The following is a 144,179-nucleotide window of genomic DNA, read 5'->3' on the forward strand; positions in this document are numbered from 1 at the left end:
TCTTAACTATTATAGGGGCTGTTTAGTGTGGTTGTACAGCTTATTAATTACACAAAGTCACTTTATAAGCAAGAATGAGTGTTCTGTGGGGCTCAGTGTGTGATTTAAAATGGCAGGCTCAGTGTATCTTGAGGTTGCTATAATGATGGTGCTTGCCCAAGCTTTCCAAATCGTCCAAAACCTTTTAAACTTAATCCTTGCTCTCCTTGTTGATGTCCTATTTTTGAATGCTATGATTCCCAGTCTTAGAAACAAAAGCACAGTAAGAAAGTGCCCAAAGCATAAGAGAGAACACTCATAGCCTATAACAGTGGAAACTCGTGGTTTCTAAGGAAATGAAATCACTAAGCTTTCAAGAATGCAACACTTAATCCAAATAATCCAAAAGCAATCTACTTGGCAGTCTAATTATATTTCCTTAGGAGGAAAGTACGATAGTGTTTGTTTGCATTTAATTGCCTCACTTTAATATGTTTGTGTTGTACTCATTTCTGACTCCTTTCCCAATCTAAAGGTCCCTTGTAATATTTGACTTAGCTTTCCAAACTAACCCAGAGGATTATTCTTGGATTCATACATAATAGGATAAGGAAGATCTTATTTTGTGTATGTCAGATCTGATGTCAGTTTCTAGAAACAATCTTTTTTCCTAGACAGGTAGAAAGGAAAACTATAGATTTAAATCAACTCATCTGTTTTGTCCTACTGATGTAGTGAAGCATTGGCAACACAGAGAAGGAAAATTCTATGCCTCTCTTTCTCTCATTATATATTAAATGGTGTGGACAAAGGATACTAAGAAAATGATTCATCTTCAGCCATATGTAACAGAGCAATACCTGTTTAATAATTAGACTCTGGTGTGGGCCCCATTCCTTGATAGCAGTGACAATGCTGTTTATACTTAATTGGAAACACCACACTGACATGTCCTTCCTGAGTATTTTCAGGAATCTCAGAGGAGCTGGGTGAAGGTTGAGACCAAATTACTTCTGACCAGCAGGAATGTCACACCACATTCTTAAGTTGAAATAGTCTTGCTTATATGTAGAAAGACAGGCATTGCTTTGAATCCTAGCAAGTGTTTTTCCTTTGTCTTGTGCTCTGGCATCACGATGGAGTTTCAATCCTCACTCTAGCTGTTACATCTTTTCACATGCTCTTCTTTGGCCTGGAACGTCCTCCCCAGGACTACTCTTTATTCCCGTCTTTTCTCCAGCACAGTGATGAAGGCAGACCGAAAGCAAACTTCTCTTATTAAAAAATCCTGCTAGACAAAATCTTGCTCAAATAATATTTCCTCTCTGAAATTGGTCCTAATATCACTCCTGACTCCAGAACCATAACATTTTGACATCAACCAGTTTTGATATAATATAATAAATGCTGCAGTGCAATAGCCTCCAACATAGTGTCCAAGGTCATATTTCTCTTGGTATCTCCAACATCTAATCATAGTGTCATATGTGCTGCAAATGCTCATATTTGTTGAACAAATGGATGGATATCAATATTGTGATATGCAGTAAAAACCACCTTCTGCCACATTCAGGAAAGGATAATGTTGCACAAAGTCTTTTCATGCCCTTTTTAGATTCCACCCTTGGGGGAAAGAAAAAGATACATAATGAAAGTTTCTCTTGACTCAAGTAGGCATATTGATAAAATCTAGAGCTCCTGATAGTGAATAGGGTGCCTTGAGTCCACCAGGCCAGAACAATCTTTTATGTCAGAGGGCCCATTTGGGTTAAAAATTTCTATTTGTTAGCTTTTAAATTTTTCCCTTTAAGTGAACCATCCTTATGCTCCAGTAAAAATATTAAGAAAGTGAATAAACAAGTAAATGAATGAATGAATGAATGCATGAATAAAACAAAGAGAGAGTGCTAATTAAAATGCATAAAACTAAAAGTGGTAGCAGCTAAAGAGTATAGGGCAGTAATAAAAAGTGCCAGCCGTTGCAAGGACAATTTGAACTTGGCTCTGCACTATGCCCTCGAGGTCAGCCAAATGAGCCTCTGCAAGAAAGAATAAAGCAATTCCCGGAAAGGGGCCACTGTTTTTCTCTCCCTATCTTCTATGCCTAGTAAAATTCTTGGCCCCCAGATTCTGCTCATGTGAAAGCCATGACTTGGGAAGGGATCTTGGAAATCTTAAAGAAACTATTGTGAACATAGGGCAGAATTTTTCTACTTAACAAAATAGGAATCAATATATCAAACCAAAAGACATTTTTAACAGTGATTATCTCTCAATGTCCATCTGAGATAGATGTACTCATAACACCACCATTTGAAAGATATTCCAGCAAGCAGATGATGGTTGAGGCTGCAAAGATTTTGAATTAGAATATGTTTTCCAAGATACACTTTTATAATTATCAGACATATTCATTCATTCATTCATTCATTCATGTAACAAATATTTATTGAATATCTATTAAATATTCCAAGAGTATGAGGATAGAACAGTGAACAGAAATAGTCTCTGCTCTCATACAACTTACATTTTAATGCACAAGGATAAATAGGCAAACAAAATTAGCCAAACAAAATTAGCTGACAGCATGTCACATGGTAAGAAGTGGTATGAAAGAATATAAATAGAATAAGGGGACTGTTGGGTGGATCAATTTTAAGTAGGCTTATTTGGAAATATCTTACCAACAAAGTGACTAACATCTCTCACTTAGTGATGTGGAGAGAAGAGAAAGATCTCAAGGCTGCACCATATAATTCCAACATTAGAAGGTCATGGAGGGGAGAAGGATAAGATGAAGAAAATGAGAATAAGTGGCCAGTCAGGGAGGGGTGCCCTGCATGCACAGGAAGGCCCAGGTAACTTGACTACAGACCTGAACAAGACTGATTTGTAGTGCCACAGTGATTGGGTCTACCATGTGACTACCCCAACAGAATGTCTGTTCTAGCAGGGCTCTGAGGGTAATAGTGATCTGGCCTATATTTTTGGGACATTGGAATCTTGACTGCTATGTCAATTTGGACTCAAGATTTTCCAGGGTCTTCTTAGCCATACCTGAATGAGGTCTTGCTATTTGGCACTTGAAAACAGTAATTAAAGGATTCATAATGTCAGAATTTTCTTTTTTTTTTTTTTTAAGATTGTATTTATTTATTTGAGAGAGAGATAGTGAAAGAGAGCACAAGCAGTGGGTAGAGAGAGAAGCTGGTTCCCCACTGAGCAGGGAGCCTGGGATTATGACCTGAGCTGACGCAGATGCTCCACCAACTGAGCCACTTAGGCACCCATAATGTCAGAATTTAAAGCACAGAATAAACTGTGTAATTAAGAAAAAAACAGTAATTTAAATACAAAGTGTCTTCTGGTGTTAACTCCATCCTTCTTCCATCATCCAACAAGGTGAGAGTAGAGAAATTGTTCTATCAGGACTCTCATTTTGCTTGGTCATCATCCCCTGGCCTAGATTGCTGCGCTTTTTGTATATCCTCCTTCTTCCCACAATGGCCTCTTCAAAATTTACCAGGATCCAACAGGCCACTCATGGAGAGGTAACTGGGTGGTACAAGCCAAATCCCTCCTGCAAGGCCAGTTCTAGAGGAAGCACTATGAGTCACTGGTCAAGAACTACAATTCCTTGATGAGACGCGGTCAGCAAATCACAGCTGCTCACCATTACTTCTCCTTGAACTTCCTTCAGATCACACACATGCTGCTTCTCTCGGAGTGGACCTTGTGCTGGCTGGATAGGGTGTGTTGGTGCAGTGACCACTAGACCTAGAAGCAAGAGAGTGAGCAAGTGGGGTAGGTCACCTAGAACTATGGCAGGCCCTTCTGGAAAGGAAACCACTCACCAACAAGGTGCAAACTTCTTTCTAAGCATCCCTGTCCCTTTAAGACTCCCTTAAGAAAGGAGATTAATAAGAAGTATTTGAGGTCTTCTGAAAAGTTTAGGAATAAACTCTATCTAGGCTGATATAGACACTTTCAACAATCATCTACTTTTCAACATTTAGTCATTTGTGTTATGGAATCTTCACTGTGTTTCTAAAGCTGTAGCTAAGTGTGTTTTAATTAACTTTGTTAGATCCATGAAAATGTGGGGACTTGACAAGTCTTACTCTCCTACTCTGTGTTCTGTAAAGATGCCAGTCACAATTATTTGATGAGCCCCAAGAATGGCATCATCTCCCCCACAGGAATTTCATACATTTCCCTGAATTATGTCCAAAAAAAACACCTTTCAAGTTGAGTGTTAGAATCTTCCTTAGATAAAAATAAATATCTAACTGAAACAATTTAAAAAATCCATCTACTCTTTCTGTAGCAGACTGGGAGTTCTCAGTTTAAGACTCTCCTGCTCTCCCCACTCTAGTTTTGGGTAGGTTTTATTTTATTTTATTTTATTTTTGGTTTTAAATTTTTTTAAAGTACATATATGCTTTTGGCTTGTTTAAATGATTCTCTGTTAGGGCTGTCCACCATGTGCATTAGCTTATTAAATACTTCTTTTAAAATTTATACAGAAAATGCCTACAGAATAACCACAGAATCATAAAGCCTAAGAAATTAATGCTCAAAGTAATTCAGAAATGTTTCCTATCTCACAGCATGGCAGGGGGAGGGCCTGGACAAGATCTTGGGCTTCACATACCTGTCTCACCACCTATAGCAGACACTATATGGATATCCTCTAACTATATGTTTATCCTATATCCCATATCTCTGCCTGTGTGAGGTCACTGACATCCAATGGAGACAGTTCCCAGCACACAATGGTCTTCCAACTAGAGCACCTAGTTACTCTTCTTGTGCTTTCACTGGAATTATGGGAGCATGATTAACTGTACACAGATTAATGCCCTTAGGGAAACCCTCCACAATTAAGGAATGAATAAATATGGTGGATTAAAGATTCCTACTTCCATGTCTTCTGAAACATGCCCCATGTGGTTTCTCAGAGGATCCTTGTAGGATTGGTTCCCAGTTTCTCACAGCACTCTTGATTGACTTTATCTCATTATCCTGCATTACCTTCCCCTTTTTTTCACTGAGCTTTTTGGAATTGCCTCTACAATAATCTACCAGCACCAACATCCTTGTTTCAATTTCTGTGCTAAACCAAACTAAAATACTATTATTGCCTAATATAGTTTATCATCTGTGAGTCTGAGTCAAATTTTCAATTGGAGTCCCAACTAATGCAAGTTACTGGATGGAAACTCAGCTACTTTGTGTTTCACATCCTATGGCCTTTCAAATATAGTAGCTGGTCTGTGTCTCAGAGATTTCTCTCTCATTAGGACATTTATCTGCATTGACTGGGTGGAAACTAAACAGTACATCCTACTATGGGTGACCCAGTTCTAGGATCATCTGAATGACTTACAGCATCACCAGAGGAAAATCCAGTTGTTGAGGACCTGCAAAGCCATATTCAGTAGTGATGGATAAAAGTCTTATGGAGATAGATTTTTTTTTTTGACTCAAGAAGAGTCTCTTTTTTTGGTAATAGAAACATAAGAAATTTTAGGCCAAAGGTACATAATGTTATTTTATTTCATTGTTGATTTACTTCTATTTTGGCTTGGTTCTAGTGATTAGAACAGTACCTGGCACTCAGAACGGTGTACTGATACTGTATACCTTGGGCAGAATATTGGTACCATTCATGTGAAGACTGCCTGATGGATGAATAAGGCCTTGGTCAATATGACTGGTCAAGTTCTGAAACCAGTGGTCCTTGTGAAGTTAACTCTCTGCTGGTACTTACACCCCTTGAGCGCACAAATGGTACCTTGGCGGTGTTTATTCTCCTAAGTCATCTACCCATGTAATTTCTTTGACAGAGCATACATGTGTTCTCAATTTAAGAAAGGGCCCCTTGCATGTAAAAACTTGAGGCACGTGGGCCCCTCCCTTTCATTATCAGGAGTCCCATCTACATCTTCATGCCTTCACAAAATAAGCATCAATTCTCATACTCCTCCCCTACGGGAAGCATAATGACTTCACCAGTAGCTACTAGTTCAATATAATAGAGTATAAACCTTTAGCTGTACAACTGGAGGTCAGGTCAATGGACTAACCACTCTTCTAAAGTGGAAGAAAAAAATCTATTCATTTTCTATTGCTGTATAACAAATCACCACAAACTTTGTCACTTAAAGCAACATTTGTTATATCACAGTTTCTGTAAGTCCGAAGTCCAGGCGTGGCTTAGCTGGATTTTCTGCTGAGCATCTCACATAGCTAAAATCAAGGTGTCAGCTGGGGCTGGGATCTCATCTTATAGTTAGGGCTCTCTTCCAAACTTATTTAGGTTGTTCATAGACTCAGTTTATTGTGGTTATAGGACTGAGGTCCCAGGTTTTTGCTGATTGTGAAATGCAGGTTGCCATCAGCTCCCAGAGTCTGCCCACTGTTCTCTGCCATGTGACCCTATCCACAACATCACTTTTTACTCCTTTGAAGTCAGCAGCAAGTGTCTCTGATGCTTCAAACCTCTAACTACCTCATTCTGACTTTTAGACACAGATTTAAAAGGCTCATAGATAATCTCCATTTCATTAACTCAAAGTCAATTAATTCATATATTTAATTGCATATTCAAAATCCCTTCAGTCATGCAAGGTGACATAATCACTGGAGTGAAATCCCATCACATCCACATATCCTGCCCACACTCAAGGTAAGGGAAACGTATAAGGCATGCATACCAGGAGTAGGTATCTTAAGGGACATCTTAGAATTTGCCTATTACAGGAAAGTAGAGGCTTCTATTATTTTTTTTTTAAATCTTGTTTTTTTAAGCAGTTTTAGTTTTAAAAAATTAAAAAGGAGGTAGAGATTCCTCATTATGCCCTACCCCACACATGCACAGCCTCCTCTGGTATCAATCAATAGCATTCATCAGAATGGTACATTTTTTATGAAGAATGAACCTATATCAACACATTATAATCATCCCAAGTCCACAATTTGTATGAGGGTTCATTCTTAGTATTGTATGTTCTATGAGTTTGGACAGGTATAATGATATATACCTATCATTATAATGTCATACAGAATATTTAAAAATCCTCTGTGCTCTGTCTATTCATCTCCTCTCTACTCCTATCCTGCCTTGTTTTTTTTTATTGTTTCCATAGTTTTATTGAAAAGGAATGGGAGGGAAGGGACATCCTTGCTTGTATCTGATCTTCAAGTTCCTCATCATTAAGTATCCCATTAGATAAAGGTTTTTTTGTAAATGTTTTTTATCAAGTTGAGGTGGTTCCCCTTTGTTCCTAGTTTACTGAAGGTTTTTTTTTTTTTATCATGAATGGGTGTTGGATTTTGCCGTATGCTTTTTCTGCATCTGTTGATATAATGACGTGATTTTTCTGTTGATGTGATGGATTACATTAATTTATCATAGAATGTTGAACCAGCCTTGCATACCTAGAATAAATCCCACTTGATTATGGTATAAAATACTTTCAATGCTTTTGGACTTTGCTAATGTTTTGCTGAGGAGGTTTGAATCTGTGTTCATGAGAGATATTTGTATGTAGTTTTCGTTCCTTAAAATGTCTTTGCCTGGTTTTGGTATTAGGGTAATGCTGGCTTGCCTTATATAATGAGTTGAGTAGTATTCCTTTTCCTTCTATCCTTTGAAAAAGATTGTAGAGGATGATTTAATTTCTTCCTTAAATGTTTGATTGAAATTCACCAGTGAACCCAGCAAGGTCTGGTGCTTTCTATTTCAGAAGAAATTATTGAATCAATATCTTTAATAGCTATAGGTATATTGTTCAGTTTTACCTTGTGTGAGTTTTAGCAGATTACATCTTTCAAGGAATTGGTACATTTAAATTTTGTTACAGGTTTGTGGGCATACGGTTGTTAATTATATTTCTTTTTTTTATCTCTTAATGTCCAAAAGATCTATAGTGATGTAGCCTCCTTCACTTCTTATATTAATAATTTGTGTCCTTTCTTTTTTTCTTATAGTTATCCTGGCTATTAGTTTAACAATTTTATTGATCATTTCAAAGACCAGCTTATGGCTACATCAATTTTCTCTGTTGATTTCCTGCTTTCAATTTCATTGATTTCTGCTCTAATTATGCTTATTTTTTTTCTTCTGCTTACTTAGAATTTAATTGTTTATACCTCCTATGATGGGAACTATTAATTTTAAATCTTGTTTCTCTTCTAACATATGCCTTTAGTGCTATAAATTTCCCCCCAGGCCCTGCTTTTGCAGCATACCACAAGTTTTGATGATTTCTTTATTTTTAAGAGATTTTTATTTATCTATTTGAGACAGAGAGAGAAAAAGAGAGGGAGCAGGAGTGAGGAGGTGGAGGGGCAGAGGTAGAGGGAGAAGTAGGCTTCCCACTGAGCAAAAAGCCTGATCTGGGACTCAATCCCAGGACCCTGAGATCATGACCTGAGCCAAAGACAGACACTTAACTGAGCCACCAAGGCATCCCAAGATAATTTCTGTTTTCCTTTTCATTTGGTTCAAAATATTTTAAAATTTCTCTTGAGATTTCTTCCTTGATCCATGTTTTATTTAGAAGTGTGTTGTTTAATATCCATGTATTTTGAGATTTTCCACCTGTCTTTCTGTTACTGATTTTTAGTTTAAATTGATTATAGATTGAGACCAGATTTTGTGTGATTTGTACACTTTTAAATTTATTAAGGTGTCTTTTATGGCCTAGAATGGATGTGTCTTGGTGAATGTTTCATATGAGCTTGAGACAAATATGAATTCTGCTGTTAGATAGACTATAGATGTCAGTTATATTCCATTTATTGATAATGTTGAATTCAACTACATCCTTACTGATTTTCTGTCTGCTGGATCTGTTTCTGACAAAGGAGTGTTAAAGTCTCCAACTCTGATAGTAGGTCCTTACAATTCTTCAGTTCTTGCTTTCTGTAGTTGTTAAGGGCATATATGCTAAGAATTGTTAGGTCTTTTTTTGTTTTTTAAAGACTTTATTTATTTATTCATGAGAGAGAGAGAGAGAGGCAGAGACACAGGCAGAGGGAGAAGCAGGCTCCATGCCAGGAGCCTGATGTGGGACTCGATTCTGGGACTCCAGGACTGTGCCCTGGGCCAAAGGCAGGCACTAAACCACTGAGCCACCCAGGGATCCCCCGAATTGTTAGGTCTTTTAAAGAATTGACCCTCTTTATCATTATGTAATACTCTTTTTTATACCTGATAACTTTTCTTACCTTGACATCTACCCTCTACCCTGTCTGAATTTCATATAGCTATTCCTGCTTTCTTTTGATTAGTGTTAGCATGGTATATATTTCTCTATCCATTTACTTTTAATCTATATAGGTCTTTGTATTTAAAGTGGATTTCCTATAAACAACAAATAGTTGAGTCAAATTTTTTGATTCACTATGAAAATCTATCCTTTAATATGTGCATTTAGACCACTGACATTCCAGGTGATTATTGATATAGTTGGATTAAGAGCTATCATATTTGTTACTCTCTTCTATTTGTTGCCTTTGCTCCTTGTTCCTATTTTTGTCTTCCACTTTTGTTTTGTTTTTTTTTTTTGCCTTTTAACTGAGCATTTTATATGATTCTATTTTTTCCTCTTTCTCTAGCATATTGGTTATACTTAAAAAAAACTGGTTTTAGTGGTTTAAAGTATGCAATATATAATTACACAGCTAACCCACATTCACTTTCAAATAATGCTATATCACTTCATAGATACTGTGTCTTAGAATAACAAAAGAAGCCTTACTCCTTCCTTCTATCTTTGTGTTATTGCTGACATTCATTTAACTTTTATATGAGCATATATATGTTATATATATATATATATATATATATATATATATATATAACAGACTGTATCTGTTAGATCAATTAAAACAAGAAATAAAGTTTTTATTTTATTTTTGCTTTTTCCTTCTTCAATAGTTTTCCTTTCCTTAAGTAAATCTGGGTTTTTGACCTATATTATTTTACCTGTTTTTAAAAAATCTCTTTTAACATTGTTTGTAAGGCAGGTCTACTGCCAATAAATTTTCTCTAATTTTGTTTATTTGAGAAAGTCTTTATCCCTTATTTTAAAAGCATAATTTCACAGGGTACAGAATTATAGTGTTTGGTGTTTTTTTTTCCTGTCAATATTTTAAATATTTCATTTCACTTTCTTCTGGCTTGAATGGTTTCAGAGGAGAACTTGACTGTAATTCTTATTTTGTTCTTTGATAGTTAAGAGATTTTTCCCCTTCTGAAAGAAGTCTAGATGTAGCTTTTTTTTTTTTTTTTTTTTGACATCTATTTTACTTGGTGTTCTCTGAGCTTCTAGGTCTGTAGTTTGTTATCTGACATTAATTTGGAGTAATTATCAGTAAATATTCTTTCAAATCTTTCTTTTTCCTTTCTTTCTTATAAACTTCTTCATTAAGTCCTTCATTCCTTCTTCCGGACTTTTCTCTTTATTTCTTCGTAGTCATTCAAGCCTTCTTCACTTCTTCTTCCTTCCTTCCTTCCTTTCTTTCTTTCTCTTTCTTTCTTTCTTTCTTTCTTTCTTTCTTTCTTTCTTTCTTTCTTTCATTCTTTCTTTCTTTTCTTTCTCTTTCCTCTCCTTCTGGCAATCCCATAGTGTGTATGCTAGTCCCTTGTAACTTGTCCCATAGTCCTTGACTATTCTGATTTATTTATTTATTTATTTATTTATTTATTTATTTATTTATTTATGTGAAAAAGGCAGCATGAATGGGAGGGGCAGAGGGAGAGAGAATCTCAAGCAGACTATACACTGAGCATGGAGCTTGATATGGGGCTCAATCCAGATCCCTGCATCATGACTTGAGCTGAAACCAAGAGTTGAAGTCTCAACCAACTGTGCCACCCAGGTGCCCCTCTGTTCTGTTTTATTAATCTTTGTTCTCTTTGCTTTTTGGTTTTTCAGGATCTGGTTGATATATCCTTTATCTCAGAGATTCTTTCCTCAATGCTGTCCAACTTAATAATAAGTCCATCAAAGGCATTCTCCATTTCTATTATGGTACTATTTTACCCCTAGTATTTCTTTTTTAGGATTTTTTCTTAGGATTTCCATCTCTATTACAATATACATCTGTCCTTGTATGCTGTCTCCTTTATCTATTAAATATGTTAGCATAAAATCATAGCTGTTTTATATTCCCAGTCTGATAATTTCAACATCCTTACCATGTCTTGTTTTCATGCTTGTTCTGTCTGTCTCATCAAGTTGTCCTTTTTGCCTCTTGACACATGCCTTATAATTTTTCTCAATTGCTGGACACAATGCACTGGATGAAAGGAATTGCTATTAAGTAGGCCTTTAGTAATGTGGTGCCAGGGAGAGGAAGCATTCTGTACTGACATGATAAGGTCTTCATCTTTTAGTGAGTCTATGCCTCTGGACTGCAAACTTCACTAATGTTTTTTAGGTTTGTTGTTGTTCTTGTTGTTGTCTCTCTTCCCTTTGCTACCAAACATACTAAACAGTATGGTTAGAGTTTGTTGAATTTGAGTATTTTCTCTCTCCTATATGGAAAGCTAGAACAAGCTAATATTGGTTATTTCCCTTCCCCAGGTCGGTTAAGTTGTAAGAACTCAGTTAGTTTGGCTCTGGCTGCTTGTTTCCCTGAGGTTGGATCTTGTTAAGAAGAACAGAATGCTTTGCCGTATTCCAAAACAGTTTCTTTCCCTCTTCTCCATGTAGAAAGCCTGAAAGGATTTTTCTCTGATATGCTATAGGAATATGGTTGAGCTCCTGGAAATGAATCTTCCAATATTGTGATCTTCACCCCACCTGCCCCCATGACTGGGGTAGTGGGGGAAGTTTTAGCTCTCAGAATTGTTCACAATGAGCTTCCAGCAATTTCTCAATTACAGTTCAGATTGGCACTGGTTCCCATGTTCCACTGGTGAACTTCTGCTCTGGTAAGCCATGATTCCCTATATTCATTGGTCTATCTCTCCAGTCTTGGAGGCAGTAATTTGTCCTGTGTCCTCCCTTTTCTTATGGGTCAAGAAGAGTTGTTAGTTTTTTGGTCTATTCAGTTTCTTATTTGTTACTATGGAGTGGTGATTTCCAAGCTCCTTACATTTGGAACCAAAAACCAGAAGTCCTTTTATCCCTTCTTGAAGTATCATTTTCTTATTAATGTGAAGAAACTTTTTTTTTAATGTGAGTTGAACTTCTCCACTCTGTTCTATGTGGAGTGTGTAACCACTCAGCAGGGAGACATAGGTGTCAGAAGCTTAGAACAATGAGGTCAGTGCAGTTCACTTGCTCCCAGACTGAGATCTGTGCTGCTGTGACCCTCTGAAGGCTTAGGAGCCTTTTCTCCTACTGTACTGCTCAGATGTTCAGCATGAGTTAATGAGAAGAAAGGCACCGAGAACATGAAGTAGCTTTTGATTTCATCCATTTATACAGGAATTTTCCAACTTGGATCCTTTTCCAAGGTTATAAAGTAAATTCTAGGTGATTATTTTCCATGTGTTAAAGTTTCAAGTCTATTTGTTCCAGGACTCTATCTCATTCATGGCATCTCTCTCTTATTTTGCCTGAATATTTGCAGAGAAGTTATAGCATTAGGAAGTCCTGAACACTTGAGGAGACATCAAGCTGTCAGAGTCACAAGAAGCCCTAGAAAGCTTATCTGTAGTCACTTGATGAAGGTAGTATTGAGAGAATTACATGAGGGTAGTTGGACTGGGAAATTGCTTAACCCTCTGACATTATCTTTATGCCTTTCAAAAGAGCTGGTGAACTCACCTAGCATTTGTTCGGCTGATCTGTCCTGTCCAAAAACCACCATCTTCTCTACTTAGAGACAAAAGGCATCTCCCTTTATAGCTTTTCCTGACAATTTCCTGTCAGACATTTGCAAAGTTAGTCAGACACGCAGACAGGAGCCTTTGACAGAACAAGGGTGACATTTCAAAGAAAGAACGATGATAGGTTGCCTAACAGCACACTCCAGAAATAAGTGCCTTTGAAAGGTACAGTGGAAATTTCTGAACATCAGCCTGGTATTTCACCATGTAGTGCTATCCATTGAGTCCTTTCATGTAGCTCAACATGAGTTAAATTATGTAGAAGTTGCAAATGCCAAATCACAGAAAGGTGAATTTAAAATTCCTATTTTACAGCTCTGAATTAGTGTGGACACTTCCCATCAAGAAGGACATTTGTTTCACTTGAGTCCTTGGCACAAATATTGCTCTTTTATGAACAAATTGCAGGTGGAAAAATGATATTCCCCACAGGAAGAAGGATGGTATTGCTTTTACATTCTCAATAACTAAATGAATATGTATTTTTGATAGCTACTTTAGAAATGCCTTCCTTATGGAGTGTTAGAAACTATAGTTACCACTATTTGAAAGTAGGCCTTAAGTACTGAGAAATAGCTTGCCCTTTCCATAATACAGAATTGAGCAGGAAAGTAAGATGCTGTTAGTGGCTAGATTGCCAGCTTCAGAGGCATACAATAGATGATTGAATTCAGTGAGGGCAGAGACAACTCTTTGGGCTGTTTTCTTCACTCTAGAATAGAGTATAATCCTCATAGATGGGATCCCACATGATGTTAGCATATCCATTCTGAAGGGTTGCGGGAGCATTGTAATACCTACTTCTTGCCTGTCTCAAATGTACACACACAGTGAACAGATCTTACCTTGTTCATTTCCTCTCAATGAAGGGATAAAAGTTTGGGGTTTAATCCCAAGTTGAATCAAATATATAATCTTTAGAAAATTTTCAACTTCCCTGGGACTCAATTCTTTAACCAGCAAAATGGAGAAATCTGCCTTTCCCAGAGATAAGGCTAAAGGTCTGATAATGGCCCTTAGGCCCTCCAAAGTCAGGCCCCATGTTGTTCCTACTACACATAAATACACCTATACTCTCCCTTACTTCCTCTATTCTAAATACATACTCCTTCTTGCTGTTTTAAATAGGCCTCACACATTCTCCCTACTAGGATTTTGTTCTGACTGTTCCTGGCAGGATCATGTCCCAACCATTGATTCTCCAAGGGCCCCTGCCCTTCACCCTATTTAAAATCACAGCTCTCTCTTTCCCTAGCACTCTCCCTCTGCATTCCTTGCTTTATTTTTCTCCATAGTACTTATACATCTGACATACTATATACTTCACGTTTTGCTTACTTACCTTTACACACACACACACACACACACACACGCACACACTTGAAAAAAATCACAAACACAGAGATTTTTGTTTCATTATTCACTACTGTACTTTAGGGCTAAGAATACTACTTGGCACACAGCAGATGTTCCATAAATATTTTTTAATGAATATATAGTAAACATTTTTATGGGTCTTAAAGATTTTTTACATAATTCTTATTCTAACAGGAAAAGGTCATTTTATTTATTTTATTTTTTAATTTATTTATGCATGAGAGGCACAGGTAGAGAGAGAAGCAGGCTCCTGGTGGGGAGCCCGATATGGGACTGTATCCCAGGACTCCAGGATCACACCCTGAGCGGAAGGCAGATGCTCAACGCTGAGCCACCCAGGTGTCCAGAAAAGGTCATTTTAATTCCCTTTTTATAGATTATGAAAATGAGGCTTAAAAGCATTCAGACATATATAGGGCCTAAGGCCCTACAATTGGCATGTGATCAATTGGGATATACCGGGAGCCCCTTTTGAATTCAGATCCTTTTTTTCTTTATTACTCTATCCTGCCTTTTTCTACCTCAGAGGCTGCTGTGAGAACTTAGTTTAAAATTATTCAAAGACTTTAAAAACTGTAATGTCCCATTTTCAAGAAAAGCATACTAAATATTTGTATCTGTTTTTTTGGTGAGAACACAAGCCAGTGCTCTTTTTTAGAAGCCATTTTTTCCTCCACACTGGATTTTGACAAGCATAAGCTCAAATGCATCCTTCATATGATAATAAAAGTGCTATCTTCCTTTTTTTTTTCCTACAAAAAGATCAGTTACCATCTTTAGTAGCTGCCATCATCTCAGTTCATCAGCCTCTAGGTTTGTTGCTCATCTCTGTCTGCATCTCAGTGAAAGTATATACCATGGTCCCTAACATTGCCTATGGGAGGAGTCAGGGCACCCCCACCTGCCTGCCACCCCACCTTAGCCTCACTGCCTGAATTGACCACTTATGTTACCTTGTGCCCTGTTCACATTCCATCACATGTCAGCCTCAGCTGTAACTGGGTATATGCCCACTGCTTCTTGAGTGGAATATACAGAAATATTCGACAATCAATCATTCTGCCTATGGAGTATTCACTAATTACCTATGGGATAAGGGTGAGGGCCAGACACCATGCCAGTCACCTGGAGCTATAAGTAAAATAGCATACCTTACCATTCAGCAGTAAAATATATTTGGACAATGATTTACCTCCTCATGTGAGAAGTGTTTTAATAGAGGCCAACCAAAGTGTGGGTTGTCTCTGCCCTTCTAGCTTCTGTGTGTGTGCAGTCTGCCTCTGTTTCTAGTCTTTGCTAACCTTGGACAAAGAATTTGTCAGCTCTTTCTTTGGTTTTCTCCAAAGAAAAACATCTGAGTAAGAAATGTTGACTGGGATTTCATAGAGGAATTGGGTGAAGGGTCTACTACATTAGATAGCATTCAGCAGACCACATGAAGACCCACCATTGACAATGTCTCCAGAGTTTCTTTGGCCCTACCACTACTGATGAGGTTGGAGGTTCTCTCTCCCAAGTCCCATGCCTGGCTGACTCAAGTCTAGATGCTCAATAATAGTTATGGAAATTATTATTTTTATTGTGGTTAATTGACGGGTAAATTATTATTTTCTTATTGTGGTAAATATACATAACATGTAACTTACTGTCTCAATCACTTTGAGGCATACAGTCAGTGATATTAAGTACATTCATACTGTTGTGTAGCCATCGCCACCATCCATCTCCAGAACTCTTTTCATTTTGTAAGATTGAACTCTGCACAATAACTCCCAATAATGCCTTTCCCCCGCAACTCCTAGCAACCACTATTCTATTTTCTTTTTTCTTTTTTAGTTTTCCCTTTTCCTTCACACCCCAGCCACAGGTAACCATTATCCTACTTTGTGTTGCTATGAGTTCAGCTTTGTTTAATTCCACATGTGTAAGTGATATGCAATAATTGTCTTTCTGTGTCTGGCTTATTTCACTTTGCATAATGTCCTCCAGATTCATCCATGTTGTTGCAAATGTCAGTGTTTTATTTATCTATCAATGGATGCTTAGGTTGTTTCCATATATTGGAAACATATTGTAACATTATTCATGGAAATATGAATAATGTTACAATAAACATGGGAGTGAAGATATCTTGAGGTAGTGATTTTCTTTCCTTTGGGTTATTTATTCAGAAGTAGTGTTGTTGAATCATACAGTAGCTCTGTTTTTAATTTTTTGAGAACCTACATACTGTTTTCTATAATGGTTGATACAATTTACAGATTGAGTAAATGAACAAATGAAAAAGTGATTGAAATATGAAAGTAATGGTTTAAGCAAATCAATTTTTCTAGATTTCTTAAACTATGACTCATCAAAAAGACTTTTCTATAATCAAAATTTGAGTCCTTAAAAAAGCTACAAGTAAAGCATTTTTAAATGATTGAAAGAATTCTATACTGAATTATTGAAAATTGAAAAACTAAGAATATTTTTGTAAAAAATCAATAAATAATTAACAGAGTTAGGGCACCTTAATCAGCTTTTGTAAAGTTGGATTTTCTTGTATCAGGTTTATTCAAAGTTAAATGAATATGCACAGGAATCATGATCTCACTTCTCTTTTTTTAATTTTTTTTTTTATTTTGGAAGTTCAGGTTTATAAAGCAAGACCATATTTCCCTGTAAACATCCAGGAAGTGAAAGCTGCCAATATCTAACTGAAATATTCAGGGGGAAAAAAGCCAAAATGTCACATGGGTGAGAAATAACTTTCAATCTCCTATCAAAGGAGCTCTTCAAGTTATGTATTGATCCCAACACAAGGAAAATATGCCTAGAAATTTAATTTGACATTTACAATCAATAGCACTCAGATGTCACTGGAGCAGAGGGTAGAAAAAAAAGATGACTTTAAAATTGCAGTCATGAATTTATAATTACAATAATGAATAAAAGTAAATTTATTGAATTAGCATTTCCAGAGTATAGAAAAAAGTCAGCATGCCACAGCATATTGCTGAAGAAATGGAGAGGCAGGATCTTAGTTTTTTGCCTCAATAACTCAACTGTTCCTTTCTCCTTATCTCATCATTTGGGTCTCCATGCTTCACTTTTTGAGCTGTGCCTACAAACTACTGCATACTAAGCTACTGCAAAGATTAGGTCATTAAAGGCTTTGCTAAATAAGCATGAAACTTTGCCTCTATTCACTATCTTATAGCTGTCCAAAAGTCCTAGAGAAAATGCACCTTGTGTTCTGGTGGAGGAATGCTTTGTTGGAAAAATAAAAAGCATTGCACATAGGAGGTGTTTAAGGATCCATACTGAATCAGCCAGGAGTCATTGGCTTTAGCAGTGTCTAAAAAAAAAAAAAAATCCATATAGTCACAGGACACACAAACTAGAGATAATAAATATAATTAGGTTCTTAAAACAGAAAGACTGTGATTTCACAGTTAGAACTATAATTATAAATATTCTGGGGCTTCTTTCTCAACTTGGTGAGTTCTTTCTTTCCTCCCTGGCACATTTCTCTTCTTTTTCTACACCATTCCCTTGATAACTTATCTGGTCTCAGAGGACTAAATGCCATCCTTTTGCTAACGTGCCAAGTTACTTCTCTGGCCATGAACTCTGTCTTTAACTATTTCTTTCCTCCTGGCTACCCAATACACATATTTTGATGTTTAGTAGGCACCTCACACTTGACATGCCCCAAATCAAAGTTTGTGATTTCCCCTTCTCCAAAGATGCTCCTCTTCCAGGCTTCATCTCTGTTGATGGCCATCTCATCCTTAAGACAGAACCACCTTTTGACTCCTCTATTTTATCACAACTCATATGCAATCTACAATGGATCCTTGTCATCAAAATACATACATTTTAATCTGGCCAATTCTTAACCATTTTCTCCCTGGTCACCTGCCTCAAACCATCATCTTTCACTTGGATTATTGCAATCCAAGTGCGATCCAAGGATATCTGACTGGTCTCCCAGCTTCTGCCCTTCTTAAGAGATGACCTTCATCTATAGTCTATTCTTAACACAGTAAGCAGAGTTGTCCTTTCAGACCACACTCTCCTTTACTATGACCTCTGTGGTGCCCTCCATCTCACTCAGAGTAAAAGCCAGCTTTGTACAGTGGCTCCCCTGTGACTTCATTCATCTTACCTCCTTCTTCTCTCCCATCTTTAATTGTATTTTGGCCATTCTAATCTTCTTGATGTTTCTTGAACATGCCAATCATATTCCCATCTTGAGATGTTTGATTGTGCTATTTCCTCTGCCAGTAGTGCTCTCCCTATAGATAATGATTTGGCTTCATTGCTTATTTCCTTCAGCTTTTTGCTTGCATATCACTTAATCAGTAATGCTAGGAACACCTGGATGGCTCAGCAATTAAGCCTCTGCCTTTGGCTCAGGGTGTGATCCCGCAGTCCTGGGATCGAGTCCTGCATCGGGCTCCCTGCATGGAGCCTGCTTCTCCCTCTGCTTACATCTCTGCCTTTCTCCCTGTGTCTCTCATGAATAAATAAATAAAATCTTTAAAAAAATGAGTAATGCTGAACCTGACAACCCCACATGAAATGGCAATTGCTTTCTCCCCACCCAACCGTGCTGCTTCTGCCTTCCCATCCTCCTTCTTTGCTGTTTCTCTGTAGTTTTGATCACCATCTGGTCTACACTTCATTGGCCTACTTTATTTACTCCTAATATCTTCCTACTTGAAATAAGTTTCATGAGGAAGGAAATATTTCTGTTGCTTGTTTTTGTAGCTATATTGTCAGTGTGTAAGACAATGCTTCAATAAACATTAGAGTGAACTAAATGGATTATAGTTATCATTCATTCCAAAGCAAAACTGTATTTGCCATTTGGAGGAGTCCAAATCTCTGTATTACTCAGCAACGTCTTACACATGATTTCAATACTACAGGACATTATGCTCTGGGTTTCACCTTTGGGTTTGCATTTACTAATAGTTTATGAAAGAATTAAACATTTTTTGGAGCTATTCTAGGATATGCTATTAAAGGTTTATTGAGTTGAGATAACATGTTTTTGTATATGGATAATTTGGCTCTTTAAATTCTCAGAGGTCTCTTTTATTTTTTTATTTTTTTCAGAGGTCTCTTTTAGCTAAAGTGGTTCAGGTTTGGTAAAACAACACTAGATCTTAGATGCTCTAGGAAATATATCCTCATTTAAAAATGTTTTTCAGGGGCACCTGGGTGGCTCAGTCAGTTAAGCATCCAATTCTTGATCTCAGCTTAGGTCTTGATTTCAGGGTTGTGAATTCAAGCCTCACTTTGAGCTCCATTCTAGGAATGGAACCTACTTAAAAAAATGTTTTTCAGGCAGGTTTACTGACATTTTTGGGAACGTACCAGTAATAACTAGTAGCTGTGGTTGATACCTGCTTCTAGGAAAGCAGTAAGAGTAAAAATTTGTCATGTCTTCTTGAGCTCAGCACTGTACCAGCACCATGCCAACAATGTTACTGACAGATAATTTTAGATGAGGCAACATCTGTCCCTTCTGGTCATATGCCACTTTGGTTCTCCTTCATCCAAGCCTCTAAAGGGATTATAGACAATATTATATCAGGTCTTCTTCAATGATGAATGAAAACACATGAAGACACATATATGAGGGACACACCTGTTTACATGTATGGAATGAATTTGGGGACATATTTCAACTCTTCAATCCCACAAAAAAATAAGTATTTGCAACATAGAAATATTTTTAGTTCCAAAATAAATATTTTTTAGTTCCAGACCAAAGGAGTATTCTTTGGCAGGGAAAGTATAGAATGGGAGTCAGATTGTTTTGAAAGAACACTGCATTAGAATCAGAGAATCTTGTCCCTTACTTGGATGGCTTTATAGCTGGATTTATTTTCCTATGTTTCTATCAGTCAAAAACCCTTATTAGTCTCTGTTCCAGCTATAATGGACCTGGAAGACCTAAACATGTTCTGTACTTTGAGTACTTCTAAATACAATTCACATACTACCTTTTTCATAAAGCTTTCTCTATGACTCCTAAATTAATATTAACCTTTTGCTCCTTTGGACTTTTCATAACCACACACACACACACACACACACACACACTTTCATATATATACACTCACACCTGAATTTGCAAGACTGTGGACATTAAGGGCTACCCATTCTTTCAACTTCCCACTTTGTAAGTAAGTCAATTCCCTGATGTCTTTAAACAATGACTACCAGTCTCTGCTTTAATCACTTCTATCATAGTGGTGCTAGTGCCTGTTCTTTTGGTGTGGATTTGGCTCTCCACTGACAATAGCTTGGACTAGGAAAAATTTCCCTATCCAGTTTTTGAGCTGTATGTAACAGGGCTTTTGTATGGGATGATTTGTTAAAAGAAAAAAAAAAAAAATCCTGGCCTAACAGTAAGACAGTGATGGCCCACAAAAGGATTTTTTCATTGAAAATTGAAGGACAATATGTACTATAATTACCAGGAATTCTAGAGAAGAACTTGATGGTAGAGACGGTGTTTTAAGTGATTAAGGGATTTTTTTAAAATCATCTTTTCTTTTTCAGGATTTGAAACAGCTTAACTGCCAAAAACAGGTTTTCTGGAGAAGTTTCTTGGGGAATGGCTATTGGGGCTTCAATCCCAAATGCCATCTTTTAGGTGAATGCCCTTGCTCTGTGTTCCCATTGACCTGAGACATGCTTTCTTCTAACATATACTGTACTTTGTTGTAATTATTGTTCAACATGTATCTTCAATGAGAGGCTGTGAATCTGGAAAGGCCTGGTAATCAAGGTTGTCTTGTCAGTCATTCAGTTCCCAAGGCCAGCAATTACTTGCAGAATGGATAAATGGCTGTGTGTGGTGATAGTGTGAAGTGGGTGAGCCAATACTTTGGGAACTGGACTGCGTGTTTGTGTGTGTGTGCGTGTGTGTGTGTGTGTGTGTGTGCTGTTTACCAAGATACATGCCCCAGACTAAAATTTTATCAGAATTAGTCTCCTTTCTTCTCCATAATGTGGACATTTAAAATAGTACAACTTAAAAATTTGCTTTATGACATCCATGGATGTATTACAGTGGACAAAATAGCTTATCTCAAATGCTATCCAGAACTAAAATTATAGAGAATGGAAGTTGGAAATAGGATACAATGAGCATTGTACAAGGAAAAATTACATACATAAACAATTAGACATTAATTACTTTCTTAATAACATCCTCCCAAAAACTAATAGGAGATACAAAAAATATATATATAATGCTGATGTAAGTCATTTGCTTGGAAAGCTCAACGGTGCAACACAATAATGTAGTAGATTCTTGACTGATAGATTGAATTGCTTGGAATAACAGCAAATAGGTAAGTGCTGATGAAGTAAACACCTGGTATTATTGCTTGCTGTGATGTAAATTGATCGAACAAATATTGATTAAATGCTCATTAGGATAGCCATAATAACAAATGATTTACATCCATTAATTGATATGATCTTCTTAGACATCTGATTAAGAATTTTTATTTTTCATGTTACAAATGAAAAAATTAAAGGTCAATTATGTTGAGTAGTTTTTGAGAGATTTTATAGCCAATAATTGGCAGAGCTGGGCAGAGCTGGAGTTTCAATTCAGTTATAATTTTTCCAAAAATCTAAGTGGTTTTAATCACATCATGATGGAAATAGAAGAGAGAAGAGCTAAAACTTCTACAAAGACCAAGAGGTAGGGGATGTCTGAGGAACAGGAAGACAATTCGGTGTAGCAAATAATGATGGGAGAAGGTAGCAATGGTTATTGAGATACACAAAGAAAATTTGGAAACATATCTGAAAGTCTCTATGTGAGACGCATATAAGCAGGCAAGGGATGCTCTTTGAATGGCTCTGTAGATGATTCTGGCTGCAATGTGGCCATCCAGGGAGGAAGTGAGAGATACCGAAAGGCTGGGCAGTGCTGGATATGTCCATCAAAATCACCTTATCTAGATGAAGGCAGAGAGAATACACCTTTGGCTTAGAGGATTCTTCCAGAAGAATCATGGATCCTGATAAACTGTGTGTGATTTCAAGGTCTTTCTCAAGTTAAAGATTATGACTTTGAGGAGGACATGATATTAAGGATAATTAAATAATTTTGGATACAAATCAGCTTGAAAGTGTTTTTCAAACCATAATTAATATATTAATGAACATGTTCTTGGCAAGGAAAAGAATGCTTTAAGAATCACCCAATCATAGGGGCGCCTGGGTGGCTCAGTTGGCTAAGGAGTTGGCTCTTCCTTTCAGCTCAGGTCATGATCTCCGGGTCCTGGGATCCAACCCCACAACTAGTTCCACGTTCATTGAGGAGCCTGCTTCCAGATTCTCTCTCCTCCTGTCCCCTTGCCCTCACTCAAGGGTTCTCTCTCTAAAATAAATAAATACATCATAAAAAAAAAAAAAAAAGAATCACCTGATCTGAGGTGCCTGGGTGGCTCAGTTAGTTAAGCTCCAGCTCTCTATTTCAGATCAGGTCATGACCTCATGTGCATGAAGTCTGCTTGGGATTTTCGCTCTCCCTCTGCCCCTCCCTTCTGCTCCCTTCCTCTAGTTCTCCTTCTCTCTCTCTAAAAAGAAAAAAAAAAGAAAAGAAAAAAAGAATCACCTGATCAATATAGGAACAAATTTTTGTTATACAGAGTATACAGGACAAATTAAAATTTCCTTCTTCCCTTTCTCCTCCCACCACAGAGGTAAACAATTTGATGACTTATGTTTTTCATCTTCTAGTTACTTTTCTATGCAATTCTATGCACAAATATGAAATATATTTTTAAGAATTGCAAACCATCCTATAGGAAATATATGTTATAACTCAGTTAACCTTTTCTTTCTTGATGGATAATTAGGTTATTTGCTGCTTTGAATAATGCTGCAATAAATATCATTGTGCCCTCATCTTTGTATTCATGTACTGATAAATACGTAAACATAGATTTTCTGATGAATACCCACATGTGTGTTTCTTGGATAAAAAGGTATGTGTACTTTAAATTTTGACAGATATAGACAAGTTACCTTCCAAACTGGCTTCAACTATTCACGTACTTAACAATAGTATATTTAAGTGCCTCTATCTTCCTTCTTTTCAGCCTACTTCTTTGTTGTCTTTTAAATTGTAAACATTCCAGAATACAGCAAATAAGTTAGGAAGTAAAACATTGTGGATAGCAAACATAGCATTGACTGTATGGTTTATCCCTAGTTCAGCCTCTTGCCTTCTCTAATAGAGGTGATCAGATTTAAATTTTGTGTTGATTATTTTCTTGCCTTTCAATTACTTGGACTTTTTAACCTAATAGAGGGTACTTCCTGTTTTTGAATATATGAAAACAGTGTCATTCTACCTAGATTTCTAAGGAATTTTTTTTAATTCAATTTTGTTTTTAAGGTTTATCCATGTAGATGGTTAAAGCATTGTCACTGCTGTATAACATTCCATTGTGTGAATATAGCAGAATTTATCTATCTTTCATGGACTACTGAGTTGTATCTGCTTTTTTGCTGTTTGGATAATATTTTTATTGGTATTCTCAACATGTCCAATGGTCCATGACTTCTTGGTTATAGATATCAGAAAGGAATTACTATATTTAATGCATGCAAATGTACATTGTTATAAGATAATGATATTTTCCCTGAAAATTATTGGCCAATATACTGTCCTGTTAGGCAAGCTTTAAGAGGATTTTTTGACCCTTTTGTCCTCTCTGTAGAAATCATTGTTACCCCAGGTATATGGATGATTCAGTCCTTCATCTCCATGTACATCTTGACTCAAATATCTCCTCAGTAAGGCTTCTCTGACTGTCCAATATATAATTGTAATCTTATTCCTACCCTTGCACCTTGCACATAGAAGGCACTCAATAAATATTAGTTGAAAGAATGGTTGAATGATTGAATAAAAAATTCAGACATAATCCATGGAAAAATACCTCATATGTCAAAATATAAATGTTTTTATGTTAATGTATAATGTACTGGATTCCATGAACCTTGAGATAAAAAAATTAGGAAACATTGGGTGCATGAAAAAAAACATGTATATGTATATATGTGTGCGTGTATATATAAAATTGTATGATTCTTTACATTTACATAAGTTTATGTAAGTTTACATTTACATAAAATCAAGATAGAAGAAATACACAATTTTTAAACATCTATCAGAAAAATCTGTCAGGTTGTAGTTATACTTGATAAATATAACTTTCTAGACATCCACTTGATATATTCTTTGTGTTATTCATTAAACAAAGATTTACTGAACTCTATTATGGGAAAGACTCACAGAGAGATATTGTCCTGAAGGAGAATTATGAAGCACATGATTTCTTTTTATTTCTTTTTTTTTTTTTTGGCCAAAACTTACACCTCTTAGGATAAAAGAGAAAGCCATGGGGATAATTATGGAATACATTTTGATTTAGAACTTCATTTGATAAATACTGAAATTAAAAAAACATGGAAAAAATTAGCCATGTGATCTTAGATTCTATAATATTAATGATAGGGTAAGACATACAAAATTATTCATGTTAGTGTTTATAAAAGACACATTTTGAGAGCAAACACGGGAGGATGATGAAATACTTACTCTGTAAGAGGCAAGACACAAATATGGATAAGTTTTTCTCAGTTAGGGTAAATTAACAAAAGAATATGTTTTAAGGAAAAGTCTGACACCATAAAATACAATCTCCAAAAGAAAATGATATATTCAGTTGAAAGCTGGTAACAATAGTAAACTCTACCTGTGACGTGTGCCACAGGGAGATAGGGGTGGTTTAGAAATCATCTCACTGTTTTGTGTTTCAGAAAAAGCTCATTGCAAAGAATGACCCTTTCCCATATGACTTACATAAGACTAACGCGTTCTCCCCTTTTATATTCATTATAAAGCCAGAAAGACTCACCTCGTTCCCTTTTTTTCCCCTCAGAGATGTTTAGCTGAACTATTTGTCACCCCTGACCAATATTTGTAAAATACTTGATAACTTGACCAAGTTTTAGTCTCACTCTCTCCCCTCAGATCCTGAACTTTGGCTTACCCTTAGCCTGATCCAGCATTGCCCTGTGGCTCCTCCTTACAGCCCCTTCCAAGAATCTGCCGACCAGAAGAAAAGGCATTTCCTGCTCAACTATTTAGCCCAATCCCCTACACCTGATTCTCTGTAACCTTGTTTATCCCTCCCTACAAAAGGCATTCCTTTCTGCCCACCCCTTAAATTGCTTGCAGATCTTATGACCTGAGAGTTCTCTTTACTTCAGTGTCCCCCTTTATTGCAGTAATCTTTTCAAATAAAGATTTCATTTCTTTACTTAAGGTGGGATTTGTTTTTTATTTGACCCAAGAAAAAATAAAAGATGAAAAAAAGGACAAGTTAATGGAAAATAAGAAACAATATGATGGTACAAAGTTCTACATAGAGTAATTGTTGGGGCACCTGGGTGGCACAGGTGGTTAAGTGACAGACTCTTGATTTCAGCTCAGGTAATGATGTTGGGATCTTGGGATTGAGCCCTGTGTCATGCTTCATGCTCAGCAAGGAGTCTGCTGGAGATTCTCTCTCTCTCTCTCTCTCTCGCTCTTCCCTGCCCCTCTCCCTGCTTATGCATGTGCTAGCTCTCTTTCTCTCTCTCTAAAATAAATAAGTACATCTTTTTTAAAAACAGAGTAATTGTAAATGGATTAGATCAATTAAAAAGTAGAGAGTCTGAGATTTAATTAAACACAATGCAATAAAACCTGCTGACAAGACACATATTGAAGAAGAGAATGGCTAAAAATGAAAGAATATGAAATGATATCTCAAATAAAATTGAACCAAAAGAAAGCTGGACTCATAGGGACAGGATCTAATTAAATCTCACTTAAGGGAAAAGCAGCATAATGCTCAAAAAACATTATTTATTTGTACAAAGTATAATAAAACAGCTGTATATCCATATATGCATTTAACAATATAGTCTCTAAGTTTATCAAGCATCAACTATCAGGAAAGTTGAGAGAAAGACAGCAGTTGCTGGGAATTTTAGCACCTCTTTTAGAAATTTGGACATTAAAGAGGCAGAAAAAGCATATTCATATTAATGATAATCTACACTCAAAGAATAAAAAGTATTTTTAAGCACATATAAACACTGACCAAAAAAATGGTCTTGAATTAGGAAACAAAGTCTCAATACATTTCAAAGAATCAACATAATATAAAAGTATTGTTCTTGTAAAATCCAATGTATTTTGAAACTAAATAATTACTAAATAACTTTTGAGTTAAAAAGGAAATACTAAAGAAAATTAACAAGTATTGAAAATGAATGATAACAAATATGTTAAAAGGCAAATTTGTGAGACAGAGCTAAAGCAGTACTTAATGAGAAATGTGGAGCCATAAATACATTTATCAAGAAAGAAGAAAGGTGAAGGTAAATGAACTGAGTACTCAATTCAGGAAGTTAGGGAAAAACAATCAAAGAATCAAGAAGAAACAAGAAAATAATAGAGGGGGCATCTAGGTAGCTCAGTTGGTTAAGCACTGGACTCCTGATTTTGGCTCAGGTCATGATCTCTGGGTCATGAGATTGAGCCTCACGTTGGGCTCCATGTGTAGTGCAAGTTTGCTTAAGACTCTCTTCCCCTCTCCCTCTGCCCTTCACCCCACCACTCATGCTCTTTTTCTAAAAAATAAAAAATAAGAAAGAAAGAAAGAAAGAAAGAAAGAAAGAAAGAAAGAAAGAAAGAAAGAAAGATAATTGAGTTAAGAGAAGCTTCAGTGGAATTTAGACAAATGAATAATAAAAAAAAAAATGAACAAATGGAAAGGTGATTACTCCCAAGGGATTATAAAAACACTTATATGAGGACTGACCCTCCCCCAGAAAAAAAAAATCCAGAGTGAGAGAAAGAGAAAGAAAGAGAATATGCAAATAAACACATAAACACAGTGGAGCACGGAAAGGTAAAAGTAGCTACAGAATAAAAATTTAAAAAAATAAAAATAAATTTTAAAAGAATAATTTATTTTATTGTTATTTTTTAATTTATTATTTTTAAAAGATTTTTATTTATTGGAGAGACAATGAGAAAGAGCATGAGTGGATGGAGGCAGGGACAGGGAAGGGAGAGGGAGAAGCAGGCTCCCCACTGAGCAGTAAACCTGACAGGGGGCTTGATTCCAGGACCATGAGATCATGACCTGAGTCAAAGACAGGTGCGTAACCCACTGAGCTACCCAAGTGCCCCCAGAATAAAAATTTTAAAGGAGGTTGTAACCATACAGATTTGTAAATGTGTTATGAGCTATCATAAATAATGAATTTGAAATCCTGATGAAATGGACAAATCCCTTTAAAAATTAAGAAAACAAAAGAACCAGAAAAATTATGTCAGATTCCTTCCTTAGAAAAACATGAGTGAATGAATGAGCATTTGTATTTTCCTAAAATCTGGTTTACAATAGAGATTCTAATTCATTTATTGAGTAAGATAATAAATGGGTGGGTGAATGAATGGCACTCAGATGCCTCCTGACTGAATGACAGTTCAGTTCAATGGCCACAGCAAAGTCCTGTTTTATTGGTAAAACGATTGGGATGGGAATTGAGATGGCTGAGATAGGAAACTTGTATGCAGAAGGAAGAATGGTGGGGGGAGCAGGAAGGCAATAGATCCAAGGTTTAAGATCTTTTTAAAAATAGTCTTTGAGAAGAGGAAAATGTTCACGCAAACAAAAACATTTTCTCTTTTCACCAACTGCTTTAATTTGGGGATAACCAAAGTAAAGTTTCCTTTTTGCCTTTTCATGTTCTGCATCCTAAAGCCAATTTCCATGATATTAGAAGAACAGAATTACTAAGAGCAAGGCGGCTTCTTTGGGGTAACATTGAAGAGCCTGAGGGAAATCTGAATAAATAAACTGCAGATAAGGAAGCCTGTATTTTTCTTCCTGTTGCTGAATGGCAATTGGCTCTGGGTGTGCAAGTGACCCTGGAGAAAGAGAGACACTGCTATGGCAACATGTTTCAGAAAATTAATAGGTTAAATATAATAAATTTCAGATCCAATTAAGGGAAAACAGCTTAGTGGCATGGTAATGGTGTTAATGGCATTCTCAATTGGTGCCATTTCAAGGCATTTAACTCAAGTTGGGAAATGTGGTGTGCCCACCAGGCACGAGTCCCGGGGCTTGTGCCAGTCCCCGGGGTGCACAGCTGGCCCAGATCGCTGAAAAGCTGCACGTGTGCCAAGAAAGCACGCTTTTGTAAGGGGAATATAGATTCTCCTCATCCCAGGTGTTTGCGTCCTAAAGACTTTGCTCTCCCCTTAATATATTTAGTCAATGCACCAGGGAAGGTGAGATCTGATCACATCTGTGTTGGATGGACTCCTTGTTCCCACTGTTTCGGTGCTAACTTTGTCTATCCATCTGCCCCTCCTTTCTCTCCTTCAACCAAAATGCTCTTCAAAGGGATATTTTCTTAATGCCCCTGCTTCACAGAAGTCTTGGAATTCAATCCTGTTTCCTTTGGCATCTACCTTTTTCTCCTGACTTCTCTCTATACATTAGAAAAAAAAAAAAACTTTTTGGATTTCCTTTATATTTATGGCTTCAGAGGAGAGACGTGTGAGGTTAAAGGCTCCAGGTTGGAAAAGAAAGTGCCTAAAATCTCAAAGATGGTCTAATCGTTAATTCATAAAAGATAAACTGCTACTTTCCACTCTGTGCCTGGTCTCTCAGCCATGACTGACCCTGGCTTTTTGTTTTGTATTTTTTAGGAAAATTAGAACACTCAGGCTGCACTGCTTGCTTTCCTGAATGTTACTTCCTCTTGATCCTATAAAATCCTGAATCCTTTATGCCCCACTGGAACTCTATTGAGGCAAATCCTTAATTCCCCCTGCTTCAGTTTTCCTATTTGGGCCCACTGTTAGTACATTCCACTTTAAGAAGGAAGGTGTTTTTCTATTTTTTCCTTAGATTTCACCCTATACCTTTAAAGCCTCTAAAGTTGCTGACATTAGGGAAAACATTTTAAAATTTGTAGATCTGATAAATATTTGAAACAAACATAACAGATAAATGGTTATGTATTTATAACCATTATATAAATCTTAATACATAAAAACTTCATGCAAATTGATGAGGACATCACTAAGACCAAAAAGAGAAAATCTAATATACAAATGTACAAAATGCAAAAGAAATAATGTAGATATCTGAAATATTTATGACTTTCTAGTAATCACAGAAATGCAAATGAAAATATTGGGATTAACCTTTTTGCCTATAAACGAACAAAGAATAAAATAAACATTATTAATGTCGGAGGGTGCAATGAAATGGTTGCTTTTATAGACTATTTGAATATGAATTACACAAACATCTTAGGAAGCTATTTAGTAATGTTGGTAACATTAAAAATATTTATTCCTTTTAAGTAGTTTTTCCCTTCCTAGGAGTTCATACTAAAGAAACAATCAGAAATGTTCAAAACGACTAATGCATAATCATGTTTATTTATAAAAGAAGAAATACTTTAAAAAAAAAAAAAGCAAATGTCAACAAACAATAGAATGGTTAAATTAATTATGGTCCCTCCATAGAAAGTAGAATATTATCCAACGATTGAATATTATGTTTACAAATATCTTTAATTATGTGAGAAAGTTCTTCTAGTACTAAGTGAAAAAAACTGGGTAGAATGACATTTAAAGTAAAATCTCGAATATATCCATTCTATGTCTCTGTGACTTCTATCTATCTCCTCTTTCCTTTCTGGAGTTTGTTCACTCTCTCTCTCTGTACTTAAATATGGAGAAAAAGAACAATTTTACATTAATCCTGCTTCCTAATTTCTCAAGCATGACCCCGAGGTCTGAGTGGTATAGGTTTTTAATATGATGGCTTCAATATCAATCAGTGATAATTCAGTCAGTCAACGAATGTTTATTGAGCACAAGCAGTGTCCATCAAATTCAAATATTTAGGTACTAGTGATTCAGCAGTGAGTAAGGGAGAGAAAGAATCTGCTTCAAGGAATTTAGGCAGGTATCTGCTATGTGTATGATAAGTAAGGAGGCAACACAAATTAAAGGATATTGAAAACCAAAGAGTCATTGGAAGGAGATAGACTAGAATAATAGTAATGAGATAGAGCACAGATGCAGGTGAGCAGTTTTAGTTAGATTGGCTGGGAGAGGACTCTGAGCAGATGACATTAGATTTGAAATCTGAATAATGACCTAATGAAAGAATAAATGCAAAGGCCTTGGAATGGCATATTAGAGGAACACAAAGAAGGTTAGTGCACTTAACTAACTAGTGTAGGAGTAGTGGAGATAGATGAGATTGGAGAACTGGACAAGGATAAATTCATGGACTGTACTAAAAAGATTTGCTTATTTTTTTATAATTGGAAGCTATTGGAGGGTTAGTAGGAGTGAGACAATATGATCAAAGTTATTCTTACTTTTACACAAAGTAAGTTATTAACATTATCCTGAGCGTATTGTGGCAAATGGACTGTGTGAAGCAAAAAGGAGACAAGAAGACCTCATAGGACAATGTAGCAGTGATTCATGCTAGAGATAAAAGTGTTTGAATTGAGACCATGTCATTGAAGATGGTAAAATAGGGTCATATTCAAACTATTTTGAGATCTAACCTATAAGACTTGGGACTCACTGAAAAATTAGATGTGAAAGATGATGAAAAGAAGGAAATCCAGACTTTTGGCCTAAGCAACTAGGTTGTGAATGCACTGTGTAGAGACGCAGCAAGGCAGATTTGGAAATTTGGTAGAGTCTAATAAAGAGGGAGAAATTGATGCAGGAGAGAAGAAGAGGATTCCAGAAATGAAGTCCTTTCTGGGACATTATGAGATAGAAACCAGAGCTCCATTGAAGTCAGTTATCTAAAATATTAGTATGTGTGCTTCTTTCATTGAAATAGTTTCTGGTGGAAATGGTGAAAAGATGAAGTAACTCTCATCTACTTTAATATAATTTCTCTATCAAGTCCATGTTGGAGTGATCAGCGGAGAGTATGGGGAATATGGAAAGAAAGGGGGAAATTTGGGAGAATAGTGTGAAATAATCATCTGAGAGGGTGGGAAATGAATTTAACCAGGAAAGTGAGGAAATGTTAGTGATGTTTCAGAACTGTAGCCAAAACTTAAAGTAAGTCCTGTCACCATGGTTCTGTCATTTTATTTTTCCCCTTGGGCAAAATTCAGTGGGCCATATGCAAATATGAAATAAGCACAAGTTTGTATTTAAATGAGGTTCTATGAGGTAAGTAGAATGGAGAGAAATAGAATTAGAGAGGAAGGATTAGAGAGTTATGGAGCTTACTATGACTTCTACACTGGGCTAGGAAGAAAAGAAGGAAGATAAAGCATTGGAAAGATAAAATGGGGAAGGATCAAAAGACAGAAGACCTCACCGAGAGGATAAAATGGCAAAATCTGATGATACGTACCATAATGGGTTTTGAAGGAGAAAGTAGGAAAGGTAGTTTGGAAGCATCTATGGAAAACATGGGGGAACTCCTACCCCAATGTAGTCCATTTTTCTCAAGGTATGCAGTTCTTGGGAAAAATAAAAAAGCAATCTATGCCTGATATGCTGTAGGTGAAATAATGTTGTTGGAACAAGTCAGTTTCAGCTAGAGCAAAAAGTGAAAGGGGCATTTAGAGAATGTATTCTGAGAAAGTGTGTGCATTTGAGGGGCTTGAGGATAAACTCTGAATTCCAGAGGTGCAGTGGAATGGAAAAGCCTGGGAAGGCAAAGAAGGATAACAGGTTAGGGATAGTACAGAGAAGAATGGCAGTGTGCAAATGTGGGATCACAATGAAGCTTTAACTTCCACTGGTTCCTAAGATAAACAAGAATGTGATGCCAATGCCATTGGTCCTAGATGCCAGAGCCCTCAGACTTGACTGTCAGACTGTTCCATTTGAGGATACAGTCATTTCGGTATACCCAAATTTAAATCAAAATTACTTTCATCAGGAAGTTATTTTCCTACAATATCACTTGCCCTTCCACTGGCATGATGTGAGGGAGTTAATGATGCTGGCTTGGGCATCAGGAATACCAAGGCAAGTCATCATGAAAGAAGCAAGTGACAAAATGGGTTATTGCATTGGAATCCGAAAGCACCAAAATCGACAAGGTTTTAAAAGCAAACAAGAAGCAGGAATAGGAAAACCAGAGTAAGGCCCCTAATAATAATGACTAGTATTTACTGGGAAGTTACTAGGGACAGGTATTTTACCTGTATAAATTCATTTACCTTTGCACAAGCTTTGAAGATTGATACTTTACCACACCTTACAGACAAGAAAACGGAACTACAGAATGGTGAAAATTGACAGAAAGCACCACAGCTAAGAAGCACCTGTCAGGAAGGGAACACAGAGTCTGGCTCTAAAGCCCAGTGCCTGAACCTCCCTGCTGGCTATAACTGAAGGTTATAGGTTCCCAAGCACTCGTTGCTTGAGCCAGGGTCTGAGAAATCATCCCCAATTTCAAGTTTTCCCTTAACAAATTGGCCACCAAGTGCAATTGGTCCCAACCTTTAAATGATCTTCTGCCCACTTTTGTTCCATGCCCACTGCTACCACCTGCTCCAAGCCCCCTTCCATTGGGATTAGAACAATTCCATCCTAAACGTTCTCCCAGTATCTTACTTTTGCCTCTCCAACCTAAGCTCCTTAGTGGAGCTGGAGAGATCTTTCAAAAGCACAACCTTATCATATCACTTTCCAGCTTAAAACCTTACTAACTATTACTTTCCCTTGCCCTTGGGATAAAATCAACTCCACTGTGAAGTCAGCAGAATCCATGATCTCACCTCTACTTACTTCTTCAGCTTGATTTATTTTTCTCTCTACCCTGTGCACTGCGTACTCCATCCATCCTGGACTTGCTTCAGTTCTTCAGAAGATATGTGTTCTTTCGAAATCTTGGCTGTTTCCCAGGTTGCTTCCTCTGCCTTCAGTGTGCTATCTGCCTTTCTCTCCCTCCCCCATTTGTTAAAATGTTTTCAGTTTTCAGTAACTGAAAATCCAGCTAACTATGGGCATTACGATGAGATGTAGATAATATCCTCATAAGAATTCCTAATGTTCCCAGGATTTTTCTACCTTGCCATTCTGCTATTTGTAGTGTTGGCTTTTGCCATGAAGTTTCTCACTTTAGGGTCTGAAATGGTGGATGTAGAGTGTGTTAAACACAATGATAAACCACCCAAATCCATCCTGAGGAAAGCCCCTGTAGACTCAGCACTTTGGAAGTACTGTTAGCAGAACAGCCTTTAGCTGTCAGCCTCTTTGGGGATTGCCTTGGTTGCAGAGACCCATATTACACAAATTACAGACCTTCCTGGGATGATCTAAATACAATATAGTGTATTGCATATAGTTCATAAAGACCCAGCCATCTTGTCGTAATGGGGAACAATTCTGAAGAGCCTTTTTAGTTTCAAAGTTTCTGGTTGCTAAGGCATCATATTCAACTTCTCACTCTATCAAATCTAGCTTCTGCTCCTTTTCTTGTATAGGTGTGAACTCAAGGGCATTCACAAACATCCTTCACGCTACACTCTTGAAATGGAAATGGTTGTTACAGATGGTCAAGGACAGCAGCCAATGAGATGGAATTTTTGAGCTGCGTTACTTGCTACCAGGTAGCAAGGAGGATCCCCTGGATGGTAGTCAGTTATCAAGGATAGTCCGTGCAAAAACCGGTGAAGCAGATGCTTGGATTTCACCGGTGGTGAATTGGGTTGGTATATCAGTGGAAGAAAATTCACTAGCTGGTATAATTTATCAAGCCTTTGAGAAATATGAAATAATAACTGTAAGAACAATAGAACTGGGTGGATAAGTTGAGCCCTGGAAAAGAGTAAAAGCTAAGGGCAAATTAATAGCCAATAGAAAACTAAGGATGAAACTAAGATGCCTTGTTGGTAACATACAAAAAACATCTTATGTCCTCCAAATATAGGGCAAAGAAGGCTATGACCAGGCTCAGGACTTAGAACTTCAGAGTAACAGGGGTTCTGAAAGTTTAGCTTTCAACCAAAGCAAGTCTCTAAGACTTTTCAAATGTATAGAACTCAATTTCCAAACTTTATATCTCCTATATGGGTAAAGCAGCTGAAATCTCTTGCTCAGATTTTTTAGCTGCAAATCTGTCGCTTTCTTCTAGGCATCTTGTAATTTTCCCTGAACATGTGCAGTTCAAGGGTCACCCTAGTTTTTTGAGATCTTATAAACAGAATTGGGCATCCTCTCTGTAGCTTATGGGAGTATGTGAGAGATTTTGTTTCCCTTTGATTTCTAGCCACTTCTAGCCAAAAAGACCAAGGTGTTTTGTTTTATGTTTAACTCTCCAGCACCATGTGCTCTCAGGGAAAAGTCTGTTAACATCATGGGCCTCACCCAGTGAGATTTCCTTCCTTCAGGAGTGAATCTTCTCAAGTTTTTTCCTGCCTTTGACTTCTCCTCGGTAACTTTAAATAGCTGCTTTTTATATTTTATCCAGAGCTTACAACTGCTTGCTGTGGGAGGATTTGTTTCATACAAGCTTACTCCAGAATTACTAAGATGAGAACTTTCAACATTAGATTTTTTGAATAAGAAAAAAGTAGAAGACAGCTCCCACACCATCCACCCACCATCAAATAACACTACTTTGCCTTGCTAACTCCTTCTAAATTTTTATATTTTAGCTTAAACATCTCCATCTACAAATGATCTGTCTTCCTTGACTTTCTAGAGAAAATTAAGCTTACCCATCTCTGATATATGTTACGGTAGCGCCCAATGTACCCACTCTTATAACACTCATTACAGTTTATTGAAATGACACATTTTATATCTGTTTCTCTAAATAAGCTAGAAATTCTCCAAGGACAACAATTATGCATCTCATTTTAATTGCTGTATTACAAGGACTATCACATAGTAGACAAATGAAAAATATAAATGAATAAAAAAGTAAATAAATTCAGATAGGAGAAGTCACATGGTTTAGGATTCCAACATAAACATAAACACAAGAAAAGGTTCTGAAAACTGTAACTATAAATGATATTGTCTCCACCGACTGTCTCTCAGCCACCAATTCTTGAGCATCTGTCATATTTTCTTACCCATGAAATCCTCACAGGGCCCAATGGCGAAGTCCATTTGGGTTGAAAGTATTTTTCAAAAAAATGCAGGGGCAGGGACCACTCGTGATGGTTCCTATATTTGCTCTGAGAAATTTGGACCCTCCCTTTTGCAAGAAAAAAAGACATGACTTGGGAAGAGAGAGTCCAAAGGCTTCCTGATCAACTATCCTCCTGTCCTGGCTGACAAGGCAACTGAATCAGCCTGCCATAACCTTAAAATTCTAAATAGACAGTAGACTTTTCACACTTCAAGCACTTCTGACACATGCATTTTGTGCTTTGGTTTTTGTTCATAGAGTTGGCAGTTGGTAAATACATATGTTTTGCATTACCTCTTAGAAGATTGAAAGATGAGTATTAAGAAATCAGAAACACTCTGTCAGCACCTCTAATCTATGAAGGCAATTAATCAAACATATACTTTGTCAAACTTCTTCTTATTCTCTTTTATGACTCTATTATTATTTCATCAACACAATAAAAAGGATGGATCTTCATTACATGGAAAATATTTGGGAGACAGAAAAAAACATGCCTTAGCCACCTGTCTCTACCTTGTGGTTCAAATCAATCACTGGGACAGATTGAATTATTTTTAACTGTAATATATTTATTAGGCCTTGTTGGAAACATTTTAATGCATTATAGGATTTTCTACAGTATCAGAACAGAGATCATCACTTGGAACGAAACTGTTCCACAATCCAGTTGCTCTTGCACTGGCTGCCTTCTCTAATAGGATATGAACATTTGCAGGAATCGATTAAAATAGAAGTTATAGCTTTACACACACACTTGCAAGAGCTTTGAGATTGCAAAGCATAAATGTAAACCTGGAACAGTTTTTTAATCGGGAAATAAGTAATTAATCCTGGAGGCATTGTGAGGTTTCTCAGGAGGATCTTTAAGGGGTTCATTTGCTTCCAGAACTGAAAACTCCTCAGACACATGGGTTATTTTTCTAAATCCAGTGTCATTCAGGTTGAGAAGCAGAGTAGTCATAAAGACTCATGAAAATGACCACTGCTCCATAGACGAACATGTATTATTGAGCATCTAGTATGGTATGGACAGTGAATTACATAATTTAATTATGTAATTACAGTACCAGGGTGGCTAGAAAGATTTAAAACTTCTGTGGGATGCCTGGGTGGCTCAGTGTTTAAGCATCTGCCTTTGGCTCAGGACATGATCCAGGAGTGTCAGGATCGAGTCCCACATCAGGCTCCCTGCATGGAGTCTGCTTCTTCCTCTGTCTGTCTCTGCCTCTGTGTGTGTGTGTGTGTCTCTCATGAATAAATAAATAAAGTCTTAAAAAAAAAGTTTAAAACTTCTGGTCCTATGAACAAGGTACTTTAATCTAGTTGGGTGGGTCCTTCTGAGAATAAACTATAAGTTAATTGTTTAAGTCAGTATATGAAAATGTCCAGCAGAGTGGTATGGACATATGTCACTAATCAAGTGCAGGAGCAGACAAGCTGGAATACAGCGTGGGCTCGAGGGATCCTGCAAATCGAGGAGGCAGGTTCAATGTGTCATAGGTACCTGAGAGTTCAGAGGAAAAACGTCACAGTGTTAATGAGAATCTTACAGAAATGTTTATAAGTGGCTTCACACATTTTCTTTTCTCTGGTATGATTTAAGTGTCAAACTGGAAAATTCTACCAGGATAAACTTATGTGAAAATCGTAGCTTCAGGACGTCGGATGCCTCCTTTAAATCGCCTCTCTGAAAATGACACTCTTTTGTACTATAAAAGACCCCGAACTACCATGTAGCTGTGTGACCTTGGACCAATTACTTTATCTTTCGGAGTGTCAGTTTTCTCATCTGAATAAGAAAGGACAGAGCTAGATAACCTTAATGATTCCTTGTAATTCATGTATAGTTTTATGAAGAATTCTGTCATTTTGGTAGAAAACCTAGCTGACCACCCTGATTTGTGGATCCATCTCTGCCTTTCCAGTTAGCGCCTTTGCCCCATTTTGCTTGGCACAGACAATTTCCCTGTGCTGCCAAGAGAGGGTAAGCAGGTGAAGGAAAGTGGCCTGTTCTGTTCTGGTTAGTTATTTAATTCTAATTATTAATGCCATTCCTGTTCTTCTATCACCTTGAAGTTGTTGGATGCCAAGGGGTATTAATAAAGGACAAGTTTCATGAGGTCAACAGGAAAGATGCCAAAATATGGTTAGCCAAGCAGAAGGCTGTGGGAACAGGGTTAGGAGAAACGAAGGAGTGACAGGAAACACATGTTTAATCTAATGTCAGAATTCTGAAGTATATAAGGAAGGAGAGATATTATAATTGGGAAGTCTCCATGCAGAATTAAGCCTGTGATAAATTAATATCTTTGAGGGGCAATCAATACCAACAAGGTTTGAATTGAGCTGAAAAGCTCATAATAAATAGAAACGTTTGGGCTTGTTTGTTTTTGTTTCCCTTAAAATTAACCCTCTGCAGAAAAGAGCAAAGGGAAAGTGGTAGAAAACAGGAATCCTCTCTAATGAAGAACTTCTATAAATTTGCCTCTAGAAAGGCCAGGGCCTGACTCTGTGATCCGAAATGTGAAATGGGCACTGACCCAATGTAGAAAGATCATTGAAATTAAAGGCATGTGACACATCCCCCAAGAATGTTGTCCATGGAAGGCTTGCTACCATAATTGAGTCTAGCTATTTGACGTGTGTTCTAGATCCAGAGGTAAAGCCACTAAACACATGTGGTCAGGGCAACAGAGACTGGTACTGTGTCTACAAGGGGCCAAGCAAAGAATTATTTATTTACATGTTTTTAAATGAAATGGATTACCAACTAGTCTGGATTTCACTAATTTGGATGCTTTATAGGTGAGATGTATACACAGAATAGCCTCTGCAAACACCTTTCAGTCTCTGGCAATGGAATATTCTTTCACTCCAAAAGTTGTTAGCGATATTATATAGATTAATAAAGGAAAAATCTAACATTAATCAAACATGAACAGTGTGTCAGACAGTCTTTTAAGTGCTCTACATACAGTGTTATAATAAATCCTTATAACCTGATCATAGAGTTATAATTATCATCTGCATTTCAAAATGAGAAATCTAAGACTCAGAAAGACTAAGTTACCTTGCTCAAGGTCATACCCCTAATAGGAGAGTGGACTCCATCACTGCCTTACTGTAAGACCTGGCCTCTTAAATACCATCATATATGCTGCACTGCGTGTATTAATAACAATAATAGTTACCAATGAAGTCTCACATACATTGCTTTAGTTAACCCTCATAAGCATCTGAAATGCATGTTGTCATCCTCTCTAATTTACAATTGTTAGAACTGTGCCTTTGAAAGCGGAGAAGACAAAGTCACATGTTGGCAGAAGTGTGATAGCACCCTGTCCTTCTCAGCAAGCTACCATATATCAAAAGGCAGCTCACAGGCTTACATTCTCTAGCAAGGAAGTGATACACAGAGTATTGGTGAATGAATATTTGACAATGTGATACTGGAGTATGAATGGACAACCAGACCAATGGAATAGAATGTCCAAAAACAGACATTGGTACATGTAGATATTTGGTATATGACAAATGTGGTGTCTCAAATCACTGGGGAAACAATAGATTTCTTTTTTAAATAAATAGCATAGGGGCCTCTAAGCAACCCCTGGGAAAAATATTAAACTGGGACCATTCCTCACACCATACACAAGAATAAACTTTAAATAGATCAGCAATCTCAAAATGAAAAATAAGACCAGCAAGAACTGAAGGAAAACATGGGTGAATCTCTCTTTAACCTCAATATCGGGAAAGGCTTTCTAAATAGAATTTAAAATTCAAGGATTAAAAAAAATTGTACATTTGATGACATAATATGTTTAAAAAGCATGGTTTAAAAAAAAAAAGCCAACACCAAAAAGTTAAAAGACTATTAGGGAATTCAGAGAAATCATTTGCAACACACAAAGTACATTGATATCCCAACAATATGTAAAATCCTTAAAATTGAAACAGAAGGGACCAAACACTTCATATAAAAATGAGAAAATACATAAACAGACTATTCACGATAGCATTAAATAATGGCTCTTAAGTGTACAAATATATATTTCACCTCGCTTATAATTGTAGAAACACAAATCAAAATGACACTGAAATGCAGTTTGTCATCCATCATATTGGCAAAACCTTTCCAAGTCTGACAATACATTCTGTTAGTGAGGCTATCGGGAATAAGCCCTCTCATACACTGCTGTGGAAATGCAAAATACAAGTTAATGTTATCCTTCATAACATTTAACATAGTTATATATTCACCTACCTTTTGACCCATTAAGCCCACTTCTAAGGAATTTATGTTGAAGATATACCTTGAGCAACATAAAAATATATTTGTACAAGTTTATTCCAGGGATTGTATACCCATATGCTATCAATTAAAGTGTGAGCATTGAAATTAAAAACATAGTGCCATTTGTAAACTCAAAAGGCAAACAAAATAAGTGTGAATTTCACAAAATAAGTACAGAACTTGCATGCTGAAAAGTACCAAATTGCTGGTGAGAGAAATAAAAGATCTAAATATGGAGAGACATTCTGTGTTCATGGATTGGAAGACTCAACATAGAAAAGATGTCAATTCTCCCCAGAGTGATAAACAAGTTTACCACAATTCCTCTCAAAACACCAGCAAGATATTTAGTAGAGATAAACAAGATTATTCACAAGTTTATATGGAGACTCAAAGGAACTAGAATAGAACTAATTTGAAAAAGAATAAAGAGGGAGGATTTAGTCTAAGTTTATATAGCCACAGTAATCAGGACTACGGGTTTGGTAAAAGGAGAGACACATACTTTTAATAATGGAATGAAGAACTCAGAAATAACCCTGAACAAAAATGCCTAATTTAATGTTAACAAAGATGCAAAAGCAATTCAATGAAGAAAAAAATAGCTTTTTCCAACTGGTACTGAAGCAAATGGGCATTCCTGCACCCCCGCCTGCCAAAAAAAGAATGAACTTCTTCTAAGTCTCACACCTGAGACAAAAATCAAACCAAAACAGATTATGGCCTTGAGTGAAAAAACACAAAACTCTAAAACTTTTGGAAAAAAATAGAGAATCTTTAAGATCTCTAGGCAAGGTTAGGCAAAGAAGTCTTAGATTTGATACAAAAAGCATGATCCATAAAGGAAAAATTTGACAAATTGGGCTTCATCGAAATTAAAAACTTCTCTGTAAAAGAGTGCATTAAGAAGATGAAAATACAGATTACAGTCTAGGATAACATATTTACAAACCGCATAACCAGCAACAGACTAGTATCTAAAATATGTAAAGAACTTTCAAAACATAACAGAAAAACAAATAATCTTATTAGAACATGGGCAAAGATGTGAACAGACATTTCATCAAAGAGGATATACTCATGGCAAATAAGCATAAGAAAAGATACTAAACATTATCAGCCATGTGCAAAAAGGAAATTAAAATGAGTGTTATCCCTACACACCTATCAGAATGGCTGAATTAGAAATAGTGACAATACCAAATGTTAGTAAATATGAGGAAAATTAGATCACTTATACATGGAAAGTCAGAATATAAAATAGTACAGCCAATTCGGGAAACATTTTGGCAGTTTCTTAAAACAAAACTAAACATGCAACTACCACATCAACCAGAAATTGTGCTGCGGGCATTCATCCCAGAAAACTTATGATCACATGAAAACCTGTACAGAAATGTTTATGGCAGCTTTTTCCTTAATAGCCCCAAACTGAAGCAACCCAAATGTCCTTCAAGGATTACACGGTGTGATACATCCATACTATGAAGTAGTACTCAGCAATAAAAAGAAACAAACTATTGACACACACACACACACACACACACACACACACACCCCGTGAGTCTCCAGGGAACTACACAGAATGGAAAATAGCCAGTCCCAAAAGGTTACATAATATATGATTCCATTTATAAAAAATTCTCAAAATGTCAACGTTATAAAAATGGAGAACATAATAGTGACTGCCATAGATTAAAAAGAGGGTGAAGGAGGAAAGAAGTGTGTGTGGCTATAGAAGGGCAAAAAGAGGGATCTTTGTGTTGATGGAAATGTTCTGTTTCTTGCCCATCAATGTCAACGTCCTGGTGTGATATTGAACTATGATTTTGGAAGTTGCTAACTTGGGAGGGAACTGATAAAGGCTATATAGAGATTATCTGTATTATTTTTTTAACTTCTTGTGATTCTATGTTTATCTCAAAATAAAAGCTTAATTAAAAAAAAACAAAAATTAAAAAAAAATCACCTGTAAATTTCATGTGTCTTGTGGTAGATAGGATAACACTACTGAGGACACTACTTAATTTCTGTGCTATTTCAGCCCCCAGAAAGCATAACATGAGCAATCTCAAGGAAACATTTTGCAAATAATCAGACACTACTTTGCAAAGCATCAGAGTATCAAAGACAAAAAAAGAATGAGGATTGTTCCAGATAAAAGTAGACTAAGGACGACTGTGTACAATGGGAGGTCCTGGATCTGATCCCGGATTGAAAAAAAAAGGACATTAATGGGAAAATTGGTGAAATTTGCAGGTCTGTGGATTAGATTTTGGGGTTTCAGTGTTACACTTCCTGATTTGGGTAATCATACTATGATTTGGGAGAATCTGGGTGAAGATTGTACAGATATTTTAATACAATTTTTTTCCATTTTTGTGTAAGTCTGCAATTATTTTAAAAATAAGAGTTATAAACAACTTTAAATATATTTTAATTATAAATTGATGCTGGATAAATAAATGAGGAAAATAAAGCCTTGTCGTTTGTTTATTGCTGGGTGAAAACTAATACCTAAAATCTTAAATATTCCCCTCCAGTAGAGAGACCAGATATCTCTTAGTCACACAGATGTGAGGAGTCACCCCAAGAGTCCAATCAGTACATTGCAAGCTGCTCATTTCAAAATAGGGAGAGGCTGACTTTTTTTTTTTTCTATGACAAAGAACCATACTCTTTAGAAGAACTGAGATATGCAGGCTCAGAAAATAGATTTTAAGGCTGAGAATTATTCTAATTTGTGTCCTCTCAAACCTATTTGAGTTCCTTTCTTTTCTTTCAAAGCAGAACTTGCAGCTCTGAGTGGGTTGCTGTTGTGACTTGAGCAGGCAAGAGCTGTTTAATACATCTTGGCCTGACAGTGGGAGAATCGGATCCCCTCAACCTGTCATCTCCATCCTTTGGTTTCATTTATTTTACTGCTCTGCCTCTCTGTTCTGGAGTAATAGCAATAGAGGCAGCGCGGTCTCCAGCAGCAGTCAAAGCGGCATAAATATTAGTGATAATTGTATGGTACAGTAATTGCAAATAGCGGTGATTAATTCTTACAATAATAGCTGTCCTAAGAACAATTGATTTCCCTTCTAGCCGAGCCCAACTTTCCCATGAGAAAGCTTTAAAATGGTTATTATTATTAGTTTAAGCTTTGGGGAAAGAAGGGAAGATGAAAAGGGTGGTGATTACTTTGAATTTGTCAGCACTGAGTCTTCATTAGCGTGCAGAGCAAGGGCATCCATGGTACCACAGGTAGAAGAATACTGCCCTTTCCCACCAGAAAATCAACCGGATCTGCAACTCACTGAGTGTGACTCTCACAGTCAGCCAAGAATTTCCTTGCCACTCTGATGACAAGGCACAGGAAATGAAAAGGCAAATCCTTACCCTCTCTTACTTCAAGAGAGGTGATAACTCTCTTCTGTAAGTCTTATCCCACACTACGATTTATTTTTGAAATCTTCCTGATATGTCTAGCTCAGTACTATCATTGCCACTGAATGTATGATGAGGCACTAAATTGCTTCTTTCAGACCATTAAAGAAGTCAGTGATAATCCACTGCTCCCATTTTTAATGATCAAATTAAGAAGCTATATCCAAATTTCAGGGCTAGTTTCCCTCACTGCCTGGTCTTCACCTCGTCTTCTTTAGCGAAGCCCGCAGGTAAATTAACCCCAGATAAATTTATCGGCATGTATTCACAATTTCACTAAATCCAATCATTCTATTAGTGTGTTAATATAGAAATTTCTCTTAGTGATAAACATCACAGTTTTATTTTGGTGACTCTCTAAACTGGGGGAAAACAATTTGTCTTATCTGTTGTCATTTGTCTTATCAGGGAATTATTTGATGTTTGAGTGATATATACTCATATGCATAAATTAAATAGTAGCAATAAGAGTTTTAAGTTCACAATATATTTAGCACTTATTGGCCCTATATCCACTTTCACCTACTTGTCCTTCCAAAGTCATGTATGCAGAGACTGATTAGCAATTTCCTATTTTTCTCATCTTTATATCCTTTGCACATCATTCTTATGTCCTTAGTACCTAGTGCAGTGTATAATACAGCACCTGGCACATTGTAGTGATCAAGAAATATTTCTTAAGTTGATAGATGGATTATGCCCACATTTTATCCTTTTATTTCATAAATATGGTATTGACTTTTTTGTTTGGGCACCATATTAATCCTTTCTGACAATATCCCCCCAGGACACAGGGGTTTTGACTGGATCAGTTAGCTATTGCTGCATAACAAATTATCCTGAAATTTAGCACTTTAGAACAACAGATATTTGTTATCTCACAGTTTCTGAGGGTTAGGAATCTAGGAGGTCCAGGCTCATGGTTTCTTACTAAGTTTCAATTAGGCCATTGATGAAAACTATAGTCACTTCAAGGATCAACTGGACCTGGAGAGTCTACTTCCAAGCTCACTCATATGGCAGTTGGAAATTCTTGGCTCCTTGCTTGTGATTGACCAGGGACTTCAGCTTCTTGCTATGGTTGTTTACAACATAGCTAACAACATGTCTCCCCCAAAGCAAGTAATCTGAAAGAGAGAGAGAGACAAGGTGAGTAATTACATACAAAATAGAAAATGCAAAATTTTATTAGCTAATCTTAGAATAACAAACTACCATTTATTGGTCACAAAAACCAATTCTGGTACAATCCTACACAAGAATGTAAATATCAGGAAGCAGGCATCAGGGGGAGTCAACTTGGAGATTAGCTAGTAGAATGACAATCCACCATTTTACATATAGCCTTCCCAAGCATACATAATATACTGTTAACTAATAAGTTAGTTTAGATGAGAAACATGATTCTTTAAGTTAAAAAGACCAGAACCACCTAGGAGTTGAGAATCTCTGTAGTGGAAATTATGTTAAACTCATCTCAAAAGATTTCAACACTAATCCTAAATGGAAAAAAACATTGAGGGTAAATTTGGAGGTGGAAGGCCAGGATGGAAAAAGAAGACAACCAATTGAGGAGCAAGTGTTTTTGCATGCCTCTTACATAGACAACAATGGGCACTTCTTAATTTCCCAAATTTTAACCTCTTTGAGCAGGGAAATCCTGTATTTCCACCAAAAGTTGGAAGGCCCACCCTGGAAGTATGAAATAGATAGTGGGGGTGGTTGATGGGTTAGTAGGATGACTGTATAATTTATTGTCCTAACCAAGACACTATTGAGAGCAAAACAGAGTGATATTAATAACTATGCCAAGGCAACAGGCATAAATTGAGATGGTCCAGGACGATCTGGGACACATGTTTACTCTGTAAATTAGGGAGATATATATATATATAAAGATTTTATTTATTCATGGGAGACACACACAGAGAGAGAGAGAGGGGGGCAGGGCAGAGACACAGGCAGAGAGAGAAGCAGGCTCCATGCAGGGAGCCCAATGTGGGACTTGATCCTGGGTCTCCAAGATCACGTCCTGGGCCAAAGTTGGCGCTAAACTGCTGAGCCACCCGGGCTGCTCTAGAGCCATATATTTTGGGTCATTTTTTCTGTGAAGAGGCTGGAGTAGTGATTCTGGTCAAGTCCCTTGAAACTTACCTTTTGTGCTTCCCACATGAATATCTCACCCAGCGGGGGAGAAAAAAAGAATAGAGAAAGAAGCAGGCAGCACAGTGTATTATTTCTTGACAAAGGACAGCCTCTTGGGGAAGGATTGATTTGTAAGGATGTTGTCTAAGAATTCACGTCCCTCTCAAGGAAATTACCAGTCATTAGGGATTTGAGCAAATCTTCTACTGCAGTTTTCCTCATATCAGTTGCAAATAGAGAGTCTGTTTAATTTTGCAAAATTTCTTTTCATATGCATCTAATTAAAGTATCTGTTGAGTCCATCGTGTTGTGTTCAAGTTAATTGAATAGAAAAAAAAATTTAATGGTCCTCTATTAGATTTTCCTGGTTAATGTCACAGGCATCTATTGATTTTTTTTTAATTAGAGATTTTTGTTAATGGATTTGCACAAATTAAAATCTGTCTAATAACTAGTGCTCCTCTGGCAGTTCTCAGGACACTTGCTGGGATTTTGGCAAGCCCCCTTGATGGAATTTTGGGGAGTCTGCCTTTTCAATGACACATTCTAAAGAATGCTAAAATAAGATTAGAATTCCTGCTGATACACTCCGTTACTCCATGGATTTTTTTCCTCCTCTTAAAAACAAGATTTTTAGAGAGATTCTAAGGGAGACAGGATATAGATAGTAACACTAATTTCCACCCAAACACACACTATCAAGCCTAATGCACTAGAATAGAATTGCTGGAACTCTGGTAGAAAGTTGTGCACCTGATTTTTGGGCTTTCCCTAATGAAAGAATCACTGAGGGGCCAGCTTGGATTTTTGGCATGGCTATAAATATAAGAAAGAATTGTATTCAGGGTGATTATATTATAATCCACTCCTTAATTACCTCTTCTTTTGCTTCCTCAAAACACAAATAAAAGAAGCCACAGCAATTGTCAGGAAGTTAATCTTAGAAAAGATACTTACTCATGTTTCGTTTGTTTGTTTGTTTTCTAGGAGAACATTTAGCCCTAGACTCGACACACCACAGTCATTTTCTCGGTGGTTTAAGAGGATTTAAGGTCAGAAAGAGGTTGCACAATATTCTTACTATAACTTGTTTCTTCCTAGCAAATCACTTAAAATTCATTTTAGACTTGAATCTGCTATAAGACAAAGAGAAGCCTGAGGGAAGCTCAAGGGTAAAATAAAACGTCTTCAAGGTCAGCATCTGGGCTGGGAGAAAAATAAAGATGAGGTTACAGAGCAAAGGAAAAGGAAAGCCTTTACCTTCACAGCCAGGTGAGCTTTGGAGTTGCTCAGAGCACACTTGTCTCCTTTTAAAAATGGAAGAAGAAAGATTCTCTAATAAGAACCTCATCTTCACAGAATCAGATTACAAGAGAATTACTTCTGGTCACTCTTAACCAACAGTCCAGTTGGCCTACCAGTTGCCACATACTCAAGTCTATGCAGACTCAACCCAATCTCACTGCCACATGAGGAGATACTGTTAATTCATTTCCTATTATTCCTGGGAAACCATTCCCAAGGAAAAAATCAGGAAGTCACCAAAGACAATAACAAAGCCCTGCTTGGTTTCACGTGTTGCTTGAAGATCCTTCCATTGATACTTTTCAGGGTCTGCAACCCTACCTGTTCACCCAAATCATGCCCATGCTAGACTCCATGACTACTCCCCGCATACTACCACCAAATTTCATCTCATCTCTCTTGTATCTGAATATGGCAATGCATAAAATATACAGAATAAACTTGAGTACTTCATTACATGCTGTTTTTCATTATATTTTAACAATTTCATATAAATCACAAGGGGGTAATATTTTGAAAATATATTCATGCAATTTTCTCATATACTTCCTGATACTGATTTCCCCACCAACTCCCTGTCTTTCCCACTCACCCCACTTTCCTTCTTTCTTTCCGGAAGATACATTAGGAGAAAAAAGACAGCGCTGGGCTAAAACTTTAAGACAGAGGCACCTGCTCACTCTGAGAGCCAGATAAATCACCCCTCACTGGGACTAGACAAGAAAGCAGAACCACTGGGCCACTCTACATGGCCATCCAGGGATGGATGATCTAGGGTAGATTGAAGGACTCCTCTACTTTTCCTAAACTTCCATTAAAATGCACTAAGCTGCCTCTGTCATCCAAATACCATTTTGCAGTAGTGAGGTGGGAGTAAAATCTAAAAGAATGGGCAATGGCTGAAAGAAACTGAGTCTTCCAAAACCACTCTTTGGCCAGCTATGTTTGGGAGGAAGAACTTTGCATAGAACAAAGAGTCTGGGCGGGAAATTTTTAGATAAAAAAACAATTGCAGTATTATTATCATCCAGTAAAGTTCAGTTGCCCCCAGGGTAGGGTTTATCACAAAACTCAGATGAATTAGAAAAAATATTAAGATCATTTTCACTATACATCTAAATTATTCTTTGAGCAAATTCGAAACCTCACTGTTTGGTGACATGATTTGATATTTTCTCCTCTCCAAGGTAAGCCCCTTAAGATTAGGGAGTGGTGTATCCTTCTTTTGTATTTCCTGCTGGCTCAGCTAGGAAGTGGGTGAAGCAGGTGCCCAGAAATATTTGTTGACATACTGTTCCAGGTCCTAGTGAAGGGAATAGATCTCTCTAGTACCTTTTCCTAGCCAATTAAAAGAAAGAAAATAACACACTTATGTGGTTCTGTTTGGAACAATTTTCTTTCCTCTCATCTAACTGTCTTGGTAAGTGTTGGTTTGGGAATCAAATCTAGCCTTGCTACAGCCTCCTCTGACTGTGTTATATAACCCAGGGAGCAGCTCCAAAACCAGACAGGCCAATTAGTAGTGCATCTAATTTTTGTAATTTCCCAAACTCTCTATCACAATGAGGCTATTACAGGAAAATTAACCTCTAGCAGTTGAAATCACTCAGTGTGGAGTTTAGCCAGGGGCATGAAACAAAGCTGACTTACATAGAAAGAAAGCATGGAACTTTTCCTTTCAAATGACTATGTGAAAAGTCAGCCAAAACATGGAAATCTTGTTCTTCCACTGACTTTTACATTCCTTTGGCAACCAGAGAGCTGAGGGCAGACTTAAGTTAGGGAGGTGATAGACTGGAATCAGTTTGGAAGGATTGGCCTTGGGTGAATAAGCATGAAGAACACAGAATAGTCAGAGAAAGGAAGGAAGAAAACCATTTTGAAGACAATGTCCAGCACACAGAGGACAATATATGAATGATTTAATGAATGAATGAAGATTTGAAGTGGATATGTGTCAGGTAATCTAATAGGTATATTCTTAAAGAGTTGAACATGAACAGATATTTTTTCAAAAAATCAAATCTGATTTAAATTCTGTTAGTGAAAGATGCCAGGACCTGTTATTGTTATGCTTTAATAAGGGAAAAAATAAAGTTTGTTTGATAAAGTTTGTGTAGCAAATTTGCAACTTCCTTTTTTTTTTTTTTTTTTTTTTTTCTCTTTGGAAACACAGATCATTTTTGGTGACCTGCCTGATGTCTTCTCAGGAAATAAAACCCAAAGAAGAACTTCACACACTTCACACATCAGACCAATGCAATAAAACCCCCTGACAATTCCTTCCTTGAAACACATATACAGGAAGCATTCACTTCCCTTGCTATATCCTGAAATGAATCTGAGTGAGAGTTTTGAGAAGCTGCCTTTTCTAAAATGTAGTCTGAAGTTCTTGATTGTATTTCTTCAACAAACAAACCTGGTTAGAGATCCCCTTTACTTTAAGAGAATCTAGCAGGGGCCTCTACTCATTTGGTCAGTCGATGAAACAAAACTTCCATCTACTTGATATTAAAGGCAGTAATAGGATATTAAGTTTCTTATTGGACCCATCTGATCCTCTTTTTAGGATGTAAGCTTATTGCTGCTTACCTACCCTGACCAATGAGGCCTAGAAGCTAATCACTATTTCTCTGGCAATATCCAATGATTAGAATTTTTATAAAAACAAGGACAAGAAGATGTCTGGAAGGATGAACATTTACCTACCCAGCCCACTGTCATGTGTGGACAGCACAACTGAAGCAAAGCAGAGTATTCAAAGTTCCTCTCTGGGACTTGTCAGGCAGGAATGGGAAGGAACAATGTTTCTTATGCTTCACTGCCCATAAATCACCTGAGGATCGTGTTAAAAATGTAGATTCTGACTCAAAAGTTCCAGATGGGGCCGGGATTAAGCATTTCTCACAAGCTTGAGGGTAATGCTGATGCTGCTGGCTTAGGGACCACATTTTGAAACGTAAGGCATGAGGTAACATGACACTGACTTAGAATCAAAAGTAAAACTTGTCGATTTAGGTCTCTGGTTTTTTTTTTTTGGTCCTTATTACCTTCTGTGTAAGTGCATAAATACCAGCTTAAGAACTCTCAAGCTGCAAACAGGTGTGGTTATGGGGGGCTGGAAATAAAAATGGAACAATTTTTAGGGGAGAGGATCAAGTAAACATTATCTTTCACATGGGACCTAATGAGGCAGAATTTTGTGTTCCTATTTAGGGCTACACCGACTGAAGATTTGAAGTTCAGCGAAGTAGCTTAACCTTTACAAAAGCACAGGGAAAATGCTGCTGAGATGGGCACTAATTGGAAGAAGGCAGGAGAGTAATCCTAAATGGCTTCCCTTATAGCAATAATAAATAAGCAGCAATTTTCACTTTGCCCCTATTTAAAGACTCTCAAGCCACTTTGCATATTTAATACCAGGAACTCTCATGTTACTAAATAATACAATGAAATACAGATACTTCAGTGTTATGGAGGCACAAGTACACCATACATCTATGTTGTGAAATATGAACATAAATGTGCAAAAGGATCAGATCACCCAACAGAGTCAACAGCCAAGCTATGAATGAATGAGAAAGGTCAGCATTTCACAGAGTCAAGTTTAAAGATCCTTTCGTGAGGCACCTGCATAGCTCCAGTTGGTTTAAGCATCTGCCTTTAGCTCAGGTCATGATCTCAAGGTCCTGGGATAGACCCCAGCATCAGGCTCCCCGCTCAGCAGAGAAGTTTGCTTCTCCCTTTGCCCACCCCTACCCACTCATGCTCTCTCTCATGTGCTCTCTCTCTCTCTATTTCAAATAAATAAAATCTTTAAAAAAGAAAAAAAAATCCTTTTGTAAAGCCTTCCTAACACAAAAAAATTCTCACAAAAACAACAGTCCCGAGCAACACATAAACTGGGGGGGTGGGTGGGGTAGATTGTCCTTTCCACAGAAAGGACAGAACCAAGAAAAGCCCCAGAAGTGTGTATGCTGTGAGTTATAGTTTATTATTTACACTTTCTGCCAATAATATTTTTAAAAGGCAAAAAACAGTCCAAAGAAAAAACAGATTGAACTCAGGATTACAAAGAAATATTATATATTGAGATTAGATGATCTAGCCATATGTCTGCAAATTTACTTTAAATAAGAGACAATAAAACACCTGAAGCATGGTTAGGGCATGCATGAATCTTCAAAATCTACAGCTTGCGATTGGAGAAGAGAATTCTAAAGCAACCAGAGAGACAATGAGTAAACCACTCCAGGGCTGGATGTATGTTTTCTTGTTTGGTGATTAGGAAATTAGAAAAAAAAAATGGAATCAGTAAAAAACCTGCAACATAAAAAATGGAGAATAAAGCTCTCAAACTGTACATAAAGGATATATACATATTTTTTAAAGACATGGCAGAAAATAAATTTTAAAATATATCACTCTGTACTCAAATTTTCAAAGAAAGATGGGCTGTATATAATAAGAAATTACAGATGAAATACAAAAACCAAAAGATTAATATTTGATATGAAAAAGAGGCTTGCATAGAAGCACACAATTGTTTAAAAAGTGAAGCAAAAAAAGGATTTAAAAAAATCTAAAACTATAATCATAGATTTAATGTCAGCATTGAAGCATTAAAGAACATGTTTGAATCTAGTGGAAATTAAATCAGTGTGTGTGATGGAAGGCAAACTAACACACATTTCAGAATTTATTGGAAAAGAAAAGAGAGAAAAATGGAGTCCTGATGATATATATAGAAGAGAATGAGTAATGATGTAACATACACATAATTGGTGTCTCTGAGAAAGAAGACAAACAGAAGCAATAATTTAAAACATGATAGAATCGTTCCTTTGTATTCAACAAAGTCATGATTCCACAGATTAAAACATTCCTGAGGGGGCACCTGAGTGGTTCAGTCAATTAGGTGTTGGCCTTTGGCTCAGGTCATGATCCTGGGGTCCTGGGATCGAGTCCCACGGTGGCTCCCTGCTCAGTGGGAGGTCTGCTTCTCCTTCTGCCCCTCCCTCTGCTCATGCTCTCTCTCTACCTTGCTCTTTCTCAAATAAATAAAATATTAAAAAAAAATTCCTGAGTACATGTGAGGATATAAGTAAAGACTAATTAAATTAACCTGGTGAAATTTTTAACTTTGAAGCATAGAGATAACTATAAGTTCTGGTTATTTTTCTTGTGGAAAAAAAAAAAAACTGAATCCCATTGAAAACTGAAACTAACATCATTATGCTCACAGATTTTTGTGGGTCAAGTGTTGAGGAAAGCACTCAGAATGGTTGAAGACAAAAACGCACCTGAACTAAAGATGTGATTTTGTTCATGCTTTCGAAATAAGGAAGAATGTTCATTAATGAGGAACATTCCAGAGGGAAAAAAAAGGGGTCTAGGATTTTACAGAGGCAGGTACACAGGGCACTCATCCATAAGTCCTACGGGAGTCATGAGGAAGAATTGATTGGGTGTTAGCTCGAATAATGTGAGGTCAGGGTGGTCCCTTATGGTTAGGTGTTTCCTGGCATATGAGGGTAGGAGGATTTCTCCAACATCACTGCTTTTTGGGAACACAGGGCTCCAATAATGTTCAACAGTGTTAATTGCTTATCTCTGTCCCCTAGCATGTAGGAACTCAACTGGGAATCTTTGATAGCTAGAGATGACTCTGTGGCTGGAATCACCTGAAGGCTTCTTTATTCACACATCTGTTGCTTTGGCGGGGAGGTCCTGAGGGCTAAGCTGGCAAACTGAAGTGTGACCTCTCTATGGAGCTTGGCTTTCTCAGAGCACAGCCACCTCACGGTGGTTGGACTTGCTCTTCAGCAGCTCAGGGCAACAGGTGTGCATTCTCCAAGCACACCAGACAGAATGGCATTTTCTTCTATGGCCCAGTCTCGGCAATCACACAGCCACAGTCCCACCTTATTCTAGTGGTCCAAGAAGCCACAAGCCTGACAAGACCGCAGCTGAGAGGAAATAGATGCTAATTCCTACAACAAGAGTGTTAAGAAATCTGTGGGCTTTTAAAAACATAGCCACAACCAACACTCTGACTAGAAATGATGCATATATTCTAGCACACAAAACACATACTTATTCCCTCTACCAAGATACCCCAGTAATAGTATGTGTGTGTGTGTGTAGAGAATAACATGCATGTATACACATATCTGATGACATAAAAATGTATATTTTTAGAAAAAGATACATATGTACATATATACATAGACATATGTATCTCCACCTCCCTCTGTCTAGAGAGATTTATCTTAAGGAATTGGTTCATACAATTGTAGGGGCTGCTACCAAGTCTGAAAAATGCGGGTAGCCTGCAGACCCAGGGAAGAGCTGATACTGCACCTAGAGCCCAAAGGCCGTCTGGAGGAACTCCTTTTTTGGAGGACTTCAGTCTTTTCTTCTAGGACCTTCAACTGATTGGATGAGGCCCACCCACATGATGGAGGGTAATCTACTCAAAGTCTGCTGATGTATATGTTAATCACATCTAAAAAAATACCTTCACAGCAATATCTTTTAAAATTTCATTTTTTTTTTTAGAGAGAGAGAGAGAGAGAGAGTGATCGAGAGAGAACACAAGCAAAGGGAGCAGCAGAGGCAGAGAGAGAAGCAGGTTCCCCACTGAGTAGGGAGCCCAATGGAAGACTTGATCCCAGGACTCTAGGACCATGACCTGAGCTGAAAGCAGATGCTTAGTGAACTGAGTCATCCAGGCACCGCCCCAGCAACATTTAAATGGGAGTTTGACCCAAAACTGGGCTACCGTGTAGCCAAGTTGACACATAAAATTAATGATCACATTGTTCTTCCTGGTTCTTGCTCCACCTTCTAAGTCACGGTTCCCTTCCCAAGGAAGATTGTGTTTGCAAATGAATAATGAGCTCAGACCTGAAACCCAAAGGCCTCTGTATGTGGTAATGTTTGTACTGTCTCTCAGTCTTTGGGGTAAAGCTTATGCCTCCCCTTCTACCTCCTCCTCATTGTATAAAAGCTAACCCTCAAAAATATGCCCTGTGCCATCCTAGCTCTGCTGCATGAATACACTCACTTAATCCTCACAGTAGCCCTGAGAAAGAGGTATAGCTTTTTTTCTCTTCTGTTCAGGGCAGAAAATGAAGCAATGGAGAGGGATTTGCACAAGATCACATAGCCTTACTCAGCAGAGCTGAGATTCTAACCAAGTACTGTATCCACACGCTTACAGCTACAGCACAGCGTATGTCACATGTAAGTAGAAGCCTCTTGTACTGAACTGACTCACCTTCTCTCAATTCAATTGTATCTTCAAGTAATTTGTTAAAATGTAGAGGACATGGTAGAGGCAGCCGTCTTGGTTATGAAAAACAGACATCTGTCAACTTTAGAGCTTCCAGAGGTGTCCAGAAAGAGCAAGACTGATGAACTAATAGATTGTCTTCACAGCGTAAAGCCAGGCGGAGGGGTGGTGCAGGGAATTCAGCTGCAAATAGCCTAATGACTAATTGTGTTGAGTCCACTTGAGGAGCAGAGCAGGATCTTCTCATTTTATTATTTCTCTCTGTTCTTTGAGAAAAGAAGGAAAGATATTGGTGGGCTGTAGCAGTGGTCATGTGTTCTTTAATTACTGTGCTCCTCACATCCAAATAATTGGCTGTTCTCCGGAATTTTCAATAAGTTACAGAAGAAAAAAAGTCCTATCGCAGAGCAGAGAGAAGAAAGTAGCAGGACATGGTTTAAATAGGGCTTCTATTTTTGGATCTTGCTTTTTTTTTTTTTTTTCTCTTCCCCTCCTCTCTTTGATGCCTCTGTTGTGTTTTTCCTATTCTCTTTACCTTTCTGGAAAAAAAGAAAAGAAAGGAAAAGAAAAACTACGTATACACATTTTCTTCCCTTTCTTTTCGAGTAAGTCAAGAAGTCAAGAAGAAGAGAAAAGTATGTGAGAAGTTTGAAGAAAGTAACCCCTTTGCAGTGAAAGGCACAGAGGTCTCCAGGAGCCGTCCCAGATTCTAGAGGGCATTCTCTTTGCCCCCCACCCCACTGCCCTGACTGAAATTGGAGCAGATGCCTCTGCCGGCAAGCCATCTGTTTGGACATGTGCAAGGGCGTCCTATGGTTCTTGCGTGAGATCTATTTGCCTGCTTCAACAGTGTGGCAGTTTGGGGATATGAAAATCTAGTGTTCAACAGGGATCTGCCATCACTTATTGATCGCCTTTTTTTCCCGGAGTCTGTTTTTAAATAGATGGAGCACACTATATGTTATTGCCTGGCACCTAAAATCCAGCCTCTGGAAGAGGAGATGCTAGAAGCTAGGAAGCAAGAAAGATGTGTTTGATCAGAGATGTCAGAAACAGAGCATAATTTTTAACCAGTCACGTCAGGGCCAGCGACCAACAAAATTATATTCTCTCCCAGGAGTCAGCTGGGAATATCCCTAACATCTTCCTCTTTCCTCGGCATTGCCCATTTCTGGTCCCCTTACCTGAACTTGATGTTGAACCAGAATGTATCTACTGACATTTGCCGTGGGCCTCTCCTGAGGCCCCTCATTTCAAAGCATTTGGAATGACTTGTCCAGGAACACTTGACAAAGAGCAAGTAAAGGCCACCCTGCAAGTCATACTTAATTACCTTGTTACAGACACACTGTAGGCCATTGCATCTAAATGCAGATTTAGATTTGTATTTGAGAGTTGATTTGGATATGAGAAGTCAAACGACTGCTACTTTATATGGAAAGGGATTGGGGCTAATTAACTGCGAGAGCCCAGGTGAGCAACAATGAGACAAATATTTCCTTGCTTCCTTTAGAATCGACACCCCCCATTATGTGTCTTTTCCTGAAATTTTATTTCTGTTCTTGTGCTGCTGGGCTCATTTTGCTGATGAAGAAGATGAAGATAAACAGCACTTAGAAGAGCAGATTACAATAAAGCAATGACATGGTGAGACTGGGCAGCCTGCCCCAAGCCTGGTGCTTGCTGAGTCTGGGGCCTGACCATTCTAGCAGTGATTTTCCAACTTTGAAGCACATTTTACAGCATCCCACCCACACCCACTACATATCTATAACATTTCACAGACCTACACTTGCCCTTATTATTGTACTTTATTTTCTATTTTCTTCTACTTCATCCTACCTAAAAAAAAAAAAAAAATGTTTAAATACTGATTGCAATCCAGCTAAAAGATTTTACGACCCAATAATGAATCTTGATCCTCAGCTTAAAAAAAAAAAAAGAAGAGAAGAAAAAAGAAAGAAAAAAAATGTATTAGATGTTGCTCCTACTCACAGGATTTCTAAGCTTTATTAAATCCCCAAATAATGATGGAAAAGTGTTCCTAAATAACACCACCAGCCCAAAGTGCTAATTATAAAGGGTCAGCCTAAAATCAGATAAAGCAGCAGGACCGAGAGCAGCAGTAAAAGTGTGCAGTGGAATTTGCTACAGACAGTGTACTTGGCAGCGGAAAGTCTCCCCCGGTGTGCTGGCATTATGTTTAAAATGATGCCAGCTTCCAAGGGCATTTTCTGATCACAAATGCAAGTGCTGGCTGTGCTTGAATGGTTCTTGGGCCCTACCCTCTCTATCCATCACCCCTGCTCAGACTGTTAGACCCCTGCGGGTCTTGTGAGGTAAGGTGTCCTCGTGTCCAATGCCCGCCATGGCTATCACTTCTCTCACTACCTTCCCCACTGAGTTTGATGTCACTACCTTTCATGACATTCTTTTATGTTAGACAGCTCTATTTTACAGATTCTGGCTTGTCAATCAATAGGCACCCTTCGTCAGGAGTGACCCTCAATTCATCTAGAGCCCAAAACATTAATGCCACACATTTTAACTTAATTAAGATAGAGTACAGGGAAATTATGAACTCCTGGAGAGAAGGGAGGGATGGGAGGTGGCAGAGGAAGAAAGAGTATAGAAAATATTGATTGGGGATGCCTGGGTGGCTCAGTGGTTGAGCGTTTGACTTTGGCTCAGGGCATGATCCCAGTTGGGGGATTGAGACCCACATCAGGCTCCTGTGAGGAGCCTGCTTCTCCCTCTACCTATGTCTCTGCATCTCTCTGTGTCTCTCATGAATAAACAAATAAAATCTTAAAAAAAAGAAAATATTGATTGAATGCTAAGTGAAATAAGCCAGATAGAGAAAGACATGTACTGTATGATATCACTTATGTGTGGGATCTAAAAAGAACAAACTCAGAGAAACAGAGTAGAATGGTGTCTACCAGGGGTTAGGAGTGTGAAGAAAACAGATGTTGATTAAAGGGTATAGACTCTCAGCTACAAGATTACCAAGTTTGGGGATCTAATGCACAGCATGGTGATTATAACTAATAATACTGCATCATACACTTAAACGTTGCTAGGAGAGAAGTTCTTAAATGTTCTCAGCATGAAAGAAATGGCAACTCTGTGGTGAGATGGAGATGATAGCTAATACTATGCTGGTGATCATGTTGCAATTTATAAATATATCAAATCGGGATCCCTGGGTGGCGCAGCGGTTTGGCGCCTGCCTTTGGCCCAGGGCGTGATCCTGGAGACCCGGGATCGAATCCCACGTCGGGCTCCCGGTGCTTGGAGCCTGCTTCTCCCTCTGCCTATGTCTCTGCCTCTCTCTCTCTCTGTGACTATCATAAATAATAAATAAAAGAAAACAAATTAAAAAAAATAAATATATCAAATCAACATGGTATGCACCTTAATCTTACACAGTGTTAGTGTCAATGATACTCAATAAAGCCTAAAGAAGAAATAAGAAATAAAAATCTATCTCCACATTCCCCAAAATACAGGTCTGCCTGGGTCCCCAGAGCATGTTCTCGCTAACATGCACAGGGACTTCATATTCTCACTTTGAACCACAAAGGATATCAGTTGGAACTTCAACAAAGCTAATCCACTCCCAGCGTTGTATCTCCACACTCAAAATTTCCCTACACATCCATAAACTCCAAGGAAACATTTGAGATAAAATAAAAGCTGAGCTTGAGATCATGAGATTGACTTTCTAGATCACTTGATGGGTCAGGCAAGATATTTCCTTTGGGACCTGAGTGAAGAAGATAAAAGGAATAGAGAGAAAGGAAGGAAAGTCAGGCGGTGGGGGAGAGAGATTTAATTAGATATACCACTCCAGAGGAAAAAAAAATTGGGGATAGGTAGTTTCAGATAACAGAAGTTATAATGGAAAAGGTTTGATTCAGAACCAGTTGTCAACGTCCCCTTTCTTCCCTGTAACCAAGATCCACTGTGGAGATTCGGACTTTGCTCCTAATTGCGATAGACATGACTTCTTTTTAGAGCCCTAACCTTCAAAAGCTTTCCATCAAGTCAAGTTGATGTTTTTATGATTGTTACTTAATGTCTTTGTGTAAGGAAGTTACCTATTTATAATTGAAAACAAGGAGAAAGAGTTTTATTGTGGTTTGGGAGCTACTCCCTAGAAGAGGGGCCCTCTGCCAGGTGCTAATTAGATTCCTGTTGTTATTTTGGCTTCATGCTTCCCACACCAGGGAGAGGAAGAGTTGGGGGAGGGTGTGGAGGGATGGAAGATAATTGAACAATGTAAAAAGTGAATGCTCGTTAAGTTCCAGAATACAGGAGGACTCATTTCATATGATAGGGCTGTAAATATGACTTTTAATGAAGTTATGACACAATTGCCAATAAAAGTCATTTACTCTGCAGTATTACAGTTAATTATACACAGCTGGAGCCATTTATGGCCTGTCCCATGTTAGCTTTGCCTCCGCTGCATATTAACCCTTGCGGCACAGATTGACCAGGAACCAGGCAGTTTTCAACTTAAAGGAAACATGAAATAAATATCCCGTATGAGTCATGGTAGTTATTACCAGTTGTAAGAGAACATACCCATCTCCCCCACCCCTCAGCATAGCCTCTGGTCAGAGAGCACATCGGAGGAGGAGTGCAGATAGAAAAGGGAGAAGGAGAAAGGAAGAAGTATGATTTTCCCCCCCTGTTCCTTTTTGAAAAGGAAACAGTTTCTTTGATTTGTGTGAAAATGTACAGACATAACTTTTTTATCACTAGTTTTAGGAGCATTTAAATGCAGTCCAAGTGATAGCAGTGTAACAAAAATACTAGAATAAAACCATCATGAAAAAGTGAAGTGCCATACTGTCTTTAACAGCCTAACTAATCCTCTTGACAAAGAGCCTGGAGGGAAGAGATTTCCCTTTCTGAAAATCTTGCATTCTGAGATTGGTCAATCATCACAGGAACCCACAGGATAATAGCAATCACAAATAACCAAGGCGTCCCACTTGGGTATATTGGAGCCAGAATGGTACATTCCTAACAGTCCTGTTTCCCGGATGTGCCATGAACAACAGAAAGATCCCTTTTAAAAATGTTATTAAAATGATCTCAACGATAGATGCAGCTTTCTATCTTTATTCTGGGAACCTGGTTGTTGTGAAAGCAAGGGAGTGCCTTGTGTCTATTATGCGGTGACAGTGGGAGTATCTTACTCAGTGACCAAGACAGTCACAGGATTTTTTTGGTTTCAGTTGGCATTAGCAGTTTTCTGTCTATGAGGACTTAGCTACTGCAGTCCCAAACATGCAGTGCTCGGTGAATGTATTTCACAGGTGTCTTTATTTGTTCCACTCTTCTTGGCTCCTAGAATGAGTTGCCATGTATAGTAAATGGCAGACGCCGGCTGAGACGTTTCTGGATTATTTCTAGTTCATAACTATGTGGTTGTCTGGTTTATTTCTGGATCATGACTGATGTGAATGATTTCTGTCACTAATTAATGACCATCTGGTTTCTCTGCACCAGTGTAAAGTGCTAATAGAAGGATCCTGTGTTGTATATCTGTAGGATTTCATGAAATTTCCGTTGACTCAAGCCTTCCCGTGTTTCTGACAGAAGGTTCAAGGAGGATCTCTTTTATGAGCCCAACTTCAACTCTGTGGTTGAGAAACTTGCCCCATGTCAAATTGTATACTATTGATCTTTTTTCCTGGGGAGGGGGTGGAGTAGGGCAGAGTAGAAAGAATCCACAAGTTGCTTGCCTACTTGCCTATGTCTATCTTTCCTAGAGGGGTTGCTTGCATACAATCCCCATTATTTGCCTTTGCACACTGCTGTCAATTTTCTGTGTGTCTAAAGGAGAAAAGCTAGGGAGGGAAGAGAATGATAATGAATGGTCTGTTTATAACTTTAGCACCTTTTCATCTGTAGTCAGATTATTTTAGGGGACATGCTTAGACATTTGTTGATCAGGAGAATCTGTCTTATTTTCACACTATATGATTACCCAAGATGAACATGCACATGTACCATTAAGGGGAAGAAAGCATATAATAAGCATAACAATACTGTTTTTTTTTTTTTTTTTTTTTTTAAACCTGGAAGAGTATGGCATGGCTTGGACAGCAGAATAGCTGTATGTATTAATTGTGTGGATGAACTTGAAGGAGGTGTGGAATGCAGAGCACATGGAATTGACACAGCCTCTCTGGTGCCTGCAGAGCTCTCATTAATGCATATCTGTCTTCTGGAGATGTTGAAGGTTATCTATATAATCTGGCCTTTTCCTGCTTTTTCCTCCAAAAGTATCATGAGTCATACCTTCTGAGGATATACTCCAAAATCCCTACCTCAGTAACTTGGTCTCAGGACAGCCCAGGTGGCTCAGCAGTTTAGCGCCACATTTGGCCCAGGGCGTGATCCTGGAGACCCGGGATTGAGTCCCACGTCGGGCTCCCTGCATGGAGCCTGCTTCTCCCTTTGCCTGTGTCTCTGCCTCTCTCTCTCTCTCTCTTTCTCTGTGTCTCTCATGAATAAATAAATAAAATCTTTAAAAAGTAAAAGAAAAATTAATAAATATTCCTAGGTGGGGCTCTAACCCAGGCAAAAGGGCTTTTTTCTTTTTTTTTTTTTTTATTTATTTATGATAGTCACAGAGAGAGAGAGAGAGGCAGAGACATAGGCAGAGGGAGAAGCAGGCTCCATGCACCTGGAGCCCGACGTGGGATTCGATCCAGGGTCTCCAGGATCGCGACCTGGGCCAAAGGCAGGCGCCAAACCGCTGCGCCACCCAGGGATCCCCAAAAGGGCTTTTTTCCATTAGAGATAGAGCACACCAAAAATGTCCCAACTTATCCAAGACTTTAATAGGATTCTTTGGATAGGTACTTTGAAATATTTTTAAGCATGGCCCTGATATGGCTTTCTCTAACTCTGGAGGAGATGAACAAATTAGAATATCTTAAATTTAAAGGAGAGAAAGAAGAAACCGAACTTTTAATGCTTTAAGTGCACTGGCCTTTTGAGAAAAACTTCTCTAGCAGCTCAGAAAAAGTCAAGCTGTGCTGACAATGGGAGATTACTAGATAAGAAACAAAGAAGTGCAAATGAATATCAAACTAGTAACAAATAGTCATAAAAATGCATTAATAAGAGCTTCTGATACTCTTTTGACACATAGTAAATAAATGACAAATTGTGATAAGGTACTATTTTATCTAATATGCATATTAATCAAGGTCAATCCCTTGATAAATTAGACAGGTTTGATAACTTTGGTTTAAACTTTGGTAATATAGCTTCTCAAATTTACCACACTGAGGTATAAAATAATTTAATATTTATATAAAGATTGGATTATAAACATTAAATTTATATTTTATGAATAAGATATTTTACTTCGTACTTCCTAAATTCCCAAGGATGTTTCATGGTCAGAAAGATCATCATTATTTCCACACACTATTTAAGGTTATGAGAATGGACACATATATATTTATCTAAGTGAATTATAATAATGATTGTCTTTTTAAAGATTGTTTTGTGTGAACTTTAGACAATGCTACAAATCATTTGGGATTGTTTCCTCTACTTGCACTGTACAAAAATTTAAATGTCATCTCTCTGATGAAATATCCTTGTCTATTTGCAGTTGACCCTTGAATGACACAAGTTTGTACTGCATAGGTCCGCTCATACACAGATTTCTTTTTCAATAAATACATTACTATACGGTAAACGCATTTTCTCTTCCTTATGATATTCCCAATAGCATTTTCTCTTCTCTAGCTTATTTAGGAATACAGTATATAATACATAAACATACAAAACATGTGTTAACCAACTGTTTAGGTTATTGGTAAGGCTTCTCATCACCAGTGGGCTATTAGTAGTTAGACTCGAGGGAGTCAAAAGTTATATGCAGATTTTCAGCTGTGCAGGCGATGGGCAACCTTTGTTCAAGGGCTAACCGTATGGGAGATGTGCTCTTTGTAAGGCTCCAATTAAGATGGCAAGTTCAATGTGGAAAAGCCATCCTCTGACTAGGTTAACATATATATTGAAGTTAAAGATCTTAAATTTGCTATCCAAATAGATATTTGCACAAAGGTATGTTGAAAGTATAAAGTAAAGTTTATAAATGATAAGCCAATTAAAAATTGGTTGTGAAGTATTCAGTCTGATGTTACGACTAAGTGGTAAAAGTTCTTATTTATATTCTGTGCAATCTGCCCAGAGGGACCTCCTCCCAGCATTCTCTCATTTAAGAGTTCTATAATATGGATGTGTTGTTTTGATTACTTGTGTCAGGCGTAGGATTTTTTAAATCAATTTTATTGAAGTATAATTTACATATTTAAAAATGGATCAATTTTAAGGAGTTCAGTGGCACAATGGATAATGTGTCTGACTACAAATCAGGAAAAAAAATGGAACAATTTTAAATATATGGCTTGGTGAATTTTGAAAACTGTGTACATGTACACATGTCCATCATCCCCAAAGTTGCTTTGCTCCCCTTGCAATAATTCTCCCTACCACTCCAGTTCTAGGTAACTCCTGCTAGACTTCTGTCTCTATAGATTTATTAGCCTTCTTTAGAATTTCAGCTATTTGGATTAATAAAGTATGCAGTCTTTTGTGTCTGGCATCTGTTGCACAGCAGACCTGTTTTGAGCTTCATTTGTGCTCTTGAACATACCAGTTTATATTTTTTATATTACTGAGTAGTATTCTATTTTGTAGGTATTCAACAATGTGTCCATTCACCTTTTGATGGGCATTTAGATTGTTTAGATTGGGGCTATTTTGAATAAAGCTGCTATGGATATTTATATATGAGTCTTTCGTTTTGGACATATATATTTTTTTCTCTAGGATTGGTATTCTTAAAGTGAGATTTTAAAAATAAAATTTCCTCATTTCTAAATAAGCTGAAGTTCCTTATAATTGATAGGGTAATGTCTTTGAGATTTATATTAAAACATTGCCTTTCTGTTTAATAAATAATCAATATACAATCATTTTAGATACTTATAACTTCTAACCATTCCTCAAGGTAAGGATAATTGTCCTCTTTCAACTCTTTTTTATATTGCTTTTCCCAAATTTAGCTCCAAAATGAAGAACAAAACCATAAGGTTTGTTTTTTTTTTTTTTTTTTTTGCATCTAAATTACCACTTCTTTAAAGGCCTCATGTTTTACTCTCTTACTTTATAAGGAAAGAGATACTAGAAATAATTGGGTATATTATTTATATTTGCTATATTTTTAATATGCTCAAAACTATATTGGGGGCTATTCTAGTTCATCAAGATCAAAATAGGGGAAGAGCTATCTAATCAAAAAGAGAAGCTCAATCTCTTTGAGATTGAGTAAATTATGTACACTAAAATGTTATTTATGTAAATATAACTCGCCACTAAATCACCTTACCTACTTGTGTTTGCCTGTGCAAAGATAGGCACAAGAACTTCAACAAGTTAATTTTAGGAAGTTTTATTTCTAGGTTTGGAATGCCCTTATCAATTGGTGATAATTTTACACTGTATGGTTGGATTGGAAAGGCCTAGAGATCTGTCAACTCCATTGCTATGCATGATATGCTCTTCCCATCAGGATAACCACTGAGTAAGCCTCCATGAAACAGTCATGTGTGATCCTCCAATAGAGGATTGTGCTCTCTTCTTCGTTTTGAGATGTTGGTTCCTGAAATATAATAACTGAAACTGTGTAGTCTGGATATCAATACAACAGTCAATGGCTTTTCTGTCGTAGTTGTCTAAGGGACTCTACTACCAATTTCATGTAAGAAATGGAACCTTGTGGATATGAAACATCAAAAGACTCATAGCTTCTGCAAATCTATATACTTGGTCCTCTTGCTACTGATGTCAGAGCATTCAGAGATACTCCTGATGCTGCGGGGCTTAGATTTGTGGGTCCATGATCCCAGCCTGGCAAAGCTGACTGCCATTTCCTGCTCTTCTTAGGGGCTGCCTAGCCACTGAGCTTTCAATTCTCAGGTACAGGTGACACAGGATGAGAAGCTGTTTTAAGGAACAAAAAAGACATTTACTGAATCCTTTCGATAAGATTCCCCAATTTTAGTATCATTCTTACCTATTTTTCCTTTAGCCCTTCAAACCTGATTAAGAACTGCTGCTTGGGACAGTGCCACCACAGCTTGGGGTGGGTGGGGTTGTTAAACAGAATATACAACCAAGAAAATGAACGGTCTAGAAGGAGGAAAAACAAAACAGGATGCCCGGATGGCTCAGTGGTTGAGCATCTACCTTTGGCTCAGTTCGTGATCCCAGGGTCTTGGGATCGAGTCCCACATCAGGCTCCCTGCAGGGAGCCAGCTTCTCCCTCTGCCTATGTCTCTGCCTCTCTCTCTGTCTTTCATAAACAAATAAATACAATCTTTAAAAAAAAAAACCTGCCTGGAAGAAATATAAATCTGGTCTCAGCAATGCACTTCTTTACAAACAGATGTATGGATTTGTGTGTCCTGTGAGAGCGTGTCCCTCACTAACGGGTCGGGCAGGCATAGGAGTGAGCCTTACTGACTGGAGCCAGCGTTGCCTCTCGATAGCTGCCCCTCTGCAGTGACAGAGAATAGTGGTGACTTCACTAGTAATCCAAGGACTCTCCAAGTCCTTCTATGATAGAGTCCTGACCCTCCCCCGTGTCCACCAAGATTTGCAGAGAAATGAAAATATACCTAGTTTCTCAACTTAGGAAATGGATCATTTTCCCCAGAGCTGCACAGGGTAGAAAGCACAGATCTGAATGAGTCACTCAATACATAGAAAGGAAAGGAGGCTTTTGTGTCTCAGACCCTGAAGAAAGGGAATCCCATGTGGGCATGTGCAATAGAAGCAGTCAAGGCTCTGACCAGAACCCCTGAGAGCCCCTTGCCATTTTTGTGCACAGAAATTTTCACTGTTTTCCCTTTGGTCCTAAAAGGTAGCAGGCATCTCCGTCTTTCTGCTGGAGAGCTGCCCTAGGCTGTCCAAACCCACATGCACATCTATGGAGCCCAAGGGCCCAGGGAATGCATGCTCCCCAGGAGGCGGCCCTTTGTCAATGACCCAATAGCTCCTCCAGCTCCCACGTGCCTCATCAAGACAATTCTGAAGTGTGACCTAAGTCCCCAGAATTCCCCTACAAAAGTGAGCCATGCTCCCTGTGAGACTGTGGTTGATAGTTCTTGCTTATTCTTGTTCATTCTGCCTCCTTCTCCTCTTAGTCCCCCATCTGCATTCCCCTATCCCTTTTTTCCTAGGAACACTTCTTAATCAATCCCTCTCATGCTACTTCTTTCCTCTGGTCTACTTGCGGATAACCTGTCCTAGGACAACGTGGCTCTTTTCCAGCTTTCTTCTGTCTCCTTGGTGCATAAAACCCCTCATCTCAAAGCCTTGTCTTTTAGTTCCACAGTTCCAGTGTCCTCTTGTCTCTCCCCCAGGAACAGGTTCCCTGTTATGGCCAGCACCTTCAATGTCAGGCATCAGAGTGGCTTCTATGGCTGTTCATAGAAGGTCTCCTCTGCCCACATTATGCCAGTTTCTGATGGTGAAGCATGGGTTCTGGCACCGGATATGGGAAAGTAGTCAGTTTCCAAGTCCTAGTCAGTTTTGCCACCTGTTAGAGCTGTAGCAGGTAACTAAATCACCACAGCAGTTCCAGAAAAGCAAACACACCTCAGGAAAGCAAGCCTTTCTTCCTCCTTATTTTCTTCATCTTTTCCTGCCCCACTGCCTCCCTGCTCTTCCTCCTTCTTCTTCCTCTTTTTTGTTATGCAACTGAGCATGGTCTAGTTTTATATGGGCAAAAGATTCTTTTCTTAAACCTATGTTTCACCTTGCTCCTGGGGAGGAATCACCAAAAAATTATATTTTAGACTTAATCCTAGAACTATTACCATGGCTTGGCTTATATTACATGAATCACCACTCTAACTGTGAATGGCTCTGTCTTGGTGCCAGGGCCTGTTACATTCTCTCTGATGCACACATCTGCCTGTAATAGAAGATGGATATATGTGGAATCAGCGCCACTTAACCTACCTCTAAGAAGGAAATATGGACCACACAATCCATTTATGCAATGACTTGTAGGGATGTGAAGAAACCTTTATGTTTTTTTTTAAAGTCTATGATACCATATCAAAAACACGAAAAATCTTACTATATGAACTACTCAATAGTATACTGAAAGTATTATGAAGACACATATTAGATAGTACAGCATCCTAAGAGTTTAAAATTTTATTTTCAATTCTGAAATATTTAGTATTCTTTTTTAAAAAAAGATTTTATTTATCTATTCATGAGAGACACACAGAGAGAGGCAGAGACACAGGCAGAGGGAAAGCAGGCTCCCCACGGGGAGCCTGATGCGGGACTCAATCCCAGGACCCCGGGATCATGCCCTGAGCCAAAGGCAGGTGCGCAACCACTGAGCCATTCAGGTGCCCCTGAGATATCCAGTATTCTAAAGTAAGAGAGTAAAGTGGCCATCAATCTGAATACTGATTCTCATGGCATAAAAACATAGATGTGGGTTAGCCAGTGTGAAAGATTGGGTTGAAGCTGCATTGACCCTAAGACTTAATTTAAAATTTATAGTTTTATTGTTTAATCCAGTCTTTGAGGACAAGTTATTTTATTATCAAAAGCCCCCTACCTATTCTCAATGTCATCCACAAATACTTCTTACTCAGATAATCAGATTAAAATGTTACTGTGTCTTCAGAATTAGAATGTGCCATCTGCCCTGAAAACCAGTAAGACAGGAATTGGTAGTTCTAGCATTTATTTCTCTTTAATCTTTTTACCACACCTACAGTTCTGGGAAGGGACTTTTAATGGGCATAACTTGTAAAAATTAGTTTCTCAGCCTCCATAGAAGCTAGACATGGACAAGGACACAGTTCTGGTTCAAAGAATGTAAGTAGGGCAGCCCGGGTGGCTCAGCGGTTTAGCACCATCTACAGCCCAGGGTGTGATCCTGGAGACCCAGGATCGAGTCCCACGTCGGGCTCCCTGCATGGAGCCTGTTTCTCCCTCTGCCTGTGTCTCTGCCTCTGTGTGTGTGTGTGTGTGTGTGTGTGTGTGTCTCGTGAATAAATAAATAAAATTAAAAAAAAAAAAAAGAATGTAAGTAGAAATCACTAGATGTGACTTCTAAGAAAGCTTGGAAGGGGCAGACCCCAACTGGTAAGGTGTCCTTTTGACCTTCGCCCTTCCTTTATTCTTGTCTGGAATGCGGACACAGGTTTGAAGGAACCATTGTGCAGCCATAAGGGGACCATGAGTTCAAGAGAATTTCAGGGACGTTCAAGAGAATTTCAGGGACGTCAGACCCAATCATTATAATTTGCTGATCTAATACTTGCTAGCATATCCCTACCTGATTTTACAGTAAAAATAAAATTTCCAGTTTGTTTAAGCCCCTTTTTGTTATTGTTCTGTTTTTGACTTTTGTTATTCACAGCTGAACATAAATCTCTTATTGATACAGCCCACAGATATTTATCCAAGTTTTGATCTAAGAATCAGAGTCTAAAATTTGTAGAACTGTGATCTATCTCTGTCCAGTTTTAGATACACCATTGACTTCCCTGTCTTATTTTATGTTACAAGAAAGAGTGGACATGGACATCATCTCTGCTAAATCGAAAAAAAATAGGATGCTACCTCCATAGTGGAGCAGCAGAGCCTTTAAACTTCTTTGGCAATCCCCTCCCCACACCCATTAATAAGCTGATTTCTTTTTTCTTTTTTTGGTAAAGATTTAAATTAATTAATTAATTTATTTATTTTTATTGAATTTTGATTTGCCAACATATAGTATAACACCCAGTTCTCATCCCATCAAGTGCCATCCTCCGTGCCTATCACCCAGCTGATTTCTATAATTCACCAAAATCTTCTGTAATAATATCATCATGTAAAGGGAAAGAATAGACGTATATTTATTCGCCATTATTTTTTTGTGTTATAACAGCTTTGTTCGAATTGAGTTATGATAGGAAGTTTTTTTTTTTTTTTAAAAAAGAGCCCAATTAGGAACATATAGGTGAAGCAGTAGTCAGCAGAGGCAAGAATGCTTTTTTCTTTTTTTTAAAGATTTTATTTATTTATTCATGAGAGACACAGAGATAGAGGCAGAGACATAGGCAAAGGGAGAAGCAGGCTCCCTGAAGGGAGCCTGATGTGGGACTCAAGCCCAGGACCCTGGGATCACAACATGAGCCAAAGGCAGATGCTCAAGCACTGAGCTACCCGGGTGCCCCAAGAATGCTTTAATATAAGAAGTTTTATCCCACTACACATTGTTCTTGCATTTAAGATTTTCCTTCATTTCTAGTCTTTCCCCAAACACCTGATGCAAAGGCACCCATTTATCAAGCCTAACCATTTTATCTTTCCTGTTTACTTCTGTATATGTCTGTGGACTTTGCTGTTCACAACGATATCTGGTGTCTGGCAGTTGGGTGATGCCTGCACCCCCAAGAATCAAACAAGGACACATCCTCCCAACAGTTGTTAATAATGGGGCCAATGGAAAGGCTAATTGGTTAAAGTTCTGTGAGTGTTCATTAGGAAGCAGAGTTTGAGTAAATTATTCTGTGGATGCAGTGCTCTGCAGGAGAGCCCCATTCCTCAATGAGGGGAGTTTGATACGCCGTCTGCTCTGAGGGGCTTGGATTAGGCCATCTGTTTCTAGTTTTCAAAAACCTGAGGTGAAGAAAATAAATAACAGGAAAAACAAAAATGAAAAATGCCTCTGGTTCCTGAATTGCAGTAAGTCTGCATGTGCTCCTAAATCACCTATCGGTCCAGACACACCAGACTCTGCCAGATACGCTGCACAGCAAGGGAAAGGAAGCGTCCAGATTTTGCTTTTGAGGACTTTTACATATTGAGAAATACAGCCCATGATTACACTAAAAAGTGACATTTCCGATTATTTTGGCAAGGAAACAAAGGTAGCACTTAATTAAAGAAACCATATTCTCCTTTTTAAAGGCCATTCACACATTTCCAACTGAGGCCTATTTGAGCCTCTGTTTTCCCGAAGCAGAAAGATACAGCCAAAGAATCAGAGATATTTGCTTAGAACGGCATAATTACAACCTCCAAATGTTTAGAGTTCACTGTGGAAGAGGGCTTATGCTCAGTGGCCTTAGTTCCAGCAGGCAAAATTAAGACCAATAGGTAGAAATCACCGGGAAGATTGCAAAGTGTAGAGAACATTCTAATCAATGATCTGTTAAATTTTACAACAACTACCTTGGATGACAATGGAGATCCATATGTGTCAGAGATTAAACCAGAGACAGAGGATCGGGAATCGGGGTTGCTGCCCAGAGGGAAGAAGTGAACCTCCATGGTTTCTGCTTTGTTCTCTCCCTCTACATCCAACTCATTGCAATTTGTTTTCTGTGCTCAGACTTCTCTGAAACCAAATATTGGCCTATGGTTATGGATTATCAGGGGGAGATGCTATCTGTTCTGATAGCTAATTGCCACCAAAAGCCAAGGCTAAGGTAGATTTTTTTCCCTTTGGCAGATTTTTTTTTTTCTTTTCCCTTTCCTTGCTTTTAAACTCACCCTTTCACTGAAGTCCTTAACCTTAACCACATCTGTAAAGCCCCTTTTTCCATGTAAGGTAGCACATTCACACATTCCTCAGATTAGAAAATGAATGTTTGAGGGGTGGGTGGGACAATAGTGTCTATCACAGATTCCTGGTAATACTGCCATGGGTGGGTATGTTTTTCTAGAAGGATATAGGATTTCAATACATTTTGCAGTCCATAAGCCAATCAACCACAAAATAACTATAATTCTTAGGTCATTATTACAGAAAGGGATTTTGGATCACAGTGAGTTAATTTTCACTTCATATATATATATATATATATATATATATATATATATATCCTGAGAACTTCAAAAGAAGTAAAAAATTAACTCACTGTGATCCAAAATCCCTTTCTGTAATTATTATATACAGATTTATATATATGTGTGTGTGTATATGTATCTATATATGTATATATACACATATGTGTATATATGTATGTGTATATGTGTGTGTATATGTGTGTGTATATGTGTGTGTGCACATGTGTATGTTTCTGGATCAATTTTCCCTTTACTGAAGCCACAAAGCTACTACCTGTGTCAGTTTAAATCTCCATAATGAATATCCTACTTATAACTGCCTTGTCCAGGCAAATTTATGTGTCTGAATTTATTTCTCTTGCTATATAGTTTACGTGCCTTCTAGTTCTTAACTTTAAAAGAACCTGTTTATTTTCTCTGTTATTTTAAAATTCTGATCTGCTCCACAAGGAAGCAATGTTTTGACTAAAATTTATCTCCCGGTGATTTCTAAAGTTGAGAAGATGTAGAATGTCATAGAAAGGACAATACTGGGAATTACAGAGATAAAGGTGCAATTCCTCTCCTGTCACCAACTAGTCAGGGGACCCTGGGTTGAACATTTCACCTTACTGATTTCACTGATTTCTTTTCATCCATTAGGGTAAAAAGAAAGGGTTGGACTAGACCACCACAAAGTCACTTATACTCTATTCTAGATGGGGGCTCTGAGAATTCCAGATCCACTACTTTTTGCTTTGGAGAAGCAATCCTTTATTTGGAGTGCTTCAATATAAGAGGATCGATCTACCCTCAGGCAGAGCTGAAATCCTTTCTCTCTCTGCTACAACACACTCTTCTGTTGTGGCAAATGTGGCTTCGTCATCCTTCCAAGATATAATTGGAAAAAGCTAAGGTATTAAGTCTTTCCTGATCAGTGTCTACCTACTTCCCCAAGTCATCTCCTCTGTCCCCCCAAACACACTTACTCTCTAACCTCATTGAGATACTCAGAGGATTACCAGGTGCAGGGGCTCTAGCATTCTGGAGGACAGTGCTATCTCTGAGCAGCCAATCTTGCATGGTTTCTTGAGGGGCCAAAGTCAACCAAGAGGGGCAGGGAAGAAAAATGGGGTTCTCCGGAATTCTGGATGTGAGGGACTTTGTGGAAGTCACATTACATGAGAACCAGACCAAGTTGAAATCTGAGTTTTTAATCACAGTAATATTCCTTAAGAATCCTGGGAGGTCTCAGATTACTTTAACAATAGAATGTGTACAAATGCAGGATGTAGCTCAAACTTGTATAAATTATGCTGTATTAGACTTTAGACTATGTTGAATTTATCTTTGTCCTATTTCACCCTCTCCCAACTCTCTACCATGGACAGTTCAGATTCTTAGACATAGCAAGAGTTTGGAAATATACATTGGATAAGCCTTATTCATAGGATAGAATCACAAAGTAAATTTAATTAGTCCTCTGTATGCATTTGAATTTCATCAGGAGGGCAGCCCCCATGAGAATATGTGCAGTAACATAACTTGGTTTTTGCACAGAAAATACAAAGTCTATATGTGGAATTTAAGGAACAAAACAGATGAACATAAGGGAAGGGAAGGAAAGATAAAATAAGATAAAAACAGAGAGTGAGGCAAACCATAAGAGACTCTTAACTCTAGGAAACAAACTGAGGGTCGCTGGAGGGGAGGGGAGCGGGGTATAGGGTAACTGGGTGATGGGCATTAAGGAAGGCACTTGCTGGAATAAGCACTGAGTAATATAAAGACTGATGAATCCCTAAATTCTACCCCTGAAGCTAATAATACACTATATGTTAACTAAGTTGAATTTAAATTAAAAATTTAAAAATATGAAGTCTGACATCCACATTCTCAAATCACGGTCACTTAGTCTAAAAGCTAAGGTTTTGGTTGTTTTGGAAATTAGGCTGTTTAGTCCCATAGAATAATCAACCCATCCAAAGATAGTTCTCCCCTCCTCCTCCACCTAAGGCTTATTTCAGGCAGAAAGTATGTAGCCAGGAAAGAGAGGTAAGAGTAGCATCTCCTCTCTCTCCTTCCCTGCTGTTTTCCACTAGTGTGGGACATGGAGGATAGGTAGAGAACCAGGACTGGTGTTCTGGATGTTTTTGACATGTTTGTTCACCACTCGCTGCACAGACTCCTATCAAGCTCTCTGAAGATGTCTGGGCTTAATGAAGGCCTTTTCTGCTGATGGAAGTGAAGGGGAAGGACCTTTCTAACCCTAGAGATAGTAGAGAGGGATAAGTGGGCAATAATAAACCATCAGCCATCTCTCATACCATCTTTCCCACACCTCTCTTCTGCTGACCCTTTCTATATCCACATCTGGTAAGGAATTTCAAACACTGAGCTCTTCTCTGACAACTACAATCTTCCATTTCAATGGAGGAGGGGGAGTCTGTCTCCCAGTTTGCTTTGATAATCTCATATGCCCACCCAAGAACCTCAAATGGAACGTCTGTTTTAGTAGTCTGTGGCTGAAAATGAGAAAGTTCTCAGGGAAGGAAGCAATGGTACTTGGCGGGTGTCAGTCTAGAGAACCACCAGGTCATCCAAGTATAGAAGTCCTGGCATCCTTCAAAGACTATTTCTTGACTGAAAGGAATGCTCACCTCTGCTGTCTTCCGTCCTCAGTCCTCTCTTTGCTCCCTGTTATCTGCTTATGCATCTAAATTGAATTTTAACTGAAGTGTGTTTGCTGCTCCTGCCAACCATATCTTTTTAACCCAAGAAAAAGTTTGGTTTCAGAACAACGGAATAAAAAGTCCCAAAGCACCCGTTACTGGGTAGGGCAATGGACCCCTGAGTGTTGGAGGCACAGGGCTTGACTATTCTGAACAACCTCAGGGATTTGCTGTTTCCTGGGAGCTTGCTAACTTGGAGACTTTTATAGTGGCAATAAAGAGCCTGAAACTACCTCATAAGCCTCTCCATAAGACAGCAAGTCCCCTAGCACTCCTCCTAATTAACTTCTAACCTGCTGGCCATGGGGATTTTTTTTTTTCTCCTTTAACTGCTAATGAAGTCTAGAATCTCAAAGTCTCTCTTGATTTTTTACTAGAGCCTTCTAGTCGTTAATTATGAGCCCTGTGTTTTTCTTGCTCACTTGGACTTTATAAGGTGCACTACAGTGGGAACTTACCAATTTTTTTTCCTTATTTAGAGTTAGCTCAATTTCCTTCCAAATTTTTGGCTCACCTCTGCAGGATCAATAGAAACTTAGAAAAACCAACAACAAAAAAACAAGAAGGGAAAGTGGGTAAAGAGATTTGGGATGTGGGGACAAACCAAGGGAGAAGTGCAAGGATGTAATAGTATCTAATTTCCCAGAGAAACACTATCCTTTCTCTTCCTCACTGAGTGAGAAATGTTGGTCTGAGACTGGAGAAAAGAAAATTCAACGAAGTGAAATAATCAGAATAACAATGCATTCAAATTAGCAGAGTATATAGAACCCATTTGAACCAAACACCTACTTATTCACATGTTCATTTATTCGGCCAGCATTAATAAGCCACCTTTTATATGCCAGGCACTTTTCTAAACACTGGGGATGAAGATATGATCACGCCCTCCTGGAAGACCATGCTGTCAAAGGGGATCTCAAGCTCTCTCCCTGAATGACCACTTAGTGCTTCAGAGGTGACTTGCCCAGTGCTTAGTCCAGCTGCACAGGCAAGGAACCCATTATCTTCAGAAAATATGAAGGAAAATGCCTCACCACTGTATGTGTCCCATGCTTTAAAAGCACATTGTTTTACTTTACACGTTGCCATACTTCCCCCCTGAAAAAGAAGGTATTCCAATTAGGGATATAGTGATAAACAGTAAGATAAATTTGTTTCTCATCTATAAGTTTTATCTTAATTGAAAAAAAAAATACCTCAAATGACCATTTCATAGTTTAGCATGTAACTCGGAGATTTTTTCACCCTAGTTGTGAGTCAGAATTACCCAAAAAACTTTTAAAAAACAGAGAAGTTGAGGCAGGCCCTCTATAAGAAGGTTCTGGCATTGTAAGTATGAGGTAAGGCTTACATAATGGGGGGTTGCATTTTTAAATTCCACACGTAATCCTGATGGGCTACTAAAGGCAAGAACCACTGGAAAATACTTATTTATGATCCCCCCCTCCAAAAAGAGAGAGAGAGAGAGATACTCCCTTACAAGGTATTATTTTACTATCAGTAGAAAGTAGAAAAATGGTTATTTAGATTTTTGGTCCTAAATGAAGATCTTCCAGTGAATCCTGCACAGAATAAATATTCATTGTTAGTTATGATATTTAGCTTTCTTCTCTGTCACTGTGTTGCAGACAGAAGTGCATCCTAGCATTTCCTGATTCTGACAACCATAAGAAGTCACAAGCCAACCATGCTTGAATGCCCTTCCTTTCAAATGACTCATCCATTTATCTTAATACTCGGATGTTAAAACAGAGCTGCCCTCAGAAAAGAGACTTGAAGAAAGCTACATCACCTTTCCATTCCCTTTGACATCTTCTCGGTGGGCATACTTCTAATGTCCTTTAACGTATCCAGAAGAAACTTGGTTAAAGCACACATATCGCCCAGAATTTTCAGTTAGAACGATTGACCGACTTCCTTTTTTTTTCCCCTCAATTTACTTTTGATTGCTGTGGTTATTTTATATTTTTAGAATTTGCCTTTGTTATGGGAATCAGAGAGCTTTACATTCTTAGATTGCTTATCTGAGATCAACTCTCCATCTCGTCTTTAATGAAGCCAGATGTTTTTTCACTGTAATTCTGTCGGTATCTTTGGGTGAGATAAGCGAGCAGTCCAGGGACATGACATTTCCCTTTATGTATAAGACAGGAAAATGATTCAATTAAAGTGTAATTTTTTTTTTTTTACAAGGAGAAAAGAAATATCTACCTAACTAGATCATCACAAGGTATCTTTAGCCTCAATATATTCATTTAAAAATTCAGCTGATTTGTTCTCACCTTCCTTTGAACAGTGTGGGATGGGCTGGTGGCTTTTTAAATTCAAAGCATAATTTCCAAAAACTTAAAAGTGTGACTTTCATATAAATATAATATGGACCCATTTCAAGGAGTTCAACTCATTAATAAACAAGGAAACCAGTGATAAGGTAAAGGCCGATTCAAAAAGCATTTTGAGGCTTTGAATTTTTACAGGCATCTTGAAACAATGATAGGACAAGAATGGTAGGTTGAACGCAAACCTGCCTGGTGTCCGGCAACTGTTTCTAAGGGTTATCTTTTCTACTTGACAGAAAGTATTTGAATTTCTACTGGAGCAAAATCTGTAGTTTATATATATTTTACTAAATCTTTATTCAGTAATAAACAATGAGTCCAACCAAGTACATTCCCCTAGAATAAATAATCCTTGGGTGTATCTGTTAAACAGTGCCTCCGTTTAACGTTGAAAGAACATGCTTAATACCTTTTTACCCAATTCTCAGGCTTTAAACAATTTTCCTTATAATCAAATGGGAGTAACAATTTCAAAGCAGCTTGCCCTGAGATAGTTGTGAGGACAATATCTAGGTGATGGTGACAAGTCCATTGTTTCCTCCTTCCCAATGCCATTCCTATATATGTGTACACATGTGCACATATATGCATGCATGAAACATGGCAAGTCTGGCACAGCATATGCAAGGTGACAAATTTTTAATCTGTGAAAAAATAAATTTGCTTCTTGGAAAGTTTAAGCAGGCTAGTCCTTAGAGCTAGCCGAATTAATTTCCTTTCTCTACTATCTTCTCTAACTCAGCCATCTGTGTATGCTTCCTGAAGAAGTAGCCACGTGATGATCAGATCAGCATAGCTCTTTGGGACTATTCATGGAACCCACTCCATTGTCCTTCCCAAGGGGCTTTTCCACAGATGTTAGAAATCGAGAAAATAAGGAATGAATTTTCCCAGATGTATATCAAGGAGTGGGTTTACTTCAAGACCTTGGCAGCTTGTTTGTTTTCCGTATAAATTTAGTTTAAATTCCTTTCTATTGAAGTCAGTTACATTCCCTGATAAGCTTTCTAGACCACAAAATAGTAATCTCTTTCATATCTTCTATCATCTCGAGGAAAAGAATATTAAAATCAACTCTTCCAGGGGTGCCTGGGTGGCTCAGTCAGTTAAGCATCTGCCTCTTGATTTTGGCTCAGGTCATGATCTCAGGGTCGTGGGTTGGAGCCCACCGTCAGTGTGCTCCCGGGTAAGTCTGCTTGTCTTCCCCTCTCCCTGCCTGTGCTCACGCTCTCTCTTTCTCTTGCAAATAAACAAATCTTTTTTTTTAAAATTAACTCTTCCATTTGCATCTTATATCCTTGCTTTCATCTTGAAAGTTTCCTGATAGGCAGAGAGGTCCTTAGAGGCTCTCCTCTGATGCTGAGGACCATGGTGATACCAGGATCATGCAGACTAAGTGCAGGTGTTACTGAGTTTTGAAAACACTTTGAAGAGAGCCCGCAGGTTTAGAGTCTTATTTTTACTACACAGTATTCAGGATAAAGGGCCAAATCTTTTGGAACTGGGTCAGATCTGATCCTTGCTACTGCCAGTCTGTGGTGGCATTGTAATTTTCTCCAATTTACTAACGAAGGCTAATTATCCAAATAATTCAGCCTGACTATCTGCTCTTGACCACTGCAAATGCCCCTGCTGTTCCTCAAAGCTCTGTTTGTTCCCGATTTCTTCTCTTGTTTTAAACCTCTCACTGTTCTGAGTGCCTTTTATTTAAAGAGAAATTGGATACCTACTGTGTAAATTTCTGCAGGGAGTCTTTTAATGTAGACTGTTGCAATTTCCTCCAGGAATATGCTAATAATTACAATGGGGAGGGACCTGGACTTTGTTATCTACGGAGGAGGAATTGTGTGAGAAAAAGAGGGGGAAAAAGCTCAACTCTTTACACCACTGAAAAGAAAACAAAAAAGAACAAAATAATAAAGGAGAAAGGAAAACAAAGTTATTTGTCAAAGTGCAGGCTGGAAATAGATGGATGCTTAGAAGCAGCGATGGTGGCCACTGGTCTTTGTGCAGGCTCTCAAGAAAAGCCACACATGGAGAGAGATTGGTGAACTTTGGTCCCTCGGGGAAGCAGGCTGAGTTCTGGCCTCCGTAGTCATGGCAACAGAACATCTCCTCTCGCTCCTGGGGAGTAGCAATGGGACCTACTTAGTCCTCTGTCGCCTCTGCTAGAGGTATAGGTGTCTGACTGGAAACCTCACACTCCTGAATTGCTGGTTACAATTGATTTAAGGAGGCGTTAGCTTTTTGTTTCTTGTTTTTGTTTAAGAGACGAGTTTTTGAACTGAATTGGATAGTTGTGCTTCAGCAGAAAGTTTCTGGAAAATAAATATCGTTACCCCAGAACCCGACTTGTATGGGAGTGAGGTTGCATTCACACAGAATTTGATCAACAGCATAACCCTACCCTACGTTGTTTGTGAAGTAGATTATTTAAGATGACCTGGAGTCTTCTCCTTTTACTACCAAGTTGCTCTCAGTGGCCACAGACCGACTGGATCTGACCCTAAACACTCAGAACTCTGTTAGCTTGTCTCAACTAAGAGAAAAGAAAAACGAAAGTCCCTTTTTAGAATTCCTATAGGAGGAATGAGGCAAAATAATTATTTCTGCATCTTGATGTAAGAATTGAAGCATTGGTAATGAGAAGAAATTTGCCTATGGTCCAACCAAAATCAAGTCCTGGCAGGACCCAACAAGGATCCTTAAGTTCTTTGCTTGTCTTTATAGGTGAGGCTTTCGAAATTCTGGTTTGGTGATTGCTTTAAGGGCTTCTTTGGGGACAAAGCAGTCAGCAAACTAGGGGTGTTGGGTGGCTCAGTCGTTGAGTGTTTGCCTTTGAGTGATCCCGGGGTCCTGGGATGGAGTCTTGTATCAGGCTCCCCACAGGGAACCTGCTTCTCCCTCTGCCTATGTCTCTACCTCTCTCTCATGAATAAATAAATAAAATCTTAAAAAAAAAAAAAAGGAAGTCAGCAAACTAGAAAGGATCATGAATTCATGAATTCACTTTAATTAAAATGATAAAAAAACCAATACCTAGTAGTGTTTTTTTTTTGGAGTTTCACAGAAGGGGAAGTTCTCAAGGGCAATCAAATAACGATAATATTATTAATAATAATATAACTAAATTTATTGAACTATGCAAATAAGTACTACACAGTTTATATGAATTATGTCTTTTATTTATTTCTAGTTGACTGATGAGGAAGCACAGAATTTAAGGATCTTCCTTCAAAGTTATATGGTTTGTAATTGGTAGAGTCAGAATCTAAACTTAGGCCCTCTAACCACTCCACTGCCTTCTACCGTGCTTCTACACAATCATTTAAAATCTACATACATGACAGACTATACAAGATACTCTATGGAAGATAGAATATGAAATGTTTATAAGTTATTTAAAAATCTACTAACTGGGAGCACCTTCATGGCTCAGTCAGTTAAGCATCTGACTCTTGGTTTCAGTTTAGGTCATGAACTCAGGGTTGTGGGATGGAGCTACAAGTTGGACTCTGTGCTCAGTGTGGAGTCTGCTTAAGATTCTCCCTCCTTTTCTTCTTCTTCTTCTTTTTTTTTTTTTTTTAGGGTTTTATTTATTTATTCACGAGAGACACAGAGAGGCAGGAACATAGGCAGAGAGAGAAGCAGGCTCCCTGCAGGAGCCCAATGTGGGACTTGATCCCAGGACTCCAGGATCCCTGGGCTGAAGCGTGCTCAACCACTGAGCCACACAGGTATCCCTCTCTCTTCTTTTCTATCTGCACTTCCCCCACCTCTCTCTTGCGCTCTCTCTCAAATAAATAAATAAATCTTTTTTAAAAATCTACTAACTATAAGAAGAACCACTAGCCACTTCCCTCAGCTGCACTCCTACTATGTGTTAGGTACTCTACTAGGCACTGTGCACATACTATCTCCATCCCTCAGCACAAACCTGTCAATGAGAGAAACACTATCCCCATCCTATATCTGAAGAAATGAAGCCAAGAGATTTTTAAATTATTTGCCCTGTATTATATTTCAGCACAGAATGAGGTGGAGAGAGGGCCCAAGTGTGCATGATTATAGACCATCAGTGTTTTCAATTTTGTTTGAGGTGTAGCTTTAGTTTTACCAAAAATGACAAGGGGTCAAATCTCTCTTCCTAGTCCTTGACCTTACATTCCTACTAAAGTTTGTTAATGAGACAGAAGTATTAGAAGGATTGTCCTCAGAGGTGCCTGAGAGCTCAGTCGGTTAAGAGTGTGTCTTCAGGGATCCCTGGGTGGCGCAGCGGTTTGGCACCTGCCTTTGGCCCAGGGCGCGATCCTGGAGACCCGAGATCGAATCCCACGTCGGGCTCCCAGTGTATGGAGCCTGCTTCTCCCTCTGCCTATGTCTCTGCCTCTCTCTCTCTCTCTCTCTCTGTGTGTGACTATCATAAATAAATAAAGAATTAAAAAAAAAAAAAAAAAGAGTGTGTCTTCAGCTCATCTCACATCATGATCTCAGAGTCCCAGGATCAAGCGCTGCATCAGTCTCTCTGCTCTGGGGGGAGCCTGCTTCTCCCTCTGTCTCTGCCTACTGTTCCCCCTGCTGTGCGCTCTCTCTCTCTCTCTCTCTCTCTCTCTCCCTGTGTGTGTGTTAATTAATTAATTATTATTATTATTTTTTTAAAAAGAAGTATCGTTTCCAGACAACATGAAGTAAAATACACAAATTACCTGAGGGGAAGATGGCAGTCTATCTTTCTAATCTAGATTACCATGGCTCACTGATTAACTGGATTTTCATTCTTTACTACTTGAATGAGTGAAAAATGAATGAATGAAAGAATGAACAAATGTGACAACCTAAGATCTACTAAATTTCTAGCAGGTAGGAACTACAAAAGGTGATTTTATATCCTGATTTTATGCTTTTTCCACCAAAATTCTGCATTTAAGAGGTTATGTTTATTACTGCTGTAGTTAAGGATGAGTGATTGGGGCTTACTTAGTAAGGCTAAGTGAATTGCTCTGAGTTTCAGCTGGTGAATGAAACAGTGGGAACTAGAGTCCAAGGACATTTGAACCACATTGTTCGAGCTGCTCCATCCACGTTCAAATTTCTCTTTAAAAATTTTTTAGAAGTATTCAGATACAAAAGAACAGTTTAGAAGTATCTGTGAGGAATACAGAACAACCATATAAGTAGCACCCAAATACCCATGTCCCCAGTTCATAAATAAAATATTACCTTTTAGATTAGATTAGATTTTTAAATTTCCTTGAATGCTTCCACATCTCATCCCCTTTCTATTTCTGAGGGTGTTTTGAAGATTTTCAGATTTGTTCATATTCCTAGAGAACACATTATTTAGGAGTGTGTGCTTTTGAACTTTAAGTCAATTTAATCAACCTATATGTGTTTTTGTCTTACTTGACATTTTTCCTGAGATTCATCCATGGCATTGAATAAAGCCGTATCTAATTTCTTTCTGCTGTTGCAGAATATTCCGTTATAAAACCTTGTCATGATTTGTTTTTCTATTCTACTTTTGATGACTATTTGTGCCTATGTGTGTGTCTTCTGTTATTTCAGAGTGCTGACAAGAACCTGTGATACACATCTCACAGAGTGTATCTGAGTGTCAGTCATAAGATTTCCACATTTTTTGGTTTGTTAGCTAATACCATATTGTTTTCCAAAGAAGATGGAGCAAGTTCTAATGTTGTACAATTGTGCAGCTTCCCCTCACCAATATTTGATATTGTTACACTTTAGATTTTTACTACTGATTGGTTTAAAATGCTCTCGTTTTGTAGTTTTAATTTTAATTTCCCTTATTACTAATAAGGGTGAGCACCTTTTTATGTAGTTTTGTTGGCAATTCCTCTTTTGTGAAGTACCTACTCTTTTTTTTTTTTTAATTTTTGCCCACTTTTTCTATTGGGTAATTTGCCTTTTTCTTATCTATTTCTAGGCCCTTTTATACATTCTGGAGATTAGGTACTGTCATTTAATCTATTGCAAATAACTTCTTCCAACTTACATAGTGATCTCACTTATTTATGTGGACTTTTGATGAACATAAGTTCTGAATTTTAACATTTGCGTACTTGTCAGTCTCTGCCTTTATGCTTTACCTGCAAAGGCAATCCTCCTTAATCCAAAGTAATGAAAAGATTTTGCCCAAGGTTTTACAGTTTTTCCTTTTACATTTTTGTATTTAATCCAGCTAGAGTTAGTTTTTGCTTACGGTGTTATGTAGAAGTCCAATTAATTCATATTTTTCTGTGTAGATAACCAGCTGTTTCAGACCTATTTTCAATCCTTTTTTTTTTTTTTCTCATAGTTCTGCAATGCAAATTCTGTGGTCTCCATATACATGTAGATATGTTTAGGGGCTCTCTAGCCTGCTTTTCCAGGCCATTCATTCCTGTGATAGTATGATACTGCCTTAATTTTTTTATAGTTTATAGTAATATTTGATATCTGGTAAGGCAAATTCAATTACTTTGGTCTTCTTGAGCAATGTCTTACTATTCTTACACCTTTGATCTTCTCCATAACTTTTAAAATCAGCTTGTCAAATTCCCCTCAACCCCCAGTCTGATGATGTTTTTGGCTAGAATTGAATCTCATCACTTTTAAAGCAGTTTGGTGAGAATTTACATCCTTAGGATATTGCCTTTTTCTTATTAATTTGTAGACTATGCCTGCAGTATGGTTTTCTATTCATTTAAGTCCTTGAAAACATTTTCTTCAATATAATTTTCTCCGTAAAAATTTTATACATGCATTGCTTGATTAATTTCTTGGTACTTCACTTTCTTTTTATTTGAAGCCAATATAAAAGTTATGTTTTAATATTTACCTTTTATAAATTTTTTGAGCATCAATTGCAACTAATCTCTTTATACTTTTTTAATAAACTTTATATTTTAGAGCAGTTTTAGATTTACCAAAAAAAAAGGGAAAATGATAGAGTTCCTGTAAGTCTTGTACGCGGTTTCCTCTATTATTAATTTCTTATTTATATAATGCATTTGTAGTAATGAACCAATATTGATCCATTGTTATGTACATTTTTACTCAAACTTCCTTAGTTTTAGCCTCATATCCTTTATCTGTTCCAGGGTTTCACTAAGACACCACCTTACATTTAGTAACGATGTCTCAGGCTCCCACTGGCTCTGACAGTCTCTAAGTTGCCTTAATTTGATGACCTTAACAATTTTGAAGAGTACTGGTCACATGTTTTATAGAACCCTCTATTGGGATTTGTCTGATGTTTTTCTCAGATTATGGGTTTTGGGGAGGAAAACCATAGAAGTGCCATTTTTATTCCATTTTATTAAGAGTGCATAGCATGGAAGTTGCCCTTGATAATCTGGCTGAGGTAGTGTTTATCAGATTTCACTACTGTAAAATTATTCTTTTGTACCCCCTTCCATACTGTATGCTTCAGAAGGAACTCACTATGCCCAGGCCAAGCTTAAGGAGTGGAGACTCACGTTCCACCTTCATGAGGATCTAATATCTGCATGAATTATTTGGAGACTGTCACTTCTCTCTCATTTATTTATTTATTAAATAATTTATTTATATCAGCATGAAGTCATGAATATTTAATTTCTACTCTGTTATAACCTGATATTACTTTATTTATACTGTTGCTAAAATTGTTCCATCTTTGGCCATTGGGAGCTCTTTCAGTTGACTGTGTCCCTTTGACATAGCCTGTAAGGCCATCATTGTGGCCTTGTTTTTCTCTCCCGAGTTCTGCATTTATAATGGATTTTTAAAAATGTATATTGATTTTACATCCAGGTGCCTTGCTGAATTCTTTTAGCAAATCATAATTTGCTTTTTTCCACAACCATAAATAACCATGGCAAATAATGACAGCTTTTCATCCTTTCAAATTATTACAATTCTTACACCTTTTACTATTTCTTTTGCCTTATTACACTTAAGAAGGACCTCTAATATGATGCTAAGCTGAAATCATAATAGTGGATGCACTTGACTTGTTTTGGATAGTACAGTGAATAAGTTCAACATGACGCCATTGAATAGTGTGTGTACTGTAATTTTTTTCAAAATGTCCTATATCAAGTTAAAGAAGTCTTCTACCAGCCCCATCTTACTATCTTAATTTGTTTTCCCCAGAAACAGATTCTGAAACAATGATTTGAATGCAATAGCTTATTAGATGATCTTTGGACACCCTATAAGGTGAGTGCTTACTGAATTAGAAGAAGAAGGAAATCAATAAAAGGTGCTTTAGAAAGCCCCACTACTAGGAGTCAGAACAAAACCCATTCCTTAGAGTTGCTCACACTGGGAGAGGAGAAAGCTGGGAGTTCTTTGAAGGCTGCCAGGGAAGGAGTAGGAGGTGAATTCTCTGGCAGTCTGGCCTGCTTTATGGGCCACAAGACAAGAACAAATTCTTAGGCAGATACTGCCAGTAGAAGCCTGCCCTGTGTGTACTGAAGTGAGGCCAAAGCACATAGACACCAACAGCACCTGGTACACTTGCAAGGATGCTTGTATTTCATTGCCCTGCAACAGAGGTTGGCTTTATCCAATACATTGTGTCTATTGATGGTCCTTTGATTTTTCTGTTCTAATCTGATATTTTACTACTACTATTATAGATCTTACATTATATTGTATTCATAACAATTGTCTTTTGAATGTTAAATGATCTTGTGTTCTTGGGATAAATGCAACCTGACCCCATTTTCTTTAGGATTTTTACATTCTTGTTCATGGAATGAGATTTGGCTAGAAATGTTCCTTTTTCATATTGCCTTGATCATGTTTTGGTTTCAAGACTATGGCACATCTCCTACTGTAATTTGGGACTTAATTTATTATTCTTAGCTCATTCTCTTTCCACCACATTGGTATTTTTCTTATACCCTAAGTAGAAGACAGTGGCATGTGTAATTATGAGTTAATACAGTGTGGTGATATTGGCAACAGAAAACTGGGTAAAACTGGTATCAACATAAGTGTGTCACCCCCAATAGCATGGGTAATTAGGAATAAGAGGACAGATATACATGTTAACTTCATAAAAAAAGATCAGTGTTGGATCTACGTTTTCTCTTCTTTAATAATTTGGTTTAACCTTACTTAGCATGTCCTTCTCAAATATATCTATACAATATACTAAGCATCATTTTTTAATTGTTGGGAGACAGCTGTATGTCTCTACTTCTTCTACTCCCACACCAAAATCCTCACTCATCCTCTCTAATTACTAAAGTATTTGTGAAGTTGACTGGTGTTGAGCTGTGTTCGGCCACTATACCAGAAACCCTTAGAAGATAGTCAGGTCATCCAGAGAATTCGCATCACATTCTCTACTCAGGGGCTCTCCCACCAGCAATACATGAAGAATACTAGATATGGTTTAATTCTATAAAAATGGTACATAGGCTATAAGGACAATGCTGTGAAACAGGATGGGGAGTACACATACCACATATGTACTCTATTGTATGACTTTGGAGTCCTAATGATCTCACTCAATTTAAATTTTTATAAAAACTAAAAAGGGGGGCAGCCTGGGTGGCTCAGCAGTTTAGCGCTGCCTTCAGGCCAGGGTGTGATGTTGGAGACCCAGGATCAAGTCCCATGTCAGGCTCCCGCATGGAGCCTGCTTCTCCCTCTGCCTGTGTCTCTGCCTCTCTCTCTCTCCTCTCTGTGTCTCTCATGAATAAATAAATAAAATCTTAAAAAAAGAAAAAAAAAACTACAAATGACCTCTGTTTTAGATCCCATCTCTATCTACACATTAAACTGAAAGAAGACCTTGACAAAATGAGTGCTTTTATGAAATCAAATATAGAGACCCTTTTTGGCCACTTATTTCTCTCCTTAAGCATGTTGTGGAGTTGAGTCTCTGAGATGCACCCCTAGCCCCTGACCCAGACAGTCAGCTCAACTGCTGACCCTTCTCTCTTTCCTGAGCAGCTTGCAGGGCCAACTGCCCATAAGATTTTGCTTCAGTAGTGCTTTTCCTCATTTTCTCTCTTAGATCTGTTTCCTTTCATCCATCTTCGCCATGTCATGGAGTTAACTCCTTCTATGCCTCACATACAAGCTAGCCCAGACACGTTTGTGAAATTGCCAAAACCTGAATTATGTTCCTTTTCATTTGTTCTGTTCCTCCAGCCTCTTACTTCCTATCTCTTCCCTTTTCTGATGACCCTCTCCCAGTATCTTTGGATTAAGAGCCCATTAACTCTCTGCAAATCAATTTTGCAGCCTTAAGATATTTTTTATAAATAAATACAGTTGACCCCTGAACAACATAGGTTTGAACTGCACACATCTGGGGCGCCTGGGTGGCTCAGTGGGTGAGCATCTGCCTTTAGCTCAAGTCGTGATCCCAGGTTCTTCTCCCTCTGCCTATGTTTCTGCTTCTCTCTATGGGTCTCTCATGAATAAATTTTTAAAAAGGAAAAAAAAAAAAGGACCTGCACACTTTAACTTACCTAGGAATTTTTTTCGGTAGATACAGGACAGGCATGTAAATATATTTTTTTATTCCTTATGATGTTGTTGATAATATATTCTTTCCTCTGGCTTACTTTATTGTAGGAATATAGTATATAATACATAAGATATGTGAAATACATGTTAATCAACTGTTTATGTTATCAGAAAGACTTCCCGGTCAACAGTAGGCTATTAGTAGTTTGTTTTTAGGGGGTCAAAGCTATATGTGGATTTGCAGCTGTCAGTGACTCTAGACCCCACATTGTTCAGAAGTCAACCATAATTACTTCATTCCTACATCACCCTGTCCCTGCATTTGAAATTCACAGAAGAACTAAGTTATATGCCAAAGCCATGCAAATATGCATGTACTCTCTCATGACTTACTTTTCTTTCTTTCTTTCTTTCTTTCTTTCTTTCTTTCTTTCTTTCTTTCTTTCTTTCTTCTTTCTCTTTTTCTTTCTTTCTTTCTTTCTTTCTTTCTTTCTTTCTTTCTTTCTTTCTTTCTTTTTTTTTTTTAAAGATTTATTTATTTGAGACAGAAAGAGAGAGAGGTAGAGACACAGGCGGAGGGAGAAGCAGGCTCCACGCAGGGAGCCCCACGTGGCACTCGATCCTGGATCTCCAGGATCACATCCTGCGTGGAAGGCGGCACTAAACCGCTGAGCCACCCGGGCTGCCCCCAACTTACCTTTCTTGAAGTACATTTCTTGTGTTTCCTTGAGCTTGCATCCTAAATTATTATCCTCCAGGCCCCTCACCCCAAGCCTGCACATGCAAAGGTCCTTACAACTGGATACACCTATGCCAGACTCCACTGGAACCACAAACTTCACTGAATATAGGTTACCCTTTAATGGTACACAATCCTCTAATCGCATCAACATGTCGTTATTTTGGACAACTGAAGTTACGTTTCCTTGGGACGTCTGGGTGACTGAGCAGTTGAGCATCTGCCTTTAGCTCAGGTCATGATACCGGGGTCCAGGGATTCCCAGGGGGATCCTGCTTCTCCCTCTGCCTATATCTCTGCTTCTCTGTGTCTCTCATGAAAAAACAAATAAAATCTTTCTTAAAAAACATTTCCTTCATGCTAATATTTCTAATTTAAAAACCAAGATCCAGACCAAAGGGAGAGGAGCTGGGGAAAAAGGGTACTATGTGGTTTAGGGCTCGGTATCTAACAGAAGCAACAAGGGGACCATTTTTACCCTGCAGCCTTATTGAAATGATCCAGCACACAGAGAGGATTCCAAACTTTGGTGTATATAAGAGTATGAAAGAGCTTTTTTAAAAAGTTAACTTCTTTTCATCTCCTTCACCCCCATTAAGATTTAGCAATTCTCCACTGGGTCCCCAGGACATGTTTTCCCTGAGTGCTCTGGGGAATTGTGGCAGGTAGTCCACCCAGCGGACTCAGAGAACCCCCTGCTGGTTGGTGAGAAAATCGGCAAGAGAGAGGCTCTCAAAGAATTGATGATTTGTGAGCAGTGGCGACCTATAGGGAGCAGGACTCTTACCCTGATTTTTTTCAGCTTCCAATTGTTCTACCCCGTGCAGCACAGAACAAATGGGCATCCCTCCCCATGGCAATAGCCGCATCCCTGCTACAGAGATGTGAGGGAGCTTGAAGAAGAAATGAGCTGAGTTTCATTGTGTCATTGTTCTGTGTCAACCCAGACTGGACTTCACTGCAATACGCATCTGATGCCAGCTACTTGGGGTTACTGCAGATGCCACAAGTTAAGGGCTTAGTCTTCCACGAGACCGACCTCACTTTATTACTTTTTAAAAATATTATTTATTATTTATTTATTTATTTATTTATTTATTTATTTATTTATTTATCAGAAAGAGAGGGAGCACAATGTGCAAGGGGAGCAGCAAGCAGAGAGAGAAGCAGACTCTGAGGAGCAGGGAGCCCAGCAACGTGGGGCTGGATCCCAGGACCCCAGAATCATGGGGACCTGAGCCCCAGGACCTGAGCCAAAGGCAGATGCCACTCAGGTGCCCCTGAGACCATTCTCACTTTAGATGGAGCCTCCAGGCCCTCCTATATTTGACTGACTGGACATAAATTCAGAACTAACTACCACCACCTCAGGTCTGATCATTTTCCAGAATGACTCACAAAACTCCCGGGAAGTGCTCTACTTACTAATACAGTTTCGTTTATAAAGGATACACACAGGGTGAAGTCTGGGATGGTCTGGGAAACAGATCCTCTGTGATATTGTGATTTCTAATAATATATATTTGGACTTTTTCCCTGTGTGTGGCACAGAGCTCCTAAAACCTTTCGAATCACCTGTGACAAGAGTGATAAATGTATCTTATGTTAATAAGGTGAATTTAGAAAGGATCTAGGTGACCTAAGCGCGGGGCTTGGTTGCCAGGGGAACCAGTGGTGTGAGCAGAGGGTTGGAACTTTCAGCCCCACCCCCTGACCTCCAGGGAGGAAAGAGGCGCTGGAGGTTACAATTGATTGCCAATACTCTGTGATTTAATTAACCAGGGCTATGTAATGAAGCCTCCATAAAAACTCCAAAGGAAGGGGTTTGGAGCGCTTTCAGTTGGTGAACCTGTGGAGATCTGGGGAGAGCAGTGCTCCCAAGGTATAGAGGAGCTCTACATTCCCTCCCACATGCCCTGTGCATCTTCTATCTGGCTCTTCCTGAATTTTATTCTTTTACAATAACCCAGTAATCTAGTTAAGCAAATTATTTTTTGTGTGTTTTGTGAGCCACTTCAGCAAATTAACCAAACTCAACTTAGGCATCCTGGGAACCTCCCGTTTGGAGCCAGTCCATCAGAAGCACAAATAACATTCTAGACTTACTTGTGATTGATCTCTGAAGGGGAGTGCAGACTTTTGGGACTGAGCCCTTAACCTCTGGAGTCTGGTGCTACTTCCAGGTAAATAGTGTCAGGATTGAATTGAGCTGTAGGACACCCAGCTGGTGTCAAAGAATTGTTTGGTGCGGGAACCCCACCACATACACATTGGAATTGGAATTGTTACCTTCCATATCTTCTTCCCTTGGAATCAGGGATTATTACACTCCCAACCAATCAGTGTGCTCACCAATCAAGAAGCATCTCTGAGTTCTGGTGTCCAGAGATTTTACTGGGGTTTCATTATGTAGGAACAATTGCTTAAATTATTCATCATGTGATTGAAGTCAATTTCTAACCCCTTTTACTACCTAGAGGAATGGCTGGCCAGAAGTTCCAATCCCCTAAGCACAAGATTCGTCTTTCTGGTAACCAGCACCCCTCCTAGATAAGGGGCCCATCAGGAGTCATCATTGGCATTGGCAAAAAAAAGACACTCCAATCATCCTGTAAATTGCAAGGGTTTTTGCCAGGACCTGAGGCCAGAGGCCAGATATATTACTGTATCACAGTTGTAAAAGGCATAGATGTGTATGTGTGTATGTGTGTACCTCAGTGCACACTATACATACTGCTAGAGTCTGAAAACAGAAAAACAAGAGTGATGGGAAGGAAGTCGAAGAGTCCTCTAGGGTACAGTGTACCCAAGGTATAAAGTTTGAGACCTCCCTGGCAAGCATTTAAACAAGTAGAACCTTTCACCCTGAAAATGGCTTATAACATTCCTGCAAGCACCCTTTTCCTGCTTCCCATTCTTCTCTTCTTTTCTTTTTTCTGTTTTTTTTTTTTTTTTCTTTTTCTTTTTTGGCTTTTTCTTTAGTACTGTAATTGGTTGGAACAGACTGAAAAACTGTATGAGCCCATTAGGACCTTAATTACCTGTTAAAGATGAGAGCATCCAGTGAGGGACAACAGAATTTAATCCTTTGAGGGGAACTAATTGAAATTTCTCTTTTGAATCCATGCCCGAGTAGGTTGGGTGAGGACGTCAAACACAGAAACCTGGACTCAGACATCAGCGATACTAATGCCTTGGGGATGAGTTAGGACACAAAGAGGTTGCCCAGTGAAGGGAATGAGAAGTTCAAGTCCAGTTCAGTGCTTTTCTTTCCTCCTGAGCGGAGGCCTGTGTACTATGAATTGTGAGAATAAAAAGAACTATATAAATGCAGAGAAACATTATCATAATTACTTTTGGCATAGAAATATTTTTAGCTAATGTTATTTTAATAAGAGCTGCTGTCAAGGGGAGAAGGCAAATCATTTAAAGCAAAAGTTTGTTCTGATGTTCTCTGAATTAATGTCCCCCAGCCTGTTCTGCTGATTATTTCAAAGCCTGTGAAGCAGCAGCCTAATAGGGTAGCAAGCCTCTTACTCATTCCCAGGGATAATATTGGGCAACTCTCTACACCAGATATAGTGCTTAATATTGCAGGGAAAGGGGGAAGGTGATGGAGCAGTATCTGTCCTCAGGGAGCTTACAGTTTAGGGGTGTGAAGAGCCAGGCATCTGGACAACAAAAATACGAGGCGGAATGACAACTGGGTACAAGCAAGTTATGTGGGTACAAAAAGCAGGGCTCAGAAAATTGCAAGGACAGATGCAGAAACACTTCTTCCCAGGAAGGTCCCACTTGAACAGCTGCTTGAAGAGGCTGTGTGGAATCATATCAGGTTACAGAAGAAAGGGCAATCCAGGCCAAGGAGAGGTCCCAGACAAAGGCAGGGAGTTCTGAGAATGCATATGATTCAACATGTAAATATCAGGGAGTTTTGCCGTATAAACCTGATAAAATTGTATATCTTCAAAAACTCTGCAGAGACATATTGCAGGTTAGAAACACTTTTTTTTTTTTTTTTTTTTAACCAACTGAGACCCTATTCCAGGGCGACTATGCTACAATATTTGTGGCAGATTCCAGCAAACAGTTTTGCCAAGTTCTCCAGGTGATTGTGAAGCATGCTAAGGTCTGAAAACAGATGACACAACTCAGTGATTGTTTTCCTTCCTTCTGGTCAATTTCCCTTTCCCTGATCACATGGCTATTCACATTTTTCCCTTGTCTTCTTAAGCTTCCTGTCTACTGCCACCATTCTTTCTTTTGGCAGATAACTTCCTACACAGAGGAATAAATGTGGCCAAGGAGGAACCTTTCCAGCTTTTCTCACAATCCACGATGAAATCACCTCAAGGGTCCTTCTTCACCTCCTCTCCCTCCTATTTCCCAGCAAGAAGTGCCCTGCTTCTCTATAGTCCAATGGCTCCTTCCATTGTGTCTTCCACAATGTCTTCCAGGCTTTGCTCTGCCATTTATCTTATCTCCCAGGCATATCCCAGGCATTTTATCTCCTTCCTTACTGGCCCAATTCTCTCTGCTTATGAATGTGGGCAATTTCTAAAGAAAATAAAAATAACAACAACAACAAACTACTTAAGAACTACAAAAATCTTCTCTTTACTCTTACTTAAAAATTATCACTATCTCTCTTCACTTTTGATTGTCAAAATCCTTGAAGTCAGGAAAATAAAGTTGATATCAAAATTCAATGACAAATATTTGGTTCTAATTCTATTTGTGATTTCTATAGTTTTTTATTGTTTTGAATGTTTCCTGCATTTAAGTTTGGTCCGCCACTGATATCTGGACTCTTACCAATTCCTGATTCTCCTCTGTTCCTGACTTTTCTACTGTTTATTATCCTACACTTCTGGTCCTTGCTTCTCTGTTCTTTAATCTCTGTTTTACCTGCTTTAAATGGTTCGCTGGCTGATATTGGTAACTTATGTTCAACTATTGACTGTATCTTGTTTACTATTAAATCTATAGTTAAATTTCTGACCTCCATTCTGAAGTGAAACCCTAATTTCAGCTATCAGTTGGACATTTGCATACCAAAAAAGGACTCTTTATTCCTCTAAATTAATTTTTTAAATCTTAATTCATGGCAACTACTTAATATATCAGATCAAAAAGATGGAAGTAAGTTTAATCCTTTCATTTATTCCAAAATCCACATTTATTTTGTTTCCAAAGCCTATAAATTCAACTTCAGAAATGGTTATAAATTGTATTTTATTCAGTTGCATATCTGGGAGAATAATACCATGCTGAACAACCCTCCTGCTAAAACAAAAATAAAACCAACTCTCCTCCCATAAAAGTACTAGAATATACACACACCACCACCACCAGTATGATCAAAAAAGCCGGGAAAAAAACAAAACCAAAAACAAAAAACCAAAAACAAAAAACAAAAAACAAGGACTCCAAATATTGAACTTAATGAATACAGTATATAGGGGCACCTGGATAGTTCAGTCAGTTAAGCCTCTGACTCAATTTTGGCTCAGGTCATGATCTCAGAGTTGTGAGATCAAGCCCTGTGTTGGGCTCCTTGCTCAGCAGGGAATCTGCTTTAGATTCTCTCTCTCCATCTTCTTTTGCCCCTCCCCTGCCATACTCTCTAGAGAATAAATAAATATATCTTAAAAAATACAAAAAATATATATATAAAATAAGTGTATTTGCCATATTTAAAGCCTTAAATGATTGGATTAAAAATATGAACAAAAAGCAGTAGGCTGTAAAATTACCAAGTAGATTTCAAAAAGAACCAAATAGAACTTTCGTGATGTAAATATATAATTGAAATGAAAACCTCAATAAAAGGGCTATACAGGAGATCAGACACTGCTAAAGAGAGAATTAGGGAATTGGAAAATAGTTTTGAAGAAATTCTCAAGCCTAAAACACAGGGGAAAAAAAAAGAAGAAAATGTATTTTAAAAAAAAAATGGTAAAGGAATGTGAAAGATATAGACAGGTCTATTATATGTCCAGTTGAACTCCAGAAAGAGGATAGAGAAAAAATGGGAGAACAAAGGAGAAAGGCTGGACTATTTAAGAATTGATTAAAACTTCTAATCCTCAGCTTCAGGAAGGAGTAGAAACAAGAAAATTTTACCTAAATGTCATCATACACTAAACAAAAAGACAAATATATGATCTTAAGAATAGTCAGAAGGAAAAAATAAATGACCTCCAGAAGAAGAACTAGAATGACTTATGATCCTCAAGTTCAAAGTCCAGTAACAACTGTAAATTTAATTCTTTCCCTGACTCCTCCAGCTTCATTTATTCCTCCTTCACTTCTCACCTGATTTATATTGTACATACCTCCAGGTTCCTATTCTCCCTCTTTACATTGTATTCCACTCAGCTGCCCATTATATCATCCCCATATTGCCAAAATCCCTATTAATGTAATCATTCCACTCTGTTCCTTAGGATTTCTGGTTTCCTACTGCAAACACAATAAGTTACAAGTTGTTTATTTCAGAATTCAAGGCCATTTTCAAACTATTTCAGCAGACATTTTTCATTTACAATTTTCCGCAGTTCCCCTGAGCTCCTGCATCACTGAACTTCTCACCAGATCTTGAGTTCACAGGCTCCAAATCTTTGAAAATACTATCCTTTCTTTTTTTCTTTTTTTTTTTTTTTACTATCCTTTCTTTAAGATCTGTTCACTACATCCTCTAAGGCTACTTTTCCTTCCTTGCCTATTAGCATCAACCTATTAGTCTGTGAGGGCTGTCAAAACACACAGCCCTCAAAAGGAAAAGCACAAATTGGGGGGCTCAAACAACAGAACTTAATTTTTCTTGCAGATCTGGCAGCTAGAAGCCCAAGATCAGGTGTCAGCAGCATCGGTTTCTATATTGTCTCTCCTTGGTATGTAGATGGCTGCCTTTTTGCTGTGTCCTTTCATGTTTATTCCTCTGTTCCTGTGCCCTCATGGTATTTCTTTCTCTTGTTGTAAGGACACCAATCCTATTAAAATTAAACCACAGTCTCACTCTTATGATGTCATTTAATTTTAATTACCTCCAGAGATGGGGGAAGACATAATTCAGTCCCTAATGAAGGAAAGCAATATATGCCAGTTTGGCATGTGGATTATTTTGAGTCAAAGGTAATCAACACCCAACAGACTCAAGAAAAACTTTTATCTCTCTCTTAACTACTTAAAAATAATTTAGATAGGGGGCTGGACCCAGAAAGAGAGTTATTACCAGAGATAACTTTTTATCTGAAGACCTATCTATATGGCAGGAAAATATCTAATTACCAAGCATCTGCTTCTTTTTATGGCTTTGTGAATTACCCTCCTCCCCTTTGAAGCCCCAGGCCCTTATCCAATTCCTTAGCTCAGGATGGCATGTGAGCCTCAATAGCCCAACTTATCCTTGGATCTCATATTTTTTATGGGGCTCCCATATGTACATAATAAAACTTGTTTTTCTCCTATTGATCTGTCTTACACCAACTTGATTAATAGACCAGCCAAAAGAACTTGGAAGGGTAGAGGAAAAAAATTTCCTCCCCTACAATAACAACCTCTCCTTTCCTTTGAGAATCCAGTTTCTCTGAATTATCCTCTGAATCTTTTCCTGAAGAGCCTCAGCACTGTTTTATCCTGTCCAGTAGTAGATATTTTTCACAACAGAGTGACTGTACTCATAACTATGAGTGATAGTATACATATGTAAAACTCAAGAACTTTGAGCCCTTTGGGGACAGGGACGATATATACCCTTCTAATTTGAATCCACAGAATCTAGAATGCCTGTTTTATAAAAATTACTCAATAAAAGTGCAAGTAATAGATAGAAAAAAATCAAGTGCCTGAAGTATGAATTTGATCTATTGTGGTGTTGTTTATAGTTTAAAGGAATACTCTCCTTTAGGCAAAAAAACTCAATCAATATATGCTACTTTCTGTGCAAGTGATTAAAATTTACTATCCATGTATGCACACCTACAAATCTCTTGTACCCGTGGTAACTGGACAAGCTTCACATTAGGTATGTAGACACTGTTCCAAAGGGGGTTGGGGGTGGGGGGAGGTGGTGAGTAGAAGGAACCACTGTAGGCAGCATATTCTTTGTTCCTCTTGCATAATGCATGTAGATTATGAATGATTTTGCCCCTCGGGATGAGGCACTTAATAGCTACAGCATAGGTTAACTTTTAGGATGTGCTTACCTATAATTTACCTAACATAGCCTTCCAAAATTGCTTTTTTTTTTCTTGTATCCTGTGCTCCCTTAAATTGTTTTGCTGTTGGTAGGACTGTAGATCAAGATGAAGGAAAATTGTGGGGGTACAGGGGATGGTGCCCCCTGGTATTTTCTTTCTTCAGGAGATTCTACATACTAGATGAAGTTAGCTTTTGGAGCAGTCAGAATTTTGGAAAGTAGATTCCACTGGTAGATATTCTCTCATCTGTACAGAGGTGGGGAAGGCTACCTGTAACTGAGATCCTTCTCATTTTCATTGTCACTTATGACAAATATGAAATTAAAAGATGTCTACAACAGCCTGCTTTAAGATACAGGTTTTATTATTATTCAGAGATGGTGAGGCCAACAGATCAGGAGAAGGTTGCCACCCAAAAGGTGATTTGTTATTCATGGTTCCCAACAGGTTTCCCACACCATAAGGGGGCCACACAGGGAAGTACCAGTTTCCATCAGGAGGCAGAGGGTATGAAGGAAAAAATGTGAGCAAGAGCCTTTACTATCATTTCTGTAGGAAAAAATGGGTATGATGGGGCTTAGGTTTGGCTAATTTGGATAGTTTCAACAGGCTCTGTCTGGGGTATAGGAACTGGGTTGTCTGGTCCCAGGCCCTGGGGGATAAAGGAAGGTGGATAGTGGTCCTGAGGATGACCGTCTGATAGAGGAGGTCATTCAGGGTGTGCACTCTGGTTTGATTAGCTCGTATACGAATGGTGGGCTCACAGACAAGTCCATTCTTATCTCTAGGAACTGGGTAGCCCTGAGAGGGATAGTCCCTCCAGGGTCAGCAAGCTCCCAGATGTCAAATCAGCAAAATAAAAAGACACATTTTATACACAACCCTTGAAGCTCAAACTCAAAAAAACTTGGGAAGTTTTCAATTTTTCTATGAGAGAAAATGGAAGATAAAATAAATTGGCAGAATGGGATGGACAAAAAATGAAATCTCTCTTCCAATAAAGTTGTGTCTCTATCTTCAAAAAGGGGTTAGTCAAACAGGTCCATGGATAGATGGACAGCTCAGTGGCTAGATCTGCCACAGGCAGCAATAGCACCCCCACCCATAAACCCACCTGATGCTGTCTTCTCTGGGGCATCTCTTAATTTTATAAGAAAATAGTTGCTATAATATCTTGCAGTCTTTGCTTCCTCTGAACATAAAGATTAGAAAACCCTGATTTTTTTTTATTAAAAAATAAACTGAAACACCAAAACTTAATGTCCTGGTGGGAGTTTAGTACAATAAAAAAAATAAGTAGATAAAGCTCACCTCAGAACATCACTTGACTTGATAAGGGTAATTTGCACATTTCCATTCCACGCAGTCCTTTCTGGGCCGGCACATTTCTTCTCTGCTGTCTGTCCCTTTGGCACCCTGCAAAGCAGCTGCTTATCTGATTCCTTCTGCACACTCGTTGCTGCTGAGAAAATACATCGCACATCCTGCCTTGCATGTGTTGCCTTGAATTATCTTTCCGTTTTACCACTTGCTGGAAAAACTGCATCTCAGCAGTGCCCCAGCTCCCCTGGGAAAGACATTCATCAACACAGACCTGTTTTTCCCCTTAGGTGCCTGTCCATTTTGGTGCCTCTTATTAAGCCTCATAGGTTCCTATTCATCAAAATCATGCCAAGGAAGCCTTGAATTCTTTCTGAGGTGCATATTCAGCAGAATGCCAAGGAAGAGTAGAGACACACAGAAAGCACTGAGAGAATGTGCAAATTAGGCTACCTATTTTTATTCAAAAGCCCCAAAAATACAAAGGAATGAATTGGAGTTTTAAATAAAACCCATCCCTGACTCATTAGGAGCTCCATGCCTACCCTTCTCTGTAATTAACTATCCAAAGAAGCAGGGAACTTAATAGTAGAAAACAAAGTTAGGAATATCCTAAGGGTTGCAATTCAGTAGGGAAGGATGCATAGGCTTTGGTTTATCTACCTACCTACTAGCTACCTACCTCCATAGAATACCTAACACATTTGAAATAAATGTGAATGGGAGAATGTCGCTCGTCATATTAAAAAATATTAGAAGAAAAGGATACTATGATCAGAACTGTGATCTTGGAATCACTTTGAATTTGAGTACATGTCCAGTGTAATAGATTACCTAGGAATTGAACTGTAATCAGGTTTTGGAAGATGTTAATAATTATACTATTTTTAGAAGAAATAATTACTGGGCAATGAGGACACATCTTGTAGTTCCATAATGGCTGGAGGGGAATGTCATCATTGATAGGAAGCTAAAAGACAGGACTCTTCTCCTGAGGGGGGATGTAATAAATATACTTGAACAGCTAAAGAAAAAATGGCACCTTTCCACCTTCTAGGAGCCCTTCTTGTGCATGTGTTGAATCTCTTTGCAGAGTATGCTGGCCTTGATTGGAGGCTCAGTTGATGAGGGGGAAGTGGTGAGTTGTGTGCTGGGACAGGTGAGTGTAATTCCTATGGTTCTCATGTGCAAAGTTTCTGAAGTCACTGGGCTTAGTGATTGACATGGAGAATGGTTTTTGTCTAAAGTGGAAGAGTGGCATCAGACTATAGGATGGAAAGACCGTGGTTCTTCAGGAAACAGAGAAAAGAGGAAAGTTTCAAGTGGAAGAAACAGTGGATATAATTTTGGCTTTCTCTTTAGGCAAAGTTTGAAGATTGCTTTCTATCTCTAATATCTGTCTACAGAATGTTACCTTGATAAATGAGGTGACAAGTATCGGTGATGGTGCTGATGATTCTCTTTGAGGGACGAAGCAAGAGAAGCATGGAGAATGCACCTGGAGTCCATGTTATTGGTTATTAGTTCTCCAGGGAGATTAGCTGGGACAATAGAGAAGCAAATCTACCAGAATTTTTTTTTTTCTCCCATCTTGACATAACCTTTTTTTCCCTGGAATTTGTTTTTTGCCTGTATGGCTTTGAGATGAGACACTCTCTATCATGTTCTTATAAACAGCATTGGATATTGGACGCACACGGAACTATCTCCAGGCCCCAGAAAATCATTGAAGGTGGCCTCTGCCTGGATCTACGTGATTTTCATCAGTTCCACCATGGACTATGCTTTCTAGAAATATATATCCTGTAATTATTTAGGTTACTCAGAAGTGAATATAGAATTTGCAAATAAGGAGCCTATGAGATGAAATTTGAGATTCTAAAATGAAATCAAAACGGAAAGAATTGGAAGAGATTGTTTCATGGATTACATTCATATAGATTTAAAGGATTGCTATTTGAATGTGTACCTGTACCCTCCATACCCAGAACATAGTCTGTGCTCCAAGTTCATTTGACTCAGGGGTAAAGATATTTCTGCATTTAAAATTTTTACACTTGCTTCATACTGTGCTAGATAAAATGGGAAATAAAAAGGGGGAAAACATTAGCAGAAAGTTTCTGAAGACTGAGAAATGGTCTCTGGGTATCAACTTCCTTTTCATTTCCTTCAATTTATGCTAGTGAAAAGTTACCCTAGAAGAGTGGCACGTGGGGATCCCTGAGTGGCTCAGTGGTTAGCGCCTGCCTTTGACCCAGGGCATGATCCTGGAGTCCTAGGATCGAGTCCCACACCAGGCTCCCTGCATGGAGTCTGCTTCTCCCTCTACCTGTGTCTGCCTCTCTCTCTCTCTCTGTCTCTCATGAATAAATAAATAAAATCTTTAAAAAAGAAGAAGAGTAGCACATAAGGGAGCCTTGGGTGCCTGACGATCTCTGACTCAATTCAGGTGATCGCTTCTCAGCCTTTTGGCTAAGATCAAGTGTGATTCAATTCAGGTGTACATTCAAATCCCCCTCACCCATCTCCCCATAAATATCACCCAATACGCAACAAACGTCTTGTCATATGTGCCTTTCAAAACAAGGCAAACAAGGACATAAGCTTAGCTCACTCTTGGAGCAAAGTTTGCCGATTGCTTTTTATCCCTAACTTCCTCTTTAGTGCTAGAATTTTACCAGGATAAATAAAGCAGAATTCTTCTGTACTCCAGGTAAAAACAAAGTTTGCCGTCAGAACTGCAGATTATCGTGCTGGCATTTTCTGTCCTCCCATCAAATGGCCTCTGCCTCTGTACAGTGTGTCTCACTGTCAGCCGAGTCACTAAGAAGCCAGGAACCAGGCAGCTGCAGGACCTGCCCTTCTCAGGCCCTCTGCCTTCTCACATCTTCCACCAGAAGCTGCTCGCTGAATGACTCCAGTGCTTCCTACCAGCTCAAAAATTGTAGTCCCAAGTTTCTGTCAGGTCTAATTGCAGAAGTTTTTTATGTTGGCTATTCTCTCAAAGACATGTAAGAAATGCAAGAGTCACAATAGAACACTCTTTTGAGATGGAGTCACTTTCATGAAAGGGATTAGGATCCAGTTTTGCCATTTCAGTTGATGGACTTTCAGAGGAGTGCCTGGGAAGAAGTCTTCTGGTTCCCAGTATTTTCAACCATGTTTTTGTTTTGTTTTGTTTTGTTTTGTTTTGGAGACAAGCAAAGTTTCTTGCAAAACAAATTTTTTTTTCCAAAAATTTTTTTAAAAAGGCTTCTCAGAGGCACCTGGGTGGCTCAGTGTTTGAGCATCTGCCTTTGGCTCAGGGTACTGGGATTGAGTCCCACATCAGGCTCCATGTGGGAAGCCCACTTCTCCCTCTCCCTGTGTCTCTGCCTTTCTCTCTCTCTCTGTCTCTCATGAATGAATGAATGAATGAATGAATGAATAAATAAATAAATAAATAGGTTGCTCAAGGATAGTCATAAAACTTTATTACTTTTTTCCCCTTAAAACCTTATCTTAAGACATTTGAGGCTGTAGGTCAATGGAAAGAGACTCCAAATTTTCTTATTCTATGTGAACGTGTGGCTGTTCTGAATGTGTACGTCTGAATGTGTGTTTAATCCATTTGCAGATGGAGTTATTTAAGCTACTCTCCACTTATCTAAGTGATGATCACTTTGTGGGAGTTGCAAAGTGTGGAAAGCAAGGATGAGCTTTTAAATACGTATTTTGTAAAAAGTTGATCTGGGTATCAAACTGGTTTGATACTTTTCTATTGATAGAGATTGCTTCTCTATTGATACAAACCCTGCCAGTCGCCTTCCAGCAGGCTCCCATGCACATTCATACACTCACATGCAGACTCTGGAGGGAACCCTGCTTCCAGTGGTCAGAATTAATTTCAAGAATGCTGATTTTTAATCTGTCCTGCAATTTGCAGCCCAGCTATGGCGGTAAGAGCTGAGCAGGAGGGACGTGCCACCATCCCAGCCTCTACAGGTTGGTAACACAGTAGAAGCAAAGAGAAAAAAATGAGTCCAAAAGAAAGAGAAGGAGCAGCAGGGGTTCTGGATTTCCGAATCCGCTCAGGTTCCAAGATCCTGTGTTTTGATAAAGAGCCTCAAGAGACTAATAGATGCTGTATTTTCAGTCTGATTTGTGAGATTTTTCTGTTTGTTTTTGTTCTTTGCTTTGTGTTTTGTCTTTTTCATCAGAGACATTTTCTCTCTTGTCTCAGAAAATTATGGCGTAAAACTTCTAGGAACTTAACACTGAAGCTTAAGTTGAATGAAGGGCAGAAATTTAGCAGGAAACTCACCAGTCTGAAAGCACTGTTTTGACTGACAAAAATACAAGATAGGGAAACATCTAAAAAGAGAAAATAGGGATGCTTGGGTGGCTCAGCAGTTGGGCGTCTGCCTTGGGTTCAGGTGTGATCCCGGGATCCTGGGATGAAGTCCCTCGTGAGGCTCCCTGTAGGGAGCCTGCTTCTCCCACTGCCTATGTCTCTGCCTCTTTTTGTGTATCTCTTGTGAATAAATAAAATCTTTAAAGGAAATAAATAAATAAAAATAAAAAGAGAAAATACTTTGTTTTCTCCAGAACTACCTGATATCATCTTCCAAATTTGAGTCCTTTTATTTGAAAATGGATTTTTTTTTAAAACAGCATTTGTTTATTTCCAATTGTACCTGCATGCAGTTCAAAGCTCCAAGTTAGTTCTTTCTACAAGTCTTGTTACAAAAAACAGCATCCTGACCTTCTCCCTTTTTTAATTCCCCAAAAGCAACACTTTTCAACCCTTCAACTGATGTTCTTTGAATGTACCTACCTATCTCTAAAGAACATGCATTTATTTCTGTTAGATTTTTCAGTTTTAGATATTACCAGTCAACTCCCCTCTATCAGAGATTAGCTGTCCTTGCCCAGCCCCTCACCCTAAGTACAGACATATGTTACAGTCCTCTTGTTCACACAATCTGCCATTACACTTGTATTATGATTTCAGTTACAGTATTCTGTGTTTATACAATGACTCAACAAACATACTCTACAGCTAAACCACAATTGCTTTTATTTTCCTCCATATCATGTTTTGCTTCCCTGGAGTTAATAATTATTTTCCTTTCTTTGCTGATTGACCTGTTTTTTTGTTTTGTTTTGTTTTGTTTTTGTTTTGGTGTGTGTGTATGTGTGTGTGTGTGTGTGTGTGTGTGTATTTTAATTAAAAATAAACCTTGAGGGGCCCCTGGTGGCTCAGTCAGTTGGGTGTCAGACTCTTGATCTTAGCTCAGGTCATGGTCTCAAGGTCATGGGATTGAGCTCCACAGCAGGCTCCATGCTCAGCACAGAGTCTGCTTGTCCCTCTCCCTTCTCCCATCCCCTGATAGTGCTCTTTTATTTTCTCAAATAAAAAAATTTTAAAAATATATACATTTTAAAAAATGAACCCTGAGCCTCTCATCCAGTGGTAAATCTACACAACATGTTCAACAGGTTAAGTTTTTGATCAGTTTCATACTTCTGAAGAAATGTTTCCTAGAGTTTTATTTGCTCTTATGTGATTGGTATGCTGTTGTCATCTTGCCGTCTCTCTTCATTATTACCCTGGTAGTTTCGTTTCTCCCCTTCATATTAGATTTCCCATTTTCCAATCCCATGTATTCTTCCTCCTTTGATTATTTGCCTAATTTGCCTAATAGGATATATATTATTTAGTAGCTTCTCAAGAAAGAGTTCATTAGAAGTAAATTTCCAAGACAATTTTGATGCCTGCCTAAAAATGACTTCGTTCTATCCTCACATTTAGCTGCTAGCTTAGCTAAGTATAACATTTTAGATTGAGAATCATTTGATAGTGTGGGAATTAATTTTTTTAAGAAAAGCAAAACAATATCCTGATGTAATAGTCAGATTGTGCTAAGAACTACTGCAGTAACAAACCACCCTCAAAATCTCATTTATTTTACAACTATAGTTTATTTATCACTCTCTTTTTATGCTGTCAGCAATGAGTCATCTGTAATTGGGATTCATGTACCTTCTCACTTTAAGATCTAGAAAGAAATAGCAGTTACCATCTAAGCCCGACCATTTTTGTGGCAAGGAAAAGAGTGACAAGGTTGGCAATATCACATGACTTTTAAGTTTCTGCTCAAATGTCATCGACCAAAGAATGCTCATGTCAAGCTGGCAATGGAGTGCAGAATTACATTTCTTATGCAGGAAGATAATACAAGTTATTCGTCAACTGGGGGGAACTTATTATCCCCTTGAGGGAAGGGGAGTAAATAATTAGAATATTACAACTTACAGATAAAGTTAATGATAGTTTTATATTTGTCTTCATGGAGGACTTTTTTATAGCCTGTTTTTCTAAGAGGTTTTGTTTTTAAGAGCTTTTTAAAGAGCAGTAAAATGGGTGAGTAGTAATATTTAACTTCTTCCATTTATTCACCTGCGTGTTATTCTTAAACCACTATGAGTATGGTGAGAAGAACATGTTGATGTTTGCTACGACTAAATCATAGAGATACATTTTCAAATTTAGAATGAACAATTGGGACCATTTTGTATAAACCATTGATTAGGTACAAATCACTAGATTGAAAATCCTGGAAAAAAAAAAAAAAAGGAAAATCCTGGCTTTGTTTCAATTCCCTAAATTACATGTTGGAGTTTAGATTACTCATACACAAAACAGGGATACTGAATCAATTGATTCACAAGACTATTTTGAGAATTAAATTAAGACCATAATATAATCAAAGAAACAGAGCCAAGCATCCAACTTCTGTATTTCTGCATATTAGTTAAAATTGAATTTCTCTAGATTATGAATTAATAAAAGCTCAACATTATAGACAGAATAAGAACTAAGTATACATTAGTCCTAAACCCCACTTATTAGAGATGATATTTATTATCATTATCGGTAGGCTAAGATAATGCATTATTACTTACAATCAACATGTTTATTGTTAACCCACAAAAGCACAGATTTGCAGAAATGCTGAATCAAAGGTAGATTTAGAGGAAAGCCAAGGAATGCTTTTTAACCTACTTCTGATTGCTACTTACATACATGGTTCATACCGATTGTTTACAAACATTTGGCACATGAGCCTGTACATATGTTCATGGCTGTCATCATTGAGCAGATTGTGAAATTTCCCACTATCTCATGATAGCCCATTCTGGCTTCCAGCCAGTTGTGTTTGGTCCTAGTGGGCAGCCTGAGGAGATCCTGGGGCTATGGAGGCAATGTTTACTTAAATCAATCTGAGATGCAAGATGGTAATTTCCCAACTGGTCCCATCACATAATATAAAGTTTAATTTTATTTTTGAAATCTGTAGTCAGGAGAACTCTACGACTTTTGTGGAAACTTTTCTTCCAACAACTTTAATTTTAGAAAATTCAAGTTTTGACCTCCACACGTACTTTGGGGTGATTGGAAAAGAAGGCTGTAGCTTAGAGCATTTTGCTATCTTGGTAATATCAAAGGTAAATCATGTCTGATAGTACACTAATGGCTAATGCTGCCCCTCAATGCTTTCCCCAAGAGAACTGTATTTCCTAGGTGGGAATGATGAAGCTGTTATTTATAGTTTATAACCTCCATAAGGCACTGTCAACAAATAGAAGCTCTATCTGTTGATACATAGGTACCTCTTTCATCCTCTTTCCTTCTCTTTGTCCCTTCTTCTCTCTTTTTTCCTCTCTCTCTCTCTCTCTTTCTCTTTGTCACTCTTTTCCCCTGAGGATGAATTCATATTGGTCTCTATCTTCTTTTCTGACATTTGTCCCTATGTTTGAAATGACAGTAAATAATGCAGAACTTAACAGCTGCATCAAAACCATATTCAAGTCAGGATCAAAATCCCCTTACCTTCAACATTTTTCTTACTAATAGAAACCTAGACTTACAGTTCTTGGGGAAAAATTACATTGCTGAAACCTAAAAATATATTAGCTCTTGATAAACAATTCTCCAAAGCCTTGGATGTTTATTATTACCTAATCTAAAATGCTGAAGATGAATATTTGTTTCTCAGGGTGTGAATGGAAGTGTGCTAAATCGTTCCTTAAGGACTGTGGATTTTAGTGTTCATTTTAGCTTCCTAGGGCTGCCATAACAAATGACCAGAAATTGGGCAGCTTTAAACAACAGAAGTGCTATCTTTCACAGTTCAGGAGGCTACCAGCATGCAATCAGGGTGCTGACAGGGCTGCATGTACGTCAGAGGCTCTAGGAAAGAATCCTTCCTTGCCTCTTCTAGTTTTCTGGGGCTCTTGGTGTTCTTTGGCTTGTGGCCACATCTCTCTCTGCTCCATCTTCTCATTGCCTCTTCCTCTCTCTCTCTCAAAATTCCCTCTGCCTCTCTCTTATAAAGATAGGTGTGATTTTATATAGGGCCCACCCAGATCATCCTGATAGCTGCTTCTCTCAAGATGGGTCACTTAATCACATCCTTTGCCAAATAAGATACCCTGACAGGTTCCAGTGATTTGACATGGTTGTCTTCCAGCAGGCCATTTTTCAGCTGACCACAGTTCTTATTCTAAGTGCTCATGGCTATAAAACCAAAGGAAATTTTTCTTTTGAGTGGGCTAATGCTCTGGAGAATCTTCCCAATGGGCTTACAATATCCTCTGTTAGGAAGGAGACCCTCCACTAAAGTGCAGTCTAACATCCGAGTCTTCACTCTTCCCCTGCTCCCCTTCCCCACGCCTCACCCCAACTCTTTCACATTTGTTTTCTAACATGGACACACATGGATTTTCTGGAGGCATTGTCTCCTTTTTCACATTGTGTGGTAAGTTAGCATATCAATGGGCATTGATATGCTAACAGTAAGCCATTCCAGATTTAAGGTAGTGCACAATTTAACTTGTAATGGTGGATTACAGTACCTCCTGGGGTCGGCCAAGATTGATTCCCTTCCATATTGGTTGCTGAGGGATGACTCCCTTTGGGGCTTAAAGACTTTTAAGTAAATGGTCTTGGTGTTTAAGGATGTTCACCGAAATCTGATTTTGCCATTGGTCTCCATTTTTCAGGGATGAGCAAGAAAGGCGAACACCCATTAGTAGGTATGAGAGGAAGTAGAGAAGAAAGGGGTGATATCTGTCCCTCTTTCCCATCACAACTAGAACAATCGGGATGTGTGTCCACATACTCTAACCATCTCCACACTGATAGGAAATGTGCCCTAAACATTAAGTGCAGAGGCCTTGCCTGCGCTGGACTTAGTGTACAGCTGTCAGTTCTTTTCCTAGGAATAACCACAACCAGTATTTACTCCTCAATTCATACATGATTCCTGCTTATTTGCCCTCTGATCCTTCCTGCCAGACTCAGTCCCTCTTCACTCCAAACTGCGGAATGAATTGCTTGTGCCTTGATCCATTGCCAGGAATTGGCCTGACAGGGATTTAAATGAAATGACTACAGCAAAGGGATGATCTCTGGTGGATTGGTTCTGAAATGGAGTAGAGTGAAAAATCAAGCTCAGAGCATAGTTTAATGCTCAGGTAGTAGCTATATGTATCAGCTACTCTGTCCACCTTCAGTCCGTTTTTCATGCCTTTGTCACAAGGAACTTACAGAGTGTATATGGATGGATTATCTTATATCCTAGAAAGATAATTCACATTTCATGCCTTATATCCAGCCTGTCCCTAACATCTTTTACCAGTAGCCACCACCGCCCTACGTCATAAGGCAAAGAAAACACTGGGCTGCTCATAGCTGATACATTCAAAGTCCATTTATAAAAGTTTATTTCCAGGAAAACCCACAAAAAAAAAAAAAAAAGATAGAAGAAAGACAAAGCATCCCTACCAAGGCTACTAGTTTCTTCGGATTGCCATAGTAAATTACCACAAACTGGGTGACTTAACAACAGAAATGTTTTCGCTCACATTTCCCAAGCCAAGAAGTCTGAAATAAAGGTGTTGGCAGGGTCATGCTCCCTCTGGAGGTTCTAGGATAGAATTCTTCCTTGCTTCCTTCAGCTTCTAGAAGCTGTGGGTGTCCCCTGGTTATGATGGCATTTCTTGAATCCGCCTCCCTCTTGCCATGGCTTTCTTCTCTGTGTCTGTGTCTTCTTTCCTTTATATTGCTTATAAGGTTACTGGATTTGGGACCTACTTTCTATACTCTTATTTGTGCTCTTAAACCCCAAAAATGAGATTGGTAAAAACATGACTTAAAGTGATCATCCAAGAAGGAAGTCTATTTCTTTTTCACAGTGTGCTGCTGTGAGTTGGCTTCAATCATGCTAGATGACTAGACAAGGCAATATAAAAACATGATAATGTGAAAACTGGATACCCTTTATATCCTTTGGATTTTAATGTTGAAGTTTCAATATTTTCTATTTCTTCAGCCCCATAATCCACCCTTCTCCCATGTGCATTTTCTTCTGATGTCAAAGAGAGAGACAATATTTTCTTGTCAAAGGTGGTAGCTCTTCTTTGGGCTCTGATTTTGTTAATGTGAACACAGGATGGTAAGAACCATATTTCTAACCATAATGAATTATTAGTCTTACAGGTGATGTTTCTCCAAACACCGTCTTATAACCTCCAAATTATATGGAACTATTCTTTCTAGCACTACAAATAAGTCTTTTGGCTAGCTTGCACTTTAGTTAATATTCAAATTCCCTGAAGCTCCTACTAGTTAACCCACTGAGTGGCCATAGGTTTACTCTGCATGATCTATTTCCATATTTTGTTCCTTAAAAAAAAAAATCACACTTCAATATGATCTCTGTGAAAGAGTGTACGTGGTAGATTTATAGTCATTTTGGTTGAGTAAATAAATTCCCCTTTGGAAAACACCAGCTGCTCTTCTAAGAAATGAATGACCTGATTTGACCATCAACTTTGGGATTAATTAGGAAAATATGACAGTCTCTTATCCCAAAGACAAATTATCATTCCCTTCTGAAGCTTTGTCAAGCCCAGTGGACCCTTTCCCATCATATATTCCAGGGGTTCAGTTTGTCTTCATACAAGACATTTGGACACTGCTTCTCAAATTTTACTGTGCATAAAGATCAACAGGAGATCTTGTTATAATGCAGATTTTGATTGAGTGAGTCTGACTGAGGTCTGAGATTTTGCATTTCTATTGAGCTCCCAAGGTGATGTCCAAGCTACTGGTCTGTGTACAACCACATTTTGACTAGCAAGATTTTAGGATACATCATATAGTCAAAGTAATAAAAGTATGGTATTTAGCAAAAAACACTTGGTTTGGGAAATAATTAATTTTGGCTCTAGAATCTTGGGAAATGAGCATTGATCTTATGGTTTTCTTATGGAAACTGAACTCTGTAATTATGGACATTATTTTTACCATGTAAGCCTTTCATCTGCTCTGCATCTGTATTTCCTTTGAGGAACCTCTCCTGCTCCATTTCATGCATTCCTGGAGAGAGTGATAATTCTGGGGTTGATTTTCTAATTACCATTAGCACTTTTTTTTTTTTTAACTGTAAGAGTAGTACATGCCCCAGGGATGGATATACATACCACTCTGGATAAATAAATGGATTTTTAAGAGGAAATCCCTCTTCTGATGAGAATATTAAGCTGCAAGGATATGATTTTGGAACTGCTTATAAAAAAAGAAGACAGCATATAGAAGTAAATACAATCAACACCATTGTTTTTATACCTGGATCTCCCATGATTAAATCCATTTTGGATTTTGGATTTTATTACATAAACTTATAAATTTCCTAAAGTATGTTCAGTTGTGCTTTTTTTTTCCTGCTTCTAATTGAGAGTATTCTGACTCCTACATTTGCAGAGATTTAGGTCAATTGGTCCACTGATGCAAAGACTTTTTGAGAAACTCAAAAGGGAACAGGAAAGTGAGGTAGGTAGGGAAGGAGAATCAATGGGAAGGTGTGCTGTTGAGCTGACCACTGCTTGAAACCAAGCTTACCTGATTGTAGGATCCTCCACTGAGAAGCTATATGAACTCCGTGTCTCAGGAAAGTCTGCCTGGGGTGGAGAATGGCAGAAGTCACCCCCTAGAAGTCTTCCCCATGGTCTTTTAATTCACCTATACTTCCAGGTTGTGTATGTGTACACACTTAGTCTCTTGGTATTTTAACTCTTGGCAACAGTAGAGCCTCAGGGTTGGAGGTGAAAGGGGGGGCCCTGGCATGAGGAGAAGCCTTTTCAGACTGTCCCTACATGATGTTAGTTGGTCACAGCAGTGATATCCATAGTAGAGCAAGTGTCAGCGTTCCTGGAGATGAGTGAGTGAGGCCAAAAGATATGAGCTAGTGCACTGTCATGTGCTTTTGAAGTCCGTATGGTCTATCCTGCATCGTAGGGGTTAAAGTCTCTATTTGTCCTGGCAATCTTGCCTAAACAATATAGTATGCAGCGTGATTCTCTGTTGAAGGCTTAGAGGCTGAGAGTACCCTGGTGATACCAGGTGTATTAGTTTCCCAGGGCTGCTGTAGCAAAGTACCACAATCTAGGTGGCTTGAAATAGCATTTATTTTCACATTTCTGGACACTAGAAGTCTGAAATCAAGATGTAAGAGGGCTATGCTCCTTCCAAAGCCTTTAGGACTAAATCTTTCCTTGCCTCTTCTAGCTTCAGATGAATCCTGACTTCCTCACCTTCCTCTGCCTTTGCCTCCATCTTCACGTGGCCCTCTTCTATGTCTATATCCCCTCTTTATAGGGACACAATCCTAAACTGACTCTAAATCTAGTGTGATGTTATTTTGAAGTTCTTAAGTATTTACACCTGCAAAGACACTATCTCCAAATAACGTCACATTCTGAAGTTGTAGGTGGACATGAATTTTGTGGGTACACTATTCAACCAACTACATGAACATAATCTTGCAAGAAGAGAGAGAAGCTTAGCTTGTAGATTGTGTGCAATCTCACTGACCTCATGATGTGAAAATGATGTATTTGTGTAAGGTGACTTCAACACAGAAGTATATGATCTTCTGACTAGTCCTTCCTCAGGTTTTGATATAGTCCAAGTCTCTTACCACATTGCAATATAACTCTGATTTCTTCCAAGCTCATTGCCCACATATTAAAATAACAACCCATATCCTAGAATAAGCAGTGGGAAACATTAATATAGAAGACAAATATATTTTAAGTTGTCCTAAGGGTGCTCATTTGGTAATTTTCTCTCTTTTGGTGGGCCTTGTTCTGCTGTAAGATATAAAGTACCAACCAATGCCCAAATTCAATGGATGTTTGAAAATCCTAGTTGAAATCGTTAGGTTCCCTTTATATAGAATCCAGGGGCTGAAGGTACCACTGAGGATCATACTTATTTTCACTAAAGTCTGCATCACCTTTCACTAGAAATAAGGTAACCATCAAGATTGAGGGGCACATAGGTGGCTCAGTCAGTTAAACATCTGCCTTCAGCTCAGGTCATGATCTCAGGATCCTGGGATCAAGCCCCACATAGGGATCTATGCTCAGAGAGGAGTCTGTTCCTCCCTCTCCCTCTCTCTCTCTGCCCCTCCTCCTTATTTATGCTCTCTCTCTCTCTCTAATAAATAAATAAAATCTTCAAAGATTACACCAATTGAAAAAAAAAGCAAATATAGACAACATAAAAATCTCCAGACTAATAATACCGTAAACCAACAAAAAAAGAACTGTTCAGAAATACAAATATATAGACAGGATAATTTCTAAGATGCAGATTAAATAGATAAGACAAAGTTTGAGATAGTCAATGCTGACCTTTCCCTCCAGGACTAGCCTTGCAATAACATGGGTTTCAAGTTTTAAATTCCTAATGAGTGAATAAGTAAATGAATATGTATCTTATTTGAGCTCTATTATTATATACTCCAATGTTGCCTAGTTATGCCTGAAATTCCCTTAACTAGAGTGTTAGTCACCCTTCTTTCATTTAAGGATCAGGCTGAAAATTCATGGGAAAGATGCATTAATGACTTGAATTCACACTAAGGTGCAAATGCATATCAAAGAATTTTTTGAAAGAATATTTCAATTGTAAGATGCACTAGAAGCCCAGGAGGGACCATGAGAGTACAGAAAGCAAAGATTTACCTCAAGATACATGTTTACACTGTAGAATTTCCATCTAAGATCTAAGTTCAAACACACCCACCCTTCCAAAATGGAGTTGGAGTTGAACTTTTTAAAGCTGAATAAACTTGTAACCTAACAACCCAGTAGGAGGAGGAGGAAGTAGAATTCTTGGGACTAACTCTAAACTGGATCAGTGATTGAGTAAGAAAAAAAAGTGAAATATGAGTGCTCATTTATTGTTGAGCTCCGACAGCATACAAATCACAAATTACAACATTACAGTTTATTTATTTTTTTAAATGATTAATTTATTTATGATAGACGTAGAGAGGGAGAGAGAGAGAGGCAGAGACACAGGCAGAGGGAGAAGCAGGCTCCATGCCGGCAGCCCCATGTGGGACTCAATCCCGGGACTCCAGGATCGGGCCCTGGGCCAAAGACAGGCGCTAAACCGCTGAGCCACCGAGGGATCCCCAACATTACAGTTTAAACTCTTTTTGTGGGGCACTGGGGTGGCTGGGTGGTTGAGTGTCTGCCTTTGGCTCAGGTCATGATCCTGAGATCCTGGAATCAAGTTCCACCTCGGGCACCCCGCAGGGAGGCCGCTTCTCCCTCTGCCTGTGTCTCTGTCTCTCTCTTTCTCTCTCTTTCTCTGTCTCTCATGAGTAAATAAATAAATAAATCTTAAAAACAAAAAGCAACAACAACAAAAAAACTCTTTTTGAATACATTCTGTTGCCACCACCTTCCTACATTCTGCATTGGTTTGGTAGTTTTTCCTTAAAAGAGCAAGAGGAGTGAGCATGAATGTGGAACTTAGGCCAGAGGTATCTGATACAGTTTTTTAGTTTGATGACTTTTGTCTGAGGGACTAAACACACTCGGAGACTGTTGATTAGAAGAGGTTTTTATTTTATTGAGGCCAGTGGGTAAAGGGGAGAGGAGGAAGGGGACCCCAGGGTTAGGGAAAACTCACTTATCTGGTAAGTCTTTGACCATACATCTTCTTTAGTTGATATTACTATTGGATATCGTATTTATAGAGAGTGCAACCTCAGTGCCAGTTGAGTTCCAATAATTTATGTCTCCTAGAGAAGTTTACTTTAAGAGGTTTTTTTTAAGTCAAATGCATCAAAATGCACCCCATCAGCCCCATATTGGACCCCAGAGCTTCCACTCGTAGAGGAGTCTCTGAGAATTCCCGAACACCGAGTTATTATTGCAATAATGCATGCCCTGTGTGCACGCTGTTCGCTTCCACAGACTCATTCCTCCTGACCTTCATTGACCTCTGCTGCACCTGTTCTCCCAGCTCCTGCTGCTTGGAATACTCCAACATTTCACCTGCATTCAGATCATCAGAACCTTTCTTGGGTGGCACGTCCTTTTTCTTTGTCTTCATCTCTCTCTCAATCTTCTTTCGGGAAACAAGAGAAATATGTTATTATACATGCAAACTTTCGGAGCAGAAATTTGATCCCAAGCCTTGTTGTGTATATGTATCATGAGAAAGCTTTGTTTAATCTGTAAAATCCTGCCCCTGCCTTCAGACATTCCGGTGCCAGAATCTTTGGTCCAGTGGCACTTTGGTCCAGTGCCAGAATCTTCATAGATCATCTGATGTAGAAATGTACTCTTTTGTTCAACTTTGAGAGGTATTAATTTGTTTATTTTTCTTCTTGCTTCCCTCCCTCACTCTTCTTCTCCATCTTCAATCAATGGCTCTTCTCTGCCAATTTATTCAAGGAGGTATATGGCGGGGCAGAAAGCAGAAAAAAGTTACTTTTGTACTGAGGTATGTTTCAAAGGTCTGTTTCCATAGACTTGAGGGATTTGAAATGAACACCCTCATTTTGGTCACATGCTAGATATCAGGTGACATCCCAGGGAAGATTCACTGCAGAAGGGAAGCATCTAGGTTGATGGACACATAGAAAGTTTGGCCAAGAATTCCCAAATCCGTGGATGTGGAGAGAAACCAGTAGTATCACCAGATTTGGAGGGCCCATGTGTGCTGGGATGACTGATGCGTCCATAACCTGCCTACACGATGGCTAAATACCAGCTGCCCCCGTACTCCAATGCCCTGGTACTTTACAAGACCTCAGTGTACTGTGGCATAAATGAGGGTCTTTCATTATCAACCCCAGAAATGACAACAACTAACAATAACATCACAGTTTTATGTCCTGAGCATTGCAATCAAAGCTTTAATTTTTTAAAAAGATTTTATTTATTTATTATAGAGAAAGAAGCAGAGACATAGGCAGAAGGAGAAGCAGATTCCTTGCATGGAGCCCAATGCAGGACTCGATTCCAGGACCCCGGGATCCCAACCTGAGCCAAAGGCAGATGCCCAACCACTGAGCCACCCAGGCATCCCTGTTCTCAAAGCTTTAAATACAGTAGCTCATTTATTCCTTGCAACAACCCTATGATGAATGTATTATTAGCTTCATTTTACAGATGAGGAAACCAAGACACAGAAAAACTAAGTGACTTGTTTTAAGTCACATAGCAAGGAGCCAAGCTGAGATTCGAGCCCAGAAGGCATGGGATCTTGTCTGAGTCTGCTCAGTTTGCTGTAACAAAGCACCATCATTGGATGGGTGAAGCAGTAGGTATGTTTCACAGTTCTGGAGGCTGGGACATTCAGACTCAAAATGCCAGCTTATTCAGTTCCTAAAGAGAACTCTCTTCACAGAGGCTAGGTACCAGCTTCTCCCTGTGTCCCCATATGGCAGAATCAGTGAGCTCTGGTGTGTCTTCCCTTTCTTACAAGGGCATGAACCCCTCAAAGGGCCACACCCTGAGAACCTCAACCAACCCTAATTACCTCCCCAAAGCCTCATCTCCTAATTCTGTCACTTTAGAGATTCGGGGTTCAACATATAAATTCGGTGGGAGGGTAGGTGCAGGACAGGTCCCACGGACATTAAGTCCATAATAGGACTAGAGCCCATGATCCTAATCAAAAGACTGCAGTTTAAAACAAGTCTATATAATTCTGGGACTCCTGAGTTTGTGGATTGAGACTCCTACATCTTCTGCTAGAAAGCACGGCAGCAGACACAGTGCCAATCTAGTGGCACCATGGAACGGGCTACAGATCAATTGCATGCACCCTACTAATTAAATAGTTGGTGCCGTCATCCAGGGCTGAGAAGCAACTGGCCCACGGAAGTTTCCTATAGGGACTCGGACTCCATTTGATCTGCCACTAGTTCCCATTTAATTGCTACTGAGTAGAATGCACAAAGAACACTGGATTGCCTAGCAGCTCCTTGTGCCATGTTAAGAAATTGGAGGGTGAAGGCTGGAGGTGGAGACAAGGACATGAAAATGAAGAAGGTGGAAAAAGAAGAGAGTGGCCCCGAGCTCCAGAACTTAAAAGAAAGAGCCCATGTGGAGGAGAAGGGGACACAGATACCATCAAATGCTTGGCAGCCGGGCCGTTTTAAGCCAATGAAGCTGAAAGGACCTCAGGTGTTGCTTATTAAGAAACAGGCTTCTCACCTTTGCATCGCAGCCAGGGCTTCTTCCCACACCTGTTCTCCCACCAGAGCCCAGAACTGTCTGACACGGGAAAGCAGGGGTCAAAGCTGGGAGTCAGAGGAAAGTAAAGGAAGCCCTGCAGCAGGAAGGCAGGCCGGGCTGTGGGGATCCAGCGTGGGGCAGGCCCTGCCCTGGCTGCGTGCTGTCCCCCACTAACGGGGTCAGCGCCTGATAGCAAGTGGTTCCTGGCTACCTATGAAATCATTTACCTTAGACACAGAAATGAGTAAAAGTAGGTTCAAGGTAATCCCAGTAAGAAGGCATCCCTCACTTGGGTTCCTCCAAAATAGGGACAAAAGTAGCAGTATCTCTCACCCTTGCCTTTGCCAGATACCTGACACCAAACCCTAGACCATATCTTGAGCCAAGGGAATGACAGACTGGTTGTTGATGACTTGGGCCCCCTCAAACTCCATAGGATTCTTTCTTACTGATTGACTCTTTGCTTCAAAAGTGGATGGTTTGGAGAATGAGTTGTGATAGAATTATGAAATTAGTTTGGAAATGACTTGGATTTAGTTTGGAAACAGCACAGCACCGCAGCTTGGGAAACTGGTAAGCAAAGGAAAGGAAAGAAAGGCGGTTGGGAGAGAGTAGGATAGCAATAGAAATGTGTGGTCAAGGATGGCATGAGGAATTTGGGGATTTCAAGAGTAGAACAGGGTGTCGCCTGCAGCTTATGTGAGATATTCAGACAGGAAGTGGCCAAGCGGAGAAAGAATATTTTCAGTACCAGTGATTTAGGAATGAGATCCTCCTTCAGAGCTTTCGGAAAGATTTTATTATAGATTTAATTTGCTTTTCAATTACTTCTCTCAACACCAAGCTGTCTGGATCTGACCCTGTCCAGAGCTCCTTAAAGCAACAGGGGGCTAGCCTGAGTTTACCTGGGTTACAACACTGCAGTGAGGGACAAAGGCGACATTAATTCTCGCTGGGATCTGAAGTTGTGCATAAGCATTGGTCTGTTTTTTTCCACGTGGCAGTCCAGAGCTGGTCTCGTACCTCCGTGGGCATGCATCACACAAGCAATCACCTCCCACTGGCATGCCGTGGCTGCTAGAAGGTTCAGAGAGGCTGATGAGGGGCCAGCTGCCATATGATTGAGCAGGGAGACCAAGAGGGGGAATCCAGCTGCTTCTCTTTGCTGGGTCCTCCCTGCTGCCTGCCCTGTCCCACCTTCCCATGGAGGGAGTAAGGCCAAGTTCCTCCAGGGAAGTACACACCCTCCAGCTTCCCGAGAATTACGAATCCTCTTGGTGCAAGGGTTGCACGGAGAGGCCTATTGTTAACAACATCCCAGATAGCCAGGTTTTGTTTTAATGGCATCTCTTTCATCCTTCATCGAGAAGTCTGTCATAACAAGCTCCTATAAATTACCGCCAGCACTCCCGTTTTACCACCTCCAGCCTTTGAGCGGGGATACAGGGCCCATCAATCTTGTCAGACCCATCTCCGCACTCGGGGCTCAGCTGCCTCCCCAGGCTCCGCCACCCTCTGTGCACCCCCCCACCCCCCGCCTGTTGGCCTCTGGGCGCCCGGCCAGGATGGAAGTGGGGCTGCCTGCCGTGGAGTTTAATCAGACCCGGTGGGGGTCATGAAGATGAATGGGATTTAGGACTGAGGGTTAAGGGGTTTGGGGGTGGGGAAGGAGAAGAAACAGGTCAGCTGAAGATAGGGCTCAAAGAAACTAAATATTTCAGCTCCCAGAACTGGCTAGAGACAGTTGCAGGGGGAGAGAGAGATTGACACAGACAGGGAGAGGAAAGGAGAGAGAACTTTGTACTACTAGATACACAGACTTCAGCAGGTTCTGCAGCTCAAAGGATAGACTTGTTCATTATTGATTTTTGTCCATGTTTGATTAGAATCAGGAATGCAGAAAGGAGGGAGCAAGGAACTCTAAGCCCTGGGCACACTTTGATGTTTGTAATACATCAGGGTCTTAATAGTTTTTTTTTTAAAAGGGGGTAGATATCTAATACTTTTCCTCCTATATCAACTCAGGAGGCATTCTTCATCTTTTTCTTATGGTGAAAAATGAGTGCCAGACCTGAGAGGCCACAAAATCCCCCTGATTCAAAACACAACGAATAAATACATTAATAAATAATAGATAATGATAATAGTCACTTCCCATGGCAGACATTTACTATTCGAAGCTGCCCATGTGTCCCCTTAGCCTTGCTTCTCTTTCCTGGGTCCGAGGAAATGGAAGACTTTACACATTCCTTCCCCTTTGCTCTAGTTTTCCAGCTCCAACATGAGTTCTTCTCCACCTTGACATTGCTGAGTCTGCCACAAGGGAGAGAGAGAGAGAGAGAGAGAGGAGAGAAAGCAGGAAAGCCAAAGGAGCAGCTTCTCCTGATCCTGTTGAGGGCTTTGCAAGTTTATACTAACCAGCCACCAAAGTCAAGTGGAAGGGAAGGAGACAGCAAAATGTGGGAGGTGGGATTGGAAGCCGTTAGTGTTCCTTTCTGAGCAAGCTCTGCAACCCATGGTCTTTGAGCTCCCTGGCCACCGCTGGCTTTCACATATTGGTTCCTTCTTGGGTCCTTTCTCTTTCTAGCAGAATCCTGAAACCTTTCCCCGACCTGAGGCCAAGGTCATTTCCTTAAAGCTCCCTATCTTTTTCGACATCACTCTTGCCTCCTCTCCGGATGCTCTCCCTACCCCTAACTGAATCACCTTGCTTCCTTTCCCTCCTTTATGCACTTACTTAGCTTTTACAAAAGCTCAGTCTGTGATGTTCAAATACTCCCTTAACACCATTCTACAAGCACCACCCCGAAGAATATCCCCTCCCTTGTGACTCGCTGACCACAAATATTCAGATGATTTTATAGCCCCTCCCTGGTCCTATCTGATCATCTCGGCTCTGGTGCTGCCTTTCTACCTCTTCCCGGGTATTGGCACTTCCATATCCTGTGATAGATACCACTTAGCCCACTTCTGTTACCATCAACACCATTTCTTCAGCTCAAAGTCTCAGATCTAGCTTTGACTATTCTCTCACTTATATCTTTACTTTCCCACCAATCGCTGTGTTCTGTGAACACCCTGCACAATGTCTAGAATCCCTTTCTTCCTGTCCTTTCCCACTGTTGCCGGCCCTAGATTCCCTTACTGCTCTGCCTCTTGCTTAGAGATATATATGTATAGCTCTTGATTGCCTGGCTATTTCTCTGAACTCGAGTTCCTGCCTACTTCAGTTCACTCAGAACAGCTGTCATACCCATGTGGCTTTCTTCTCCTCCCTCTCCCCTCACCCCCAGAATGAAAACCCTCTTGTTTATAGAAAATCCTAAAATAATGGGAGGCAGAGCCCTGCCTTTCACTATAGTTATTGAAAGGAAATGAGTATGTATATCTCCTTTCTGGTCCCTTGGAAGCCAGGGCACAGGCATGTGACCTGAGCCTGGCCAAATTTATGGTCCTACCAGGAAATCTGAATCTGGAAAAGAGCAGCACAAAGACACCAGGAGAGTTAATGAAAATTTGCAACAGAAAGAGTTTGGTAGCATCGCCACAAATGATCAGCACTGGCAGGGCCAGTGCTATGCTTCCCTACCAGGATGACCTAGGACAGAATCTTGGCTGTGTCTCTAGATGCCTAGCCTGTCCAGAATCCTTCCCCCTTTCCAATCGAATTTTACATGCTTCTTGTCAATTCTGAGAGCGTCCCAATGGTCATGCGGCAAGTTCCATTCTTGTTTAAGTTATCCAGATGTAGGAAACATGTTTTCTAGTTTCTTTATTTGATGTTTGGACATGCTGGGGCCTTGCTGACCCTGGAGGAACTGTATGTCCCTGGGCTCGTCAATTCCTATAGATGAAGGACTCGTTTAACTTTCTATTTTTTTTAAAGCTTTTACTTATTTGTTTGACAGAGAGAGAGAGAGAGAGCCAGAAAGCACAAGCATGGGCAATGACAGAGGGAGAAGGCGAAGCAGAGTCTCCGATGAGCAGGGAGCCCAATGTGAGACTTAGTCCCAGGACCCTGGGATCATGGTCTGAGCTGAAGGCAGACCCCTAATTGACTGAGCCACCCAGATGCCCCCTTATCTGCCTCTCCTATGCAAACCAACCAATTTGGCACTCACATTCCAGCTACCTCTTTTATAGACCCTTTTATTTCCCTGTCCTAATCACCCCAAGACCATGTGCCAGAAAACTAGGGACAGTCCCGATGCCCCAGAGCCCACTGAAATCATTTAAACTAGCCAAGCCAAAGCCTTGCTCATTCCTTCTCATGTAAACCACAATAAAGGCTCTTGTCCATTTTTATTCTTCATTCCCTCGGCCTCTGGACCAACCTCGGTGTCCATCTGGTCACCCGGGGTGGCATGTGTACCTCTTGTTTCTCAGGATCTGTGAGCATTAAAAACTTTTTTCTTTCTGACAGTCATTTCCATGTCTGTGTGTCTTACCTTATCTGACTAAAACAAATCCCCGCACCCTTAAGACCTCAGGTTTTGTTCGAACATTTGCAGCCAGGAACCCCAACTGGTATAATGCTTATCTTATCAGAGTCTGATGGAGGTGGGAATGATCAGGAACAGGAAAACGCTAACTTCAGAGGGGTTTTACTAAAAAACAACAAAAGGCAGTCTCAAAGATGTCCAAGAATGGGAAAAAAACAAAACAAAACAAAACAGCCACATGATATTTGAACTAGGAAAACTGGGATCCAAATCCCTCTCCCCCATCCCTCAGGCTTCTAATAGCTTCTCTTCTCTGCTCCTCCCCATCAATCTGCTGCTCTATCATTTTCTCTCTGATTTCAAGCTTTCTTTGATTAACTGTCAGCATGCATATGGCCCCAAATGGCTGCTCTAACCTGACTCGATTTCCTCTTTCACCACGATGTAACTCAGTGCCCAGGAAACCACAGCCCATGGGCCACATTTTGCCTGACATCTGTTTATGTAAATAAAGTTTTATTGTCACACAGTCATTTCCATTCATTTATGTATTACCCATGGCTGCATGTGTGCTGCCGTGACAGAGCTGAGTAGCTGGGAGGGAGAGCAAATGGCTGGGAAAAGCAAAATATTTCCTGTCTGACCCTTCACAGAAAAAATTTGCTGACCACTCACTAACTGATTCAGTCTGTCTGGTACCCAGCTTCTGAATGCAGGTAAAACAGTAGAGAGATTCTGCTCTGGTTAGATTTCTACCCCTAGTCCAGTTACCTAAGAGAGAGGACATGGTATTGTGTCATCCTTTGGAATGTTTTGTTAAGTTTGTGGTGAAGGGACAAGTGTCTAAGAGATAAAGAAGTTGAAGAGAGAAGAGTGACTTGATCATCACTGTTAAGTTAAAAGTAAATCTACCAGGGGCACCTGGGTGGCTCAGTCCGTTAAGCATCTGCCTTCTTCTCAGGCCATGATCCTGGGATCCTGGGATCGGATCGAGCCCCACATTGGGCTCCCTGCTCAGTAGGGAGCCTGCTTCTCCCTCCCCCTCTGCTTACCACTTCCCTTGCTTATGCTCTCTCGCTCTCTTGCTTTTTTTTTTTCTTTCTTTTTTTTTTTAAGATTTTATTTATTTGACAGTACTCATAATGATGGGGAGAGGAAAAGATGGGCCAGTCAGGTTGCAGACTGAAGAATGGGCTCTCCTCGAAAATGACTGCATGATCTAATGCTCAAATGTGCCTAGTGACCAGAGTCTGCTTTGGGCAGGAGTTAATATCTGAAAAGTCTAAGAAAAATCAGTATAGACTATGAAAGAGAAAGTCCAAGTATCATCTACTCTGTCTCCTGAAATGATCTAAATCTGAATTCATGGGGGCCAGAGCGGACCTGTAAACAGAATCCTACCCCTCACAAGACAGGGCCAGCCATGGCTTCACAGCTAGGCTCACTCAGATTCATGGAGTCCAGTGGGAAACTAGAATTCTGGAGAGAAACTAGTGGAAAAAAATTAGATTTGGGGAACAGAAAAGTGAGGGGAGTTTTTAAAAGCTAGTATTGGGTTGGCAAGCCTGTACCAGGTAATCACTCCAGTTATCTAGACACCTGGCTGGAAGGGAGAAAGGCTAATTCCTAGCTGGGGCAGCCAGTGAGCTGGGGCTTCATGCTTAGTCCATGCAGAGCTCTGCTGTGAAAATGAACCTTGCTGAAACTGCAGATACTAGGAATCAATGGTTCTTTCTGAGATGGGCGGCAAAAAGTAGAGTATTATATTATTTACTTCTTTTCCTAAGAGGCAGCAGCACCAGGATGCTGGCAAAAGGGAGAGCTTGACAGTCGGTACAGAGCCCTGCTCGAGAAGTTTCATCTTGTAACAGTCCGTAGGGGCTGGCCCAGGCTTGTCCACCCTGCACGTTGAGGCACAGAATCCACATGGGGTTGCAAACTTAGGTGAGGTTCATCCTTCTATCATCCAATCTTATAGAACAAGACATGGAGTTGACAGAGCTGAAACTCAAGTCTGCACGTTGGAAAAGGAGATTGACTTCAATTATCCCATGACTTGTGTTGGTGGCAGTCAATGTGGAGAAGGAAAACCATGGTGGCTTTACAGTATATCAATTTTTTAAAATAAGGCTTCTTATTCGCTAATTATTTAACATATGTACACTTTGAATCCAGTACAGAATTATGAACTCTCAGAGGTCAGACTCGTGTTGAGATTCCCATCTACACATCCCTACAGGCAGGCCGTCCATTCCTACACCCGGTACGTGGTATCGAACAGGGTGTTGGACGATTGGCAGAATGAATACTTGAAATGTTTTTCTCTAGGCAGATTCCATCCAGGTATCCAGCAGGGCACTGGCAAGAGGCCTGCTTGAGAGGATGTTCTGCTTCTGTTTTTGTTCTAATTATGTAACCTAAGCAAATTGTTTAATAATCAGTATTGTTTTCTCGTCTTTGTCAAAGGGGGAAATAAATGCCATCCTAGGTTTATTATGAGGATTACAAAAACAAATGCTATATGTCAGCTGACACCACGATGTATCGCTCCTCACCTTCTACTCTGGCTCAGAGAAAGTGGTTCCTGCTCAGCCATTATTTCCTTAGCATTTGGGCATTATCTGGAACTGTTTAATTTTGGCAATAATCAGTGCCTTTTCGATGTATGAGTTATGAATCCAAAAAATCCAGTTAGCATTTAGAGGGAAAACCGTGATCTCCATTAGCAGGACTAGAGATCCCTAAAGACAGAGTTTACTTCAATTTCACACATTTCCGACTTTTGTCATTTCTGGAGATCCTGGGAAACAGGAAGACAGTTTCAAATGAGGTGTTTGCTCCTCCCTTTTGAAAGTAATTCTCAAGTGTTTATTCTTCCTCCTCTCCTGTTTTGAAATTGTTCTGTTGTTTCTATGTGCCTCTGAAAGCATCGTTTCAGCTTCAGTTAGACTTACAATTACTTTTTTTTTTTTTTTTTGATGAAATAACATTCCTGGTGGCAGGAACAAAGCTTTTTATTTGTGTTCCTTCACAAATATGTTCCCATCACACATGTCTAAAAGGCCATTTACAACAATTAAGACACAGTGAACATAAAAATAGTGTACTGCTAACAGTCCTCATCACCCCAAGCTGCGCTCGGCGTCCTTATGTATGAAGCCCTCTGTGTCCCTCCCCACCAGAGATGTCACCGTCACCCGGCAATCCATCTGAAATATTGCATTTTATTGAGCCATTCACCCAGTATGCATAGTATTATGAATCAAGGTTATTTCTCATAGACTTTTGCTTTTTAGTGGTAGTCACAGCTGTGATAAAAAAAAAAAAGGCTGATTTATTCTTATTTTTTGTTCTCCATCTCCATTCCCTTTGGAGTAAATTCAATAGAAAAGTGGGAGGAGTACAAAATCCACAAATCCCCGCATCGCGAAATTCATCAGAGCAGGATGCTATCTCTTGGGGGCATTAATTTCTCTAAAGGGAATGTTCTGCTCCATGTAATCTATCCACGCACCCAGGCAGGCTGCAGTCCGGGGCGCCAAGCAGGCAGTGTCTATTTGATGGCACGTAGTGTGACTGGGCCCAGAGACTTTGAGAACAAAACAACTACCAACTTGTCTTGGCTGATCTTTGTTAAAGTATGGGAACACTTCTGCTGAAATATGAAAAGTTATGGTCAAATCGAACCTCCTATAGAAAGACTCTCTAATTCTGCTTAAAATCATTAGAGGGGCCTCCCAGGTGCCCTCCCTGAGCCCACAGTTTTCCCCTCTGGGAGAACACAGTTGCCACCATTACCTGACCCCCATTAGAGAGAACTTTTGTGTTGGTGGAGATTTTGTTTTATTAATTCTGCTCCACCAATTGAACACATAGTAATTACTCCAGAAAAGTTGAATCACTCAGAATCCAGGTGCCCAGATAACATTTTCTTGAAGACATAAATCCATTCCAAGAACCCACTTACCAGCCATTTCCTGTGATTTCCTATTCCCAATAGTTCTAAGCAGTTTTCGGGTCATTCAAAAGCGCTTTTTTGTGCTTATCTCATGCCTTCCCTTGACAACTCCCTATGAAAATCAGCCGATAATACATTAGCTTAAATCAGTCCACTGTGCGATAGTAGTTTGTTCATATGTATTCCATTCCTTTGAAATCAGTGGTGCCCAATACATTTGATTGACATGTAACATTTACCATTTCTAACACTAACAGTGGCTCACAATGTGGTGATTCTCAAAAGGTATAGAGGGAGGAGGAACGAGATACAATGTCTGGTGTTCTTATCAGAATCTTTTGGGGATCCCTGGGTGGCGCAGCGGTTTGGAGCCTGCCTTTGGCCCAGGGTGCGATCCTGGAGACCCGGGATTGAATCCCACGTCGGGCTTCCAGTGCATGGAGCCTGCTTCTCCCTCTGCCTGTGTCTCTGCCTCTCTCTCTCTCTCTGTGACTATCATAAATAAATAAAAAAAAATAAAAAAATAAGAATCTTTTGGAAGTCTATGTATTTTGAAATGGTACCCACCCCCCCAATTCACTCTGCATAGATTTAGGTACTTGAGAATCCAGCAGTGCCTTTCCCCCCTCTGTCTCCTGACTTTTGATACTTTTGGCACACAGGTGATGTGCTATATGAGTTAGGTAACAACTGTCATTAACAAAGGCCAGAAGAGAAGTAAGTGGTCAGGAGAAGCATAGATCTGTACTTATTGAAGACAGGAAAGAGAGCTAGTGTAGACTTGTCCTAGCAGATGCAGAGGTGACTCAGGGCAGTGTGGTTTTAGCACAAGAGAACCTGTGGCCTGAGAAGATTCACTGAAACCAAGAATCTGGGTTGAATGAAAAACATGAAATACTATGCTTCCCTATTTGACATTTGATTCCAACATTTCATGTGTTTCTGCTGTGTTTTTTTTTTTTTTTTTCCTTTCCCCTCAGACCCATCAGGCTACAACTGGTACCTCCACCTTGTGCTTTTTCCCAAAACAACCCATGCATAATTTAGAGTGGCACTCACATTGTTATTTCAGTTAAAGACACAGTAAAGGTAGAAACAACACAGAGCATGTCTGTCCGTTTCCTTAGCTATACTTCTAAACACATTCAACTCTCTTACATGCCAGCTGTCTTCCTCTCTCCAGCCTGGGCTTCTTTCTAAGTGCAATCCTGTTTCTACCTCATATCTTCACAGAATTCTTGAAAGAATGGTCTGATTGTATTATCTTTACCAACTTACTAGTGTCCCAACCCATTACAATATGGATTTTGCCACCACCATGAAGCTAATGGTGGTTTGCCAATGATCGTAAGGGGGACACTTATAGTCTAGGGACAGCTTCACCTTCTCTTCCTTCCTGTTTGTGACACCTTCTCAGTTTGTTACCTACCTGGTTTGTTATCTTCTTAGATTCACTCCTGCCTCTCCAGGCACTGCTCAGTCTCATGAGGTGAGCCTTCTTACTCTCCCCGAGCATTAAATGCCCATCTTGCCTGCAGGTCTACCCTTGAAACTCCCTGCTCCCAACTCATGCTATCCCTGGCTGATTTGTTAGCCAAACCTCACACTTCAAGGTTTCCCACAGTTGTGCTCTTCTCCCTTCTCTTGGGAGCGCCAGATCCCAGTGGCTCCCTGCTTATTTACTTCATAGCTCCAGGATGGCATGCAGGGATGACAAGACACTACCAAAGGGATCCCTTCCTCCTAGAGATCCATCACAAAAATTCTGCAAGTTGAAAATACAGTTCAAAGAGTTTTATTATCTTCCTACCTGGTGGCCTTCTGTGTGATACAGAAACCCCCTCAGCTGGGCACCTGGAAGTCCACACTCCCTGCTTCCCCTTGTTTTCTCCGTCTCTGCCCTTGCCCAGCTCCCTGAGCCACGCAGGCAGCATCACCGTAGTCAGCCAGAGAGACCCCTTAACGGTTGCGTTGCAGAGGCAGCCAGTGGATCTTAACTCTTCAGAACGGAGCACCAACGAGATAAATAGACGTCCCATTTGATAATGTTTATCACTTTTCACAGTACAGTTTCAATGCATTTTATGTTAAAACACTCCTTGTCCAACATGGGGAGGATTAAAAAATGAAATAACATACAGTACTTGGCATTGTAATGTATAATTTCCTAGCATAGTTCCTGATGCAGAGAAATGTTTAAAAATGATTCAGTATTTTAATTAACTCCGCATTCTGACATTTTTGGAGCTATTTAAGTTTGGCAGTGATCAGTGTCTTTTCATTGTATGGGCTTTGAAATTGAAAGACCAATTCAGCATGCATTGGTATTTATCGGAAAGACGACGAGAGGATATGCAGTCCCACCGCATACATTTCCAGCAGCTGGCAGAGTGCTTACCCCTGGGCAGCCTACGAGAGCTCAATCTCAGCACACACAGCATAGAATGATTGTCCTCCCTTCCCTGCATGGGTCACTGCCATGACCTAGATTAGAGGTCATCTTTAATCCCTGTCTTGTCTCCATCATTCCCACACCTACTCAGTCACCGTCTCATTCGTGTATCCAAAATACAGCCCAGATCGTCTCTCTCCCTCTCTCATTTCTGAATTCTGTCCTCCAAAAGTAGCTGAGAATAACGTTCAGGACAGATGCAGTATTCAACAATTGCTTAGTTTTGTGCTAAGTGTTTTGTGTTCTTTATCAAACCCGTTCTTCACAGACAGGTTATGAAGGATGTGTTATCACCCCCATGTTGCAAATGAGCAACCTGAGGCCAGGGGAGCTAGTCAAGCCCACGATCAGCCAGCTAGGAAGTGGTAAAGCACAACTTGCACCTAGATCTCTTCTGTCTGATTTCAGAGCTTGCCTTCTTCAATTCTCCATCACACATCCTCTGCTGCCACTGTGCCTCTTATTTTCTCTTTCTCTCTTCCCTGCCTGTGCTCTTGGTGAATGCCTGTGTAGTCTTCAAAAGTAAACTAAAATAGTCACTGCACATGAGACTCTTTCTTTGTCACCTTCTCTTGCCCCCTGCCATGGATCATTCTCTGTTTTCTTGTAGCACTTCACACTCACATGTAGGAATACACATATTCTATATTATTCTAATTTTGCCCAGTGGCTATTCTGGAATACTCTCTGTGTTGTTTTCACCCTTGTTTTTCCATTATGTGCCTTGTTTCCCTGCTTTCAGCCAGCGAGGGTAACCTTCATTCAGTGCCTCTGGGACAGGATGGCCAACAGACTATGGAGGAAAAAAATGAATCGATGTGGGGCTTTTGAATTTCAAACAACCTGAGCCCCCAGAGGGAATGATGCAGCACTCGGATAGAGAGTTGGGAAATTGCAGTTGCGTAAGGAGCGATAACTAACTTCTTCTCCCCCCCCAACTAGGCAAACATTCCCTGGATGGAGATGAGGAAGGTCTCTGAGACGATGATAGATTGATTTATGAATTCTGGATAAAGGAGAATAGGAGGGGGCTCTGCTCCCCACAGCCAGATGGACCCCCAGGACTGAACTGTAGAATCCTCATTATGTTTAGGAGATGAGAGAGCAAGTGACCTTATTCAGTCCACTCTACCTATTGAGCACCTACCTCATGTCAGGCACTATTCTAGGTGCCAGGCATACAGCAATGGATAAAGGAGGGGAAATTCTGCTTAGGTTAAGGGGCCTTAAACTGCTTCACTGAGTTCCTGTGTTCAGGCTTGAGAATGGCAGAATTACCCTGGAGAGGGTCAGAGGGAGACCTAATAATGGGCTAGATATTAATGAGCCTTGTACCTGGACCAGTAGTGAGCTCCACAAATGGTTGAAGACCAGATCAGAAAAAGGACATTTCAGAAGATGGCAGTGTGCCTAGATAAGGACCCTGGGGGGCTGGTCAATCCTGCATACTACAGTGCTACAGTGCATGTGAGCCACTCCTCCCTCTTCCTCTGCCAATGCCCCCAGCCCCCAGACCAGATCATCAGACAACCCTAGATTAACTGACATTAAGTTCTCTTATCTTGGTGGAATGTGGTCTCAACTGTAAGTTAAACTGAATTATAAGAAAATAAAAAGGGTTGTATTGCCCAATCTCCTGAATTAGTGGCCTGAGATTTTTACCTGCTGTAAGTCTTTGTTTTTTTTTGTTGTTGTTGTTTTGTTTTGTTTTGTTGTATTTTGGTTTTTGTTTGTTTGTTTGTTTGTTTGTTTTTTGCTTTTTACCACAAGACCATGAATTCTCTGAGAGCACTTGATTGATCAGGGGCAGCTATGATTGGTAGACATGTAAGTTATTGCACACACTCATTCATTTTTCACATTTATTGAGACTAATTCTTGAGCACTGGGCCAGGGGCTGGATATACAGCAGAGAAAAGACAAGTTCCCAGCACTCAGAGAAACAAACCCTCAGCCAGGGGTTATGTTTTAAACAGGACGACTGGTCAAGGCAGGATGTGTGAAAGTGAAATGATCACCTTTCCCTTATCAGAGGGTAATAATTTTCTTGGTTGATTTTGGTTTCTGCATTTGTTCACATATTTCTAAGCTATAAATTCTCTGGAAAGTCTAAGATTTCTATCACCCTCCCTTACCCCTGCATCACCAGCATCTCCTGAATATCACATTTTTGGGGCTTCGTTGTCTTCTTTAAACTAATGCTGGAATATTTATCCCAACACTACTTACCTTTTATACACAAGTCCTCATTTAGAGTCTTAAACTTAGAAAGGAAGAGAGTCATTAGCAGCTGCACCTAGCTAGACATTGAGTTGGTTTGAATAACTTAAGGGCTACCTTAAACACTTCTAAAAGGCTGCTAATCCTTGAAGTTAGTTGTCAGAGAGAAACATCAGTGTCCTGGGAATCAGCTCCTATAAGCTCAGAGATATTCAGTGGGTTCTTAAAAATACATTTTCACTTGATTTAAATAGTTTGCTTTTTAATGTTGCTTTCTCTATAAGGAGCTCAAACATTCTGCAAGCAAAGTAAACAGGAACACACAGAGCCAACTAGTGTGGATGACAGATCGTTGGAGTATTTAATTAAAGCAAAGCAAATAAAAATACTCCCCAAACTCTCCTTTCCAAAAAAAAAAAAAAAAGAAAAGAAAGAAAGAAAAAAGAAAAAAGGAAAAAAAAAATCTATGTTTTGCTCCTCTTATGCTCCTCACTCCTGTGATACTTGTTACCTTACCCCCAGATTACTGGAACAACACACTAACTGCTTTCTGTGTCTCCAATTCAAGGCACCTTCAAATCTGTTTTCCACATTGTGCATTACCAGACTGATCTTTCCAAATGATTTGTTAAATTTTACATCTCTGCTTTCCTACTGTAGCTCCCCCCCTTTTTTTTTAATTTTATTTATTTATGATAGTCACAGAGAGAGACAGAGACAGAGAGAGAGAGAGAGAGGCAGACGCAGGCTCAATGCACCGGGAGCATGACGTGGGACTCGATCCCGGGTCTCCAGGATCACACCCTGGGCCAAAGGCAGGCGCTAAACCGCTATGCCACCCAGGGATCCCCTGTAGCTCCCCTTTCTAAGCATCATTCATGTTTCCTCATTGAAAGGGCCTACCTTACAGGTCTCTTTCAAATAGGGTGGCCATGCATTGGTTGGCACTGAACTGTCCTGGTTTATGCCTGTTTTCCTTTTTTCTCTCCAAGTTGGCTCAGTTTGGAGAACAACCTATACTGTGTAGATCATTACTCAATATTCCAGTGTGGCTCATGCCGTTAAAATCTCCCACCCCTTAGCCCTCTGCTGGCTCTTTCACTCCCCTGTGGGTCTCAGGCTCTATCCTTTTTTATGGGAAGCACATCCCTGTTCCTCCACCCATTCTTCAAGATTCAACTCATGTTTCATCTCCTCTGAAAGGCCTTCATCAGCACTCCTGGCCATGCTGTGCTCTCCTATAAGGCTTTATAACCTCTTAGCACCATTCATTTTGACACTTCATCATTTACTACTTTGCATTCTTAATTAGCAAGAATGAGAAAGAAGGGGATCTTTCACGTTATACACTTTCTAGGACAGCACAAGTATTTTTTTCTTTCAACATTTTATTTTAGAAATTCATGCATGAATGAAAAGTTCGATGAATTGTGCAAAAAATATGTGTATGCTTCACCTGGAGTCAGCAATTGTCAATCTTTTGCCACATTTGATTTGTCTCTCTCATTTTCTCACTGCTCCTATCTCTGCTGTCTCTGTCTCTAAGTGTGTCTGTGCATACTTTTTTGCAGACCCATTTTTAAATAGGTGACAAACCTTGATACTTTACCCTTAAAGAATCCAGAATGTATATCCTAGAAGAAGGATATTTTCCAACATAATCACAATATTAACACACCTAATAAAATTAACAGTCATTCCACAATGTCCTCTAATGTATGTACTCAATTTTATCTAATCGTGCTTAAATGGCTTGTATAGGTATATGTGTTTCCTAGCATGGCTATAACGAATTATCACACTTAGTGGCCTAAAAACACAAATTTGTTATCTTACAATCTGAAGGTCAGAAGTCCAAAATAGGTCTCACCCGGTTAAAATAGAGATGACAGAAGGGCTGTGCTCCTTTCTGAAGACTCTGGCGGGGAAGGTGGGAAGGGTACTTCTTATCTCCTCCTCAAAGTCAGTGGTGGGTCAGACATAGGAGAGCAGTTACAAACATTTCCATTCAGAAAGGGATATAATGGAGGGCACCTGGCAGGCTCAGTCAGTTGAGCACCTGATTCTTGATTTTGACTCAGGTCATGATCTCGGAGTCCTGAGATTGAGCCCTGTGTCAGGCTCCCTGCTGAGTGTAGAGCCTGCTTGGGATTCTCTCTTTCCCTCTCACTCTGCTCCTCCCACTACCCTGTTTGTACTCTCTCTCTCTCTCTCAGAAAAAAAAGAAAAAAGAAAGAGAAAGAAGAAAGAAAGAAAGAAGAAAGAAAGAACGGAAAGAAAGAAGAAAAGAAAGAAAGAAAGAAAGAAAGAAAGAAAGAAAGAAAGAAAGAAAGAAAGAAAGAAGAAAGAAAGAAAGAAAGAAAGAAGAAAGAAAAAAAAGATACACTAGAAGGAAAAGAGGGCACCTGGGTGGCTTAATGGTTGAGTGTCTGCTTTTGGCTCTGGTCATGATCCCAGAGTCCTGGGATCAAGTCCCACATCAGGGTCCCTGCAGAAGCCTGCTTCTCCCTCTGCCTGTCTCTCTGCCTCTCTTTCCATGTCTCTCATGAAAAATAAATAAAATCTTAAAAAAAAGACAGGAAAGAAAATGTCTCCAGTGCAAAGCACTTCCAAAATCCATTCAGGCTAACTCCATTTCATTTCAAGACCTAGAATCAATCCTCTGCAGCTCATGGCTCTGCTCTCTGAATCATCCTCCCTTTCTCATGAAAGGTAGTTCATGTTCATTCACAGTTGAGTGATTTTATCAGCCCCTTTCTTTTCCTATAGAGTTTTGAAGGTCTTCAGCCTTCTTTCATTTTATACTCTCTCCTCCCTTTCACTCTAAGCTGGCAATGTCTCTGTTCGGATAAAATTCTGAAGAACTGGGGGTGGGGTGGAGGGTGGTGCCTCTGATGTATATCATAGATTGACTCCTTTAGATAAGAGGCTCCTCCCATCCCCTCCTAGATTCTGCTAAGAGGGCTGAAGGGGTACATTTGTCACATACCCTAATCTCTTCAGTTAGCTCCCTGTGACTGCATAATCTTCCAACCTTTTAAGGCACTAGTCAAAGTTGTCCAGTCACACCTTTGGTCTTCTTTCTAGAACATACTTTCCTGATAGTGATTCTCCCAATAGCACTTTGTGTAAACTGGGCAGATTGAGAATTTCCTAAATTATCAAGTCTTGCTTCCTTTTTACAGAACAGTTCTTCCTGCATTCCATCTCTTTTCTGTTACATTTTATTATAAGCATCAACAAGAAAACTGTACCTTCCACATGTTGTTTGGAAAGCTCTTCATCTAAATGCACATTTTCAAAGTATACGATTTCCACCTTCTATGTAATTACAGGACGTAATTCTGTTACTATATAACAAGAATCTTCTTTCCTCTGGTCTCCAGTAACAAATTCTTCATTACTTTCTGAACCCTCAATGACAGAGACAGAGTCATTACTACCCAGCTTTCTACCACTGGTTTATTCAAGACAATCTAGGCTTTTTCCTCTCATGCTCCTTAAAATTCTTCCAGCTTCTTTCAGTGCCCAATCCCAAAGCCATTTCTATACTTTTAGCTGGTTGGTAAAGAACCACTCCACTTCTGATACCAGAATTTCTATCAATCTCTTATTGCTACTGTAACAAATTACTACAAATTTAGTGGCTTAAAACAACTCCCATCTGTTATCTTACAGTTCTGGAATTCACAAGTATGAAATGGTTCTCACTGGACTAAAATCAAGGTATCCACTAGGCTGTGTTCCTTTATGAAATCTCTACAGGAGAATCTGTTTTCTTAGTTTATCCGGTTCCTTGATGTTGCCTGCATTTTTTGGCTCATGGCCCCTTCCATTATCAAGGCCAGTAATGACACCTTAGTCCTACTTTAGTAATGGATTATTAAACTCTGACACTCCCTTTTCTGTCTTTTTCTTCCATTTAGAAGGATCCTTATGAATATATTTGGACCCACTTGAATAATCTGGTATAATCTCTTTATTTTAAGAACAATTTGTTAACAGCCTTAATTCCTGCTTCCTTGTAATATAATATATTCATAGTTCAGTGGATGAGAGTGTCAGCACCTTTGAGGAGTCACTATGCTCCTACCACAATATGTTTCTCCTCCAATCTGATTTCTAATAAAGGTTTACAGATTACATTTGAAAATGATATCTCTTTTATTTTCTTTCCTTTTTTAAAGATTTTTATTCACTTATTCATGAGAGAGACAGAGAGAGGCAGAAACACAGGCAGGGGGAGAGCCCTGCGGTGAGCCTGATGCAGGACTCAATCCCAGGACCCCAGGATCCCAACCTGAGCCAAAGGCAGATGCTCAACCACTGAGCCACCCAGGTACCTCAATATCTCTTTATTTTCTTTTAATCTAGAATAGTCCCATCACCTCCCTTTATTCAATAAACACCATCCCCCCTTTTTAAAGATAGTGAGTTTTATGAAGAAACCATACCAGATGTTAGTAGACCATCCCATATTCTGCCTTTGTATTATTGTTTTTACATATTTAGATTCAGGTTAAACATTTTGTCAGGAACACATTGTTTGATATGTTCTATGCATTATATTGCATCATATCACCACTACTAGTAATGCTAAGTGTGATTACTTGGTCGCAGGGGACCACATCACTCTACCATAATGGTATAGTTTTCCTCAAGTTATCCAAAGGAATAATTTGGAGAGTGACACTTTGAGATTGTGTAAATATCTGTTTCTTCCACTATATTGTCCACAATGGTGGAACTTCTATCGACGATCTTTCACAAATCAGTGTACTATGTTTTGAGATGTAAATGATGATTTTCTAATTCCATCACTCCTTCTATCATTATGATCTGGCATTTTTCTATAAAGGAGAATACTTACTCCTTTTTTTTCTTTTCAAATATTATTATAGTCTTGAGTATTTAAGGATGATGATGATGATGATGATTAAATGTGTTATAATCCATTACTGTCAGGGTTTTTAGTTGCTGTTGTTTATTTGTTTTGTTTTGCTTAATTCTCAAGGTATCTCCTATACAACCCATGTGAGCCCCCTCAGCTCAGCTCCTGTGTTCTCTTGACATATTTCAATAAGCTTTGGATGCCTCCTTGCTTTCTGTCACAATCAGATGGCCAGAGATTCTCTTAAAATTTTATCCAGAATCAGTCATTTCTCCAAGCAGCCCTGAATCATTTTAAATGACACTGGTATTTAGAAACAGAGGCCTGATCACTAGAGATACTCACTGTGACTGTGGAAGTCACTCAAATATCTTTAACTTTCTTCCTGTTGCTAGCTCAGTTCTGCTCTGGAACTTGGCTGATGAATGGATGATGAATTCTTAAACAATCGACATTATTAATCTTCTTACTAAATAAGCTAGGGCACATCAACATGCTTTGGAGTTGTAAATTACTATTCAAATAGTAGGGTTTTTTGACAAAGATTTTGAAGTTAAGGTCATGTGGAGAAATTTGATAAAGTGAGGGAGAGGAATAATAAAGGAAAAAAATCATTATTAAATAAAAATTATTAAAAACACAGAAAGGGAGAGAACAAATATTTTTGTAGCTTTGTGATGTCAGAGAGACTTGGTTTTGGCTATGGATTCTAAGTCTGGCTGTGAAAGAATTGAAATTATTCTGGTAGATAAGCCTTCTGTGTAACCTTTTCACAAAACACCTGAGCCCTTTGCCTTCTGAGCTGTCTGAGCCAAGGGATGGTAAGGGAAGATAAAGAAAAGCAGCTAGAATCCCACTACTTTGAGAGCGTGTGCCTCATGCTTAGGCAATGAAAAGGCTACCAGAATGAGCCAGAAGGAACATGCAAATATCATCTCTATATCATCAGTAAGGTCCTTACATTCTATCCTTTGAGCTGTTTTCCTATCCTGTTCATTTCTGAGCAATGACTCCTTGTCAGAAATGCTATCTTGAGGGGCACCTGGGCGGCTCAGTCAGTTAAGCGTTCAGCTCAGGTTATGATCTCAGGGTCCTAGGATCAAGCCCTGTGGTGGGTTCTGTGCTGAGCACTGAAGTTTGCTTATCCTTCTCCCTCTGCTCCTCTCTCTTCTTCCTCCCTCCTCCCTGAGTGCTCTATCTGAAAGAAAGAAAGAAAGAACGAACGAAAGAAAGAAAGAAAGAAAGAAAGAAAGAAAGAAAGAAAGAGAGAAAGAAAGAAATGTTATCTTGAAGCAAAGTGAGACATTAACTTACTGTGAAAATCATAGTGCTTTCCCTCTCAGTACCTGAGAACGCTCCTGGAAACTACCGTCATTAGGAGAAGTTCCAAGCCAAGAGTCAATTTACAGAAAATGGAAGAAATTGTCCAATCAACTGAGATTTATTGAGTGTACAGCCCCATAATGTGGAGCATAAGTTTTGTCTCTCTCTTTACTCAAATATAATTACAAGACGATGTTATTATAATTCATTTTGAAAGAGAACTTGTTCATGCTAATGTTGACAAAAATAAAATAGAGCTACCCAAACAAACAAACAAACAAACAAACAAAAAACCAACACATGAATTCAAGATGACTCTGGGCTCAATAAATTGATTAATGTTCATTATAGTACCCTAAATATCAGAGGGAAATTTCAATTAGGTCAAATTAAATTTTATAAAGGAAATTTGGACTGTAGCCAGGGCAAAATAGAGAATGTTTTGGCACAATATGTGTCTCAGAAAAAAAATCAGGTTTGGGGAAAGAATGCCACAGACTGTCCATTTAATGCCCTGCCAACTTCCCAGGGCAAAGGGAATTCATAAATCTATTAAGTAAAGAGCTTTCAAATGACAGGACCTATGTTTTATTTATTTTTGTATTTCCATTTTCCTTCACAAGGGTTAGCACCCGGAAGACATTCAATTACTGTTTTTGAATGAATAACTGAATGTATAAATGTAGTAGATAAAGGAATTGATTATATAAAAATAATTTTCCAAACTCAACTAATTATGTTAGAATCCATATTGCACATTAGTTATGATAGAAAACCATTTTTAATGGTTCAGGCTTTTATCTTCTTTTTAAAGCAGAACAAAGCATGTCTTCATTTCAATAATTAATTTCACCAATATAATAACTCAGCTGCTTCAGTGAGTTTGATGACACAGGAACAACCCGGCTTTGACTTTGTGGAGTGAAAAAGTATACAACTTTTCATTGAAGGAAACTTCAAATACATTGACTATGTCCCTGGGAGGAAAGAAAACCTTTCTCACAGAAAACAGTAAAAACACCATGTTTAAATATTGAATAACTGGCTACTTTGTTTTGATGGTTAAATCTATACCTAAACTGTGTGAACATATGGCAGCCTCTTAATACAAAGTTCCCCAGGATAACTGGAGAACTAGGGTGATCCCTAATTAAGTGGCAGTCTTAGAGACTAACCTTAATTAATTAAATGCTTCAGTAAGCTAAGCATAGCATCGGCGCTTCCAGCCTCATACTCTGGTCTTATCTCAACACGGTCAGGGACCTAGATGTTGGTGGTCATCTGTAATTAAGAGCAATGGCTCCTTCTGATGCTATACTTACATGTTGCAAAGAGAGCTCCTGAGTGCACTGAACTTGAACTCTGGATGGGCCAATTGGGGCTACACTTGTTACGACAAGCACCTGGGCACATGGTTAATGTGCACAATGTTGATACCTGTGTTTCTGCTGATGCCTGTGTTCTCACGTATGTGTATGTGTGTAGGTATGAATAAGGGGAAATAATTAAGTACACAAGAGCAAAAGGCATGGATAGAATGGTAGGTGGATGTGGCTCCTCTAACCTGGCAGGGAGAGGTCAGTGATTGCAGAGCTATAGGTGCAGGATTTCCCTTCCTCCCAACAGGAACAGTATGCTGTTGATTTGGCTACAGATGCAAAAGTTTTCACATTCCGTCGGTCACTGTATTTACACTGTACAGTTAATTCTGGAGTTACTTATTCATCGCAATAGAGAGTGCTCCTGTCTGGGGGCAGAGCTAGCAGTACTCAAATGATTGGTGCCAATCCTTCAGATCTATAGTGAGAGATGAGCAGAAGGTGGGCACAGAACATCTTCTAACTAACAAACCCGAACATGGCAATGTGGGCCACATTAGTATTTCTAAACATGACTGGCCTTTTCAATTTCCATTTCCTACAAATGGGAAACAATATGCCAATGACAGACTGACTGATGTTTCTCTGAGCGCTCCAGAGAGCGTTTGCTTCTTTCGGGAGAGTAGTCTGCAAATCTGGCAAATTCTGGCAACAGGTTTAACCCAGTGGAGGGAGAATGTTTTTATTTATTTTAAGGCCTGCAGCAGAGCCAGCAAGAGTTGTGATTAAATTAAAAACATTTATGTTAAGAAAAAAGAAGCAGCATTTGTGGAAGAATGCATTACAGACTCATCCCTGGTTGGGATGGAGAGGGCATGCAGAGAATCCTAGAGTTTCATTTGTTTGTGCTGTTCCTTCTAATGTGCTAGAATCATGACAAGGCATTATAATTTCCTTCTCTGGATTTTACCCTTTGAGAGCTCATTTCAAGCCCCTAGTCTTGGACCTTAGGGACACAAAAACCTAATTACCAAAAGCAAGGGAATCTTCAGTCCCACTGCCTTGTACTTGTGTTTCACTTGGTTTCAGAAGCTCGTTCTTTCTTTCTGGTCTTGTGATCCAGGTGAATTCAGCCAGGCTAGACAGTCACATGCTATTAAATATGTAGGGATTTACCCAGGAGCTATATTCCATTCTTAGAAACACCACGCTTATACCCTTAATCCCATTTCTACTTATTATTCTCATGAATATAATGTGAAATACAAACATGGAAGTCTGCATATATGGTATAAGTAGTTCCTTCTTGTCTTTCTACCTCAGCTCAATTCCTCACTGCCCCTTCTGTTACTATTTATTATAATTTATTTATTTTTCTATGGTCTATATCCACAAGTACAGTGAAAATGCCAGAAGGTAAAGTTTGAAAGAATTTACAAGACAGCGCCCAATAAGCCCTGCCTCCTGGTGTTCCTACCCCGTGTAATCCCCTTCCCCATTGTACCAGGGCTGGTCTCTGTGGCCAAGAGAACACAGAATTGATGATACATCATGTCACTTCTGAGATCAGGTTATGAAAGACTGACTTCTGACTCAGGCTTGCCCTGTCCTTCCCTCCTGTACTGAACAGCCCCATGGGAGGCCCACCCATGTGGCAAGAGACTGAAGCCACCTGCTGTCAGCCATGTGGTTGTGCTCCAACCCTCCAGGTGACTGCAGCCCTCGCCGGCAGCTTGATGTTACTGCATGAGAGGCTCTGAATCAGCATGGCTCAGATAAGCAGATCCTGGATTCCTTACTCAGAAACTGAGATAATAAATGTTTGTCTTGTTTTGTCTTTTTAAACATTTCTTTATTTATTGGAGAGGGAGACAGAGCATGCCCCAGTAGGGAAGGGGCAGAGAGAGAGGGGGAAGAGTCTTAAGCAGACTATGTGCTGAGCACAGAGCCTGACACTCAGGGCTCAGTCTCACCACCTAGACTGAGATCAGGAACTGAGCACAAATCAAGAGTCAGATGTTCAACTGATTGTGCCACCCAGGCTCCCCATAAATGTTTGTTTTAATTGCTAAGTTTGGGGGCAATCTAATCCAAATAATAGATAACTAATGCAAGGAAGACTAGTGTTTGATTGCATGTTCCAACTCCTAGCACAGCATGGCACAGAGATCTCAATGAATTGGCTAATAAATACTTGTTAAATAAACAAATGAACCCAAACAGCCATCAACTTTGCCCAAGCACATTCTATAAGGAATGTTTTGTATTTGTTCAAGTATAACTGGCAAAATTTTCATTGAAGTTGTTGGATAGGGAAATCCATTTATAAATAAATTGGGGAAAACCTTTTACCTGAAAAACCTAAGAGTAGTAGTTATAATCCCTGCAACTCTACTGCAGTGTGAAGGACATACCTTGTACGAAGCAGTTGACATAAACACAAAATTGTAGGGGCACCTGGGTGGCTCACAGTGGTTAAGGGTCTGCCTTCAGCTCAGGTCATGATCCCAGGGTCCTGGGATGGACTCCTGCATTGGGCCCCCTGCTGATTGAGTAGTCTGCTTCTCCCTCTACCCCTCCCCTCCTGCTCATGCTCTCTCTCAAATAAATAAAATCTTTATTTTATTTTATAATATTTGTTTTATAAATAAAATAAAGTATGAACAGTCTTACAGTATGATTTTATGAGACCTTCAAATTTCTTCTCCTTGGGGGCTGGTTAGGCAGGTATAATGAAGGGAAGTGTCCTTCCTGACTGGATCTCTTTAAGTAGTCTGGAGTCTCTGGTTTTGTTCTGGTTTTGGATCATGTATTGAGCCTCCCCATGCCTGTATCCATCCTGTGTAGACTCTATGGGGATGTGTCTTCCTGTTCATACAAGGCACAAAAACATTCTCAGACCTTCTAAGTTCTATTGTGTTCAAACTTTAAAATGAGAACCGCTAACTATTTGTAAGTTTACTTCCCTTCACAGCTTTTCTGAATAATGTTTTAAATAACCATTTCTTGAGCGTGGCTTCTCTCCTATCTCTCTCCTGTCTGTCGTCTGTCTGTCTCTATCTCTCTGACTTTTCTACTCTGTCTTTGCCTGTGCTCCTCTAGAGTGGTGGGAGTACTTTGATGACCTCTGTCTTTTTTGGCAGGAATGGAAGAATCTACAGGCTGAATAGAATCTAGAAAAGGCTCCTTAGTGTCTGAAAAATTGTTTATCGATTATTTGTGTCATAATCCACTACATAAAAGCCCACAGACATAGAACTTGTTTGTGAAGTCTTTGTAGTAGTTTCTACTTCACAGTCCAGTTAAAGAAGCCCTAAGAAGGGAAAGTGGACAGATCCACGTGCTCAGATAACAAAGTTGACCTAGTCTTCCAGCTTATCACAAAGCAAAGACGACAAAGGCAAGTAAGTTTAATGATAGCTAAAGTGCAACATCAAGGGATTGCAAATATGGCACAATTTCACAATCAATTAGTTTTTCAGTTTGGAAAACACTAGACATTTCTCTCTTTCTTGCAAGGCATCTAGAATTTTTAATATTCCTGTACACTGACTAACAATTGCCATAGTCCTATCTAGATTTGGTTTTCTAACCATGCTCTTAAATCTCTCCTAATAGGAATAATTCTCCTTCTGTCTTTATACCCAGTGGAATATCTTGTATTTAGGCATTTTGAAATATTTTAAAACTTTAATTGAATCATTACTGTACCCAGCTATGGCTGTTGAATTTATAAATGTTCTCTGTCTCTTTTGACTGCCCCCTCCACACACCACACATGCATGCATATAGACCATAACCATTTTCACCATGTTACTGTTTTTTTAACCAATGAAATGTTCCCAAGATCTACACATCAATCTGGCACACTGATCAAAATATGCTTGAAGGCTTTATTAAACTTTCATCAACTACAATGGTTGTCTCCTTTATGTATCAGTCTGTAGGTAAACAAGTAGTGTGCACACCATCTCTTCATTATTTGATTCCTAAGAATTCTAAATCGTTAAATTCCTTTGGAGAAGGTATTATACTTTGTTTCTCTTAAACATTCCTATTACATGTGATCCAAAGCTAGGCATGGCATTTTAATGTATACTGTCATATATTTAACACACTTAATATGAACTTCAGTTAGGAGTAGAGAGCCAGGGAAAAGGAAATATTGTATTTTCACAGAAACCATAAAGAGCAGCAGCTGTACTGGTGCCATACGTTGGCTAATATTGTAGGGTACACCATGAAGGTCTATTGCCTGTTAATCCCTGAACGTCATACCTCACCTTCTGAGGCTTTCCTTTCCACGTTTTTCATGAGACATGGGGACTGAGCTTGTCTCCTTTCCCTTTAAAAATAAACCCTGTCCACTCTTGTTTCTCTAGGTTTCTCCCCTAAAAGCTAAATTTGAAACTTTTTTCCTCTTGGCTATCTCCTCAGTATATCATATATTGACCTTTTTATTGAAAATTTTATCTCTATTCTTTAAAAGCAGATAAAGAAGACTGTAATAAACATACTATCTATAGTGAAAATTTTTTAGATCTCAGATGTCTTAGGTCCTTTGTTCATGATCTATTGTTCCTGATTTTCCAGCTTAGATGGTATCTGGAAGCCACGTGCATTTCTATGCTTCTAAGGGAGGGGCTCATCAAATCATTCTCTCCCTAACCTCAATCTCAAACATCTTCCAAAGGCTTTTAACACTCTAGATTTTCAAATACTTCCCTACACAAAGACCCCTTTTCCTAGTGGATAGGGCTGAAAGTGTGGATATCATATCCCTTCAAAACTCTGCTTGTCTTCAGTGGGTAGTTTGGGCATTTGAGAATGTCCTGATAAGTAGATTCTGACGTCGTTAATGTTCTTGCCGATAGAGGAATGATTGCTTTATTGTGTGTGGCTCCTGTGTGCTCATAACCCTCAGCCCCTGACCTACTACCTCTCAACTAAAGATTCATTTCTTCTCTGAATCATGTGGTACATTGCTTCAATCACTTTTGATGTCAGCATGATCAAATTCATTTTTCCATATCCTTTTATTGCATTTGCCCTGCCAACCCCACTTTGGGACCAACCTATCCATCGACCTTCTCTGTTCCTACAAGTATGGGCTATGATCCAGGAAGAAAGAAATAACACTCTTGCACAGATCAGAGTCCCTGTATTTTATGATCTAGCCTTCTGGCTCCACCCTCAGCTAGGCTCTCAGCTGTACTTGAAAATCTTACTACATCTCTTTGAATAGGTACCTCTCCCATTTCTTACAAGGGGTTTCTCAGAAACATTTTTTATTTCACCAGGTTTGTCTCCTTTCCTTCTAATCCTACGTCTCCAACAGTTTAAATGTTTTTGTAAGGAAGAAATACGAAATTTCATGTAAAGAATTTAACATGGTTCTGAACACAGAGCAAATATTTAATAAAGGTAAATCATCACTATTATTAAATAATCAGGAAATGCAGAAAGTAGGATAAGAAATCACATGGACTTCCACCTCTTGAGTTATGTACTATTTGGCAGTTCTTTTTCACAGACACGATAATGTAGGTGAATGTTATTTCTTCAAAAACATAAATATTAATTTCTCAGCTGCTTATCTAAAGTGAAACAGAAAGTTTACTAAAAACATTAAATGGCAGCATTACTAATATATTTTAATTTCATCTTTCTCAGTGGGATTAAGTTTTACACCTGTTGATACAACTTAATAAAATTTTGTAAAAATCAAAGCCCACACAAGATGCTATTTTTCCAACTTTCTAATATAAAGAATGTAAATATGGGCAAAAGTTGAAAGGATAATCCAACTAACATCCATGTACCTACCAAGGAGATTCGACAAATATTAATGTTTTACAATACTTTGTGTCTTTGCAGTAACTTTTTAAGTCACTTACAGTCATGACATTTCTAAATATTTCAGCATGCAACTCCTAAAAATAAGTGTATTTTCACACATAATCATATTCTATCATCACACCAAATAATTAATAATTCCTTTATATTAGCTAATATATAGTCCTTATTCAATTTTCCGTAATTTTCCCAAGCATATCTTCTATAGCTGTTGTTTCTTTGTTTGAACAAGATCCAGTCAAGGTCTTTGTATCGCACTTTGTTGCTATATCTCTTTGGTCACTTTTTTTCTATAATAGTCCTCCCATTTTTTTTTTTTTTCCAGTAAACATCGACATTTTAAAGAGAACAGGTCAATTGACTCACAAAAGGCATCATGTTCTTTTTTGGTCTAATTGTTTAGTGATGGTGGTATTTAAACTGTTTATCCAACCCCCTAATCCTCTATACTTTGGAAGTTAGTGCTAAAAGCTTAGATTCAAGTTAAACGTTTTTGTTTGTTTCTTTGGTTGTTTTGCAAGAATCCTTCACAGATGATGCTGTGCACTTCATATTATACTGCATTCCAAGGCGCTTGGTATCAAGTTGTCCAACTATTCATAATGCTCAGTTATAGTGATGAAGCCAAATATTTTTATCATGAGGTCAATTTTTATTCATTTTCATTCAGCAAATAACCCATGGGGTAATATTCTTGAATATTGGTAACATGCAAGGTGTTTTCCAACAATCTTTGAATCCAAAGTTTTAGCATTCTTGCTTGAATTGATAATTTTATTGCTGCCTGCAGATCAATGACTTTTTTTCTATTTTTGTATTCCTTCTACATTTGTGATCTAACATTCTTCTATCTAAAACAGCTTTTCTCCACCAACTGGGTATCTCCTAAATAAGCTATATGCTTAATTCTTTCTCCTTTATTGCCAAATTTAAAAATAAGTTTAAGCTGTGATAATTACATCTGTGATGGTATACAAGTTTGTTTGTCTAGCTTTCTCTCCTCTCTTTTTTTAAAAAAATCATTACTAATTCATTTATTTATTTTATTGAATGTTTTACAATTAGTTACAATCCTAGATTTGTTCAAACTATCCAAGAATTGACCAATGGGAGTTTATCCAAGCTAAAGTCTATACTGTTTGAACATGTTCCCCTTAGTCTCTGAGAATTTTGTTGCGTTCTGGCCCAATATGTTGTTCCTTAGTTTCTCTGCCCTAGACTTGAAATCAATCAACAAGGAAGTGAAACAAAAATTGATAATATGGTACAAAATATTTGAAAATTATATATCTGTTAGGGGACCTGTATGTAGAATATATAAAGAGCACTTATGCTCAATGATAAAAGAAAAAAAATAACTCACTTAAAACTTGAAAGAGAATTTAAATGAATATATCTATGAAGAAGATATATGGATTGAGGGAAAGCATTCAATATTTAAATTAGCTGGGGTTTATTTTATGTTTTAACTTAGATTTTGGTAGATACTCTTCATTACATAAAGGAAATTTCCTTCTATATGCACTTGGTTGACTGTTTTTATCATTTAAGAGTGTTGGATTTGTCAATTTTGTTTTCTGTTTCTATTGATTACCTGATTTTTGTTCTTTATTTTTTTAATTTGGTGAATTATATTGCTTGATTTTCAGATGTTAAACTAACCTTGCATTTCTTGGATAAATCTTATTTGTTCATGGCATATAATCTATTTTATATATTGCTAGATTCAACTTGCTCCTATTTTGTTGAGAATTTTTGTTATTTTAAGGAATATTGGTCCATATTTTATTTTGGTTTTCTTTTTTTCAAAAAGATTTTATTTATTTAATTGACAGAGTGTGAGAGAGAACACAATCAGTGGGAGCAGCAGGAAAGCAGAGGGAGAGGGAGAAGCAGGCTCCACCCCTGAGCAGAGAGCCTGATGTAGGGCTCCATCCAAGGACCCTGAGATCATGACTGACCTGAGCCAAAGACAGATGCTAAACCAACTGAGCCACCCAGGTGCCCTTTGTTTTATTTTCCTTGTGATGCCTCTTGCTGTTAGGTTAACCCTGGCCCCTTAGGATGAGTTGGAAGTATTCCTCACCCTTTCATTTTTGGAAAAGTTTGTGAAACATTGATATTCATTCTTCTTTGGACATTATATAGAATTAATTACTGAAGTCATTTGAACCTGAGCATTTTTTTATGCCAAGTGTTTTTATTTATTTATTTATTTATTTATTTATTTATTTATTTATTTATTTATTTATGATAGTCACACAGAGAGAGAGAGAGGCAGAGACACAGGCAGAGGGAGAAGCAGGCTCCATGCACCGGGAGCCCGACATGGGATTCGATCCCGGGTCTCCAGGATCGCGCCCTGGGCCAAAGGCAGGCGCTAAACCACTGCGCCACCCAGGGATCCCCTATGCCAAGTTTTTAAATGAATTAATCCTTTAATCTCTTTTAGCTCTATTCAATTTTTTTTTTTTATTTCTTCTTGAGTCAATTTTTGTGCTTTGCATTTTCCTAGGAATTTGTCCTTTTTTTATGTTATCAAATATGCTGACATAAAATTTTTCATAATATTCCCTCTTTATTTCTGTAAGAGCATTAGTGGTATTCTCATTCTCCACTTTAGTAATTTGAGTTCTCTCTCTCTCTCTCTCTGGGGTGGGGTCAATTTAACTAAGAAAATGTCAATTTTGTTGATCTTATTAAAGAATCAACTTTTGGTTTTGTTGATTTTCTTTATGGTTTTTCTAATCATTTTTTTTATTTATTGCACTCTAATTTTTCATATTTTCTTCCTTCTGATTGCTTTAATTTGATTTTCTCTCCTTTATCTAGTTTCTTAAAGTAGAAATTATATTATTGATTAGAGATTTTTTCCTTCATAATGTATTTGTTTATAGTTATAAATTTCCCTCTGAACACTACTGTATCTGCTTTCTATAGGTTTTTGAATGCTGTATTTTTATTCGTATTTTTCTCAAAGGATTTTCTAATTTCCCTTGTGGTTTCTTCTTTGATCCATCAGTTATTTAGGAGTGTGTGCTATTGTTGATTTCTTATTTAATTCCACTGTGTTTGGTTGCTATAGTCTGAATGTGTGTTCACCTTAAAAGTAATATGTTGAAATTCTAATGCACAGTGTAATGATATCAGTATATAGGGCTTTGGAGGTGCTTACATCATGACAGTGGAACCCTCATGAATGAGATTAGTGTCTTATAAAAGGGGCTCCAGAGATACCGGCTGTCCTTTGCCATGTGAGTATAGAGAGAAGACACCAGTCTTCTTGACTTTTCAGCCTCCAGCACTGTGAGAAAAAAATTACTATCATTTATAAGCCACTCAGTCTGCGGCATTTTGTTATAACAGCCCAAGCAGACTAAGACATTAATTCTTGGTAAATTAGTTAAGTAATTAGTTAGTTAATATTCATTGTATGATTTCCTTCTTTTAAGTTTATTGAGACTTGTATATTGTTAAGCGTATCGTCTACCTTAGAAAAAATTCCATGTGTGCATAGAAGAATGTTTTCTGCTAATGTTGGGTTGAGTATTCTATAGCTATGTTAGATATAGTTGGCTTATATTTCTCAACACTTCTTTTTTGAAAACATTTGGTAGGATGCACACTTTTTGAAGTCTACTTCACCTATAGCCTCTGGATTCCGCACAATGTTTTTCTTGTTCTTATAATTAGCCAGACTACTTAGCAGTCACCTCTGAGACAGCATAAGCTACTTATTGGTCAAAGGATGTGGTTAATCCCCTTGGCTAGTTAAATTTTTACCCTTGACCATTGGATATAGTTTGGAGGTAGCTATCATAGTCCAAGGAATTTACACATTTGGCTGGGCATCAGTAACTTGCATTTTCCTTCCTTGATCTTTCATAAAATGGTACAACCTTGGACTGGCGCACAGTATTCCAGACTGAAAAGGATGTATGCAATTTTATTTTTAGTATGGCTCAAGAAGAGTCACTCCTTGATCAGAGTAACTTATTGTTTAGCCAGTGTTTTGGTTAGAGTTTGTGCTTAAGACCCTAGCACTGGTGAGTCTTCTTCCCTTTGTGATGAATTTGTGTGCAGGCTGGCAAATGTTTTCATGTCTGTCTGTCCTACATCCAGCTCTAATTGTTCCTATGTGGATGCATCCTGGCACATCTTCACAGGTCCCACACTGTTCACTATGATTGCAGAAGCTCTTTTCTTAGCTGTATCTTTCCCAGTTCTCTCTCTTAGACTTTTGGTTAATCTTCCATTTTCCTTGTTGCTGCTACTATTGTAGAACTATGAAAGACTTTGTACATCTCACCTCCTTTTGACCATGCCCTTGGGTGTGGAATTCTATAAGCTCTGTTCCAAATAAAGTTAGTTCCCTCAGGCAGAGTTTGTTTATCTTTTAAGCCTCTGATGTGGGACCTCTGCATCAGTATCCTGGCTCTGGCTAAGGGCACTG

General features: G+C 38.9%; 1 long non-coding RNA gene across 1 annotated transcript; it reads right to left on the reverse strand.

The window, feature by feature from the left end:
• Positions 1 to 820: 820 nt before the first annotated feature.
• LOC111090287 lies at positions 821 to 88,417 on the reverse strand. Its single transcript, XR_005371469.1, has 4 exons — positions 88,250 to 88,417; positions 44,136 to 44,331; positions 3,653 to 3,756; positions 821 to 1,602 (listed from the first exon to the last, which is right to left on the reverse strand). It is a non-coding gene; the product is annotated as an uncharacterized LOC111090287 (long non-coding RNA).
• Between the last annotated feature and the right edge of the window lie 55,762 nt (positions 88,418 to 144,179).

The sequence above is a fragment of the Canis lupus genome, chromosome 16 (genome assembly GCF_011100685.1).
Source record: "Canis lupus familiaris isolate Mischka breed German Shepherd chromosome 16, alternate assembly UU_Cfam_GSD_1.0, whole genome shotgun sequence".
Taxonomy (NCBI): Eukaryota; Metazoa; Chordata; class Mammalia; order Carnivora; family Canidae; genus Canis; species Canis lupus.